Source organism: Octopus bimaculoides, chromosome 8, assembly GCF_046866305.1.
Source record: "Octopus bimaculoides isolate indiv1 chromosome 8, ASM4686630v1, whole genome shotgun sequence".
In the NCBI taxonomy this organism is placed as follows: Eukaryota; Metazoa; Mollusca; class Cephalopoda; order Octopoda; family Octopodidae; genus Octopus; species Octopus bimaculoides.
In genome coordinates, this window is record NC_142935.1 from 39,244,901 (window position 1) to 39,389,079 (window position 144,179).

Consider the following 144,179-nt stretch of genomic DNA (forward strand, 5'->3'; position numbering starts at 1 on the left):
CGAAGACTTAATACAGAAATAGTTTTAACTTTGCAAATAGTTTTTCGTTGAACTCATAAGCACATAGTTGGCGTGGTTTGTTGTTGTATTAATATGATCTAACTTTTAAAACGATTTTCTAAGATATGGTATATGAAATATCAGAAGATTTTAAAAACCATATGTGATCAGATAAAGCAGTTTTTGTATTTTTTTTTTTTAGTTGATGAGTTAGTGTTTAGGTTGGGCAAAAGCGATCTTTAAAGGAATTTGAACTCAGAGCTATGTATGAGAAATATGAAGAAGTATGTTGAAGAAAAGAGGCGGGTTGATTTTAAATGCTGTATAATATACGAATTCTTTTGTTAAATATTTTCCTTGTAAAGAGTATAGGTTTGTGCAAGTTCAATATGGAGTCTTGCTTTTATATTACACAGCACAACACAAAACAAAACTGAATAGGAAATCATATGTGGATAATATATCTACACTCTACAGCCGTGGTTCCCAAACTGTTATTTATATTTTGTCGCTTTTATCCCCATTTAAATTACTCCAGCGTAAAATTTGGTTTTATACAAAATACAAGTGTGTAATTCTAGAATAATTCAAAATTTGCTAAAGAGTGCAGTTATAGACTCAGTTTTTGTGAAATGGATGAAATTGTATAACCCACCCGATGGTTTTCTATATAGTTTCTATCTACTCACAAGGCTTGGATAAATCTGAAGTTATGGTAAATTCATTTGCACAAGATGCCATGCATTGGGATTCGACCCGGGACTTCATAGTTTCGAAGCCATACCTTATGTGTTTCCACATAGTTTTGGTCACATGATGTTGACGCCATTTTCTTAATAGCCATCTTATTCTTAGGTGGAACACGATGACATGAGACTGTGGGATCTTCCTTGCTGCGTTATTGATATTATTACTTCAGCGAAATGTTTGTGTGCTATACACTAGTTCCCAAAACATGATTTTTTTCCCCCCTATCCCAACCGGGGTAATTATCTTGAGTTTAGGACACACTACTTGCAGAATTCCTCTCAAAAAAAAAAAAGGAAAAGAAGAGACGATTAATGACGCAAGTAATGTTCATAACAGTACAATGCTTCGAATAAACGAAGAACGCTAGTCACAGAAACAAAACATCGAACTAACGATGTATAAATCTAATTGATAATATTCAAATATATGTTTGGAGTGAAGTTTTCCCGTAAATTAGCGAATCAGAAAATAAAAGCTAATAAAATAAGTATACACCGATAAAATAAGTATTACACCCAGGGTTTGATATGGTCAAAATTTTGGAGTTGTGGCCCTGGCGTAGTCGCAATTCAATGACGAAGACTAATGAAAGAATTGTTTCTAATATGAGAAGTAATATTTGTTGCCATGTTGAAGTTGTAACAGACATTACTTCTCAGAATTGTTACTACTTTCATCTCTTAGATTTTCTAACTAGCTACTTAGCTTAGTGTTTCTCATATTTTTTTTTATCAAGATATTTCTTTTAAATTTTTTTTTTCTTTAAACGGTTTTTGAAATTTCTTAAACAATTTCTAAAAAATTGTCACCCTTTCTTGTCTTCTTCTTCTTTTAACTTCTCTTAATTGTCTTACTGTACCGCCAAACAAGTGTAATTATTCATAATAGTCAGCATATATAAACAATGATTATCAAATTTAATATGGAACAGCAATTAAATCGGTTTCATTAACCCCAGACTCTCATGTTTATTTTTATAAGCATAAAACAGTAATTAAGTCAGTTTAATTAAGCATAATAGCCAACATCTGTAAATAATGTTTATAATTGCATCTTGTGCGTCAGCTTATTTACAATGTCTACGTCACTGAATATTAATAAAGATCGGCATCGTTTGCTAATTTAGATGAACGTCTCCGAGAACTCTTCCTATTGTGTGTGTGTGTGTGTATATATATATATATATATATTCATGTGAAATCGTTAATCCCGACATTTTTTTCTCTCTCCGTCTCCACCCCCCACTCTTACACCATTTTTACCCTCTCATTCCTTTCTATGGAAGAGCATTGGCTCGAAATATCAAAAACTTTTCCATTCTTCCCAAGCGTCAAACTAGTACACCTACTTCTTGTTCCCTCACCTGTCTTTGGTTTTTGTAAATTTGAACTATATGTCTACATCTATATCCATCTATCTATCTATCTATCTGTCTATCTATGTGTGTGATACCGCTTGACAACTGGTATTGGTTTGTTTATGTTCCATAATTTGGCAGTTCGACTAAAGAGACTGATAAAATAAATATCAGGCTTTAAAAGACAAGTACTGGAGTGAACTCGTCTGATTAAAACCCTGTAAGGCGGTGTCTCAGTATGGTTTCAGTCCAGTGACTGAAAAAAGAAAGACTCATTTAATTTTATTTACATTCAGTGGAATTTTTTGTCGTATATTTATTTACTTAATTGGTGTTTTTAGGGGAGGGGAAGCTTTGTTTAAAAATATGTCGTATGACGATTATAGGATGAATGACCTTAACATTTCATAAAATGCAAAGTACACAACGAATAACCGAAACGAGATCGTCTTTTCCAGAGGTTAGAAGGAAAGAGAAGGAGAAAAAATAACCATAATAAAATGGCCGGAAATTACTTTCATATACAATATGAAAACGAATACACTGATATTACAAATGGCGAAAGAGAAAGAAAAGAAACTTATAAAATATCATAAGTAAATTTGAGAGTATATGTATGTCTGTGTACGTATATAGACAGAGGTTCTTAAAAGAGAATTTCACATTGACAGTAGGAAAGAAGTGAAAGGGATTCATATTGAAAGTGTGTGTGAGAGAGAGAGAGAGAAAATCACGTTTTAGAAAGCACGAAAGAGTGAGACTATATATATATATATATATATATATATATACACGCCCGCGTGCACATATATATATGCGAGAAGTGTGATGATTGCAATACGGAGAGTGAGTAGGTTATAAATACAGAGATTTGGTGAGACGAGGTGCATAGAGAGATATTGTTTGAAGATAGAGAAATTCTTAGCGGGAGAGGTGGGTGGAGTAATGAAAAGATTTAATCTAAAGAGAGAAGGAGAAACGAGAGGGCATTATATATATATATATATATATATACATATATACATATATATATATATATATATATATATATATATATATATATATATATATACATACCTATATATGCAAATATATATAAACATACACATACACATACACACATAAGTAGAAAAAGTATTTTATTTTATTTTTGCTTTTTCATTTCTTCAAATCACAACTAAACTGATGTCGCTGCAGTTATTTACTTATATCTATAAATTATAGTGAATAATAAATAAATATTATAGTTGCTCTAGTTAAATACACTTCCTAACTTCATAGAAGAAAGACACTTCAAAGTCACTAAAATATCACAAGGCTGTTTTTATATATCATATATCAATATCGTGCCATTTTGAAATTGGCATAGAGTTTCTTTCTGTTGACACTTCGACACCATGTTCTTTCGAGATTCTTCTTTCCCTGAAAGACTTCAGTCAGCCCTGATTAGACAGACCTATGGTCAGAGGCGCTCCCGTTGTGACCATCCCACTTTTTTTTATAGATAGTATACCTACAGTTATTTTAAAACTGGAAAGTGTTACAAAGTTGCTTTTTATCCCCAAGTCTCCATTTATCGAACAGATCTTTGAACGAAAGCATTCCAAACGTGACCATCTAGAAAATACTGGCCTTGCGCCAAAATTTCGGTATTCATAAGGTGGTGAGCTGGCAGTATCGTTTCCACATCGGAAACATTTCTTTTGACTTTACGTTCCGTGTTCAAATGTCGCCGGGGACGGCTTTCATCCTTTCAGGATCGATAAAATAAGTACCAGTTGAACACTAGTGTCGATGTGATCAACGTACCCTTTCCCTCGAAATTACTGGCCGTGTGCCAAAATTTAAAACCAATATTTTGATATTCAACTAAAGCAGGGGTCGGGGAACCTTTTTAACCAATTATCCCAAAATATATTTATTTACACCGACGTTACCCCAACCCTTGATTCGAAAAGAAGAGAATCATAGATTTTTTAAATTCAAGAGGTTTGTTGAATCTATTTATATGGAGAATACAATTTATAAATATAAAAAGTATAAGACAAACGCCATAAAATAAATTACTATCCTCATTATGAAACTTTTTCACTTCAAGTTTTGGAGAAATAATGTTGCATTTTTGTTGCAATTACATCAAAATTGGGGAATTTTGATGCCAGAGCAATTTTGATACAGTCTTCAGAGTTCAATCAATTTTGTTAAAGAGTTATTGAATAACTACTTAAATCTACTTAGATAAAGCAAAAACACGTGTATCAAACAATAAGGTCAAGGTGGGTAATAGACAACTAACAAATAATGTTGTCAGAAGAAAATTTCTGTCGTAACAAGGAACACAGTTTTTATATAATTTTACTTATGTCTAATGAGTCCTCATTATCTCCAAGAATTTCATTTTTACCCCGGTTCGCAGATCCCTGAACTAAGGCGACGAGCTGGCAGAATCGTTAGCACGCCTGCCGGAATGCTTAGCGGTATTTCGGCTGCCGTTACGTTCTGAGTTCAAATTCCGCCGAGGTTGACTTTGCTTTTCATCCTTTTGGGGTCGATAAATTAAGTACCAGTTACGCACTGGGGTCGATCTAATCGACTTAATCGCTTTGTCTGTTCTTGTTTGTCCCCTCTATGTTTAGCCTCCTGTGGGCAATAAAGAAATAAGAATCGTTAGCACGCCGGGCAAAGTGCTTAGCAGTAATTCTTTCGGCTTTACGTTCTGATTTAAATTCCACCGAGATCGACTTTGCGTTTCATCCTTTCTGGGTCAAAACCAGTTAAGCACTGGGATCAATGTGATCGACTTCCTTAAAATTTCAGGCCTTGAAAGAATATTACTATATCCAACATTATATACGATTCTACAAACAATTTTTTTTTTTTAATTCAAACAATCTGCGACCAAACGAAATCTTTTGTCAACTTTTATTTTTTATTACTGGGACGCCTGTGACGTCCTTTCGATATAATAAGTTGACTTTGATTAGAAGTATCTTCAGCTGAAAAGAATCCCCAACATACTTCCCAACCACATGGTTCCGGGTTCAACCCAACTGTGTGGCACCTTAGACTATAGGCTCGGGCCAACCAAAGCCTTGTGAGCGGATTTGGTTGAGGGAAACTGAAAAAAGCCCGTCATATATATGTGTGTGTGTGTGTGTGTGTGTGTGTGTGTGTGTGTGTGTGTGTGTGTGTGTGTGTGTGTGTGTGTGAGTGAGAGAGAGAGAGAGAGACCCAGCATCGCTTGACAACGGTGTTGATGCGTTTACGTCCCTGTAACTTAATTGTTCGGCGAAAGAAACCGATAGAATAAGTACCAGGCTTTAAGAAAAGAAAACAAAAGGTAGTAGGGTCGATTCGTTCGACTAAAATTCTTCAAGGCAGTGCCCCAGCATGGCTACAGTCTAATGACCGAAGCAAATAAAAAAGATTAAAGAGAGATACTGTTGACCATGTATGATCACATTATTAGGGAAATAAATGACACATTTTGACAAGCTTTGCGCTTCACTTGTTTATTGACGCGACAAATGCGAAACTGATCGGGGAACTGACTATCAGATAGTTGCAGGTTGATATAGGAATTAGCAAAGTACACCCTACGTCAGCACCAGTTAGTTTACTTGCATTTGATAGTGCCATATAGAACACTGTAACTTAACCATTACAGTGATTATTTCTGTAGTCATGATTGTTCAGCAACTTCATTGGACCCCGTAAGTTTTTCTTTGGTAAGTGATATGATGTAACAGACTACTAATGTTGAGAGACTTAGGAAGAAATTCTGGTACCTACAGTACTGCTTTGTTGTCACGACAACAATCGGCAGTTTATTTATTTATTTATTTGTTCTCGACCATATCCATTGCAGATTGTTAAAATTATTCTATGAATTTTCGTATACATGTTGAATTAACTCTTTCCTTACTAGTGGTATAATGAGCAAGTATGTCAATGGTATCAGTAACTATAGAGTACTAACAACATCAGGAATTCTGTCGTCACTAAATGGCAACATCTATTTAGCGTAGTACACAAAATCGAACGTGTAACATGATGTTATTCGCAGGGAGATAATTCAGGAGTCTCGTATCAGTACCGAGACAAAAAATGAAAAATAAAAAGAATTACTTGATTGTTTTCAAGCAGACACACACACAATATAAGAGGGCCGTGCTATCCATATATGCTGAAAAAATTGGGCGAAAATCGTTTCCCAAGAATGCGAGATGATTCGGTTACTAATATATACTTTTACGTACACACGACATCGTCAATGAAAGATTTGCATTTGAACTCACTGTTTGGTGAATAGACTTGCAACAGCCACAGCTGTCCTTCCTTTAGCATAAGATTCAGATGGCAAACTCTCCTGCGCATTGGGATACACTCCATAACACAATCCGTTAGCCAAGGGACTTGTGAGTATCCCCCACACCTGAATAATGGAATTTCCAGCCTCCATCCAAATAGATCTACAATACCAGAGACACAGAACCGCATAGAGGAGACGCCGACTTTTCCAAGCCGGTAACGTTTGGTCTCCTTCATTGGTCTCTACTCGTTATCCGTAAGGCTTATAACATTCCAATTCCCAATCACTAACAGCTGTTCCCTCCTGGACTCGCTTCGGGGTTTTGTGATCCGCAACCATTGTCCTTCCACCCAACACCTCCCAGAACAAGTTGCAGGCTTATTGTTGGTTGTAGTAGCATTGAGTGAGGACTGCAATATCTTTTACGAATGCGTCCTTCTACGTAAGGTCCGAACAATTTCCTTGTTAGCCTGTGCGACGGACGATGTAGTATGACTAATTTTTCTACGCCTTTTCATATTGAGCATTTTGATGATCTTAATCGCGCCTGGCACGAAACTGGTATTTGCATTGGACCTGCGCAGAGTCGAAATCTTTCCATGTGGGTGTTGGACTTCGGCAGGGGTACATAATGACACTTCCTTTTCATCGACGACATACTGCTACTTAGCTGCCGAGTGTCGCTAAGCAAGGTTAAGAATTAGTATTAGTGGAACATCACTAAGACAAGTGGAGAAGTTTTCTCTGAAGTAACGTTACTCGACAGGGTACGCAGCTCCGGTATCAACGAGTATCTATAGGTCGAGTCGCTACTTCTCCATTTGTTAGAATGTCGCAGGAAAGGATCGCGAGACACATTTTTCAAACCCAGCCAACAGGCCGGAGATCTAAGGGACCACGAATGAGATGGTTAGTTAATATCCATAGTCTCAGTTGATCACACCTGGAAATTCAGCAGGGAAATTGAATGACGGTTGTTTCTGATAGGAACCTATGGAGGAAGTGCTTCAAGACCCTTTCAGGAATAGGGGGCAGCAGCGAAAGTGGATGTATATACACACTTAAAATATCGGCAAGACTTCCGCCCGTCTCCCCACCCCAAACCACCCATTTTTCAACTTTTTTTTTCGACCCCCCCCCCCCCTCTTTTCGGCTACAGGGAATATGAATCTGCAAAGAAATTGGCAAAAATCGGCATTTTAAAACTAACACCCACCCCACCCCATTTCCTTCATTTTTTACTTTTTTCAGAAATTTGTTTTTTCAAAATATGCGAAAAAATACGGAGATTAGGATGCTGAAAACAATTTCCTAAAAGTTTTCTAAAATTTTTCTTTAAGAATTTTTTTTTTTTTTTTTTCTAAATATGCGGAAAAATACTGGCATGATTCGGACAAAACTTTCAAAACATTTCTGTAGTTAGGATTTTAGGGTTAAGGTTTAGGGTTAGGGTTTTAGGGTTAGGGTTAGTGTTGGGGAAAAAGTCAAAATTGAAGAATTGGTGGGGAATTTAACAATACCGATTTTTGGCAATTTTCCGGAACCTCCATATCCGAAAAAGGGGTTTTTTGGCAAAAAATTTTTTTTAAATAAACAAATTTTGGAGAAAATGGGGTGGGGGACGGGCGGAAGTCTTTCCAAAATATCTGTATATGTGTGTGTGTGTGTGTGTGTGTGTAGAATGTACAATGTCAAACTCAGAACGTAAAGAGGCGGCAGAAATGCCGCTAAGCATTTTGTCCGATATGATTCTGCCAGCTCGCCACCCCAATAATAATAATAATAGGTTGTAGTATTGGCACAAGGTCTGAAATTTGGGAAAGGGACTTTGGACGTTTGGAGACAATGCAAATGCGAAATACAGAAGAACAAGATAGCGGGGACGGGAGGGATTAACACACATTCACAAACATACACTTGTTCGTGTAACGGTAATGTTAGCTGTTAAATTTGGGTTTGTGATTTCAGTTTCCACCTACAGAGGTGTGTACATGTATGCACGCGCATGCGTATACATACATACATACATACATACATACATAATATAATATAATACATAATAAGAGTTGTGTGGTTAAGAAGTTCGCTTTCAACCATTTGATCCCAGATTCAATCCTGTAGCTCGGAATATGCTGTAGAGATATATATATTTTTTTAAACTGAAGCTCAGAGTTTGTCTCGCAACTCGAGTTTCACGCAGGCCGGCACACACACACACACACACACATTTATACATACATACATGTGTGTGTGCGTGTGTATGTAAAATACTGTTGTTACATCCGACTGTATCGAAGTTCTTTCCATTGGCCATCACTCTCCAGCCAAAGATTGCTTTCGTACATGGTAGTCGACCAAGGAATTGGGATGCCTTTACTAAGTATAGTTATTTAGTACGTAGAAATATTTTCAAATACTACCTGGTGTTGGAGAAAGAAGAGGGAAAAGGGAGATAGTTACTGAGATGCGTGCAATTGTTCTTATTAACGAAAGTCATTGTGACATCATAGAAAACGTATCAACGTAATGAAGACGGTCTTGGTGGATCGAATTCAGTGGGAAGAAATAAGTACCGAACATCCTCGGCAAACTTTTTCTTTTCCGATCTGGCCTTTTTAAATTAATCAAAGAACGTTTACAGAACGGGACATAATTGGTAATATATTTCGTGTGTTAAAGTGAAAATGAACAATAACATGTTTATAGGTACTGATTCCTTAAAAGATACTGCCAACAGATTAATTGTATATAATGCGGAAGCCACAATTGACCATGAACCAACAAAAATCGACGAATCTTCTCCAACAGTTCTTAAGTATCGCACACCAAACTTCAGGTAAGGTTTGTTGTTGATGTGGCTGTAGCTGTGGTATTGGTGGTAGCAGTATGGGTGGTTGTTTTGTTATATTCTGTTTATGCTGTTTTCAACCGCTTTTTCGCAAGAATCCGAGAAAACTCTAAACAATGTTAAACAATGAAATTGGGTAAAATGTGACGAGAATCAGCATAAACAATGAAAATCGTCTTTTTTGATGGGCGAGGAATTAGGTAATGAAATTCTGTTCTTTGAATTTAAAAGCGTCCAATTTAAAAGAAATGTGCAAATAAGTACTGCTGTTTCCCTTGGTGTTTTCTGCATCTCTCATCTGGTAGCTACCATTTGCTGGTTTCGTTTGGTTTCCGTTGTTATATTATCGGAAACCCGATTTTCCTTCAGTTTAGTCCGTCACCTTTTCTTTCAGTCTGTAGGCTATAACTAGTTTTGACTCGATACAGTTCTAATTTGATTTTAGCTCTTTAAAGAATTCAAGACAGAGAAGAGGAACAGGCTCTCTGGTGGTGATGTTTCACGTTCTTTGTCCCAAATATATCACTTTATGTTGAAAACCATTGCAGTTCATTTATTTACAATTGTAAATTTTGTATGGGAAAGGTATAGTTGATTAAACATGCCTTCATACAATACTGGTGCTAATATCATTGATTCCGATATTAAAGTAAAAATCATCGTTCCTGTTCGATTTGGACTGAGAATAAAAGTAACGTGTAAGTCATGTTTTTTGTAAATTTACTTCACTTTGAACATGTTGCCTTTTAACCCAGAGTTGCTTACTTTTAAGGTCTTAAGACCTAAAACGAAGAGAAAAATGTAGTATTGTGACAAACTATGCTTTTCTGAAGGATACTATCGACGTAAGAATTGAAATTGCATCAATCAGAAATTTAAACCGAATCGTTATTTCAGTTCACCGGAAGCTTGTTGATTGTTATTTTTTTTTTTAATTTTCTTTTGAAATTTTTAGAAACCGTGCTGTTTCAGGAAGTGTGACTGATCGTAAAACACAGTTCTTGGTCAAATACTGAATGAAAACAAATGAAGTTTTATACTGTAAACGATGTTATATACGAAAAACAAACAATGTATTTCATAAATTAAGCAGATAACTAGAGAAATAGTTTACATATGAATGTACATCAAAGTTACACTGTTCAATATTAGGTGTTATAACTCTTTGCCTCTGGCACAGCAACAATGTCGTCAAGCATTTCCACCAAATTTTGTGGGGTTATCTTTTATGTTCAAACCCGAGGTATCTTCTTTTTTCGTTTTGTTTATCTGAAATTGATGAAGTATTATAAGCTGCAATTTATTATAATTTTTTTCTATGATCCAATGTATTTTCAATAAAGGTCAGATCAGGAGCTGACACCGGCTAATATCTGTACCTCTAAATCACTTTTTAAACACATTTTGTCAAATGACGGGGTCACCCATGCTGTTGGAATATAGTGATGGAATATATACGTAGCTTCTTCGCAATATCCAGTTTTTAGAATTGTATGCGGTTATATTAGTATCCAAATACCAGTTCATCCATATTTGCAAAAATGGCTGCCTCGCCTGTAATGGACAAGCTTTGCTTGGCTCTTGCAAGTATATAACCGGGATAGTACCTTTAATGGACGATTAAATGTACATTGCTTGATGTGTTTGCCTCTGAACATAACTTTAAGCCATTCCTCCTTACTTCAATTTCTATGGTGCCTGCACAATTGCACATGATTCTGAATCTTTTTACGAGATAGCTTTGTTTTTGTACTAGGTATCTTACAACAAGCTTGAAGCTTTTCTGCGACTGACGTCTTATTATCAAAGGGCTGCGCTAGTTTACATATTCTGCACTGTCCGACGTAATTTGGCCTTTGCAAACTATGACAATGATGCATGCCAAAATGCTGAGCATGTTAAATCAGTGTTTGTTCGATCTCAGCAGCCAACAGTAAATGTGCCTCTTTTTCTGTTGAACTCGTCGACGTGTGAATCTCGTTTTGCACGGATATAGAAGTAACGTAAGAATGTGTGTGTATGTATAAGTATATATATATATATATGTACATGAGTGTGAATGAATAAATATGTATGTAAAATGCGTATGTGTGTATAAATAAATATATGTGTAAAATGTGCGTGATTGTATGTATGTATGTATGATAGATAGATAGATACATCAAGGTTGGCAGTCCTCTCTGCTCACGATTTTCTGAACAGTCATGAACAGCCTAGCTAAGAGTGGGACTCAGAGTAGACTTAGATATAATAAATATCCATCTATCCACTCTACCCAACGTATTGAGTTGTATACCAGATAATGCTTGCAGTATATAAAGTATATTATTGATATTCAAGGTATTCGGGCTAAATTTTAGATTTTGCATAAAAGGAAAAGAAAACATAATGTCCCATCCAATAATAAAAATATTTTATAAAATCAAAAAATATCAACCAAGTTATGGTTGGGAGATAACTTTATTCAAAGTAACTGCCCTCAGCTTCTACCGCGGCCTCAAGAGGGCTCCAGAACCTAGTGCATGCATCCTTTACAGTGTCCCAGGGAAGATCTTCGAATACCTCCTTGATCTTGGCCATCACCTCGGCCTTGGTGTTGCCGGCAGAGTGGTTGGTGTCTTTCTCAACTGCGCTCCACACATAATCTATGGGATTACAATCAGGAAAATTAGGAAGCCAGAAATTGGAGCTGATGAAGTCGTGGAAATTCTCCGACAACAACTTCTGACTCTTTCCAGAGATATGGCAAGCAGCCGAATCCTACTGCCACACATATGACCTTCCAGTAGCAACTTTTTCTAGCTAGGGTTTGAACACAGTCTCCAGCAGCTTCACATAGCTGTCTGAATTGAGCCTCTAAGGTTCTGTTTAAAGATGTGGGCCGACATGACCTCAAGCTGACCCTTGTTTACTGTTTTCCTTTACAATTTGAGTTGTTTTGGCTTCATCTACAATTTCATGAGAAGGATAACATGACGTCGAAGGAGTCATCGATGAAATTGTTATGTTCGTTGTTGTTAAGAATTTATTAACACTTTAGTATACTTTGATTAATTATATATTTAGCGCCGGTTATAATAGAAACTACGTTTTCTGGATCTCTGTAGATGATGTTACATCATTTAAGATTCCTTGCATCTCCCTAATTTCCGTCGAACGTCCGAAACATGACCTTTCCGCTATTCCCACTGGAGTAAATTGAACCACACTATGTTGATTAATTATGTGTTATTTCAACCGAGAAAGTTTGTTCCGTGTTTTCTGTTTTACGCTGTTCAATGAACACATAATCGCTTTTCTTTTTTAAAAATCGATTTCTTGTGATAACAGTCAACCTTATTTAACTTAACTTTTAATATTGTTGCTCTACCGCCCTGTATCGATAACGAAAATAGATTACCTTTTAAATTACGGACGAAAAGTAAAATATTAGACTAGGTTTAGAAGTTATGTTTTGTGACAGTGCTACGTTGTTTAAAATATTGATGTAGATAAATGCTTTTAATCTTTTAAAGCCAAAACGATGCGACTTATAAGAAATAATGCAAGTTGATAGTGTCCACTTAATCTTGTATTTCAATATTTCGGGATTAGGATCCCTACTTCAGGAAATTTCCGAAGATTTCCTGAAGAAGGGCACTGAACTCTGAAATATTGAACTACAAGATAAAGTACAAACGATCGACGTGTATTATTTATTATGACTCGCATTGTTTAGGCTTTAGAAAAAATGAAAATCATTTATTCATATCAGACAATACTTAATGCAAACTACAGTACTATTGTAGATATAGTTTTTCTGAGATAAATTTTGAGAATCCCTGATTTTAAAAATACTTTTCTCCCTATTTAGTAGCTTGTCACGTATAACAGATGAAGACAAGCCAACGATGGGTGCCACTGTGTGATAGATCGACCTCCAATACATAGCAGTCAAATCGTTATCACTTCAAAACCTTCCTTTGAATGACGGAAGGAAACATTGGATAAGATTGTCCTAGACACAATATGTGTCGATATTAAAGATGGGATGATGTAACGCTTAATGATGCAACAACCAATAGACAACACATTACCACACTACATTATCACATGACACCAAACTACTAACTTGCATTACATATCAGCACTCTACACCACAAACCACAACTAGGGAATCTCTACACGGTCACCCCCCCCCCCCCAATTCTACCCTACTATCTTAGATAAGAAGGGCACATTGGAAAATGTAGTTCCTGGTATACGAAAAGATAGAATCGTCTTGGCTAGAATGCTTTGACCATTTATTTGTCTGGTGTATCCTGCTGGAAATAGAGGCCAAATACCTTTCACGTCATACTACCGTCTTACAAAATGGAAGGATACATTAGGCGTTATACTCACTGACATACAAATAGGCATAATGGCCACGGCTGGAATGCCTCTAATCATAGGTTTTCTTGCTCAGTGTTTATCTACGGCTAAACAATAACAATATGAAGTTGTTCCCATGGTGATGGTATTTCGGTCATCGTAAGTGTTCATTTAGGAACAATAAGGAGGGCTGGAATTAATACTAGGTTTTGTGGGAGGGAACTAATAGATTACATCGACTAATTGCTCGACTAATTCTTATTTTATCGACCTTGCTCGCCTAATTCTTATTTTGTCGACCCTGAAGGATAAAAGGTGAAGTCGACCTCTGCAAAATTTGAACTCAAAACGTAAAATCGGGAAAAAATGCTACTAAGCAACTTGCCATCTAAATTGTGTTCTTTGAGCAGATTCCTTCAGGTGTGATAGATATTGTTTCGGCGTTTCGTCACTCTCTTTTTTCCCTTATATGTGTTTTATCCGACACGTTGCTAGATTTAGATAGAAAAACAAAACGAAACGAAAGATTGGCTATTAATTACTAGAATTCCTCAAATTATGCGCCAAGCCCCTAAACCAATATTTCATTGAGATATAAGGTATAAAGGTGTGGATGTTATTTATATGGCATGAATCAAGATGTAGTTCTCTTTTTGTTTAGTTTCTTGAAAATTCCTTTAAATTAATTGTTCTATAATTTACTTCTTGCTTTTAACTACCTCATAAACGTGTTGAAGATCAACACTAACTGCAACGTATCATCTTTTTAAAGGAGGCGATGTGTAATCGTTGGGGACGGGAATACCAACATTTTTAAACGAGTTACGTCTTCGTTCATATCAAGATGAAAAAGTTTATCAATTTCGTTCTCAACTTGTTTTCTGATGTGAAGTGGGACCCACCTTAAATATTTTTAGATTGGGATAACATTCTTTTGTGGTGATGTGTTTTAGTTAAAAATTCTTTTACGTCTTTGAATTCCTCAATATCTTTGAATGATTTTTTTTTATCTCATTTCTGAATATTGACTTGTTTTTTCGGTATCTCTATTCCGTTTAATAAATAATCCTGAGTTTCTTCATCTTTCCCCAGTACATTACATGCTCTTGTCCTGGTTGTACGCTTTTAACTGTCCCCACAGTGCAGTTTAGGGTGTGGTTCTCTGTGAAGCAGATGTAGATTGTTTGAAGTCAACTCTCTCTTTTACTCTTTTACTTGTTTCAGTCATTTGACTGCGGCCATGCTGGAGCACCGCCTTTAGTCGAGCAAATCGACCCCAGGACTTATACTTTGTAAACCTTGTACTTATTCTATCGGTCTCTTTAGCCGAACCGCTAAGTTACAGGGACGTAAACATACCAGCATCGGTTGTCAAGCAATGTTGGGAGAACAAACACAAACACACATATATACATATACATATATACGACGGGCTTCTTTCAGTTTCCGTCTACCAAATCCACTCACAAGGCTTTGGTCGGCCCGAGGCTATAGTAGAAGACACTTGCCCATGGTGTCACGCAGTGGGACTGAACCCGGAACCATGTGACTGGTAAGCAAGCTACTTACCACACAGTCACTCCTGCGCCTACAGAGAAAAGTTACGGGGACCTAAACACACCACCATCGGTTGTCAAGTGATGTTTGAGGGACACAGACACAAACATATACACACACACACACATATATATATACATACATATATATACGACGGACTTCTTTCAGCTTCCGTCTACCAAATCCACTCACAAGGCTTTGGTCGGCCCGAGGCTATAGTAGAAGACACTTGCCCAAGGTGCTACGCAGTGAGAATGAACCCGGAACCATGTGGTTGGTAAGCAAGCTACTTACCACACAGCAACTCCTGCGCCTATAAATCAAAAATAAAATTTAATGGCCTTAAATGAGGAAAACTAGAGCTCATGACCCTTTTCAGGTCCTGCGAGACAAGTGCGTGGAAACGAGGAAGTCACCCTCAAGCTGTGTACCTGGACATAATCATTGCAATAGAGTGGAGTCTGCTAAGTCACCTAAGAGCGAGATGGTGGTGTCAAACCGTGAGATGAATTAAGTCTATGTCACTTGAACGAGAACAATCCTACCAATTGGCTTTCGCACACTTACCGCCTACCAAATTTCGCTCAAAAAGCTTTGTTCGACCCGAAGCTATATGTGCCCTAGCTGTTAACATATTCTTGTGAGTTCCTGAAGATGTGCAGTATATTTAATAGCTTATTCATTAAGCTTGGATTTTGCCTGACGGAAACATTTTCGTTCAGGCTAAGTGGGTTTTCTTTTGTTTCTTTTTTTTTTTTTTTTACGAAGTAGACTTCAAACAGTTTAACTGTATTTATGGAAGTGGTTCTTTCGCCACCCCCACTAATATAACAGTAATTACGTTTGTATTGACCTGCTGTGTGTGTTTCTAATGTCTCACGTTAATGTGTCCGTGTGATACTCGTTGAAGAGTCGTTGTTAGTTATATATGATTGTGAATGCACCTGGAATTTTGCACTTACGAAATTTCAGAGACTCTGCAATAATGTATTTAGAAGAAATTGATATTTCGCCGACAAAACTACAACTATGATCCCTGCCCCATCAAATACCTGAACATATTGAACCATGTTTGTCTAATCTCACTAGTAAGGTGGAGCCAGGGTCTACGACAGGGGTGCTCAACTGGCACATCAGTATGCGGCCCGAGGAGCCAAGGAGAAATCCGTGACTATCTACTTTGCTCCTCCTAAAAACAGGGCTCTGGACCCTTGAATTTTAAGAGACCCCCCAACCTCTACCTCGAGGCCAGAAAATGGTTTTGTTTCGCTTTTTCCAAATTTCTCGCGGAGTCCCTGGTAGTAGCTGTTAGTTCTGCCTGATCAGGAGTCATAAAAACAATGGTACACAAATTTGTATTGTAAATAATCAAGTTTTTCCATAATATGTTATTCCACACCGGTTTCATTCTAATACATGATAATGATCGTAATGTACATATGTAATGGCTGGTTGTTGACAAACACGTACATACATACCTTGCGATCATGAGCCGAATACCCTAACCACTAAGCCATGCGCTTTTTTAATTTTTCATGCTTAAATTAAAATGAGTTCAACAATACATTTTTAAAAAGCATATTGGTTGATTATAAACATACCAGTATTATAAAACATGAGTAGAGGTAGCGAGCTGTCAGAATCGTTAGCATCCTGGACAAAATGCTTAGTGGCATTTAGTCCGTCCTTACGTTCTGAGTTCAAATTCTGCCGAGGTCAGCTTTACCTTTCAGCGTTTTCGAGGTTCGATAAAACAAGTACCAGTTACGCACTGGGGTCGATGTAATCGATTTATCCCTTCCCCCTGAAATTACTGGCCCTGTGCCAAAATTTGAAACTATTATTAGAAAACATAGGTAGAGCGGCGAGCTGGCAGAATCGTTAGTCTACCGGGCAAAATTCTTAGCAGCATTTCTTTCGGTTACATCTTCAGCCGTGGTCGACTTTGCCTTTCGGCCTTTCGAGATCGATAAAATAAGTACTGGTTGAACATGGGGGGGGGGGGGGATCGATATAATCAGAAAATTTCCGGACTTGTGCCTATTGAAGAAAGAAACAATATCACAAAAAGGAAGTGGGAGTTTGCCAGTGAAATTGGGGCGGCGAAAGAAATCACAGCTTTAAATGTTTCCGTTAATTTTCTGTTGTTACAGGGAACAAAAATCTTACGTTGTGCAAATATTTTTTTTCTTTTTCTTTATTCTGAGACGGAAATATGCGCGTACTGAATGCATATAGTATGATTATTAATTACTATGTTTTAGTAAACTAACCTTTTTGTGCGCACATTAATTTCATTATGTTCTCTTATCTGAAACGGTGCGCGCGCGCACGCCCACAGCTAAATATCAACAGTGTAACGCAGTGGCTCGACCTGCCAGAAATACATTGAATTCTGTAGTCCTAGATAATATGTCTGATTTATTATATTCAAATAGTCCAAATGACTACGTTAGAACGCCTTTGATCATGCCTGTTGCGTCTGGATTGAGCTGGGATTAAACAACATGGACCGTTAATAAAGTATCGTCTACCTATAACAAAGTAGTAAATCTCGTTGCCAGAGGAATTTCTCCAAGGGCAAGCAGGCAAGGAGAGAAATTACACTCCTCAGCCTTGTGAACGGAAAATGAGGCTGCTTTCTGTATGCTCTCAAAAGGTTAGTCGAAGAAATCCCTGGTCGACGTGCAAAAGTGAGTACTTTTCACCGACGTTGTGAAACGTGCAGTAATGTTTGCCAAGACTTCATGGCAGGGCGAAGCAAAACATAAAACAAAGTACGTTACACGTCCGCTCATAGGCACTGTAGTGTAGTACATTGGTCCATCGCAATACTAGGGGGATAGTCAGGACCACGGAGAGCAACATTGTCCCTTAGATCGTTGCTACTTTTGTAACACAATATGAGTGGATTGTGGTGTTGAGGTGACATGAAATTGTGTGTGTGTGTGTGTTCTCGTCTTAGAAGCACTGGAGTTAGTATTTTATAGAAATTATAGTGAACTTCGAAGACTATGTAGCTGTAAAAACAGCCTAGATAATTGGGTAATTACCTCTAGAAGACGGGAAAATGTTACCGACAGGCGCCTAAAATGAATCGAATCCTCAGCTTATTTCTGAAAGGTGCAGGTTTCGATTCTCTGTAGATGACTGCGGGCAACTTTTCTCCGTCTTGTAGGGGTAATTACCCAATTTTCTAGGCTGTTTCATAGCAATCCAGTGTTCGAAATTCGCTTTATTTTTGGTAATACACACACACGCGCGCGAGCACCTGTCAAAGAATTTGTGGTCTTGTGCCTAAGCACAAATCAGTGTTTTGGTTAAACTCAGCAAATTCATAGTTCTTTCATTTATGTGTGTATAAAGACAGACAGACAGACAGATAGATATACATTGCTTTAGGACGTTGACTCCTTGATGAATGGAGGCATAACGTCGTCATCACTAGTGATCACTCCAGACACTATGATGTTGACTGGATGCTTGATTTTCATCACTCTTGGTACATGTTTTGGAGACAAGGCAAGCCAACGTTTGTTCTGTGTGTTTGTTCACGATCTGTTCGTTTTGGAGCTTCTGGCGTGAATGCCAAGCAGAACAGCTGGCAGAGTGAATTGAGTCATGGTGCTGTTTTTGTCACAGACGGTGCCTAACTGGCCCTACTGTACTGTGTAGTCGACAAAATCAAAAACAAACAATGCGCACGCACGAAATTTTAAAAAAAGAAAATAGTGACAATTTACCCAATTGTGTGTGTGTGTGTGTGTGTGTGTGTGTGTGTGTGTGGAAGGTTGAAAAGGAACGCATGAGTTGATATGTATATGGAAAATAAGACAAGGTAGAAAATGCTAAAATAATTTTATCATGAAGAACATTTTAGTACTGGTTTCAGTCTTTGCAACTTTTTCAAAAAAGCATGAAAAACAATTGAATTGTGGAAAAATTAAATGAAATGCTTTTTTAAAATATTTCCATAGATTTCAAATACAAGGGACATTTTTTCTCTCTCTCTGTCTCTCTTTTACTCTTGTGAAAGCTTAGTAGTAGGTAGTAGGAGTCCTAAAAGAAGATTTAATATGCTACTACCTACTACCAAGCCTTCACAAGAGTAAGAGAGAGAGAGAGAGAGAGAGAGAGAGAGAGAGAGAGAGAGAGAGAGAGAGAGACGCAGACAGACAAACAGGAAAAAGGAAAATGTCCCTTGTATTTGAAAACTATGGAAATATTTTTAAAAAACATTTCATTTAATTTTTCCGCAATATAATTGTTTTTCATGCTTTACTCCAAGTTGAAAATGTCGCAAAGACTGAAACCGGTACTAAAATCTTCATGATAAAATTATTTTAGCATTTTCTACCTTGTCTTATTTTCCTTTGATATATACATACATATATATGCCCAGCTCTTCGAAACGCCGGTGTTAAAACGGGGGTAGCTGATGAAGTAGAATGTTCTCTATGTGGCTTGTGTGTTTTCTCGTCTACGTTTTGTTTGCAATGTCCTGTACCCAGATATGCACCTATACATACAGGTGGATGTCGGTATGCACATACCTGTACGTATATATGCATATACTCATTTACTATTTGTTTATATATATATATATATATATATATATAGGCATGCACACACACACACACACACACACAGAACATATTTAATATGAACTTTTACAAGTTTAGTATTTGCTCTGATGATTAACTATGAGGTTATGAATAAACACTGACTCATAAGTAGTTTCCATTGAAAACAAAGTGGAAGAAAGAAAGAGTGCAATGATATAATAATTAAATTTCGGTTGAAGTGCACATAATTTATTCAACCTCCTCTGTACATATATTATATCCGGTTGTAATTATGTTGGTTGTGGTTTAGCTGTGTTTGAGCTTGTTACATTATCTCACGACGTAGCTTTCGGATGTAAATCAATGACCCGTTAAAGTAGTAGTTCTCAACTATTTTTTACCTATGAACCCCTTTGATTTCTATTTTACTCTGGTGCACTCCCATAGTCATTCGATGTTTAAAAACGAATTTTATAGATACTTCTTTCAAAATTCCTATTTTGTTTTTCACACGTTCACAATTTTTGCAATTTGTACTTTCTGAGAGAACATGTTCAGTGGCTTCATAAGAAACCTAGTTGTTTTTCTTGCAATATATATATATATATATATATATATATATATATATATATATATATATATATATATATATATATTTGTCGGCTCGTTAAGATACAGGGACGTAAACAAACGAATACCAATTGTCAAGCGGTGGTTAGATACACACACACACACACACACACACGACTGACTTCCTCACAGTTTCTATCTACTAATATATATATAGCTCCGGATCGACTAATGTCTTGTGAGAGAATTTGGTAGATAGAAACTTATACAAGGGATATATATCTGTAATATAATATGTCACAATTATTCGGTTGCCGTAATAAAACTCCGAGTTTGTCTTAATAACTGACGAGATGCCGGAGCAGATTTCCGCCCCGACATCCGAAAGTCGGAGTTTTATTATGGCAACGGAATAATTGTCACATATTATATTACAGATCAATTCCTCTATTTACAGAATATCGAGGTCTCATTCATTCTTTTGTTGTCATAGAAATTTTCTCCGTTACTGCTGCCATTATCGTCGTTATTGTACAGAAGTATCCTTCCACTGATTTTTGAATAAAGATTACAATGCTGCATACAAAGACACATTGTACGCTGCAGTCTTATAAAACGCAAATACGGTACGGAATTTCAGATGAGCATCCATCAACGTAACATTTAAAATTGTGTTATTGTTCTTAGAAATTTCGTTATATTTTTCTATGAGTTATAGCATCGGAGATTACGAATTGGAGATAGTTTTATTAAAAATTCCATTTTTTTTTTTGGTTTTTTTTTAACACCAGATCAAACACTCCCACAACGTCCACCTCCACACACCCCCGCCGCCTTTTTGCCACCGTGGTAACGTTTTCAGGTTGACATGTCTTCGGGAGTTTATCTGTGCATACATAGATAAATGCATACGCGCTCACACAAAGACATGCATCCCGCGCATACACATACATGCATGTTAAAGCACACTTACATTCATGTGTGTACGTCTGTGTGTGTGTGTTTGCCAAAAGAAAAAAAGACAAAAACAAAAAAAGAACTCAAATATTTATAAACTTATTGCAAACGTGATTTGAGAGAAATGGGCCTGCATTTCTGATAGATGAAATGATTACGTAGAGATTTCTTTCGTTCACAATTTTCTAAACACGAGCCAGTTTCACTGCCAAGACACTAACTTTAAGATAGCCTGCAAGTTCGTGCTAGTGTGTGTGTGAGAGAGAGAGAGAGAGAGAGAGAGAAAGAGAGAGAGAGAGAGAGAGAGAGAGAGAGAAAGAGAGAGAGAGAGAGAGAAGGCCAAAGCAACTGCGACAGATGAATGCCAAAATAGGAAAGAAGCATTGTCACGACTGCCATCTAATCAAAGCCTACATATTTGCTCCAAGTGCCCCAGAGTTTGTCATCGAGGGATTGGTTTACATAGCCACTTAAGGGTTTGCCGCTCTTCCTCATTGTCTTCCGACACAAAGAATTACTTTCATCATCATAATCATCTTAATCATCATCATGTAATATAAACACACATATATAGATAGATAGATAATTAGGCTTCAGTCAGGCAAAATTTACATCTCAGGTTTATTCAATGGGCTCTTTGTTCAATTTACAAGCCAAAAAACAACATACACTTTTTTGAACTCTAGTAAAAATTCAATTCTCATTTCTCAGAGATAAGGAAGGATAACACTCCTCCCCCTCCCCCATTACACCAAAGGAAAGCTATCGGGAAATGGAGAATGATGTAAGTCTTCACATCCTCACTATTTTTTTTTCTTATTTCTGTAATAAAAGAGGCGATCTCTAAGAAACAAGACTCCACCACAGGACACACACACATTACAAACATCATATATATATATATATATATATATATATATATATATATATATATATATATATATATGATGTGTCATATATATATATATATATGATGTGGAGCGGGGCAGTGTGAGTGAGTGTGTGTGAGAGAAAGTATCGTCGAATTTTGTAATTGAAGTCGGTTTTCATTTTCTTTTTTTAAGCAAATCTTAGATTGACGTCAGAGCTGTTACAGTATAACATTGTGTAAGATATTTGCGATATAAATATATTTCTCTGTGTGTGTGTGTGTAGTACACACACACACATAGTGATGTAGCAAAATCATGCAAAGCAATTGTTTATTCACTGATAAAGTTCTATTCTCTTTGCACATATCTGGATTTTCAAGCCATTTTATTTATGAATAAAAGCTGGCTGAGTTGTTATTTAGCGCCAGATCAGCACTATCTAACGGAACCTATGATGAAAGGTTTTTCAGCCGTGACTAACCCATCTTTTTTTCAGGCTGGTGGATTGGCACTATCATTAGAGCATCAAGCAAAATGTCTTGCAGTATTTGTTCCGGCTTTTTACGTTCTAAGTTCAAATCACACCGAGGTCAGCTGTCTACAATCCCCTCCCCCACACTATTTCTGGATATATGCCTATCTTTTGCTCTTTGTTTGATTCAGTCATTAGACAACGGCCATTCTGAGGCACCACCTTGAAGGGTTATTTTTACGTCGAACAAATCGACCCCAGTGAAATTTTTGTTTTAAGTCTGGTAATTTATTCTATCGAGGTATGTAAATGAACCAATACCGGTTGTTAAGCGGTGTCAGGGATACACACACACACACGCACGCACGCACATATATACGCGATGGGCTTCCACACATTTTTCGTCTATCACATTCACTCACATAGTATTGGTCAGCCCGGAGCTTTACTAGAAGACACTTGCCCAAAGTGCCACGCAATCAGATTTCACTGGAAACCGAGTAGTTGCAAAGCAAGCATTTTGACCTCAAGGCCATGTCTGCGCTTATATGTTGGAAATCATTATTTAAAATTGGCCTGTAGATGGCAAAATCAGTAAGCCACCAAACACAATATCTTACGCTATTTAATATATCTCTTTACGCGTTCTGAGTTCAATTCCCACCTGAGTTAACTTCGCCTTTTATCCTTCGGAGGATCAATAAAATAAGTAGCTGTTCGGTACAGTAATCAATATAATCCATTGCATCTGGTCTCGAAATTTATGACCTTGTATCAAAGTTATAAATCATTTATATATTTAACATTTTAGTTTAGCTGAGCTAATTTTTAATCAATGTCTTGTGGTATTTGATTGATTTCTGTCTCCGATAGCAAATTATGATATATAGACATTAATAGAGGGAATATAAATATGGCTTCTTATTTATTCAGTCGATTGACTGGGTGGACTGCTGCGTGTATGTGCAGTTCTTTAAGAAATCATGAAGTCACAGGTTCGATTCCACAACACGGAAACTTGGGTACGTAACTTCTACTATAATGAAGTAAGTGCAGATACATCTAATGTGGCAAGCATGATAACTAATTAATTTATACTATAAGCATATCTCTTTTATTCTTTTACTCGTTTCAGTCATTTGACTGCCGTCATGCTGGAGCACCGCCTTTAGTCGAGCAAATCGACCCCAGGACTTATTCTTTGTAAGCCTAGTACTTATTCTATCGGTCTCTTTTGCCGAACTGCTAAGTTACGGGGACATAAACACACTAGCATCGGTTGTCAATCAATGCTGGGAGGACAAACACATATATACGACAGGCTTCTTTCAGTTTCCATCTACCAAATCCACTCACAAGGCTTTGGTCGGCCCGAGGCTATAGTAAAAGACACTCGCCCAAGGTGCCACGCAGTGGGACTGAACCCGGAACCATGTGGTTGGTAAGCAAGCTACTTACTACACAGCCACTCCTGCGTCTATATATCGATGAGAATTTTAAAATGAGCCAACTCTTAACTCAACTTTAAAAAGGCATGGGAAACAACTTACAATTAAAAAAAAAAAATTATGATTTGACGCACCAAAGTTTCTGTTGATTAAAACTAGAAACAGACAATGCTGCCAGAGTGGAAACAGTCTTATTTGGCAGACGTAGTGATAACTTCGGACATGTTTCGTCTTATTAGACCTCATCGAAGCATAATCATTACAAGCGCAAGCATGGCTGTGTGGTTAAGAAGTTCACTTCTCAAACATATATATTTGATATAAAATGAAAACAATCACACCTTAGTGATGTACGTTGCTGGGTATAGTACCTCAGTTGCTACTTCTGAAATACTTAGCACATCATTTATGCTATACTTGTAGGTGCCCGTGGACGTGGAATAATGAGAAAGTTCTTTGTGTTCTTTTTATGAAATTTTAGCGTGTCACTGTTATCACTTTTTGGTTCTATTGCAATTTACTTTCACTTTTTATGACCGTAAACTGCATGTCAGCTGAAAATATGCGAACATAAAAGGATTGATGATTGTGTTTCATTTATTGAATAAAGATGTAACTGCTTTATAATCTTATTGTAATTTACAACATATTTAAAATATTTAGTAATGCAATAGAATAAAGTCAGAAATTATCTAGTTGCCCCCCACCCCCCCCACCCCCGGCCATCAAAAATAGAAAGACTTTCTTCGGGTTTGTATGTTTTAAACATCGGAGATTATGATTATGCAAAAAAAATAAGATGTATTGTGAAATAAAATTCTATTATTATTATTATTATCTTCTGTCGAGGTTGACTTTGTCTTTAATCCTTTCGGCATCGATAAATTAAGTACCAGTGAAACACTGGGGGTCGATGTAATCCACTGGTCCCCTCCTCTCCACAAACATCAGGTCTTGTGCCTTTAGTAGAAAGGATTATTATTATTATTATTATTATTATTATTATTATTATTATTATTACCTCCCCCAATCTTCTTGCTGTAATTTTTCCTTTTTTACTTTTTTCCCATAAGTTTCTTTTTTCAGAATTGTTTTAAACATAACAGATTATGATGTTTTTCAAACACATACACGCACGCACACACACACACACACACACACACACATATAGCTTGACTTTTTCATTTTTCCGAAATTTCTTCTTTTTTTTAAGTTTTTCGATTTTTTTTTCAAATATACACTTTTCTACAATTATATAGAATATGTTATTCTCACAAATTTAGTTTTTAGGAGAGTTTTGTTCCGATTTTATTTTTTTTTTTTTTTTTCATTTTTTTATAGAAGTATTGGGTGCTAGTAGTGGCAGAGGGGCAAAAAAATTGTTTGTAGCCTCTGATATTTAAAACACAAATCCGAAGAAACAATGGTTTTTAGCAAAATAGATAATTTCCGGGTCTAGTATTCTGAATTTACCAAAACATTTTTTCAATATAGCTTTTGGCTGTATGCACAAAGTGTGCCTACATATTTCTATTTGCTCTACACAGGACCGGTCTATTTCCAGAGCAAGCTGAATTTCAGCGTCGTTACAAGTATTTTGTTTGTCGTTTTAATGTTTTGAAGGAGTAATTATAAGAATAAATTGTTTAATACAATTTATTAAACATAGGGATAAAGCAACGAGCAGGCAGAATCGTTAGCGCATTGGACAAAATGCTTAGCAGCAATTTTCCGGCTTTTTGTGTTCTGAGTTCAAATACCACCGAAGTCAACTTTGCTTTCAACTTTATGGGGTCGATTAAGTAAAATACCGAGGCCGATGTAACCGACTTGCCTATTCCTTTAATATTGCTGGCCTTGTGAAAAAATGTGAAATTATCAAATATAGAAACAATGCGTTTATTCACTTATACATTCATTTCTCTTACTTCATAAATCTTAAACATATTACGTGACGCCTCAGCTGACTGCCCGAATTTCAGGTACCTTCAACCGACCCTGCCTCTGACGTGTATCGCGAGTAGGCCGAAAGAAGTCTGCTTTCACACACACTTACACGCACACATACTTCCTTTCTCCATCGCAAAATTAAAATTAAAGGAGATCGTGAGAGTATCCGTCACTCCCCATTTTTGAAGAAAGAGCTGTGATGTTGTGTGGGGTGTGTAGGATGTGTCGACTGCAAAGGGCAACCACTATTTTGGAGGGATTGCACCATCGCTGTTGTTGAAAGTGTGTTGTGTTTAAGGCAGGTGAGTAACCAATTTGGCTACTGCACAGGTCGGCCAATACCGTGCCGACCACGCGGGCCAGCCAAGTTTTTGGGAAGGGTAGCACAGTTGCTGTAGTAGAAGTCATGTTTAAGGAAAAGGGCAGCCAATTTGGCTTCCGCATAGATCGACCAAAACCGTCACTACGCCACTGGGGAAGAACCTGTCATATATTCATAAGGGTGCAACTTTAGCGCACGGTCTACTTTGCCATTTATACTTTAGCGTGCAATCTGCTTTAACTCTAACTTAAACCCTAATCCTAAAGCTTTGCCCTAGCCCTAAACGTAAGCCTGTTCCAGATCAGATCATTTCACAGCGTAGACTACAGGTACTGTAGTAGACTGCACGCTAAGTCAGCACCTTCATAGCTTTCTACCGAGTTCTGGGCCGACGCAGTGCCATCTTAAAGCTTGAGCACACTGGGCAGTTGCCCTAGGACTCCACGGGACTGGAAACCCAATTCTGATGTATTTATGTTGTGACTTGCTGTCAATAAGTAAATATTATAGGGTCCAGTGCATTTACTTTGCCTAGGGGCCTATGATGATATTTAGACAGCCCTGGACCGACGTATCGGTTGAATACCTATTTCTCACTTCTTATAGGCTCTGATCGTAAGTTAACAAAAAAATTAGAACTAGTACGTTACCAGTAGAATTTTCTATAGAATTTCCTCCATCATACTCTCTATATACTTAGTAGTTCCGCAAATGGAACAACTGAGATTACTCGTCATCGGTGCCAAAACGAGATACCATTTACTTTTTCTTTTCTTTTATCAGGTTCTTATTTTATTGATCTCCGAAGAAAGGAGCGAAAAAGACAAGTCGATGCCGAAAGGGTTTAAAACATTAAACAATGAAGTACGAAACCATATACCATGAGGCATTAGTTTACTGTCTCTCTTTATTCCACTGACCCACCACCGTGACATCACATATAACATGTATTTATAAACTCTTATATAATTAATGAAAGAGTGGGGAGAAAGAGTGAATGTCAAATACTAAATAACTTCTTTAGTTCTGTGATAATTGCTTTATTTTTAGATACTTTCGCGTTCTTCATTCATTTCTTATAAGACATCGCTAGAAATTAAACATTAGTTGAAATAATTCAGTAAATTGATATTATATAGTTCATAGATGAGAATCAGATATTCTTTTCTACTCTAGGCACAAAGCCCGAAATTTTGGGGGAGGTAGCCAGTCGATTAGATCGATTCCAGTACGCAACTGGTACTTAATTTATTGACCCCGAAAGGATGAAAGGCGAAGTCGACCTCGGCAGAATTTGAACTCAGAACGTAAAGACAGACGAAATACCGCTAAGCATTTCGCCCAGCGTGCTAATGTTTCTGCCAGCTCATCGCCTTAAGCATAACAAATATTCTTTTCTACTCAGATATTCTGCGTATAGAATACACTTAGTGGTGCTCAATAAATTAAACTTAAGCGGGTATAGAAGTAAATGTAGAGATAAGTTAGACAGATCAATATATAAAGTATAATTAAATACGTGAAATACAAAAAATGTAGATATGTATACGTACAAAAAGGTCCGACTTACACAGAATACAAATAATATATAGAATTAAAAGGGTTGAAGAAAAGTATTACAAACCCAACAGCTGTTTGCAGATTGATTCCATCGTTGGATGATACAAGCCTCAAACTGATATCATATTTTTTTTAAATCATTTGAGTCGACAAATATGTTGTTGACACTCCGTCGCTTACGACGTCGAGGGTTCCAGTCGATCCGATCAACGGAACAGCCTGCTCGTGAAATTAACGTGCAAGTGGCTGAGCACTCCACAGACACGTGTGCTCTTAACGTAGTTCTCGGGGATATTCAGCGTGACACAGTGTGACAAGGCTGACCCTTTGAAATACAGGTACAACATAAACAGGAACAGGAAGTAAGAGTGAGAGAAAGTTGTGGTGAAAGAGTACAGCAGGGTCCATCACCATCCCCTGTCGGAGCGTCGTGGAGCGTTAGGTGTTTTCGTTCAATAAACACTCACAACGCCCGGTCTGGGAATCGAAACCGCGAGTCCGCTGCCCTGACCACTGGGCCATTGCGCCTCCACCGACAAATATAGCACATAAATAAAAAAAAATCAAATAGCAAATTACAAAATTAATTATATAATTGTTTCTAATTAGGCTGAAGGCCAGCAGCAGTTTTGATGAGAATGGTCTAGTCGGTTACATTGGACTTAGTACTGCACTGCTATTTTATTTTATCGACTTCAGGAGGATAAAAAAAAAAAAAGCAGGTTTGACCTCAGCAGGATTTGAGCTCACAATGTAAAGATCCGTAACAAATGCTTCACCACATTCTTCTTTATCCTGATGCCCAAACATTCAGCCAAACCGCTTACTTTTGGAATTATGTAATGAAAACATCATAATTAATATTATATTGGTTTCAAATGTTGGCACAAAGCCTGTAAGTTTGGAGGAAGGGATTATATCGACTTCGACTCCAGTGTTTAACTAGTGCTTGTTTTATCGACCCTGAAAGGATGAAAGGCAAAGTCGATCTCGATGGAATCTGGACTCAGAACGTAAAAACGGACGAAATGCCACTATGCATTTTGTTCGGCGTGCTAACAATTCTGCCAGCTCGATGACTTAACATCATAATTAAAATCATATTAACTAAAGTGTTATCCGTCGTTTAATGGGTTTTTGTGGGAGTATATTTTTGCTACCGTGGGTAATATCCGGAAATATGGTATGCATACAATAATTATAGTTTCTTGGTGTTTATAAAAAAAATGATTAAATAAATACTTGTTTTCTTAACGAAACACTTTTAACTTGGGACACTGGTAGAATGTGTGGTACTACTAAAGCAGCACGGTTCCGAACACGCAGTCGCGCGTCCGCGCTAGCTAGTCTTGAATGGTCGATCCTATCCCTAACCCTAACCCGCGTGTGCAAATGAATACGTGTTTAGGGTTAGGGTTAGGATCGACCACTCACGACTAGCTAGCGCGGACGCGCGACTGCGCGTTCGGGACCGTGCTACTTTAGTAGTACTGAATGTGTCATACAAAACAACTTTTTCTCTTAGCCCTAATTTTCAATAATACATTTATATATATATATAATCATTAGCTTACGGACTTAAAACAATCTTCAAAAAGTTGAAAGAAAAGTGAAAAACTACTCTCTGTGTTCATCATATACCATGAAAGTTCGGACGCACGCGTACACACACTCTCTTTCTCTTTCTGTATATATATATGTACACCCACCCCTCTTCACTGTCCCTATAAGTATCTTTCACCGTGTGAATTTGTGTAGCGTCTGCCACCAAGCATAGTATAAGCACTCTTCCTGCAGCTCTTTTGTTGACTCTCTCTCTCTCTCTCTCTCTCTCTCTCTCTCTCTCTCTCTCTCTCTCTCTCTCTCTCTCTCTCTCTCTCTCTCTCTCTCTCTCTCTCTCTCTCTCTCTCTCTCTCTCTATATATATATATATATATATATATATATATATATATATATATATATATATATATATATATATATATATATATATATATATATATATATATATATATATATATATATATATATATATATATATATATAGTGAAGGCGCATGGCATGGCTTAGTGGTTAGAGCGTCGAGCTTACGATCGTGAGGTTGTGAGTTCCTTATTCATCTATCACCCCCTTCCTTTCTCATTCATAAACGCAAGAGTATTATTATAGTAGGTTATCTTGGTAACCATGGGAGCTATGAAAAAATACAAAGCCCAGCATCACCACCGGATCATTCTACACATCTGTGTAATTTTTCGTGCAATTTCACCCAGCTGTTTGACCGTGTATCCCAAGACAAGAAAGAATCGCCCATGCCAAATTTATATGTATAGATATATTGCCTCCTTGAACCAAATAGTATAAATATGTCATCGTTTGATTTGATACTTGTTGTCGGTCCTTGTTTCTGTTGTTGGAGTTTAGACACAAATTCAACCTTACATCATTTGATATCGTATTACCCACGATTTATAAAGTAAATTTCTGTAAAATGGTCACAACCCAAACTACAATCAACACCCTCTCTCTCTCTTTCTCCTAGGTAAACGACAATAGTCTCAAAATATTAGATTTTTCATTTTTCACAGGAAGTGATCTTACCAAATTTAACATGTAATAATGTATGTGGTCTATTACGAGCCAGCGAGGAGACCCCTGTATATTCACTAGAAACAACAACCAAATCTCCCACAAATTTCGCTCTACCATCTTAAAAGCGAAGAACACGTCGAATAATGTCATTTTCGACACGCTATTTGAACTCAAACGCATGGTAACAGCTGGACTGGATATCATTATAGGTTTACTCAATCAGAGCGTGACTGATACAGTCGTCAAATTACCAGCTGCACATTGACTAAAAGAAATCAACATTTTCTAATCGATCTCTGATATGAATGTACATGTTAACATCAGAATCTACTCAAGGTACAGGCAATGTGGGCAGTTACCCTGGTCGTTACGTACTGGAGGCACCTAGTCTTGCATTTGGATCTTCCAATTAAAAGGAGAGATTAAAATATTAATTTAAAATTTTGGCAAAAGGCCAGCAATTTCGGGGGAAGGGATACATCGATTACATTGACCCCAGTGTTCAAATAGTACCTATTTTATCGACCCCTAAAGGAAGAAAGGCAAAATCGACCTCGGCAGAATTTGGGCTCAAAACATGAAGAGAGACGAAATGCCTCTGAAGCATTTTGTCCGGCGTGTTTACGATTCTGCCACCTCGACGCCTTTGGGGAGATGAAAATATTGAATAAAATAAAACGCTGTGTCTAATAAATTGTAATCAACACGTTATTCCTACATTTATGTTTTACTCCTTGCGAAAGTTTTTTAAAAAAGCACATTTAGAAGGGCGCCGAAGTTCAACTTTCTCGAGGAACCAGCTACCTTAAATCCGGTCTTGGTTGTAATGTTTGTGAATGCTTGCGCTTACACATACAAAACCTAGTCGGACGGACGTGTGTGTTGTCTGATATGTATGTTTGTGTGCTGTATTCGGATTATTCTAAAAACCTGTATATTGAGATATAACATAGTGTAAAAATAGTGTTCGTCTGCCTCAGATCACTGTGAGGCAAAGAGAAGTGTTTGGGACATGATATCCTGCAACCATGGATAGCTTCGTGAGAGAAGACTCGGGGAAATTGTAAACTATATTAGAAGCATTCTTTAGAAAGCAATCACTGAACAGGGAAGAACTACATCATAAGCGTTAATTAGATACATTCTCGTCCTATTTCTCACTGCTGGTTTTTAATTGAATTAATATGGTTAGTAGGCTGTGTATTTGTGATTGAAGTTTATTAATTATATCTGTTTCATAATTTTTACAACAGATTCTAATTAATTAAATTTGTTTTCTCTTTTCAACATAGCTTTAGAACAGGCCGTGTAACAGTACATTCTGAGATGTTATCTAAAGTTATTAAGTGCTTGGAGGTTATGACAGTGAGTCTAGGTTTTTCAGTCGTGTGGCGACTTATACTACCTTTATGTGTTGATATCACTGCTAAAAATAGTCTCGTGGATTCTTATCTGTATTTGTGGCAACGTTATAATGACCCACGTAAAGAGCGTTAATCAAGTTAATATGGCGAAGTTTTCAAACAGGGATCCTACAAAAGCTAGGATGGCAGCAAAAAAATATTAAAAAGTGAAATATTTTATGAAAAAAACAATTTTTTTTTTTCTTTTGCAAAAAATTCAATCGTAATTTACACTGTATTGAAACCTACAATACTAAAAAAAAATTCAGAAATAAATTTTTAGAAATATTTTTTTCCTCTTCTAGTTATGAGGTATGAGCACCTAATCTGAAACACGTATTCATTTGCACACGCGGGTTAGGGTTAGGGTTAGGGATAGGGTTAGGGACAGGTTAGGGTTAGGGTTAGGGATAGGGATCGGGTCCGCGCTGCTTTAGTAGTACCTCAAAATTGCTTGTCTTTTGCCTAAATCAGAAAATATTATACTTACTAAGTCTGTAAAAACAACTTGATTTTCACGACTGGAATATTGTAATGGTTCTTTAATCCCAAACTAGCCCTAGTTGGGAAAAATTCATCAAAGGTACACCAGCTGTAATTATCTTTTTTTTTTTTTTTCTAGACGTATTATATTTGGTTAATATGCAGTTTACCATCGTAATGAAGTGAAAGTAAATTGTCTTAAAAAACTGGACGATGGACAATTTATTTAACTACTAATCCCACATTGTCACCCAACTTTCGTCATAGCGAGCATCCATCGCCCTTCTAGTCGGTGTATGGATTTGCCATACAAAATCGAGGGAATGGTATAGAAGTTGCCGAGACCCACATATGAAGCCTTACCCGGATCTAGTTCAAAACGGGGGCACTAGTATTTTCTTAACGAAACAGTTTGAAACTTGGGACACTGGTAGAATGTGTCATATAAAACATCTTTTTCTCTTAGTCTTCTTAAGAAAAATTATTATATTTCAATTTATTTCATGTTAAAGTTGTCGTATTTCTGTAATTTCAACCAATGACTGACGTCCATTCAGCCGAATACAGTAAGTGCTGACTACGTAAACAAACGATTCTCAAACGATTCTGGCGGTGATAAAATTATTATTTCCTTGTCAAAAAATGGCTGAAGCATATTGGCAGTAGCTAATAAACCTTTCTATTATAGGCACAAGGCCTGGTTTTTTAGGGAAGGAGCAAGTCGGTTAGGGAAAACGAACACGCGAGTGTTGCCTCACTGCAAAATGTCAGAAGTAATGGAGATTAAATACGCTTTACACCGCTTAAACTGCCAAAGGAGTAACTGTAAACAGCTGAATACTTGTCAGTGATTGGTTGAAATTATCGAAATAAGACAATTTTTTACATGAAATTAATTCGAATACAAAAAATTTTTTCTGTTCTATAACACAAAATAGATAAGTATACGAAGTTTGAAAGTCTTTCGGTACCAAAAACACTACATAAAACATAAATGAAAACCGGTGCCTCCGTTTTGAACTAGATCCGCCTACCCGTCCAATATCAAAAGTGTTCTTGGAAATATATCCATTGCAGTATAAAGGGCCAGTGTTTCGCACGTGCGACCAGGGACGGGGTCCTTTAAGTTCTTTTTATCAAGTTTTGGTATATGACTGGCGTCACTTCCGGGTTTTTTAACAATTTATTTTCTCGTTTTTTTTTTTTGCTTTCTTTGCGACGGTAAACTGTATGTTTAACTTATATTTCAGACTATATACAGTGTCCAATGTGTTCATTCTGTTTTTAAGTCGATAGGATGTAAATTGAAGGAGATTTGACTGTTATTTTTCGCAGAATACGCGATCGCATAAGGGTTCCCTTATTAGACCTTCAGCTAAACGTTTATACCAAAATAGACCTAGAATCACTTAGATTACAGTCCAACTGATGTTGTTTAAGCCCATAACATCTGATCGTGTAGACCGGTGATTAAAAGTTTCCAGCCAAATTTCATTTCTTTTTTAATTCAGATACGTTGTGTTTACATCATCTTATGTATCTTTCTGTTTATTTCTTTTTAAGACAGTAAGGTATAATTTGAGAATTTGACTACTATTTCTAGCAGATCGAATGACAGCGAAGAATCCTTCTCTTCGACTTGCTCTAGTGTTTGTCATAGAAAAATCAAATCCTTGATGTTCTTTGTTGTTTAATCCCAAGCCATTCATGACCAACTCGTCTTTTTTTTTTCAGGGCATTGTGTATGTGTGTGTGTATATATATATATATATATATATATATATATATATATATATATATATAAATGAAATATTCAAACACTGTGATTTGAAGTTAGATGTCACTACTGTTCATATCATCTGTGGATAAATTCAAAATTTGATGATATCACCAGTAGTGGCATGGGTGGAACGCAGTTATAATAGCTTTAAAGAGCTATGAATTATAAATTTGCACGAAGCGTAATGATGCTTAATGAGCATCTACTTGTTAGAAATAAGAGCTAAGTCTTAAATAATCCACCGTAGCGCACCAATATAACAGAGAAAAACAGTATGCGAGGAAAACAAAGAATTAAAACATTTAACACCACAAATAAAAATATTATGCAATTAGGGATATCCACAAACCAGGCTTCGGCTTTTGGTTATTTAACCTTGAGCCTCGTCAGTGTGGACCACCAGTTTAAATCCGTGACTGTTCATGTTAGTCTCTGACTGTGCAACTGGTTTTGTTTTGCGCCAAAATCAGAGCATATGGTGCGTAAAAATATATAAATGAAATATTCAAACTCTGAGATTTGAAGTTAGATGTCACTACTGTTCATATCATGTGGATAAATTCAAAATTTGATGATATCACCAGTAGTGGCATATATATATATATATATATATATATATATATATATATATATATATATATGATTATGTTCATAAATGTGTTCTTTATTTTAAGGCACAGTATATTTTGAGGAATGATTTGCCCGGGTATTTCTTACTTGTATGGCAACTGCGTAGACACTTCCCTGGTTGTCTCCGACGTTTATTCTGAACGGTCACTCTGATGAACAATTCATCTTTGTTTTTAATAATAATTTCTTTTATTAGCTACAGAGGCATAAATGAGGGGGACATTACAAGGACTGATAACATTGTAATGTTAACATTGAAACAGTTTATAAAACATTTTTACAGAAAAAAAAGAAAGAACAAACATTAAAAGTATAAAAGATCAAATTATCGTGAGAGAAAAAATAACCTTAACTACCTCATCAAGGAAACAAAGAAAAAGTTTTAAAAATGGGTGAGGTTAAGCGGATGAAGATGAGGTGAAGGAAAAACGGGTCGTACACTCTAGAACAAATAGCGTGTTTAGCCGCGCCCCGTGGATATGATTGCAAAGGCGTTACTGCGGACAATGGCCAGCAACACTCCCTGCAGCAGCTTCCCCACCCCCATCTGGCAGGGCTCGTTTCTCAGACGAGCCGCACTTATCCCGATTTTGCGGAGGAAATCGACAGTGCGGAGTCCGAGAAATATATGTGTGTGTGTGTATGTGTGCACCCAAGGTCACGACGGCGGCTGGTCAGGCTCCTGTATTTGTTTTTCTTCCTCTTCTCTGAGTTACAGGCGGCGATGCCTGGGTTTGCGACCGATGCAGCAAGGTTGGAGCCGGAGAACGTGTCGTAGATGTTAATAATTTCTTTTACACGTTTTAGGGATTTGACTGCGGCCATGCTGGAGCACCGCCTTAAAAGGGTTTTAATCGAAGAAATCGACTCCAGGATTTATTCTTTGTAAGTCTAGTACTTATTCTATCGGTCTTTTTGCCGAACCGCTAAGTTACGGGGACATAAACAAATCAACTTCGGTTGTCAAACGATGGGGGGGGGGGTCAAACACAGACAGAAAGACATACAAACAAATATATATACGACGGGCTTCTTTTAGTTTCCGTCTACCAAATCCACTCACAAGGCTTTGGTCGGCTAAGGTGCCACGCAGTGAGACTAAACACGGAACCGTGATTTATTCAAGCTTCTTACCATACAACCTCGTCGCATATTTTTTTATTTTATTTCGAACATTGCAGTTTATTTAATGAAAATTTAGATTATTTAGTAATTACATATATAACATATGTATACGATACGTATATAATAGAAAACCACGTTAAAATCCAAATCTCAAACTGTAGAAAACTGCAACATGGCGAAAAGAGAAGAAAAATAAAAGAAAAAATGTCGCATTTAAGTTATTTATTTAAGCAAGAAGAATGAGCACACATCGTCCATTGAGGGGTGCTACTAAACGTCACCAGACATGTCGTGTGACACAATACTCATATCTCTAGCGTTAATGTTTGTTTTTTAATAAATTCAATAAGTTTTTGATCTTCGCCCTGCACCCGTTATCGACTTCCTGAGTGTATGTGTGTGTGTGCGGGTGTTAGTGCGTACGTATCCATCTAAGTGTATGTTTACGTACACTATTTATGCTTTTCGTTTGCGGATTTCAAGCCGGTCACAAAGTAACAAGACTTGTTCAAGTCAAGTCAGCTCTTGAGGGTTTGTGGCTATCTGAATTGGTGTGCGCATGTGCATGTGTGTGTGCGTACTATTTATGTATGTGTTTATATGTAGTCCATATGCATATGCTATTGTGTGTATATTGTCCTAACCTAGGGACCTTAAATATGGAATCCGTGAAATGTTTTATAAATATTTTACTGTATCTATAATCGACTGTATTTAGGGAATGCGAATCATCTAGCTCATTTTTTTTTTAATCCTACCATTTCTAGATTTGTTATGTAGTCCAGTGCACCTATGATAATAGAAACGAATGATTAGAGCTGGAAGGTGGCTGGCATATCTACACATTTGTAGTCGGCCTTCATTTCATTTCCTTATAATTTTCAGAAAAGTGGGTATTTTACAATGAAATTTTCTACACAGGAGTGGCTGTGTGGTAAGAAGCTTGCTTCCCAACCACATAGTTCCGGATTCAGTCCCACTGCATGGCACCTTGGGCGAGTGTCTTCTATTATAGCCTCGGGCCGACCAAAGCCTTGAGTGGATTTGGTAGACGGAAATTGAAAGAAGCCCGTCGTATATATATATATATATATATATATATATATATATATATATATATATATATATATATATATATATATATATATATATGTGTGTGTATCCCCCACCATCGCTTGACAACCGATGTTGGTATTATAGGAAAGTGGGTTATACATCATTAGATGTATACCTGACTTTCCTGTATAGAATTAAGAATATAACGGAACGCTGAACTCCAGACTATCAACTTAAATAACATTTATTCAGGTGGTTAATATATACATCTTTAGCTCTAGTTTGTTGTTACAGCTTCTGTGTGTGTGAGCATGGTTGTTGGGACGTTGGTATGTAGATGTAAGCGAGCTGTCGAGCGTAAGTCCGAAAGATGGAGAGAGACAACTAAACACGTCCATGCTCAATCGCTGGCCAGCAAGAAAGAGACAGAATGAAGCGGGAAAACTTGGTTGTTGAATTCCACACATGCGTGAGACTACGCATGCGCACGGCGTTACTACAGTATGTTTACGTCCCCGTTACTTAGCGGGTCGGCAAAACGCCCGATAGAATAAGTACTAGGCTTACAAAGAATAAGTCTTGGGGTAGATTTGTTCGACTAAAGAGGGTGCTCCAGTATTGCCGCAGTCGAATGACTGAAAGTAAAAGAAAAAAAGAATAAAATCATCTCTCAGCTAGTGTAGTTACATATGTGATGTATGCACTAGCGTAGTTAGGGGCGGTCCGCCCCGTCGGCACTTTTGGGTCTGCTATAGGTAATGTGTTTTTTGTGAGGTCCAGGGACGGCAAACGGAAGGGCCGCCCCGAGTGGTACACACTCTAGCTACACTAGTGGATGCATGTCGCTATGTATGTATGCATGCACGCCTACCATTTTTTTTGTTTTTGTTTTTTTCTCAAATTAAATTCCGATATAATGTAATCTACGCCATTTGAAAAGTATTTCTAGAAAGTGTCATTTAAAAGTATCCATTTTTCTGAAAGTTATGAAGAAACAAAGTAGCGGGGTGCACACTTATGTTGGTATGCCGGCAGTGAGTTTCTCAATATTCCTCAAATTTCGACGAGACATCCACGTCTATTGGGAGCTGATCTCTTATAACAGTGCATGACTTTTACTCCCAGTCGCAGATAACAATATCTGGCCTGTGCTTACACCCGAGTGCTGTTTTTATTGAAATGTTGGCATGTTCCACCAGTAATGTTTATTTTTTAACGTGTGGATATTTTCTAGTGTTGGTGTGCTTTCGGCATGGTTATCAGGACAATTCTTCCTATCTATAACATCGTAGATACATTTAGCGACAATGTCACATGTTATGGGACGGGAGCATTTTGCGGACATTTTTTAAGAGAGCTGCAAATGATGTAGGTTATGTCTTCCACACTGGTATGTTCTATTTTCTCAAGTTGGAGGTCTAGAACCATCCTTATCTCGATGTATGTATGCATCTATGTGTATGTATATATTTATGTTTTTATGTATATAAAAGTATTATGTATGTACATGTAAGTTGCGCGCTTGTGTGTACATTAATAAGTTCATGTGTATCCATGCGCAAAGGAAAATATTGAAGAGAACAAGTGGATTGGTTTTGAAATGAAGTGACAAAAAAGCTTTCTTTTCCGGGATTCATTGAAGTCGTTAGAAAGTGCTAAATCAGCTTTATATATTGTCATTGCTCAATTCGAAGTGAGCCCTGAGAGACTGAGAGAGTAGACCTATGATCAGAGGCATTCCAGCCATAACCACTTCAACTATCATTATTATTATTGTTAAGGCGTCGAAATGCTTAGCGGTATTTCGCCCGTCGCAACGTTCTGAGTTGCATTTCCGCCGAGGTTGACTTTACTTTTTATCCTTTCGGGAACGATTAAACCAGTTACGTACTCGACCCCTCCCCACAAATTTCAGGCCTTATGCTTTTGTAGAAAGAGTTGTTGTTGTCGTCGTCGTCGTCGCTGCTGCTGCTGCTACTGCTGTTATTATTATTCAGAGATAATATCTAGGACTACGTTATCCATTATCTCCTTCAAAGTTTAAGAGGGAGGGGTTTAATTTAAGTAAGACTTGGTTGAAATTTCTAGTATTTTTGACGCCCACATAGCACCTCATTCCTCGTTGACTGTTTTTGCGAACACACACAACGTCCATGATGGCAGCTAAAATGCTTGAAACAGGCAGTCCTTTCTTTTTTTTTTTTTTTTGAAAGTTTTACCAAAACACTACAAAAATGAAAGAATACATCTATATAATTTATGTATTCTTTCATTTATGTAGTGTTTTGGTAAAACTGTCAAACAAAAAAAAATGACTGTCTGTTTCAAACATTTTAGCTGCCATCACGGATGTGTGTGTATATATGTATATGTGTGTCTCTCTCTCTCTCTCTCTCTATATATATATATATATATATGTGTGTTATTTCTTTACTATCCACAAGGGGCTACACACAGAGGGGACAAACGGATTAAGTCGTTTATATCGACCCCAGTGCGTCACTGGTACTTATTTAATCGACCCCGAAAGGATGAAAGGCAAAGTCGACCTCGGCGGAATTTGAACTCAGAACGTAGCGGCAGACGAAATACCGCTAAGCATTTCGCCCGGTGTGCTAACGTTTCTGCCAGCTCGTCGCCTTATTTATTTATATTTTTATATATATATATATATATATATATATATATATATATGTGTGTGTGTGTGTGTATGCGTATGTATATCTGTTTATATATATGTGTATATATATGTATACATATGTATATATATATATGTATATATATATGTGTATATATATATAATGTATATGTGTATATATATATATATAATGTATATATATATATATATATATATATATATATGTGTGTGTATATATATGTATACATATGTATATATATATATGTATACATATGTATATATATATATGTATATATATATGTGTATATATATATATATATGTATATATATATATATATATATATATATATATATATATATATCAACAACGTCCGTGATGATGGTAACTAAGATATTATATATAATACACACATACGCAAATTTCATTTAAGACAGAATGGGTGAATATAAATACACGAACAAAATGAAGGTCAAACGTTAGTTATATAGGTCGAAAAGGACGTTGTATGTAACGGGATACAATTGCATCGAAATAAATAAAAGAAAAATGGTGGGTACGTAACGCAGACGAAGTGAGCCTAAAACAAAATACCGAGCGTAGACAATATTATTGACTCCAGCCCATTAGCTTCAACCGCCATCGTCTTGTTAAAACCGCAATCGTTATTACCATTTACAAAAATACTATTACCGACATCGTAACCATCACCCACGACTGGGTCGTCGTCTTCATTATTAACATCATAATCATCATCACCATTATTATCGTAATCATTGTCATCAACACATCCAACATCGTAATCATCGTCATCATCATCATTATCCTTGTAATCGTCGGCGTCATTATCAGCATCCCGCCACCACCACCACCTACAATATGGCTTTTTTGTTTGTTCAGCTTTCATTGTAAGATCTCATCCATCACCACCAGCAGAGCAATACCCCCACTTACCATCCTCCACACACACACACACCACTATCCCCACCACCACTACCACCACCATCTTCAACATTCATCTCAATTAATTCAGCATGGAATAGAATCAGAAAGAACTGTAATTGTTTTTTTTTCATACAGTTACTCAAAAGCCTAGAGTTTTATGCCAAGGCACTTATGAATCTTACGAGTATGTTTGTGTGTGTGTGCATTTATAAATACTTATATATGTATGTATCTATATGTATATACTCATGCACGTGAGCATGCGCGCGCACACACACACACGCATTTACTGTAACCTGAAATCTTCTGAGTTTCACATCTCTGATTGCCAGCCTATGATTGGAACCATGAATCTCTTAGTAACCAATAGTGATGTTTCCGGCTACAATAAAGAGATTACACACAGCAGTTGAGTACTCTCATTGAATTCTCAATTTGAGTATTCTTATTTGTTTTTGTTCATGCAATTCATTGTGCCATAACACACGCACACACTTCTCTTCCACTCTCTAGCGTATATGACTTGGTAGTATGTACCTTGCTTTCATTAATTGCTTTAGGTGACAAGAGCTGGCAAGGCAAAAGACTGCACCAGGCTTCACTGTTTTGGCATGGGTTTTTTTCAGCTGGATGCCCTTCCTAATGCCTACCACCTTACAGAAGGGACTGAGTGCTTTTTACGTGGCATCAGCGTTGGCGAAGTCTGTTTGGCAGGTTTTTTACAGTTGAATGCCCTTCCTAATGCCAACCATGTGCTTGTGTGCAACAACGTCAGTTAATTCAGTAAGGGTCAGAATAGACCTGGACATTAAGGGCTGCACCAGCAGTTGGTTGGGACCTGTTTTCAGGTTATAGACTTGAGCAACATGAAACTATTTGCTTTGCTCAAGGACACAATGCCCTATTTGTTCCACAAGTTGAACTCACAGCCTTATTATAATGGGCTTGAGTCTCTAACTGCTTGGTCACATACCTTTGTGTGCTTGTGTCAGATGCAACAACAATATATTGCAGTGTCATAGTTTAATGTTTAATAAATATTATTCAATGTATTTGAACATATTGTGAATTATATGAAATCTGGAGTTGTGTAATATAATGTAAACAAATGTAGGACACAAGAAATCAAATAAAGGCATACACATTAAAAGTATAAACACACACACATATATAAAATATGCCTGGAGTGCAGGCATGGCTTTGTGGTTAAGAAGTTTGCTTCTGAACATGGTTTCAGGTTCAGTCCCACTGAGGGCACCTTGAGCTACCAAAGTCTTGGAAGTGGATTTAGTAGCCAGAAACTGAAAAAAGCCTATTGTGTGTGTGTAACCTCCACCCATGTTCACCACTCATTGCTTTTTCCTTCCCTTCTACCTCCCACTCTCGTTACTCTCTCAAACTTCCTACCCACTTATTCTGTCCAATCCTCTGTACCACTTAGATTCTCCCTGTATTTTGAGACTCCATTTTTAGCACCATCCTCTCTCTCTCTGTCACTCCCTATCTATTTTTCTCTCACTCTCTCTCTCTCTATATATATATATATTTCAACTGAGAAAGCCATATATCTCCTCTACAGCAAGATACCTGTTTTTGTCTCTTTGTTTATACTTTGGCCCTTTAGCATTTAAACCAGCCATATCTGACCCAAATATTCTACCTGTTTTATGTTTAAACTGGCCAGATCCAGCCTCTCACACCTAACCTACAATGTCATTTTTAAGATAAACAATCACATCATTGAAATCTAGAAGTTATGAGATAATGCATAATTAATTCAAACCAATGTGAACAGATAAGCATTACACTTGACAAAGTAATCTGAATGCTGAATGCTCTCATCGCCTGCTTCAATACTACTCCCTGCTCACTTGAGGGGGTCTTGTCTTGCAAGTTAGTTGGTGATTTCACTGGTATTAGTTCCAAGTAAAAAACACTCAGTATATTCATGTCAACTATGAGCCCATCTAACATACAGAGGCAGTATCCTTCATCTCTGGTTTGTTAATTTGCAAGTTGCATGGTGATCTCAGTAATACCAGTGACATGGAAAAAGCACCCAGTCCACTCTGTAAAGTTGATGGCATTTAGAAGGGTATCCAGCCATAGAAACCATGCCAAAGCAGATAATACAGCTGTCCAACTCATTCGAGCATGGAAAATGGATGATAAATGGTAGTGTAATGTGATGATATATATATATATATATATATATATAGTGTGTGTGTGGTGTGAGAGCATTGTGTTGTCTGACATCATGCAATGGTTGCAAATGAATATTGCTTTCAAATTTTGGCACAAGGCCAGCAATTTCAAGAGAGTGGGCAAGTCAATTACATCAACTCCAGTGTTCAATTGGTACTCATTTTATTGACCTCCAAAAGAATGAAGTGCAAAGTTGACCCTGGCTGCATTTGAACTCAAAATGTAAAAGTCAGAAGAAATGCCACTAAACATTTTTTCCTGGCATGGTAACGATTTTGCCAGCTCACCAACTTTCCAAATGAATATCACCATGATATAAACAGATGTCCTTTGTTTCAAATCGTCCATGGAAACATGCTTGGCTATGGATAAGTATTACTTTTACTTGGAAACAAGTGAAGGTTAGTGACTGGAAGGACATCCAGCCATAGAAAAAATCTGCATCAACAAATTCTATTTGATCCTGGCAAGCTTGGAAAAGCTAACTTTAAAATGATGATGATGATGATGATGATGATGATGATGAATGTTAAGTAGATGGGATTTTTTCTGGAACATTTTGTGCACCAATTCAGTATGTGTGAAAGTGGTTGTTTTATTTTTAGTAGTTGTTTTAATGGCTGGGGTGGGGTGGGTAGTATAAGAGCATTGTGGGTACCTCTGGGTTGATGATGATGATGATGATGATGATGATGCTTCTTGTTAGAGGTTCACTCTAATTTTCAGTGATGATGGCTTTTGCAAATAATTGTGCTTCTGTTTTATGTTCATTATTTTCATGGTGGTTATGGCAGTGTTGACTTCAGAGGGCCCCGATGGTAATGGCAGTAGTGGTGGTAGCGGTGCTCGTTTCGGTGGAAGTAGTGGTGAAGATAATTGGAAGTTTTTATGATGTAATATAATAAGGCAAAATTAAAGATGTAAGACTTGAAACTTCCTCCCTCACCACCACCACCACCATATCTACAGTCAGTTTCATTTGTGGTTTAAATGAAAGAGAAAACAGAATAAGAGATCACTGTAGAACAGGGAACTAGAACGAAAGAAATATATATGAAGTGTGTGTGTGTGTGTGTGTGTTAGAGTAGGGTGGGAGAAAGTCTTATTTGCGTGAATTGTCAAGAATTTCAGTTGTGGCATTCCTTTGGAATTATTTTGGTCAGGCGTATTAAGAAGGAAAGGGAAATGAAGTTTACTCGTGTGCACATGTACACCCATCTGAACATATTCACTTTGTGTGTGTATATAAATATATATTACGACTTTCCCGCCTCCTCATGTTCTCCTTATGTGGGTGGGTGGGTGAATGAATGGATGGATGGTGAAACTGAGTGGGTGGGGGTGGGGGAACAGTAGTACTTAATATAAGTTCAAAATGTACTATATTGTAAATGATAATGGTTTAAGAAAAGGAAATACATTCATATACACGCTCTTTTCTCCTGAATTTCTGTATCTTTTTCCTTTTATTAATTTTTTTCTCATTTTGTTTTGTGTTTTTTTTTTGGTTCCACTTTCTTTTTCCTTTTAGTGGAGAATTTGTAAGCAAATTTGTATTTGGAATTGTTTCTTCTCAGTACACATGTACACAAACACACACACACACACATTCTTACAACAAAAACCATATTGCCTTACACACAAACTATAATGCATACACACATACATACAAATACATAAAAAGTATGATGCACATACACACATGCACAAACTAAGTATGCACATATTTAAACACACTATGTACACAACATTTTATACAAATATTTTACACATAAGCACAGGAGTGGTTGTGTGGTAAGTAGCTTGCTTACCAGCCACATGGTTCCATGTTCAGTCCCACTTCATGGCACCTTGGGCAAGTGTCTTCTACTTATAGCCTCAGGCCGACCAAAGCCTTATGAGTGGATTTGGTAGACAGAAACTGAAAGAAGCCTGTCATATATACATATGTATATGTTTGTGTGTCTGTGTTTGTCCCCCCCCCCTCCGCCATCACTTGACAACCGATATAGGTGTGTTTATGTCCCCATAACTTAGCAGTTTGGCGAAAGAGACTGATAGAATAAGTACTTGGCTTACAAAGAATAAGTCCTGGGGTCAACCTGTTTGTCTAAAGACGGTGCTCTAGCATGGCCACAGTCAAATGACTGAAACAAACGGTAAGAGACACAAACACATTCTACATATTTCTTGATAGGGGAAGGTTTAAAGTTTATTTTAAGATAGTATGCACTCAACATGAGCACTGGTGCTTTTCCCTTTACAAATGCAACTTTTTTCTGTGAAATTTTTATGCCATTCATAAATTTGTTTGCGACGAGGTGGATTTTTATTGAATTGGTGACGAAATTCACATTGCACTTGCACAATTGATTCACATTTCTCAAACTGCAGCACACAAAAAGCGTCGCCTTTTCCTAAGGGATTACACAAATGAAAATTATACAACTTTAAATAAAACGAACAAAATGAAACATTAAAACAAAATTAAAATATTATTTTATTTAAGGCTTAATTCAATTGATCATGTTCAGCTATAAACTTTAAACCTATCCCCAATCAAGAAATACGTAGAATGTGTTTGTGTCTCTTACCATTTGTTTTAGAAACAAATTTGAAATCTGCTCTTTCTTTTTGAATAACCCTGGATTTGCATAAACCTGATCAGAAAGAAATGATTCAAACAATCTTTTCTTATAGTGTTGCATAGATAACTCTTCAGTATTCTGAAGGTAGTAAAAGAGTGCTCTGAAGAACATGATGTAACAGGAATCATGGGTAAAATTTGAACTACAGTTTTAATGATGCATTGAATATTAGAAAGCTTGTGTCTCTTCTCAAAAATTAATTGCAACAATTGTTCAAACAGTTTTTGACCAGGAATTTTCACCTAAATTCTACCCCACAAAAAAAAGGGGGCTTTCTCCACATTGGGAAGCAGAACTGAAGGTACTCCACCCCATCTTTCCTACCTCATATTCTTATAGTTGTACATTAATCCTTTCTAATATAGGCACAAGGCCTGATATTTGAAGGAGGGGGATAGTTGATTTCATTGACCCCAGTACTCAGCTGGTACTTAATTAATCAACCCTGAAAGGATGAAAGGTAAAGTCAACCTCAATGAAATTTAAAGTCAGAATGTAGCGATGGACGAAATACTGCTAAGTATTTTGCCCAGTATGCTAACAATTCTGCCAGCTTGCCTCGTAAGAGTTGTACATTAATGTAAAATATAAGAATCAATGAATTACGATCTGAATTAGAAATACTAAGTAGAGCAAACTTAAATGGTAAAGGCAGGAGACAGTAAATGTATTCGTTTACAGCCATCAAACAAAAAAAGTAAGGAATTCTCATGTTATCAAGATAAGAATAGGATGAGGAATGACTTCACTGAAGAATAATAGCTACACCAAGAGAAGATGCTAACACATTAAGCAGCAGAATGCATACTTGTAAATAATCATCATTAGACATAGGTGTGGCTATGTGATTGCTTCCCAGCCCTGTGGTTTTGGGTTCAATCCTACTGCTTAGCAACTTGGATTAGTGTCTTCTACTATAGCCCCAATCCAACTTATGTCTTCTAATTGGATTTAGTCGATGGAAACTGGCAGAAACTAGTCATATGTATGTGTGTGTGTGTGTGTGTGTGTGTATGAATAAGAAAAAAGAAGAAAATCGAAAAATTGATGTATAGACATCAGTTTATTCAAAGATATTCCAATCAATATAATATGAAATTTTTATCCTTACAGCTGTTTCCATACCCTATTAGTTCAATTAGAAAAATTAAATTAGATTAATTAAAAATTTTCAAATTAAAACTAGTTGATTTGGTATCTCATCAAGGAAGAATTTCCAGAAAGAAGTTACATTCCAATGTGTTGGTCGACCCTTGAGATTTGGTAATAAAATGCATACATCTGAGTCTGTCGAGGGTCGACCAACACATTGGAATGTAACTCCTTTCTGAAAATTCTCCCCTGATGAAATACCCAATCAACCAGTTTCAATTTGAAAATTTTTAATTAATTTAATTTAATCTCTGTAATTGAACTAATTGGGTATGGAAACAGCTGTAGGGATAAAAATTTCATATTATATTGATTGGAATATCTTTGAATAAACTGATTTCTATATGTCAATTTCTCCATTTCCTTCTTTTTTCTCATTCATAAATATTTAAATACCAATATACAGCAAAGCAAAATTAAAGTATTTAGTTTCCACTGGTATAAACTGGAGAACTAGGATGCAAACATCCCTTAAAGGATTATAGGCCCTTGGCATGATTATATATATATATATCTTCTATATTGTACTAAAACTCAAAGTTTGTCTGTTTTCCTAGTATTTGATTAAGATGATAAGGATTACAAATAAAATAGTCCTTTCCCCCTTTAAGAAAAAACAAACCAAGTTGAAAATGCTGACACTTCAAAGAGTCATTCTTTTGTCCTTTTTCTTTTCTTTTTTCTCCCCTTAATCATTTATACAACTTTCAGAGTGTTGTAGACTTGAAAGATAGAAATTCTCCTCATATTTTTATGAGATATTTTTGAAGCATGGGTACTTAAATTTTTTTTTTTTTTTTTTTTTTCTTAAAGAGGAAAATTACTATTTTATTTAAACATCACAAGAATCATCTAGAATAATAAACACAAAATTCTGTCTGTCCGTCTGGGAGTCTTATATGTCAGTCTACATTTACTGATCCCATGATTGAAAATCTTTTCATTTGGTTCTTCCAGCATTGGGATCAGGTCTGAACAAGTATTTGTTATATGCTAACAGTGGAAAATTCAAATTTTAAAAGAACTCTAAAAATTTATGAACTTACAAGTTTTTCATTTAAACTGAATTTAAAGTAATACCATATTGTTAGGGTAATACCATTTTAGTAGGGCCCAATGAATGCTTTATTATTATTGCTCTTTTTAATTTTTGGCCGCAAGCCCAATTAGCTCTCTGCAGGAGCTAACTTAAAAGTTTGCACGGACTGCAGCTTTTAAACTAGTCATATATATACTTCAATGTGACAGGACACCTACAAAGTCAAAAGAATACTTTGTTAGTGTTCCAAGTTCCACAGACAACTCAAAAGCCACAGGTTGGAAAATGTAATTACTAACATTATACTGATTCCATATGTTTCCTTGCTTCCCTTTTAAAAAATTTTTTTATAGATGATAGGATGTGATATGGGGAAGATATAGCTGCTAATTCTTACATGTTGAGCTTGAGGTATGTAGCTATAAAATTATTTATTTTATATTTTGTCATCTGATAACTTGTTTTCCAAATTCTTTTCTAGAGGATTTATCTACAGAAAGAATTTTAAGTTGTATGTAAATGAATGAACCTAAGAACATTTGATTACAACATCTGTAAATATTTAGGAATATACATAAATTTTTTCTAGAAAAATAGGTGGTGTACTTTTCAATTTTACAGTTGCCAAATTATTATTTTTATTATTATTATTATTATTATTATTATTATTATTATTATTATTATTATTATTATTATTATTATTATTATTATTACTACTACTACTTACTAAGTTATGAAGATGTAAACAAACCAACACCAGTTGTCATGTGATGGGAAGGTTCAAACACAAACACAAAGATCATCATCATCATCATCATTTAACATCCCCTTTTCCATGCTAGCATAGGCTGGACAGTTTGACATGAACCAACAAATCAGAAGGTTGTGTTGGTGGACTTCCATACAAGTTTCAGTTTACCAAATCCACTTGAGAGGCATTGGTCAACCAGGGGCTATAGTTAAAGACTCTTTGCCCAAGGTGCTGTGCAGTGTGACTGAACCTGAAACCATTTAGTTGCAAAGCAAGCTTCTTAACTCCACATCTACTCGGTTTATGACACTTTCAAACATCCATGGAAACTAGTTTGCAAATTTGTCAGATAGCTTTTACTCCTTGTAGATAGGCTCTTAAGATGGTGGATAATTGTAATTTTGCTACATGTCATATCTCTCATGTACATCATGGAATAATGGCTGATGTTTGCCTGGAATCTCCAACCAAAACTAAAGTGGATCTTCCTATTTTTTTTTTTTATTACCATGGATATTTTAAAGTGTTGTGTATTGAGTACATTCTATCATTTAATTGCATTTCATACCAGTGTGATACTGCCGTCCATTATATATATGTGTGTATGTGTATGCATAATTGTGTGTGTGTGTGTGCATGCATGTGAGTTTATATATGTGTGTATGTATGTGTGTGTGCATGTGTAAATGTACGTATATGTGTGTGTATGTATGTATGTATATATGTGTGTGTATGTATATGTGCATATGTGTATGTATATGTGTGTGTGTATATATATATATTTATATATATATTTATATATATTTGTGAGTGTGTATGTATTCATGTATTAGTATTATAAATCTTTGTATATATGTCTGTGTATGTATATGTGTGTATGTATATGTATGTGTATGTGTATATATGTGTGTGTGTGTGTATGTGTATATATATATATATATATATATATATATATATATATATATATTTGTGAGTGTGTATGTATTCATATATTAGTATTATAAATCTTTGTAGTGTACCTTGCGTACATTATTAAACCAACAACCTTGGAACGCCCAAGAATGGAATGTTTGCAACTACACATTCATAAACTTACAAAAAAAAATATTATAAACATGAACTTCAAACTAAAGAACTGCCAGAACTGTTATGAGCATAATTGTACGATATTTGAATATTAACAGGGGAGACATATATTAGGTTCTTAACTCTTTCTCCATTTGATATTTGTTTATGAACGTATCATGTCTTATAAATACTAGCGTGTGAGTGTGTGAACGTATATATATATATATATATATATACTCTCTTTACTCTTTTACATGTTTCAGTCATTTGACTGTGGCCATGCTAGAGCAAATCAACCCCAGGACTTATTCTTTGTAAGACTAGTACTTATTCTATCGGTCTCTTTTGCCAAACCACTACGTTACGGGGACATAAAGACACCAGCATCGGTTGTCAAGCGATGTTGGGCGGACAGACACAAACACAAAAACATACACACACACACACACACACATATATATATATATACATATACTTATATACAACAGACTTCTTTCAGTTTCCATCTACCAAATCCACTCACAAAGCTTTGGTCGGTCCAAGGCTATAGTAGAAGACACCTGCCCAAGGTACCCCACACAGTGGGACTGAACCCAGAACCATGTGATTGGTAAGCTAGCTACTTACCACATATAATATATATAATATATATATATATATATATATATATAATATATATCATCATCATCATCGTTTCAACAAAAAGAGTAAAAATATTGTTTTATACGATCACTTCACATGCATAAACCACACTACTGATAGTTTCAAGCACATGGAAATCTAAGTACATTCTTCAAGCATGCTGAAGAAGTACTTGTTTTTCCATGTACGTGAAACTATTAGTAGCGTGGTTTATGCATGTGAGATGATTGTATAAAACAATATATATATATATATATGTATATGTATGTATAGGCACTGTTGTGGCTGTATGGTAAGAAGCTTGTGATTCTGTCTTTAGTCTCACTGTGTGGCACCTTGGGCAAGTGTCTACTTAGGCCAACGAAAGCGTTGTGAGTGGATTTGGTTGATGGAAACTGAAAGGAGCCCATCATATATATATGTATTTGTGTATGTATATATTTATCTCTGTGTGTCTGTATTTGTCCCCTTACCATCGCTTGACAACAGATGTTGGTGTATTTATGTCCCTATAACTTAGCGGTTCAACATAAGAGACTGATAGAGTAAGTACTAGGCTTAGAGAATAGATCCTGGGGTCGATTTCTTTGACTAAAATCCTTTACCACATGTGATAAGAAGCTTGCTTCCCATCCACATGGTTCCAGGTTTAGCCCCATCATGTAGCACCTTGGGTCAGTGTCTTCTACTATAGCCTCATGTGTGTGTGTATGTGTGGAGATAAAGAGAGAGAGAAAACATCTGAACCTAACATATGTGCATTTTTCCCTTGACTCTTCTTTCGTCTCCATTCTTTTCCTTCTGTTTCTCATTTCTTCTGGCCACTCCTCTCTAGTATCTGAAAGACACCGTCTGAAGCACCATGACTTCTGCTCTATAACTTTTATTCTTTCCTTGAGCATCACCTTAACAGTATTAGTTGCAATAATGAATGTAAGGCTGTTAACTTGCTGAATTGGTAGCATGCCAGGCAAAATGCTTAGAAGCAGTTCACCTGTCTTTATATTCTGGGTGCAAATGCTGCTAGGCTTAACTTTTCCTTTCATCCTTTTGGAGTTAATAAAATAAATATCAGTTAGGCACTGGAGTCGATGTAATGAACTTAGCTCCATCCCTGAAACTGCTGGCCTTGTGTCAAAATTTGAAACCAATATGTGTGTATGTGTGTGTTTTACTCCTTTGATTTCAGATTAGATATGTACTCAGCTAGGGATGCAGAGAGCCAGAGTTTGATGTTACTAAAGCAGTGTGGATGTGCAGAAATCCTTCACTTAATGAGATCAACTTTGGTCCCAATGGAGTACCTAGTAGCATTTGTTTTGTTTTATATATGCTTTACATCATATTCAAACCCAGATTTCATTACAATACATGAACAGAAATACACATGCATTTCTAAATACTAGTTATTTGTCATGTAGCTTAAGGATTAGATTGCATTACACACACACAAGTGCATGCATGCGCGTGCGCACACACACACACACACATAGTTGTATAAGAACTTCACAAATCAGAAATAGTAGGCTTCCATATATTTGTCAATAGAGTGGGTATATTAACCAAAGTATACAATATTATAGATCAGTTTCAGCTGATTTCACACTGGATATTAAATAATAGGCTATTTATCTAAATGCATGAATAGACATGCTCTTTGGAGTTGATAGATATAGAAAAAAATATGGCAACTAGCACATGTATTTTGATAATCACCCTGTTATCTAATATCTAGTTACCTAATACCTAGTATGACACTAATTGGTAAGCTCAGCTGAAATGGATCTCTAATTCTGTACACTTTAATATATATATATTAATATTCTGAATTCAAATACTACTGTGTTAAACTTTGCCTTACATTCTTTCTATTGTGGATAAAATAAAGTACTCTTCAAGTTCTTAGGCTGTGCCTTAATTACAAATAGTATAAGTGTGTGTGTGTGATATTCAAACGTGTGAAAAAGTAGAATAGAAGTAACTCTCTGGAAGGAACAAAAGTATGGTAAAATTTAAACATTTATTAAATATAATTTCAATACAATGCATCATGTCCAGTAAGTTAACCATCATCAATTCACCCTCTTCTACCTGTTTCAGTCATTTGACTGCGGCCATGCTGGAGCACCGCCTTTAGTCAAGAAAATCGACCCCAGGACTTATTCTTTCTAAGCCTAGTACTTACTCTATCAGTCTCATCATCATCATCATCATCATCGTTTAACGTCCGCTTTCCATGCTAGCATGGGTTGGACGATTTGACTGAGGACTGGTGAAACCGGATGGCAACACCAGGCTCCAGTCTGATTTGGCAGAGTTTCTACAGCTGGATGCCCTTCCTAACGCCAACCACTCAGAGAGTGTAGTGGGTGCTTTTACGTGTCACCCGCACGAAAACGGCCACGCTCGAAATGGTGTCTTTTATGTGCCACCCGCACAAGCCAGTCCAGGGGCACTGGCAACGATCTCGCTCGAAAATCCTACAGGAGCCAGTCAGGCGGTACTGGCAACGGCCACGCTCAAAATGGTGCATCTCATGTGCCACCCGCACAAGAACCAGTCCAGGGGCACTGGCAACGATCTTTGCTAAGTTATGGAGACGTAAACACACCAGCATCGGTTGTCAAGCGATGGCGGGGGGGACAAACACAGACACACAAACACACACACATATATATATATATATATATATACATATATACAACGGGCTTCTTTCAGTTTCTGTCTACCAAATCCACTCACAAGGCTTTGGTTGGCCTGAGGCTATAGTAGGAGACACTTGCCCAAGGTGCCATGCAGTGGGACTGAACCCGGAACCATGTGGTTGGTAAGCAAGCTACTAACCACACAGCCATTCCTACGCCTATATTTATTTTTTTATTTTATTATTTTTTTTTCAATGAAATGGTTTTAACTATTAATGGTGAGTTAGTATGGATATATTTTATCGGTAAACTTTCCTCGCGGTCAACTTTTTTCACAGTGAATTGATGGTAATGATCTTACCTGTAATCATAATGAGTACCTTGACAGCAATGTCACAGTATGACCATAATGCAATGAAATTAATAAAAAGTGTAATGTAACAATTTATTTTTGTCATTTAGAGTGAATATCAACAACCGTTTTGTAACTGTGGGCCAAATATTGTACTAAGGGGTAAAATGTGTGCCAGATAATAACTGCAAAGACAAAAATATTGAATTGATGTCATAAACATTTGTAAACTTTGAGAGAATGTGAAATAATTCATTTTTGGAATTGTAAAACTTGAGGTAGACAAAATCTAGGTTAAAAAAAAGCCCTGTGGATAGAAAAAGTCAAAGGTTGCCTGTCAGACTTGAACTCTCATCTTCCATAAACATTACAGATGGTCTACTGTTGGACCAAAGCAATCCTTTGTATTTTTCTCTTCATTTTAAAATTTTTATTCTTATCCATCAGAATTATATGCTATTGACATCATAAGAATTTATAAACTACAAGGGAATATGAAATAATTCTTTTTTTGGAAAGGTGAATCTTGAAGCAGACAAAGCTACAATCAATAGAATCTAAATATTGGGTTTAAAAAATCCTTTCTCTGCTTTTAGTTTCACCTTTCCAAAACCAAAACAAAAAATTGATATTTTCCTTACAAAATGAAGATTTTTCAAGAAATTAGGTGCCAAAAAATATCTTTTTATATACTTATTTATTTGCTTAGTCCCACTGTGTTGCATTTTGGGCAAATGTCTTCTACTATAAGCCTCAGGCCAACCAAAGACTTGTGAGTGGATTTAGTTGAGAGAAACTGGAAGCCTGTCGTAGATATGTGTGTGTTTTTGTGTCTGTGTTTGTCCACTCCCACCCCACCCCCAACACTGCTTGACAAGCAGTGTTGGTGTGTTTGCACCCTTGTAACTTAGTGGCTTGGCAAAAAAGACTGATAGAATAAATACCAGGCTTACAAAGGGAATAAGTACAGAGGTTGATTAGTTCAACTAAGATTCAAGGCGGTGCTCCAGTATGGCCGTAAGTTAATGACTGAAACAAGTAAAAGATAAAAGATATATTTTTATATGCAACATCTCATGACTTTCAATGATCAACAGTATCTCTTTCTTTAAACTCAAGCTAAGAGCCAGCAAGGTGGACTCTAGATGGTCGCTCAACATATTTTAGAAAATAGCAGCCCTGTTCCTCTCAGATGCTGTCCTACCCTTAAATTAAGAAAAGAAGAACATATTAGACAATGAAGTCCTTGATACACATTGACATGGGGCTAAACAACTATGGCTTTTACAATTTGGGGAACATAGACAGCAATAATATCTTTTTGAGGAATGTGGGGCAGTTCTGATTATGGAATATTACATCTGTAATAGTTTGATACCCTAGAAGCTTATCTTTTTACTTGTTTTCGTCATTGGACTGTGGCCATTCTGGGGCACCACCTTGAAGAGTTTAGTTGAGTAAACCACTAGGTTTATGGGGACAAACATAAAAACAAAGACACACATAGATATACATGTGTGCACACACACACACACACTCACAAACAGACACACACACACATACACACTCATATGCACACACTCACACATGCACACACACTCACAGATACACATACATTCTCACACTGACACACACACACTCTCACACATACATATACACTCACACAGACACACATTCAGCCCTCCCTCCTACACACACACCCATGATGAGCTTCTTTCAGTTTCTGTCTACCAAATCCACTCACAAGGCTTTGCCTGACTCAGGCCTGTAGTGGAAGGCCTAAGATGCCATGCTGTGGGACTGAACCCAAAACCATGTGATAGGGAAATAATTAAGCCAACTAGTGAAAAAAAGAAGCATACAGAAAGAAAGAACAGATACAGACTGTATTATATGGAAGTGTGACTCTTGATTAAAACTTGTTGAACTGAGATGGCAGTGTATATCTGAATATCTGGAACCAAAGATGCCTCACCAAATATTCCTCTCTCATTTGAATAACTAATTAAAGTTATTACACCACTTTGCCTGCCTGCCTGGTTTTTTTGCCTCTCTATTTGTATCAGCCCCCACCAGTAACCCCATTGTGTGATCTCTGTATGGAGTTTTATATTAATCTGTCTCTTATTCTGTTTCCTTCTATCTTTGACATTTTCATATCTTGCTCCAGAAATAGTCATAAATTCCCCTCCCAAATAACTTTTAAATGAAGAATGTATACACACTCACACACACACTCACACACACACACACACACACACACACACATATACATATATATATATATATATATATATATATATATATATATATATATATATATATATATATATATATATATATATATACTTACAGTCATGCAAAAATAAGTTCAATATGCTTCAGAACTGTCAAAGGTATGCTTCAGTTTTCCTGAAATTACTGTATGCATATAGGCACAGGAGTGGCTATGAGGTAAGAAGCTTGCTTACCAACCACATGGTTCCTGGTTCAGTCCCACTGTGTGGCACCTTGGGCAAGTGTCTTCTTCTATAGCCTTGGGCCGACGAAAGTCTTGTGAGTGGATTTAGTAGACAGAAACTGAAAGAAGCCCATCATGTGTGTGTGTGTATGTTTGTGTACCTGTGTTTGTCCCCCCCAGCATCGTTTCACAACCGATGCTGGTGTGTTTACGTTCCTGTAACTTAGCAGTTCAGCAAAAAAAGGGCGATAGAATAAGTGCTAGGCTTACAAAGAATAAATCCTGGGCTCGATTTGCTCGACTAATGGCGGTGCTCCAGCATGGCCACAGACAAATGACTGAAACAAGTAAAAAAGTAAAGGAGTAAATATATACATTTTTTTGTATTTCATGTATTTAATATACTTTATACATTGATATGTCTGATTTGCTTATCTCTACATTTACTTTTATACCCACTCAAGTTTAAATTTCTTGAGCACTACTAAGTGTATTCTATATGGAGAATATCTTGATCTCATCTATGAACTATATATATATATATATATATATATATATATGCATGCATGTATGTGTGTATGTATGTGTATATGTATGTATATATGTATGAATGTATATAATATACCTGTTATGTATATATGTGTATATATTATTTATTTTGGCTGATTGCAAAGTGAACTTCTTAACAACATCTGTAGACTTTATATTACTTACATAATATTTAATATAATTAAGTGAAAGAAGGAAACTGAATGAATATTTCTGCTCTCAAGAACAACATCTTCTTCGTAACACATTATTATCGTTATTCAGGTAATGAGCCGACAGAATCGATAACACACCAGACAAAATGCTTAGTGACATTTTCTTTGCCTTTACATTCTGCGCTTAAATTCTACCGAGGTCAACTTTGCCTTTCATCCTTTCAGTATTGATAAATAAAGCACCAGTTGATCACAAGGGTCAATGTAATCAATGTGCCCCATACCCCAAACTTGTTGGCCATGTGCCAAAATTTGAAACCGTTATTATTATTATGTGCCAGTTGCACGTAAAAAGCACCCACTACACTCTCAGAGTGGTTGGCGTTAGGAAGGGCATCCAGCTGTAGAAACCTTGCCAGATCAGATTGGAGCTAGGTGCAGCCTTCTGGCTTGCCAGTCCTCAGTCAAACTGTCCAACTCTTGCCAGCATGGAAAGAGGACGTTAAACGATGATGATGATGATGCTTATGAGCTGGTAGAACCGTTAGCATGCTAGACAAAATGCTTAGTGGTATTTCGTCCGTCTTCACGTTCTGAGTTCAAATTCTACTGAGGTCAGCTTTGCCTTTCATCCTTTCAAGGTCAATAAAATAAGTACCAGTTGAGTACTGGGGGTCAACGTAATTGACTTACCCCTTCTCCTGAAATTGCTGGCCTTGAGTCAAAATTTGAAATTATCATCATCATCATTATTATTATTCTAATTCAGCCTTTGCCTTTCATCCTTTCATGGTCGATAAATTAAGTAGCAGTCAAGTACTAGGGTCGATGTGATCGACTATCTACCTCCACACAAATTTCAGGCCTTGTGCTTATAATAGAAAGGATTACTGTTATTATTATTATAATTATTATTATTATTATTATCATTATTATTATTATTATTATTATTATTATTATTATTATTATTATTATTATTATTATTATTATTATTATTCTTTGTGTGAGTTATTTGAAAGTAATGCCATTTGGGTTTTGCTATAAACATTTAATAGTACCTCATTGCATCATTTTAAAGTTTACTTAATATAGTGTTTCAAATAGTTTTGAGAGTAATGAGGAAGTGGTTATGATAATGATGGTTGCTTGGTTCTACATTAAATGATTTTTCAAAATAGTCAAAAGAGTATTTTTTGTTTGTTTGTTTTTTTTTTCTTTCTGTTACTTCAGGAAACTAACTCTTGACACAGAATCATTTTAATTGTTTCTTGTTTCTACTTTAGTGTGCATATATATGTGTGTATATATATATATATATATATATATATATATATATATACAATTTGAAAAACCTACACGACTAGGTGAAAAGCGCTTCATTTAATATGTGGCATTAATAAAAATCTGTAAATGTACAAACATCCAGGTTTCTGAGTACCTTAATTTTTTATATATATATATATATATATATATATATATATATATATCATCATCATCATCATCATCGTTAAATCGTCCAACCCATGCTAGCATGGGTTGGACGATTTGACTGAGGACTGGTGAAACCGGATGGCAACACCAGGCTCCAGTCTAATTTGGCAGAGTTTCTACAGCTGGATGCCCTTCCTAACGCCAACCACTCCGAGAGTGTAGTGGGTGCTTTTACGTGTCACCCGCACGAAAACGGCCATGCTCAAAATGGTGTCTTTTATGTGCCACCCGCACAAGCCAGTCCAGGGGCACTGGCAACGATCTCGCTCGAAAATCCTACGGGAGCCAGTCAGGTAGTACTGGCAACGGCCACGCTCAAAATGGTGCATCTCATGTGCCACCCGCACAAGAACCAGTCCAGGGGCACTGGCAACGATCTTACTTGGCTTGCCGGGTCTTCTCACGCACAGCACATTTCCAAAGGTCTCGGTCAGTAGTCATCGCCTCGGTGAGGCCCAATATACGAAGGTCTTGCCTCACCACCTCAGCCCAGGTCTTCCTGGGCCTACCTCTTCCATGGGTTCCTTCAACTGTTAGGGTGTGGCACTTTTTCACGCAGCTATCCTCATCCATTCTCACCACATGTCCATACCAGTGCAATCGTCTCTCTTGCACACCACAACTGATGCTTCTAATGTTCAGCTTTTCTCTCAAGATACTTACACTCTGACGGGTATTCACATTGACATTACACATCCAACGGAATATATATATATATATGCTCTGGAATCTCTTACTGTCATAGTATTTCTTCCAATAAATAATAGCTTTTAATGATAGTGGTAATACATTTACACAAAGTGTTCTCACCTTTTGGAGTGTGCCCTCATTACAATGTTATATTGCTCAACCATGGATTGGCCATTTAATTGAGCAGATATTGCATCCTTGCCCATTCCAATGGTATTTCCATGAAGTGTATCTATAGGATTACATTATTTCAACATGTACTACCCTGGTACATCTTCACCATCTTCTCCTCCCAACTCTCTCTCTCTCTCTCTCTTTCTATATATATATACATATATATATATATATACATATATATATATATATAACAAGATAGCCATGTTTCTCCTCTACTGCAAGACACCTGTTTCTGTCCCTATATGATACTCTAACCTCTCATCATCTGGCACAAAGCCACCTCCCTCAATACTACTATCCACTCAGTAGAGGGCTTGTTTTTTGTTTTTTTTCTGGCCAGGTATTTGGTGACCTTGATGGTGGTACTTCTATGTAAAAAAAAAAAAAAAAAAAACACCTGGTACACTCTGTAAAGGAAGGGTGTCCAACCATAAAAACCATGCCAAAGCAAATAGTAGAACTTGGCATAGTCTTCTTGCTTGCCAGTTCCTACCAAACTACTCAATCCATGCCAGCATGGAAAGTGGATGTTAACAGATGATGAAAACTGTGATTTGAGGGAAGTCTTGGCTGCTGTTTCATGCGTAGAGACTTGTCTATATTACAATATAACAAATAGTTGTTAATAACACATATAAACAAGGTGGTGAGCTAGCAGAATCATTTGCATACCAGGTAGAATGCTTGGCAGCATTTCATCCATATTTACACTCTGAGTTCAAATTCAGCTTTGGGTCAACTTTGTCTTCATCCTTTCAGGGTTGATAAAATAAGTACTAGCTGAGCACTGTGATCGTTTTAAATGACTAGCCCCTTCCCAAAATATGCCCTGTGCCAAAATATGAAACCAATAAAATATATAAACATATGCATACATCCTACCCTATTACACAAGTAATAACTATTTTGCAACAGACAGTTCATTATTATTATTTTTATCCTTCACATCTTATTCTACTATATTCCTCTATAAATTTTTGAAGTCAGACTTCCTGTATTTGATCAACATAATGAGCAATATGGAGGAAGTTGCCTCTATGCAGTCAGCTGACCCATGAGCATTTGGCAAGCCTTAATATGCTGATATCTTAAGACTCTAAATTATTCAAATTTGGTATAAGTTGTATGTCAGGATGTGGTCACTCATCTTGCCAAAAGTACTGAGACATGTGTGTTGTGAGAATTAGAAAACTAGCAGTAAGTACAATAAACCTATTTGCTGTGGCAGATACTTCTCATGGCATTATTATTTAGCCAGTGAATATCAGCAAGCATATGCTTCTACTTAAGGTATAAAGATTCAAAGGTCAGCATCAGGCTGTATAGTCAGAAGCTTGCTTCCCAACCATGTGGTATTGGTTTCAATCCCATTGCTTGGCACCAAATACCTTGCCAGAAAAAAAACCAAACCCTCTACTGAGTGGGTAGTAGTATTGAGGGAGGTGGCTTTGTGCCAGGTGATGAGAGGTTAGAGTATCATATAGGGACAGAAACAGGTGTCTTGCAGTAGAGGAGAAACATGGCTATCCTGTCGGAGACAGACAGACAGACATTTTAGCGAGAGGATAACTACAGCCATAAGAGAAGGGCTAGACATACAACTAGCCCACTCCGGCTCCTCTCTGAGAGAACACCTCACAAAGAAACAAATAAGGGACAACAATCAATGCACATTAACAAATTGTCCCATCCGTGGCACAGATTTATGCCAACAGGTAAATGCTGTGTATAGAATACAATGTAACAAATACAAGTTCTATGTGGTTAGCACAACAAGACCGTTACACGTCTGCATCAAAGAACATCTGAACACGAGAGCCTCCTTCAGAAAACATCTAGACAGATGCCAGAACACTGACAAAATCATAACAGTCTCAATTGAGGACAATGAAAGAAATTTGGGTAATTTAAGAATTAAGGAAGCTTTACTCATACACAGACTAGGACCCCAAATGAACAACAGGCTGAAGATTGATAATCAATATATTATTTAGCTACATCTGAATGCATGTATGTTCATTCTTAATAACATGCTCATGCATTGTTTATAACAAAAAAAAAAAGAGAAGCTGCACATATAACACATAACTTATAAGCAGCGCTACAGATATACCAACACACATGAGATTGAAACATAGCTGACCTCGCGCACTTCTCATGAGGAATTCCGGAAGGAGCTTTGTGAGACCACTACTGAGACACTTCTGGGGGGAAAAAAAGAAAAGCCATTAGTAAACAGTTGATAGCAGAGACTCCATCTAAGAAGATCTGAAGAAAGAATTGTATTCCGAAATATCATCGGACTATAAATAACTAAATTACAACAAGTATATAGTCCATTTTTTTGTATTATAGTGCATTGTTGTACTATTCAAAACTTTTTATTCTTTACATAACTATAGTTGATTGAACCAACTTCAGTAGATATCTGATAGGTTCTTAATTGGCCCTAAAAGTATGCAAGATAAGGTTAAACACAGTACGATGTGAACTTAGAACTTAGACTGACAAAAAAAAAAGACTGATATTTAAATTAGTGTTCTACTATTTCTGAAAAATCATCTCATTGCTTTTCTTAATTTTTCTCCTAAAGGTACAAAATGAGGAGAAACCATAATAAAACAGAATATGAATTTTAATTATAAAAGTGTGTGTGTGTGTGTATGGTCACTGCCACACAGCTTTGAAGGCAACAATTACCCTAATAGTTTGTTGGCAAGAGAAACTGAAAACAACACTGCCCACTGCTCTTCCATCCAAATGATTGCAGGTATAAATACAAACACACACTCATGTACACACATATATGTGTCTATATATAATGGTCTTCTTTTAGTTTCTCTCCCCCAAACTATTTCACAAAGCTTTGAACAACCTGGAGCAATAGCAGATGACACTTGCCTAAGGTGCCATGCAGCAGATCTGAACCCTAAACCACATGTTTGAGAGGCAAACTTCTCAACCACACACACACACACACACACACATGTACATGTATGTGTGTGTGACATTGGTTTCAAATTCAGGCACAATGCCAGCAATTTTGGAGAAGGGGGAGAGTCAATTTTATTGACCCCAGTATTCAACCACGAAATGAAAGGCAGAATTTGAACTCAGACCATAAAGACAGATGATATGCTACTAAGCATTTTGCCTGGAGTGCTAATGATTCCACCAGCTCATTGCCTTATGTATATATGTAATATTAGTTTCAAATTTTGGTATAAGGCCGGCAATTTTTGAGGGAGGTTGATGGTTGATTATATCAACTTCACTGTTCAACTGGTACTTATTTTATCAACTCCAAAAGCAAAGTTGGCCTCAGCAGAATTTGAACTCAAAACTTAAAGATGGATGAAATGTTGCTGAGAATTTTGCCTGACATACTAAGGATTCTGTCAGCTTGCCACCTTATGTATATATAAAATTAATATATTTATAAATAGGCAGTGCTCCAGCATGGCCCCAGTCAAATGACTGAAACAAGTGAAACAATAAAAGAATATCACAAAGCCGCTAACTCTGGACTGGCCAATTTGAATTACATTGCAGGCCACTTTAATCACAGAAGGTTTTTAAAGGGCCACTTGTATACTGACAAAATTGAAAGCATTTAGCTTTCTCATGCTATTATTACAATAATGAATGAATGATCGTTGATTCAACATGAAATATTATCGTTGCAAAAACAGTAGTATCTTTATTTTTTACTTTTCATTACAATCTTTAATTTTTGATAAAATTTGAAAAATGTTTGTTTAAATAAACCCATTTCAAGAAAGTATCAAGCGGGCTGCAAGATAAAAGTTTGTGGGCTGCATGCAGCCCGCAGGCCTCAGGTTGGCCATGATATGCAGTTCTGACAGCTATTTACTTGACATTTTTGACACCAGCAGTATCTCTCAATCATGATTGGCTCTATTGAAGAAAGATTACTTTATATAGGGAGACTCAAGACAGGTCTACCATCATCACCCCAGTAACTCTCATTTTCCAACATACAAGTTAACATAATAGTATATAGTGTAAACATGTAGTGCATATATTCAAACATCGGCACTACCTTTCCAATTCCTGCTGCATTTTATATGGAATTTTCGATCCTCTAAAGTCGTTTTTTATCTGAAAATTTTTGTCTGAAAATTTTTGTCTGAAAATTTCAACTTGTATGCTGGAAAACACAGTATATTCTCTTCTGTTTTAGAGAAACCAACAAGAAGAGCTTTGTACGGTCACTCAAGTTGCTAAAAATAGCAGCCAATCTTCCTACAACTTCTTACCATTTTAGAAAAGAAGTAATTCGTTGGAGAATGTGGTTCCAGATACACTGTGTGTTGGAAAATGGTGGGATGGTCATGACTGGAATATATTTGATTATAGGTCAGCTTGATCAAGACTGACCTGTGTTAAAATATGCACTTAAACAACCAAATTCACCCAAGGGCAAGACAGACTTCCTTTTCTCAGAGTTTCATCACTCTTGAAGGAGGAAGCCCTCCTTGGACTCCTTCCACTGTCATCTGTCTCTGGCCAGTTGTGGCCACAGGGATGTTGCTAAACCCCTGCAACCCCTGCGATCACAGGGGACCATGTTAAGATCATGAACAAGAATTAAACTATGTTAACTGAAAATTTCATGAAATAAAATGGTAGTACCTTGTACCTGCAAAAGTTCTTGTTAAAATATTACATTGTACCACAGACATGTACCAGACTTTGTGGATAGTTTATAATATCTATTGGACATGAACTTAGCTTTCAGCTTGATTATTATGAACTGATCAATGATTTCATGAAGCAAAAAGTGTGCTATGTTTGTCTTTGAAAGTTGTTTGGATTATAAAAGTGCTCTTTTATAGATATCTGGAAGTTTTACTTATTGAAATTTGTAATAGACCTAAATAAATTTAACTTGTACTTTTAGAAATGTTCTTTAAGATAACAATATTTCAATATTGAACTTCAGTTAGAATAAAGTAAAATATAGCTATGAATAAAAGGTGCTTAGATTATAAATTTTGATTGAAGGGATGGCACCTCAAAACAAAAAGTTGCAGAGGGCCTCTAAAAGTCATGTAACGGAGCTGTGTGACCATATAGGCCCCAGGTAGCAGGTGAGATCATCTCGCCATCTTGTCTTTGGTCAGCCTCTTGATCTTGTCCATTGTCTTAGTGTCCTTTCTATCATCCTGACTGTCCATCTGTTGTCCTTCAGACATGTGATGTGGCCAGCTCATCTATATTTGTTCTCCTTCATGTTCTTATGGTATTATTGACTCTCGTATGCTGTCCTTTAGTGAATTTCCATTTAGAGAAAGAAAAACAAACTTTGTACAGTTCTCCATATTTTGTTTCCTTTTCTCAGCAGACAAAGAAAGACTGGTTGGTACTGAGGTACTTAGAGAATGTGTTAGGTTTGTGAGGCAGACCATATTTCTTGTTGACTATCTTTCAAAGGAATCTAGACCAATGGTTTAGAATTTCACTGAAATATTTTTTTCTTCTGTTGTAACAAATAAAAGAAAATGTCTTTTAGAGGGAGAGAAAAAAATTCTGTGATCCCCACCATCTCCAAATCTCCCAATGTTTGTTTCATGTTTATTTTCTTTCTTCTCTGGGTGTTTAGTTTGGTTCCTTAGAATAACAGGAAAAAATGGGAATGCTTACATTTTCTGTCTCCCATAGCTGTTAGAAACAATTGCTATTGTCTCATGATAATGAAGCGAATAATGCTCCCTGTCCTTTTTTTATTATTATTTTAGAAAATTACATTTTGTATAGAATGTAATTAGAGAATTATTATTTGTATGTAGAATTATAATTTTACAAGTTTTTTTCTTTGTTTACTGTCTTCAATATATTTTTTCTATGCTAGATAAGTGGAATAGTATTTTGTTTTATTATATTTTTATTTTTATCTTTTTTTGTAAATTTTGTGTTATTTCTGTATCTGCTTGTCATATGGGCTTCAAATTTTGGCACAAAGCCAGCAATTTTGGGGGAGGGATAAGTCAATTACATCAACCCCAGTGTTCAACTGGTACTTATTTTATCAACCCCGAAAGGATGAAAGGTTAAGTCAACCTCAGCGGAATTTGAACTCAAAATGTAAAGATGAACAAAATGTTGCTAAGCATTTTGCCCAGCATGCTAACAATTCTGCCAATCTGCCACCTTCATATTTGCTAGTCATATGAGAAAGCAGTACTCATGATCCCTTGCAGGGCCACTGAAATTGATGTGAGAGATGTATCCTCAAACTGGAGACTTGGTCCTATGCTTTGCAGCAGAGCTGGTGCCACTAAGGTGGCAAACAATGAATGAAGTTCACTATAGTGGGATTTGAGCTCAGAATGCAAAGAGCCATAAAATATACTACAAAGCACTCAATCTGACATTATTCCAGTTCCACGAATCCATTGCCCTGGATTGGTTATGCCTTTTTATACAGACCCTGAAGAAAATGAAAGATAGAAGTGATTTTGGTGTGATTTGAACTCAGTGCATAGTAAGTCAGAGCGAATATTGCAAGGCATTCTGTCAAATGTTCCAGCAATGCTGCCACTCACCACCTGTTGGCGTAATTGTTTTATAAATGGCTAGCCTTCTTAATAGAAATATATCATATTACTACTACCAATAATAATAATAATCCTTTCTACTACAGGCACAAGGCCTGAAATTTGGGCAGTGGGGTTAAGTCGATTAAATTGACCCAAGTACTCCATCATCATCTTCATTTAACGTCCATGTTCCGTGCTAGCATAGGTGGGACGGAACTACGAGCCAGCCTGGCCGAAGCCTGCACCAGACTTCTGTGACTGTTTTGGCCGGACTTTTACAGCTGGATGCCCTTCCTAACACCAACCACTCAGCAGAGTGGACTTACTGCTTCTTATGTGGCACAAGCACTGGTGTGACTCCGAAAGGATGAAAGGTAAAGTCAACTCCAGTGGAATTTGAACTCAGAAGATAAGGATGGATGAAATGCCACTAAGCATTTTGCCAGGTGTGCTAATGATTCTGCCAGCTCACCACCTTACTACTACTACTAATGATAATAATACTTATCTTTTAGATTTAAATGTAAGGCCAGCAACATTGAGGTGAGGGAATTAATTAATACATTGATTCTAGTACTTAACTGGTACTTTATTTTATCAAACCCAGAGGGCTGAAAGGCAAAGTTGGAAAAGTTCACCATGGCAGGATTTGAAATCAGGATGTAAACAAAACAAAACAAAACAAATAGGGCACTGCTTTTTTCCACTGTGCTAATGACTATGCTAATCTGCCATAATAATAATAATAATAATGATTTTTGCCACAAGGGCAACTTGGGTGAGGTGGGGATGAGTCAATTACCTCGACACCAGTGTTCAATTTTACTGACTCTGAAAGGATGAAAGACAAAGTCGACCTTGGCGGAATTTGAACTCAGAGCATAGCAACAGGCGAAATAGCACTAAGCATTTCGTCCAGCATGCTAACGATTCTGCCAGCTCATCACCTTCTGATAATAATAATAACCTTTTCTATTATAGGCACAAGTCCTGAAATTTCGGTGGAGAGGGCTAGTAGATTACATCCATCCCAGTGCTCAGCTGATACTTATTTTATTGACTCCCAAAAGGATGAAAAGGCAAAGTTAACACAATGTAAAGTTGGAAGAAATGTAAAAAGCATTTTGTTTGGCACATTAGCGATCCTGCCAGCTCACTGCCTTAATATTAATAATAATAATAATAATAATAATAATAATAATAATAATAATAATAATAATGGTGGTGATGATTTTGAATTTTGGCTGGATGTTTCTTCTTCTTCTTCTTCTTCTTCTTCTTCTTCTTCTTCTTCTTCTTCTTCTTCTTCTTCTTCTTCTTCTTCTTCTTCTTCTTCTTCTTCTTCTCCTTCTTCATCTTCTTTTTCTTCTTCTTGTGACAAGTAAAAGACACCCAACACACTCTTTAAAGTAGTTGTTGCATGGAAATTCATAGAAACCAGGCGACAGCAGATGAGTGGAGCCTGGCAGCTCTCCAACTTACCAGCTCTGGTCAGACCATCTAACCCATGCCAGCTTGGAAAATGGACATTAAATGATGTAATGATTTGCAGAACCATTTCTTCATTTTAGCTTCTGTAAATTTTGTACATGAAAGTCAAGTCTTTCTTCAATTAAGATCATGACATGTAATGAATTTGTTACTTGGTCTTCTCTTTCTTCTCCACATCCTTAATCTCAAACTTGGCCATTTTGTCTTTTTGGTGGGGAAGGGGAAGAGTATATAAAGGACTACATTATTTCATATATCATCCCCTTTTAAGATGGTTGGATATAATTTCAGAGAAACTTGCCTGCTATTTCTTGTAAGTTGAACTACCATGTAGAGGTTCCTCCTTTGTTGAATCTGTTTCTGCTTTTTTTTTTGTTTAATTTTTTTCCTTTCTTTATTGTGTACAGTACCTGTAGTAGGATATAGATTCACCAAATTAATACTTTATCCAATGAGCCATTATTGGCTCATATATTAAGAATTAGGATGGACTCTCTTAAATCCTTGTTGTTGTTGATAATTAAGTGGTTAAAATGTTGAATTTGCAAATCATACCATCAAACAACTCCCTCCTTCATCTCAGTAGGGAATTCATCTCAGTAGGGAATTCTATATTAAAAGCTATCAATGCATACATACATTATATATATATATATATATTAGCCTAATACAGCTTCAGCTAAGTATAAATGCAGACACTTGATTCCATTTCACTGTAAAATGGGGTTTACTAAAAGAAATATTGAAAGAATTAACTGTAAGGATTTTCACTGTAAAGTGATACTAAGCATTAGAAGCACAAATCTGAGACAGAGAAGAGAAAAGAGGCCAACATCTGTGAGCCTGTGTCTCTTTTCTGGTTTTAACTGGTGCATGTATAAAAGGAATGGTATCCAGTATTCAGTTCTAAAATAAAGAACTTACTTAAACATTCTCTGAAAGATGTTTAAATTTTTCAAACTCCCAGACATATTGCAGCATTGATAAATCTTCATAAAATAAACACGAGAGGAAAAAAAAATTTAATACAGTCATTTGTACAGGTGTTTAATGGGACTGGAGAGTACTATTTTCACTTCACTTCCTTGCTTTGCATATAAACAATTTCACTGTAAGCAAATTGGGCTTTTTTGTTTTGTTTTATTTCTGTAATCTGTGAAGGAATGTCAGATCAAAATCTAAATTTGAATAAAAAGAAAAAAGTGTTTGAGGGAACATGTTAACACATGTTTTCTTTTAAGTTTGGGCTCTAACTTAACATTATTTTACAGAAGAAACTAAATTATTGTTTTTTGATGTTGAATTTATGAATTCATTTAGGTATAAACTTTCAGTGGTACATAATGACTACTGTGATTTTGGTGGATATCATGTATTTTATAAAATAATATTCAAGTGTAAAATGATACTGTTCAGCACATAATAACTAGTATATATATAATACCATTATGTTGCCATTATCTTCAGTAGCATATATATATATATGTACATACACACACACACACAAACACATGCACACACACATACATATGTACAGGGCAGTTTACTAATGCGTTTCTGTATTATTTTACTATAGTCTGTAATATATTATACCAAGTACATTCTATATCCCTACCCAGAGCAGTCCTCTAATATATTGCATTAATTCCTTACTGCTTTAGCTAAGAAAGAAGCTAACATAAGCTGGTGTGAATATAAACATAGATATCAATTACATTTCACTCTAAAGGGGTTTATCAAAAGGGATATTATGAATGAATTAACTGCTAAGATTTTCAGTGTAAAGCGATATGCTTATAAACATATCACCCATTTGAGATTGAAAAGGGGAACATGTTAGAGAAGTGTTTCTCTGTTCTGTCTCACTCATATTGATGATTTGAACCAAATACTGTGCAAGATTTTAGCTATGACATGTCTATAGTAAGACAGAAATCTCATTTAACTAACTTGTAGCTTAGTGAGATCAAAATTCTGTTGATCACGAAAGGTCTACCCCCAGATCCATCATTTAACTAATCCTTTAGCATTCAAACTGGCCATATCCAGCCCATGTGTTCTGTTTTATGTTCAAACTATCCAAATCCAACTTCTCACACTTTCGTGGAGGCATGTGGCTTAGTGGTTAGGATGTTGGACTCGTGATCCTAAAATCGTGATTTCGATTCCTGGACTGGGCGATGTATTGTGTTCTTGAGCAAAATGCTTCATTTCCCATTGCTCTCGTCCATTCAGCTAGCAAAAAGGAGTAATCCTGTGATGGACTGGCATCCTGTCCAGGTGGGAAATATATACACCATGAAACTGGAAAACCAGCCCTTATGAGTTTGTATGACTTGAGAAAGTAACTTTACTTTTACCTATCTCACACCTTCTCTACTATGTTATTCTAAAAATAAACAATCATGTCATCAAAATCTCGAAGTTATGGAGATAATGTTTGATTAATTTAAAACAGTGTAAATATATAAACATAACATTTTACAATAATTTGAATCCTAAAGGGTTAAACATACTTCCAGGTGACTGCCTTGCCAATTACACCAAGCCCCAGTGTAGGAATCCCTACATGATCACTTGACTTGCTAGAAATAGCAGTCCAATTTTCCTCATATCACACACTACTTTCTTTAAAGAAAGAAGAATGAATATGAAATTTTTAAAAATCAATGGTATGATCATAACTGTAAATGAGCATCACTGTCGTACTAGTGGTGTTGTTCATTTTCTGTCTTGCTTGGAAACAAGTGAGGGTTGGTGACAGGAAGGGCATCCAGTTGTAGAGAATCAACTTCAATAAATTTTGTCTGAGCCATGCAAAGTGGACATTAAATGGATGATGGTAATGATGATGATGATGATGACACTGATGATGGGGATGATTATGGTGATGATGATGTGACATTGGGGTGAAATATATGCCGGAATCAATGACAGAAAAAATGTAAGATTAGTTCTCCACAAAGTTTTTTTTATTGTCATAATAGAGTATTTTTAGTTCATTTAATGTATGCTTTTTCATGCTATCATGGGTGGATGAGGATTTATTTGAGGTGGGATTTTATGTTCAAGATGCTCTTCCTGTTGCCAACTCTTAGATGCTTTTCAAAGTAAGGGTTAATTTTTAATCCTAGGGGAGTTATGGTGATTTGCTGTACTTGAGAAGATGCCTCAAGCTCAGTAGAATCACTGTCATCCATACACACAGGCTTGTCCTTTGCAGGTACCAGTGTCCCATAAAATACATTTGTGCCAGTGAAACATGAAAAGCACCCAGAACACTCTGTAAAGTGGTTGGCATTAAGAAGGGCATCCAGCCGTAGAAACCATGCCACATGAAACAATTGGTTCTAGACAGCTCCCCAGCTGGACAGCTCCATATCAAACTATCCAACCGAAGCCAGCATGGAAAACGGACATTAAATGATGATGATAAGGAAGTCTTTGAAAGTGCAAAGCAACTGGTTGTAATATCAACAAGGAATGTCAACATCATGTCACCGTTTCATTCAGTCAATGACATGCAAAGCTATGAGATATGTACACACACACATACACACACACATACATTCATACACACATGCACATACACACATGCATGCACATACATACATATATACATACATACACACACACACATACATTCATACATACATACATTCTGATCAAAACAAACATATAATCACACCATCAGATACACACACACACACACACGCACACACACACACATGCACACACACACACACACACAGAGTCTGAGTCTATGTGGATGTATTTGTAACTATTAGTCTGATGAACAAAGTTTCTTATAGTTTGTTGTTATGGAAACTTTTCTCTGAATGCTCATACACAGACTCATGCACACACACACGCACACACACACCCACACATAGCGATCAAAACAGGCATACAATCACACACACATATACACACACACATTTCTGTGCATCTACTTCTGGTTAAGAATGAACTTTCCAGATTTAGTATCAACATTGTTACTCATAGTTCACTTTCAAGAGAAAGGCAGTTTTCGAAAACATGGCACTAGTCACACCCTATACACAAGAACATTCACAAATTCATCATCATCATCATAACCATCATCATCATCATCATCATCATCGTCATTATGATCAGTGGCTACATCACTGTCTTAATATTTGCTATTCTATATTTGCATGGCTCAGATGGAATATTTTGTGACAGATTTTCTACAGCTGGTTGCCTTTTCTGTCACCAACCCTTACATGTTTCGAAATAAAGTAATAGTAATGGCTGAACATAATTTCCTGGAAGATTGCAAATGAATGACACTGTTTGTATGATGGTGACGTTTGTTTACAACAATGCAATCTCAAAACAAGGGTACACTCACATACACACACACACACTCACTCACACATACAAACACACACACACACACACACACACACACACACACACACACATGCATGTACATGCATATATATATATATATATATATATATATATATATATAGGTCTGGTCAGAGAAATACCATCTTGCTTGGAAATGGGTGAGGGTTGGCAACAAGAAGAACATCCAACCATAGAAAACCTGATTCAGTGAATTCTATCTGACCCATGCGAAAAGTGAATATTAAAAAGATGATATATCTATCTATGTCTGTCTGTCTGTCATTATATAATTATAATTAAGGGCACTGGAGGGGCAGTACCAATATGCTAGAAGTAGATGTCAAATGTCTACAAACCACTCTAAATTTGTTCTCCTTTTTTAAGACAAGGTTAAATGTGAAGAGTTGTCTGAAACTTTATAAATTTTCTTGTCTATTTCGTCACATTCAGCCTTGTGTTATAAAAGGAGAACAAATTTAGAGAAGTCTGTAGACATTTGACATCTACTTCTAGCATATTGGTGTTGTCCCTCCAGCATCCTTAATTATAATTATATGTTTATAATTATATACTTAAATAATAATTTTACCAATATGGGGGTGTCTGTATGCTAGCCACTGGTATAATCATTTTAATGATTATACCCTTAATTTATACATACATATATATATATATATATATATATATATATATATATATATATATATTGGTATCTGATGATAACAAGATCTGTGTTATCAATGATGAGAGTGCATGAGACTCTGTAGCCCAGAGCTGGAAGCACACAAGCACCCACAGGTGTCACAACAATACTCTGTTTTTGAAGCAGATGCTGCCCTGTGATGGCTGTCTGCAGCAGAGGCTTCACATTCGCATGGACTAATGGCACTCTATTTGAGATTGCTTTCCAGAGCATCCTTGTATCTCAGTTTAGGCCTTCCTTGATTGCATGAACCCTGCATGATTTTGCCATACAACAGCTATCTGGTCATTCTGATGACATAACCAGTGCATACAACAGTTTTCTTTCAGTTTCAGCTAAACGAAACCCACTTAAAAGGCTTTGACCAGCCAAGAACTATAGCAGAAGATACTTGCTCAAAGTGCATGCAGTGGGACTGAACCTGAAACCTGCACCCTTATACAAAACTCAATGTCACTGCTAAATACACTTTATTTACAATTGGAAAGACATTCGAGCGAGTTCGTTGCCAGTACTGCTGGACTGGTTCCTGTGCAGGTGGCACGTAAAATACACCATTGTGAGCGTGGCCGTTGCCAGTACCGCCTGACTGGCCTTCGTGCCGGTGGCACGTAAAAGCACCCACTACACTCTCAGAGTGGTTGGCGTTAGGAAGAGCATCCTGGTGTAGCCATCTAGTTCACCAGTCCTCAGTCAAATCGTCCAACCCATGCTAGCATGGAAAGCAGACGTTAAATGATGATGATGATATCGAATATGGAAGCTAAATTATGATGGTACTGATAATTATGTGGAATATGAAAACATTGAAATTTGTAAAAATTATTGAATATAAAACTTTAACCCTTTAGCATTCAGATTACTCTCTCATATATAATGTTATTTTATTCACAGAATAGTTTAAATTAATGATGCATTATTATGTTGCAGCTTTGATATTTCAATTTTAGGATTGATTATTTTTAAGGTGACATTTTTGGCCAGGTGTGAAAGGCCTAATCAAGCTGGTTTGAACATAAAAACAAGCAGAATATTTGGGCCAGAGATGGCTGGGTTAAATGATACAGAGTGAAATAATTACATCACAAATTATCTAGAATCATGTGGACCTGAAGTGTCTTTTTCTACAGCAGTATGATGTTATTTGGGGGAATTTAGCTGCTCTTTCTAGCATGCCAAAAGTTAAATAAGGTGGTTTTAAAGATGGGGATCAAGTTGGAAACTTCATATTATTAGTGTTGTCTTTTACCTACAGGCCACACAGAATTACCTCTCCAGTTGTCTGAGCACAACTGGTGTTATAATTCTGTCAGTTATATTAATTGTTTTATTAGCTTTATAACCTCAACTAGTATGATTTCCTCCATTTCAATCTCCACTTCCCACTCAATTAGGCAAATATTTTCTCTGTTTTGTGGAATCAGACTTATTATTATGATTATCATTTCTTGACTATAAAAAAAAATCTGTCAATTTATTATTTATTCAAAATTTTTCCTTGCAGAGCTAGTGCTACAGTCCAAATGGCTCCAAGTATGCGTTCAGAGTCATGGAAAATTGGATGGATCCAGGCTTGTACCAAAATGATATTTCGGAATACCTACAGTAATGAAGGATTGTAAGTATGTCTACATTATCATCATTATAAGAAAGAATTTGTTTTAAAATTATATATCGCAATATTAATTGTTATAATATCTAAAATGAGTCTGATTTATACAAATCTGTGTCTTGATTTAATAAAGCTCTTGATAATACTTGGTATAAATATAATCCTTTCTAGTATAGGCCTGAAATTTTGGGAGAAGATGCTAGTCAATTACATCAACCCCAGTACTTGACTGATTCATATTTTTTCAGCCCCAATAGAATGAAAGGCAAAGTTGACCCTCGGTGGAATTTGAACTCAGAACATTAAGACAAACAAAATATTGCTAAGCATTTTACCTGACATGCTAGTGATTCTGACAGCTCAGTGCCTTACTGGGTATAAATATAATCTTATTATGGCTTGTTAGAGAAGGGTAGTCAGTTGTTAATACAGTTGATCCCCTTTTGCTCACAATAAAATTGTATAAAATGAAAAAAAAAGACAGTCATTTATGAATGCCCACTGTGTTTAATTAAGTTTAATTTAATTTATACATAGTATTATTATTATTATTATTATTATTATTATTATTATTATTATTAAAAAGGCGGTGAACTTGCAGAATTGTTAGCGTGCTGGGCAAAATACTTAGTGGCATTTTGTATGTCTTTTCGTTCTGAATTCAAATTCCACTATGGTTGACTTTGCTCTTCATCTTTTGCGAGTTGATGAATTAAATAAAAGTAAAATACTAGAGTTGATCTAAGTACCAGTGAAACACTGGGGTCGATGTATATTCTGAGTTCAAATTCTGCCAAGGTCAACTTTGCCTTTCATCCTTCTGGGTCAATAAAAAAAGTACCAATCAAGAACTGGGATCAATGATATCGACTTGGTCTCTTCCCCACAATTGCAGGCCTTGTGCCGAAATTTGAAACCATTATTATTATTATTATTATTATTATTATTATTATTATTGTGAAGTCATACAAGTTGGAACTCTGTAACTTGTAAGTGTTTAATCAAGCATTTTGGCTGGTTGCAGCCCGTTCATTCAAAATTTTATATAACAAGTATTTTGCTTGATTGTGGTGGTAACATTTTGTGTAATTGCACCCTGCTTTTTGAAGGTGTAATAATTGTTTTGCATTTTTGCATTTTTGTGAAGACAAAATTTTATTCAATTTTCCAAATTAAAAAAATGTCAGATAACAGGAAAATAATAATAATTGACCAAGAGCAGCAATCTGCTATCTCAGTTGAAACTCTGAAAACAAATGCAGCTGAAGGTGAATTAGTTTCTCGCCAAAGAGAAATATAATTTCTTCTTGTTACGACAACAGTAACAAGTGCAAAAGTACCAGCAGCAACAATAATGACGACAACTACAGCAGCAGCAACAGTGTGAACAATAACAGCAGCAGCACCACCACCACCACCACGAACAGCAGAAACAAAAACAATAGCATCTGTATCAACAACATTAACAACAAGATCAAAAACAAGAAAAGTAACATGAACAAGATTGAAAACAACAACAGTGATAACTTTGTGGAAAACAACAACAACAAAAACAGCAGCAGCAGCACCAACAACAACAACAATAGCAGCAATAATAACATAATGAACCTCAACAAAGTTACTTCTTTTTCTAAAGCCATTAGCAATTGGACTATTTTTTTCAGTGAATGACTTTAAATTAAGGCACCGAAATACAAGAGTGACATTATGAAACCAGGTGTTATGTGCCTTAGTAAGGAGGAGATAAAAATCTCTGAAAGAGAAACAATTGTTTATAAATGTGTTTCTTGCAAGGAGAGGAAGCTTAAATTTCCTTCTCCAGCAGAGACTGAAAAATGCCTCAAAGATGTGTGGTCTTCAGTGCTACACATACAGAAAGGTAAACAATATGAGATGGTAGCTACTATGTGCAGCAGTGAGAAAGAAGCCAGAAGAATGGCTACTATAACTTGCATGTCCCATGCTTTTGTAATGATTTCCTATTACATAGATAAAAGGTTGACTTGAATTCGAGTCAAGGACATGCTAGGTCACCATGATCCTGCGAGGGTTTTAGCCATTCTGGAGGAACATGGGGAGATTGTAGAGGTGAAGTCCACCTCACAACTCAGCAGGACTTGAATTCTTATGGAATTCCAGATACTAGTTTCTCCAGAGGAAATAAATTGCATTCCTAATTTTTTCTGTTTCAGGGAATGCGAACAGATGCCAGTTTCTATAGAGGGGAAAAAACAAGTGTTTTGTGTGTGGGAATACAAATCACCTCAAAGCCTTTTGCCCCACAGTAGAGAAAACATGAAGCTCTCCACCATTACTAATAACTCCTCAAGGTGGGGACAAATCTGTTACCTCGCGTCTGCCTCCTTCCCCCAACTCAGGCCTCATTTGGTCTTTGTTGGCGACAAGAGAAAAACTGATTATGAAACAGAGACCAGCCCAAATTGAAGGCCCTAAGATATGACAATAAAAGCAAAATCCATCACCACTCCAATTTAAAAACAAATCAACACAAACATCAGCATCTTCATCACAAGACAACCAATTTTTACAAGCACATTCACAACCACAAAATTCATGAAAACAAAAAGAACACCCGAGAAACAAAATGACCAAAAGTCACACTCTTGGGTAAATACTTTCTTCATCAACTTCACTGTTGTTCAAAGAGCAACATTGAATTGATTGAGGAAGTTATTAATAACAAAAACATTACAACAAGGGAGAAGGTTTTGCAGAACTCCTCCTCAAAACTCCACTGGACAGGATATTAATCCAAACTGATATGAATATGTGTCTTGATTTAAAACAGAAATTCCTCCAGGACATTGGAGGGTTTAGCTCCCCCTCCGACCAAAAACAAGACTGTGTCAACAGTCATCTCTGAAGACTAAAGTATGTGATTCCATTTTCTTTCCTCTAAATTAAATGGCTACACTTAGAGTTGGCTGTGTAAATGTTCGGGGCCTGACATATGTCCTCTCTCCAAAAATTTCAGATCTTGTGTCTATAGTAGAAAGGATTATTATTATTATTTTTAGGTGAGTGCCAGATGAATTTGGGTTGAGAGACTAGAGGACATTTACACATTCTCTTTATCACCTACCCCACTAATCTCATCTCCTCTGCCTCTTAATTCTTTTCTTCTTCCTCCTTCTCTTCCTCCTCCTCCCCTCCTCCTCCACACTTTCTCATCTTCCCAAACATGTGGCTGTAATTATGTAAATTTATATCATACTCTCGTATTTCCACAGGACTTTTCTAAAGATGGTGGCGATTAAGTTATTTTGTTTTCGTTTTCTGCACTATATCCATATTTCTAAACATATGAGCTCTATAATCAAAGTCAGATATGAAAATTATACTTTGGAAATTAGGGTCTTGAGAAAGTCTGTTCATGATTGCTCAATATGCTAGAAGCAGCAGCCAAATCTCTATCATATCACACCCTGTCACATACAGAATGGAAAAGCATGTTGAGCAAGGTAGTCTTCCATAAACTGTGACTGAGAAAAAGGTCAAATAAGCAAATAACAAAGCCTCCACATGCTAGAAGTAGCAGCCAAATCAACAGCATATCACACTATCTTTTTTTGAAAAAAGGAATGAAACATTGACAAATGTAGTCCTAGTTACACTAAATCTTCCACATGTCTTATCTTTATCCTTTATCTTTTACTTATTTCAATCATTAGACTGTGGCCATACAGGAACACCACCTCGAAGGGTTTGGTCAAACAGATTGGGCCCAGTACTTAATTTCAAGTATGGTATTTATTATATTGGCCTATTTTGCTGAACTATCAAGATACAGGGACATCGACAAAGCAACACTGATTGTCAAATAGCTGGGGAGGCACACACATACACTTACATACATACATACATACATGTACAAAGGGTGCTGAAAAGTTCTTGGCTTTGGGTAAAAGAAATTAAAGCTGGGTCAGTTAATTATGATTTTATCCAGCATATCCCCCTCTCAGAATCATCCACTTATTGCAGCAGTCCTTCTGTAAAAGAACTCAGAAGGTTGGGCCTCCAACCAGGCCTTTCACAATACCCTTAAAGCCAGGAACTTTACCACCTTCTCGTATATGTATATACAATGGACTTCAACACAGAAGACTGCTTATTAGGGAATTGTTGTGGTATTTGATTTAATCAAGGTTTTGCTTAAAATGAAATTTCTTTAATTTCTTTGTGATATTTCATGGAACATTGATGTAGAATACTGGTAAACCTTTCAAAGTTAGTTTTATGAGCTCTTAAGAAATTTATATTTTTAAAAGAGAAAGAAGATTAATAAAGGTATACAGTATTTTTGATGTAGGGGCTCTCTGAGACATAGAATGCATTTCATGGTTTCTCCAAGAGACAAAAGTTTGGGAACTGGTCAGTGGCATAGCTAATAGGGGAGCGATTGTTCCCCATGAGTACATTTTTCTAAATTGGCTCGTTTTCAAAAATTTTTTTTAACTCTTTAGTTACCTATATTAGTAGTTATAAGTTTCATTCATAATGACATTGTTACCAAAACATGAAATTAATGTATGTAGAGTACAATTACATATTTTATAAATAATGAAATATTTTGCATCATATAACAAAAATGAATTAAAAATTGTTTGGCACCATTTTTTTTTATGTACTTGCTCCCACTAACTTTAGAACCTGGATATACCTCTGGGAATGTTTCATCTCTCAGCTATTGCTATATGGCCTTGTTCCAAGGTCATACTAGGGCCTTCTTCAGTGGAATATATAAATTGTGCCAATGTTTCCCTCATACAAGAAGTGGAATCTATTTCAGTAGATCTCATGTTTGGGGTTCAGTCCTGCCTTGAGGCACCTTGGGCAAGTGTCTGCTTCTATAACCTTCAGCCAATCAAAAGCCTCGTGAGCGGATTTGGTAGACAGAACTGAATGACAAAGGCGGCGAGCGGGCAGAGACGTTAGCACGCCAGGCGAAATGCTTAGCGGTATTTCATCTGTCTTTACATTCTCAGTTCAAATTCCGCCGAGGTCGACATTGCTTTCATCCTTTCAGGGTCGATAAATTAAGTACCAGTTATGCACTGGGGTCAATGTAATCGACTTAGTCCCTTTGTCTGCCCTTGTTTGTCCCCTCTATGTTTAGCCTGTTCATCATCATCATCATCATCATCGTTTAACGTCCGCTTTCCATGCTAGCATGGGTTGGACGATTTGACTGAGGACTGGTGAAACCGGATGGCAACACCAGGCTCCAATCTAATTTGGCAGAGTTTCTACAGCTGGATGCCCTTCCTAATGCCAACCACTCAGAGAGTGTAGTGGGTGCTTTTACGTGTCACCCGCATGAAAACGGCCACGCTCGAAATGGTGTCTTTTATGTGCCACCCGCACAAGAGCCAGTCCAGGGGCACTGGCAACGATCTCGCTCGAAAACCCTACAAAGGCCAGTCAGACGGTATATATATATAAAATATATATATGTCTGTACATATTGTCGTCGTCGTTTAACGTCCGCTTTCCATGCTAGCATGGGTTGGACGATTTGTGGGTAATAAAGAAATAAGAAACTGAATGACACCTGTTGCGTGTGTGTGTGTGTACCTGCGAGTGCAGATATGTGTGTGTTTTGTGTCTGTGTTTGTCCCCCACCACTACTTGACAAATGGTACTGGTGTGTTTATGTCCCCCATAAGTCAGCAGTTTGGTAAAAAAAGACTGTTTAGAACAAGTACCAAGCTTTAAAAAAATATGTCTTGGGGTTGATTCACTCAACTAAAAGTTCTTCAAAGCAATGCACCAGCATGGCCACAGTCTAATGATTGAAACAGTAAAAGATAGGTGCAGGTGTGAGTTATAGGTCTGCTTTTAGGGGTTTGAGAGTGAAAAAAAAAAAAACAACCTGTAGGTAAATTCATATGATTAAAGTTATCAGTTAGCATTAGCTTACACTAATTTTTTTACCTGTTTAGCAGTTTAACATTTGCAAAGCTAACTTTTTTAGTTAGCAGATTAGCAGTTAGCGAAGTCAACTTTTTGGTTAGCTGTGCCCACCAATGTGTGTATATATGTGGTTGGCGTTAGGAAGGGCATCCAGCTGTAGAAACCCTGCCAAATCAGATTGGAGCCTGGTGTAGCCATCTGGTTTCACCAGTCCTCAGTCAAATCGTCCAACCCATGCTAGCATGGAAAGCGGACGTTAAACGATGATGATGATGATGATGATATATATATAACGATTGCAGCGTGGAAGGTATTTATAAGCCATTTAAAATAACACACAAAATCCGTTAGATTCACTTCAACATTTAAATTTAATTTGTCAAAATATTTTCGTCACTTTGAGACCGCGACCTGTTCACTGACAAATTAAATTTAAATGTTGACGTGAATCTAATGGATTTTGTGTGTTATTTTAAATGGCTTATAAACACCTTCCACGCTACAATTGTTTTCGTTCCAGCACACGATCTCAGATCAGGTCACTTGCTATGCAAGTACATCTCCGTAATATATATATATTTATTTATATATATATATATATATATATATATATATATATATATATATGTATATGTGTGTGTGTGTGTGTGTGTAACAGTAAAAATTTGTAACAGTAGAGGTTGAATTGGTACACAATTATATGGAACGTTAGAGTTGTAATCAGTTTGTAAGGATTGGTTCTTTGTTGATTGCCATTATGTAAAGATGAAAGGACAGTGATTGAAGTTGTAAAGAAAATATTTATTTTACCATTATATTATACAATACCATGCCTCGATGGGCAGGTGATGAAATCATAAAGCATGCGAAGTGAAGATAGATGTCGTAGATTTTCCTTGTATAGTTTGTGCACATGTTCCCTTAGTAGTAATTCATAGAGTGATGTCGTAAGAGGAAATAAAGTGAGCTAATGAGAGAGAGAGAGTGTGGGACGTTGTCTCACATAGTCGCTGATTGTAAACTTTCTTTTTCCCTCTGGCTGTTTGTCTTTAGTGGTTACCTGCATGTGGCCATGATTCTAGTGGTCTGTTCACTAACTAATGATAGCTCTCTCTAACTCGAGTTATCACTAATTGATTAACTTATTTCTTTAGTTGTCAATAAATAACATACTGAGAGGGGACAATACAAAACATTTAGGTTTGGGAGTTATGACTTAATGGAAATAGGAATATGAAATTGGAAAAATGAAATTGAATGGTATAATGAAATCGAGAATCATATAAAAATTTCTGTGATTATATTTTCAGGTTCGTGTTTGATCCGCTGGTGGGTTTTTTTTTCCCCCTTTTTCTGCTTATTACGTTTCCTTTCTGATTAGACCGGCTACACCAGCATGGTGCCATTCACTCTCAACTTCCTTACAACATTCGTCAGTCTTTTCACAAATGTACTTTGAGGCAGGCACCTCTTCTCCAGGCTAATCTTTTTAGATAGGTGGTAGGTAAAAAGACCAACCAATCCACGTCCGGATATGAAGTTGCTTGCCTCAATTCCTCTTCCACGTATCATCCATACTGTTTCTTTCAATATGGCTACTCGCAGAAAAATTACACCTTTTTCCTTGTTAAAGGAGGGAGGCAGCACAATCTTAATGATAGACTCAGTGGATAACCGTACTCTTTCCGCATTTGACACCAGTTGTTCGACACAGGTTATCAGTGTTTTTATAACTATCCAGAAGAATAGACATATTGTGGAGAACAATGGATTTAGTTGGTGGTCTGTGATATCTTAATTCTAGCTTTTGGTGAAGTAGAAGAGGTTAGAAGGGTCAAGTGGTGAAGACATTAGTTTGCTTAGCTTAGGCATCTGGCAAATGTAAACAGCTGTTACAGAAAAACTAATGTTTTACCTTGAGAAAAGTTCTGTTGAAGTGTTAATTTAAATTTGGCTATCTAGGATTGAATCTATTTCATGCCTGCATGACACACTACATATATATATATATATAATATATATATATATATATATATATATATATATATATATATATATATATATTACCAGTGCCCCTGGACTGGCTCTTGTGCGGGTGACACATGAGGCTTTTTCGAGCGAGATCATTGCCGGTGCCCCTGGACTGGCTCATGTGCAGGTGACACATGAAATTTTTTCGAGCAGGGTCGTTGGCAGTGCCCCTGGACTGGCTCATGTGCGGGCGACACATGAAATCTTTCGAGCGGGATCGTTGCCAGTGCCCCTGGACTGGCTCATGTGCGGGCGACACATGAATCTTTCGAGCGGGATCGTTGCCAGTGCCCCTGGACTGGCTCATGTGCGGGATCGTTGCCAGTGCCCCTGGACTGGCTCTTGTGCAGGTGACACATTAGGTTTTTCGAGCGAGATCGCTGCCGGTGCCCCGAGACTGGCTCATGTACGGGCGACACATGAAATCTTTCGAGCGGGATCGTTGCCAGTGCCCCCGGACTGGCTCATGTGCGGGCGACACATGATATCTTTCGAGCGAGTTCGTTGCCAGTGCCCCCGGACTGGCTCATGTGCGGGCGACACATGAAATCTTTCGAGCGGGATCGTTGCCAGTGCCCCTGGACTGGCTCATGTGCGGGCGACACATGAGGTTTTTTTTTTTTTTTTTTTTTCGAGCGAGATCGCTGCCGGTGCCCCTAGACTAGCTCATGTGCGGGTGACACATGAAATCTTTCGAGCGGGATAGTTGCCAGTGCCCCTGGACTGGCTCATGTGCGGGCGACACATGATACCTTTCGAGCGAGTTCGTTGCCAGTGCCCCTGGACTGGCTCATGTACGGGCGACACGTGATACCTTTCGAGCGAGTTCGTTGCCAGTGCCCCTGGACTGGCTCATGTGCGGGCGACACATGATATCTTTCGTGCGAGATCGTTGCCAGTGCCCCTGGACTGGCTCTTGTGCGGGTGACACGAGGTTTTTTCGAGCGAGATCGCTGCCGGTGCCCCTAGACTGGCTCATGTGCGGGTGACACATGAAATCTTTCGAGCAGGATCGTTGCCAGTGCCCCTGGACTGGCTCATGTGCGGGCGACACATGATATCTTTCGAGCGAGTTCGTTGCCAGTGCCCCTGGACTGGCTCTTGTGCGGGTGACACATGAAATGTTTCGAGCGGGATCGTTTGCCAGTGCCCCCCGGACTGGCTCATGTACGGGCGACACATGAAATCTTTCGAGCGGGATCATTGCCAGTGCCCCCGGACTGGCTCATGTGCGGGCGACACATGATATCTTTCGAGCGGGATCGTTTGCCAGTGCCCCCGGGCTGGCTCGTGTGCGGGCGACACATGGGGTCTTTCGAGCGGGATCGTTGCCAGTGCCCCTGGACTGGCTCTTGTGCGGGTGACACATGAGGCTTTTTCGAGCGGTATCGTTTTCCAGTGCCCCCCCCCCGGACTGGCTCATGTGTGGGCGACACATGAAATCTTTTGAGCGGGATCGTTGCCAGTGCCCCTGGACTGGCTCATGTGCGGGCGACACATGATATCTTTCGTGCGAGATCGTTGCCAGTGCCCATGGACTGGCTCTTGTGCGACTGACACATGAGGTTTTTCGAGCGAGATCGTTGCCGGTGCCCCTGGACTGGCTCTTGTGCGGGTGGCACATAAAAGACACCATTTCGAGCGTGGCCGTTTTCGTGCGGGTGACACGTAAAAGCACCCACTACACTCTCTGAGTGGTTGGCGTTAGGAAGGGCATCCAGCTGTAGAAACTCTGCCAAATTAGATTGGAGCCTGGTGTTGCCATCCGGTTTCACCAGTCCTGAGTCAAATCGTCCAACCCATGCTAGCATGGAAGGCGGACGTTAAACAATGATGATGATGATGATGATATATATATATATTTATATTTATATGACAGGCTTCTTACAGTTTCCGTCCACCAAATCCACTTACAACCTTTTGGTCACCCGAGACTATAATGAAAGATACTTGCCCAAGGTGCTATGCACTGGGACTGAACCTGGAACCATGTGGTTGCCACAAGTGATAGCTTCTCTCTACAAGATAGCATGAAACTAATTCATGACAGATTTACTAGTAACATTATTTTAGCAAATACCAAAATATGATTCTTTTTCCTTTCTTTTTACTTGGCTCATAAAATTAGTTGGTAACTGGACACACAAATTCCATATAACTCAATAAATTATCTGCAGACAGAGTATCGTTAGTAATTTGATATCAGGAGCTTCATAAAATAATTTAAATATCTCTGAGTTTTAAAATGTTTTAAAAACACAACTGGCTGTTTGAGTTAGATTGGTCATACACTTTCAGCAGAGTTTTGTATACACAGCTGAAACCATTTCAGCTAAATTACACAGTGAAACATGTTATAATTCTATTGAGTTATATTATAAGATGTTTTAATATCAGTTTACTTGCTTCCCATATGTAGACAGTTTTATATAAGTCTTCTTTTATATTTTATGTTTTTGATATTTTAGATATGTTTTAATAGTGATACTACAGACTGACATAGATGAACATACACACACAAACACCCTCACACACACACAAATACTCTGACACAGACATGTTAACATTAACATCACACACACACTTGTGTATATGCAGACATATACACATATACATACACTTGTGTACATAGACACATATATGCATGTGCACACACACACACACACATTAAAGCATATAACAAACTATTCATTAAAATTAAGCTCTTAAAACAACAAGATGTTAATTCTGTTAGAATCTTGCTTAATGAAACTATTAATAAAAATCCCAGACAAGCATGTCTCAAGTGATCACGTAGAACACAGCCCTCTTCTCCCCCACACCTTCAGTGATTATACGGAGGCTCCCTTGTTAGCTTGTAGCTCTCTAAGTACATACCACAGGTCAAGTAACCCACATAATGAGCCATTAAATATGATTTTACCTCATTAATGTCAGTCATAATTAAAGTTTTTTTGTTGTGTGTTTTATTTTTTTGCCTCCAAGCTGTTCTTAACCTTTAGTGTTTACATTACTCTGTCAAATGTAATGCTTATTTATTCACATTGTTTTCAATTAATCATGCGTTATCTTGTAGTTTTGAGATTTTGGCAATGTGATTGTTTATTTTTACATTGACATTATAGGGTATGTGTAGGAGTCTGGATCTGGTCAGTTTGAATATAAAACAGGCAAAATATTTGGGCTATATATAGCCAGTTTAAATGATAAAGAGCTAAAGAGTGGATTGGATTGTTATACAACAAAACTTCATATATTGTTGTTGCTCTGATTTAGCAGAATTATGATGAAAGCTCTTACAGCCATGACCAGTCTGTTTTTATTAGTGTATCTATGACTACATCATCCAATGTGTCATCCTTTTTTCTTTTTTCTTTTTTGGTGTGATTTGAGAGAGATTTGTCCGATATTTCTAGCAGTTTGAGTAGGTTTTAGTCTGATTGAGGTTGAGTTAGAGCTGTAATAACAACAAACATTAAAATCAGCAAGAGAGTATGTGGAGCTGAGCTGCAGGTTGCCACACACTAAAGATTGGCACTCAAAAAGGTGCCTATTTATAGGCCTTATTAGGAGAATTTTCTAGAAGCTCCTAGCATGATCTATCACATGATGTCTCTGTTCACTTGACCAAGCTGTTGCTGTGCTGTGATTTTAACTTGGGAATTTGTCAACTCAGGTTCGAGTCTTGTAATACCTGTATCATCCATTCAGATTACAAAGCCTTGTGGGTGGATTTGGTAGATGGAAGCTAAAAGAAGCCCATTGTATATCTATGTATGTGTGAGTAGTATGTATGTGTGTGTCTCCATGTCTTGACATTGTGTGACGGCTGTAAATTAATATTACTGTCACACAAGCAGTGTCATTCACTTCCAATATTCTACCAGAACACGTCTGGTCATGGAGGAATATTATCTTGTTTGGAAACAAGTAGGGGTTAGTGACAGGAAAGGCATCCAGCTATAGAAAACCTGACTCACTGAACTCTGACCCATTCAAGCATGGAAAAAAAGTGGTCATTAAATGATTATGATTCCCGTAAAGTCATCTCTTCTGCATACTTCAACCAAATGTTTTTGATTCTCTGTAATTTTCTTGTAAATTAATGATTTCAAATCTTGGCATTAAGCCATAAATTTTTAGTGGAGTGGGGCAATTCAATTACATTGATCCCACTGCTCAAATAGTACTTATTTTATTGGCTCTGAAAGGATAAAAGACAAAGCTGACTTCAACACTATTTAAACTCAGAATGTAAAGAGTCAGAAGATATGCCACTAAGCATTTTGTCCCATCTAGTAACAATTCTTAGCAGACCTTAGGGTTTCAAATTTTGGCACAAGGCCATCATTTTTTTTTTCTGTGGGGGTGGGAATAGGGGGTATAAGTTGATTATATTGACCCCAGTTCTTGGTTGGTACTTATTTTATTGATCTCATAAGGATGAATAGCACAGTCAATCTTAGAAGAATTTGAACTCAAATTGTAAAGAGCTGGAAGAAATACTACTAAGCATTTTGTCTGATGCACTGATGCTTGTGTCAGCTTACCACCTTTTCCTTGTAAACTGATACTGCATACTCATCATCCAACATTATGCTTGACTTCTCCTTCTAACTGCTCTTAATTCCTCCATATACATTATTACATTTATCATGCATGCCTTGTTTAGTTTTCTTTCAAATGATCAATCAGACTTACAGCACACAGTGAAGTTTATGAGTTTGGATAAGTTTGTATATTGTAAGGAGAAGAATGTGGCATCTTGGGAAAGACTTTTTGTCTGGGTGAGAAAAGTATTTTCTGCTGAAGGGTCAGTGCTGAAATACAAGCTCCTCTTTTTCTTTCTTCCTGCCTTCCTTCCTTCCTTTCTTTCTTTCTTATCCAAGATAAAAACTCTGCCCTTTTACTCACCTTAGCAGCATTATAGGCCCCTGAGCAAATCAACACATAGGGCTCTTAAGCCTGCGAGGCCCCCAGGTAACTACCCAGTCTGCCCATGGCTTAAGATAGCACTGCCCTTAACAATTTAACAATGTTCAGATGATAGAGCCTATGAGGGAGTTTCTGTAGAGCTGTTTTGTCAGTGTTACAGACTAAAATGTTCTTCAATAAGTACCCTATCATTCTGAAATTAGGGATCACCTGTTTGTAGCATCAAAATCTTAGGACACTATTACTGATCAAAATTAGGCCATCCATCAAACTGAAGATGACCTTTTGGTAACCCAATCAAGTATTTGTTGAACATTGATAGAACGTTTCATTTGATTAGCTATCTCCATATCATAAGGCTGGTTAAGTAGAGATGATAAAGATGTTACAGCAACAACAACAACAATAACATCATGTGAACTGTACTGGATCAAATATCTCGCTCTTCATGAAAAATATTGACAGTTCTAAAGTGAAGTTCTTTTTGATAAAGTTACCACTTCTAAATAAATTCTTCTAAAGTACAATATCTTGTTGATTTAACCATTTAGCATTCAGATTATTTTGTCTAATGTAATGCTTGAATTCATCATGCATTATCTTGTAGCTTTGAGATTTTGATGATATGATTGCTTATTTTTGGAATGACATTGTAGGACAGATGTAAGAGGCCAGATCTGGCCAGTTTGAATATAAAACAGGTAGAATATTTTATCCAGATATGACTAGTTTAAATGCTGAAGGGTTAATAAATGACAATACTAAACATTTTTTTTTCCTCATTCTGATACTGAAAATAATTTGTTATCATCAAAGATTGGTAAAGTCAATAGATCAGCCTGCCATTTTGTACAAAAATCATATCTCTTCAAAAGATACTGTTTTGTCTCTGTTATCCAAACAAGGAAGGCAGGGAGCATTTTGTTTGGTCTAAACATAATCACTTACAAAAACAAAGGAAGCCTACTAACAAACATTTTGAGCTGTTCAATCGATAAAACGTTCACAGACACTGGATATTGCTTAACAATTCGTAATATTTGACAAACAGAATCACATAATGTCTTTGTAATTATAAAATATGCATTTATATGTATTTGTACAAGGAGTTCACAGAGATCATTGAAAATGTTAAGTTCATGTAAATAAAATTAATTGAGGTGGTGGTTGATCATTATCTTGCAAAGAAAATATCCAGTTGCTGTTAGTTAGTTCAGGTGCTTGTTCCTTATATTTTACTAGCTGTAACATTTGACTAAGCGGTATCAACTTAACATTGACTTCCTCTTGTTCAACATGCCACTCCATGAACAGTTTCAAACTGTCAGCAGCTTTGCTAATGGGCACTGGAGGAGGAGTCAGTATGTCATTCCTCTTTATATCCTTAGCATCTGTACTTTCCCAGACTTCCATCGACTTTCTTTTTTAATGCATTTAAGGTGGCTGAGTATTTCCCAGTCACCAGTCAAGGCTGTCTTGATGTTGAACACTGTTGATTTTTCTAATACTGGGCTCTTATGAAATCTTTGTTTTTTCTCCACACTCCAGATACTGTAAAATCTTGCTTTTTCTGTTCAATTGGCAGTGGTGTTCACTTTCTTTTCATTGACATAGTAACAGCAACAAACTTAGTTACTTCTAACAGATATGTACTCAAAATAAAGTTCTGCATTTATGTGTTGAAATTATTTTAACGATTAAAAGTAACTGACTGAAATGAAACTAATAAACCAACCAGACAAATATTGGAGGCAACTATCAGGTTAGCAAGACCATGAATCTGCACATGTTGGCAGAACAACATACCCTGTGGCTACAGGAACCTACGTGTGAATGACAATCCTGGCTGCTGTGACTTCATTTGAAGGTGCTATTCAAAAGTTTTGTCCTGATGTTTTTTTTTTTCCTTCAGACCAATACATAGTACTTTTAATAACAGTAAACAAAAGATATGATCATTACACTACTACAGATATCTCGGATCTTTTTTAAAACGGGGGCCACATTTTTCATTAACGAAACACTTTGAAACTTGGAACACTGGTAGAATGTGTCATATAAAACATCTTTTTCTCTTAGTCTTCTTAAAAAAAAAAGAAATCCCTTAGTTATTCCATGTTAAAGTTGTCGTATTTCTGTAATTTCAACCAATCACTGACGTCCATTCAGCCAATATACATTAAGTGCCGACTACATAAACAAATGATTCTGAAACAATTCTATCGGTGATAGGGTTAGGGTTAGGGTTAGGGTAAAACAGCAAATTTAAAAAGAAAAAAGCAAATAAAATGAAGAAAAAAAAAGAAAATGAAAAAAGCAAATTTAAAATGAAAAAAGCAAATAAAACGAAGCTATGGCTTAATCAGCCAAAGGAGTAAATATAAACAACTGAATACTTGTCAGTGATTGGTTGAAATTATCAAAATAAGACAATTTTTTACATGAAATAAATTCGAATACAAAAATATTTTTCTGTTCTATAACACAAAATAGATAAGTATACGAAGTTTGAAAGTCTTTCGGTACCAAAAACACTATGTAAAACATTAATGAAAAATATGGCCCCCGTTTTAAAAAAGATCCGATATCTCTTTGATGTAATATTTTTGGCATGTTTTTTTTTGCTTTTTTTTATATTTGTTTCAGTCATTTGACTGTGGCTATGCTGGAGCACCACCTTTAGTTGAATAAATCAACCCCAGGATTTATTCTTTGTAAGCCTAGTACTTATTCTATCAGTCACGTTTGCCAAACCACTAGGTTACAGGGACGTAAACACACCAACATCGGTTTGTCAAGTGATGGTGGGTGGGGGACAAACACAGACACAGAGACACAAATATATATTTACACACACATATATACACGATGGGCTTCTTCCAGTTTCTATCTACCAAATCCACTCTCAGGGCTTTCGTCAGCCTGAGGCTATAGTAGAAGACACTTACCCAAGGTGCCATGCAGTGGGACTGAACCCGGAACCATGTGGTTGGTAAGCAAGCTACTTAGCACACAGCCACTCCTGCACCTATGTTCTTCAGTAATTTAAATTATTGGTTTCAAACTTTGTCACAAGGCCAGCAACTTCAAGGGAAGGGTTACTTAACTGGTATTTATTTTATCAACTGCAAAAAGTAAAGTCACCCTCAGTAGAGCCACAAGAAATGCCATTAAGCATTATGTCTGATGCACTATCAATTTTGCAAGCTTGCTGCCCAAGTAATTTGAATTATTATGAACAGAATATAAACTGCTAGTATTATTCTTGAGATGGAGCTACACAGTTTGATTAAGGAAATATTCACAGTCCTTTGAGATCTCATCTTGATAGTCATTCAGATTATTTTGTGGTTACCATTTGACATACAGTATTGCATTTATTTTTGGATGGTAATATACAATATTTTCTCATATATAAGTTACATCCATAATTTAGTGCTAAATCTTGGTGCAAAATGTTCTCCCTTTATAGTTTTAGTTTTAGTCCATGTATAAGTTGTATCCCAGTCTTTTTGTTTTTTTTCTCAGTAGTTAAAATCAAGAATAAAATATTCAGACTTATTATAGAAGTAGATGCTGTACATTGGCTAAAGATATGCTTGCACTTGCACATTCAATTGCACCACTTAATAAGTCTGATGCTTTTTTATCAGTCTCTTTTTGTAAAACTGTTAAGTTATTGGAACACAAACAAGCCCACACGTATACTCAGCCAGTGGTCAGAAATCAGATAAAAGATGACTCGTCTGAGAAAATAACATTCTTCCACTGCTCTAGGGACCAATTCTGTAGGTTTTTACTCCACTCTAATCACTTTGCAACATTTGTTTTTGAAAGCAGTAGTTTTCTGATTGCAGTCTTCCCATGAAATCTGGTTTTGTGCAGCACTCGACGAACAATTTTTGTGGGAACTGGGTTCTCAAGGTGGTCATTAGCCTCTGCAGAAATTTTGGGAGCTGTACTTTTGTGATCCTTTCTAACAATTTGCATAAGAGTCCAATGGCCTCTATCTGAAAGTTTTGATTTTCTACCGGAGTTTTATTTCAATGAGGAGGTTTTCCCTCTTTCTCAAAGGCTGTCATTACACATATATATACACATACACACACACACACACACATATATATATATATATATATATATATATATATACACACACACACACACACATATATATACACACATATATACAAACACACATACACACACGCACACACATATATAAAATGAAGGAAAAATGATTCCTTCAAAGGGTTATAAAACATCCAATTCACAGTTGAATACCACAAAAAATAGGGGTATAAATACAAATTACAAATAATAAATTAGAGAAATATGATTGACAATCTAACAATTTATTACATTATAATATAATATAATATACAACAGTATAATATAATATAAATGTAAGATAAGGTAAGGTAATATAATCATGTAATTTACGCAATTTTCTTGCAAAAATTAAAATAAACGTTAGCAGGTGCATAAATTACATGAGTAGATTGTTTCCAGAATTTTTTTTGAAATTTTTTTTGTTGAAAAAAGACATACAAAACATAAACATCCGTACTGGAAGTTGACTCATTTAATGTCAGAATAGATTTTCAGAGAAGAAAATAATGGCTTAAACATAATGAAGTTGACTTTTATTTATGCTAGACGGTATAATGCTTACTTTTTCTGTATAAATTTACTAAAACCACTTAATGGTTAACTACTTTTTGAAGTCTGACATTCATGCTGGTAAACACAGTCTGGGCCATATTTTACATTGCTTGCTTGGAGTTTCTACCTATTGCAATGGGGCACCATTGACATACATAATGATATGGATATTCCTGACTGAAAAAAAATGTAATGATATGGATAATCTTGATTGTATTCTTTCATTTTTTTTTTTTTTATTACTGTTTACTCCAATTTCAAACATTGGCTTCATTAACATTAAAATGCCTTCTGCCAGCTTTATTGTTACGTTCAAATGCATATTCAACATATTTAATTTCTCCTTCACAGTAAACGACTCATAAGTTCTGCCCATAGTGGTGATAACAGTAATGACAAATTTTTTAGTTTGGTTGACATTTTATAAGTGTGAAAGGGATTAAAATTTCGATACTCTGATCAAAGGGTCCAACAAACAGAAAAGAATTCTGTTTACATAATTAGTTTGATCGGTCACCTTCCTCTGTCAGTTGAGTAAAGTGTCATCCAAGCTGATGTTTATTGGTAATTAAACTTAATTTGCAACACCTGTGCGCATTTATCAGCTTTATTTTTGTTGATAATTCTTATCAACAACTTTTCCTGTGATCGTGAATTGAGAAGACATACAACAATATGCTAAAGACATAATCTTTTGAGGGTAAGAAATGTAAAATAAAGTTTATTATAAACAACACAAACACTTTATAATTTGATAACTTTCAATGTGTGATACCTGTCAAACAGAAATTATTTTTATTTCATGAAAATTTAAAAAAATCTAATCATAAGTAAGTTAAATCATGCTAAAATACAACTAAACTGAAAATCTTTTTCCCTGGCCATATCAGCAATTCTGAAAACTTTTGGGTGTGAATTTTACATGAGTAGAAGCTTTTTTTAACAAATTTTATCTTGAAAATCTACTGTGTAAATTACACAGATGCGCAAATTACATGGGTTTTTACGGTATTCTTTTATTCTTTTACTTGTTTCAGTCATTTGACTGCGGCCATGCTGGAGCACTGCCTTTAGTCGAGCAAATCGACCCCAAGACTTTTTCTTTTGCCGAACCATTAATTTACAGGGATGTAAACACACCAGCATCAGTTGTTAAGCGATGGGGGGGGGGGGCAGACACACAAACATATACATATATACGATGGGCTTCTTTCAGTTTCCATCTACCAAATCCACTCACAAGGCTTTGGTCGGCCTGAGGCTATAGTAGAAGACACTTGCCCAAGGTGCCACCCAGTGGGACTGAACCTAGAATCATGTGGTTGGTAAGCAAGCTCCAGGGCCTTGGTTCAAAAAGATAGGCAAAATTCCATGTAAAAGGACTGCCAGATTACACAATACTGTTTCAAAATACCCATGTTTGGTAGCATGAGAGTTAACAATTGAATTGTTAATGCTGGTGATGGTTGGTAACAGGAAGGGTATCCAGCCATAGAATATCGACTTAAACAAATTCTGTCCAACTCATAGAAGCATGGAAAAGTGAACATTTAAATGATGATAAAATATATTCATTTTTTTTTCATAAAGTCAAATATATTAAGGATACTTTTGCGCTATCTGTGTTTGGGCATGTAAATTTTGACTTTGTTTCAACGACCACTTCTTTCCTTTAAAGTACTGTTATCCTCTCACCATGCATACACTAAAGTACTTTTGTTCCTTTTATTTCAGTACAAGTTGGGAATTCCAAGAACTAACCAGCAATAAACAGCCAATGATTAGTGACTGCGACGGTTGTTATTATCCATGGTATGGTGCTCGAGATGAAACGGTTGTTTTTCATTGCCCTTCATTAAAAACACAGGAAACTACACTAGTAATGAATGACAATTTCCATCCACATGTAACGTGGCGAAATCCAGCCAATGAAAACCAAATAGAACCAAATCTCACCAATATCATTCGCAACCAAAGTTTCTATGTTTGGTTACTTGCATGGAACATGACTACAGGAAAATCTTACATCCTGATGAACATATACTGGACTATGAACTTAGAAATTGTTGTTGACCCACACAAGAAGCTTGGCGAACGCGCCATGTTAGTCAGCCCTCAATTCCCAGAACAGCCTATTATCCTCAAAGAGAAAATACCAATACCTCGTTGTGCTCTTTCCCCACCGAATGCAAACAGTGCCCAGAGACTGGTGTGGAACCCAAAACGGGGTCGGCCTGTTGTGATTATCCCCCCTGTATGGAACAGTAAAAAATCGGCAGAGAGTCAGATACAAAAACATGACAGTAAATTATGATGAACTGCTGATTATATAATTACATACATACATAACTTACATTCATACATGCATATATATATATATATATATATATATATATACAAATACACATATACATAAAAACATATGTATATATATAGAGAGAGAGACATATACATACATTCATATATTTATATATATATATATATGTATATATATATATATTTTACTATAAATATTTTAAGCATTCCAAAAGTTTAAACTCAAAAATATTTACTCATAATTTTTTAAACAATATTTTCACAGACACAGACACACACATTATATATATATATATATATATATATATATATATATGTGTGTGTGTATATATATATATATATATACATATATATATAAAATATTCGTATAAAATTTTTTTTTTTAATGAGTCATATCTGTATGTATGTGTATAGATAAAACATACAACAGGCTCTGTTTAAGTTGAATGTGAATGTATATATAATATTAACACACGGTAACAGAATTTAAAAGCTGCAATTCTGTGAGGAAATAACAAAGACATAATGAATAAAGCCACACAATTGTTATCATCTAAACTATCCAGGTCATTTGATATCTAAATGTACAAGAAATGATAAAAAGCATTCGGGTACATTTTTGCAGGAATAAAAAATATTTTTAAGATATATTTAATTGGTTTTGTTACCACCACCTATTAACTATTTGTCATTCAGATTACTCTGTCAAATATAATGCTTATTTAGTCAAAATGTTTTGAATTAATTCATACATTATTTTGTAACTTCAAGATTTCAGTGATGTGGTTCTATATTTAAGAGACGGGGAATTATGTACATTATTTACATTTGACGGATATTTGTCTTCATTTCGGCTGATATACCCTCCAGCCTTCATCAGGTGTCTTGGGGAAATTTCAAACCTGGGTTCTCATTCTTAAGGTATTATTATTATTATTATTATTATTCAGGTCACTGCCTGGAATCAAACTCAGAATCTTGGGGTTAGTAGCCCACGCTCTTAACCACTACGCCATATGCCTGTGGTTGTTTATTTTTAGAATGACATTGTAGGATCAGTGTGAGAAGCCAGATCTGGCCAATCTGAATATAAATTCAGGTAGGATATGGCTGATTTAAATGCTAAAGGAATAAGGAACTTTCAGCTTTTTTTTAAATATTACTTTGGGTTTTAATGGTCATATAAATTTAAATATTTATAAAAATGATGTAAGTGCTCATTTTGTAGGATTTGCTTTGACCATTCTTATATTGTCATTGAATATCATTATAATAGAATTTCATCATCATAAGCATCACTAGCACAATCTCCTCTCTTGCACACTGCAAATAATTCCTCTCAATACATCTATGCTCTGTTCTACATGCATACTGATATTGCACATCCAGTGGATCATACCAATTTCGTTCTTGTCCAACCTTTGCATGTCCTTCTACATTCAGGGCCCACATCTCACCACCATTCAGTATTGCAGTTCATACATATGCATCATACAATTTTCCCTTCACTTGGAGACAGAGAGACACCTTTGGTTGCCAACAGGGGTAAAAGTTCTCTGAACTTTCTCTATCCTATTCTTATTCTAGCAATTATAGTTTCTGTACAACCTCCTTCCTCTGTTGCTAATTAGGTTTCTTAAGTAGCAAAAATTATGTACAACTTTCAGAGATCCACCAGGACAGTTAAGAAAATCAGTTTCTCATGTATCTGTCGTAGTTATAACTCCCACACATCTTCCTCATACAAATACTACTTTCTCTGTTAACCTTCCTACTATTCCACTGCATCTCTTGTGTGTCCATAGCTTGCACTGGGTACATCGAATAGAATTTCTGCCTATACATTTCCTACATATCAAGCAGGGCTATTTAGTGGAAGAGTGAAGAATCCTGTCCAATTTCTTGCTTACTAGGACCTTGGACTTTGCTAAGTTTACTTTAAGAACCTTTGATTCTAGGTTCTGTTTCCACACCTGGAATTTATTTTCTAATTCTCTCGTGATGGCACCACCATTCGAGCGTGATCATTACCAGCATCGCCTTCCTGGCACTTGTGCCACAGCTTCGTGTTCCTGGCATATGAAAAGTCATTCGAGCGAGATCGTTGCCAGTGCCGCTGAATTGGCTCCTGTGCAGGTGGCACGTAAAATACACCATTTTGAGCTTGGCCATTGCCAGTACCACCTAGACTGGTCTTTGTGCTGGTGGCACGTAAAAGCACCCACTACACTCTCGAAGTGGTTGGCGTTAGGAAGGGCATCCAGCTGTAGAAGCTCTGCCAAATCAGATTGGAGCCTGGTGTGGCCATCTGGTTCACCAGTCCTCAGTCAAATCGTCCAACCCATGCTAGCATGGAAAGCAGACGTTAAATGATGATGATGATGATGATGTTTTAGATTCTGCTATCAGGGCAAGATCATCAACATATAGTAGTTCTCATGGGTTTCCAATCTTAAATTCCTCTGTTATGGTCTGGAGGACAATGGTGAGTAGCTGGGGGCTGAGGACCGACTTTTGTTGGAAATCTACTATCACACTAAATTCATCACTAAACTGATGGCCAACTCTTACCTTACTAACAACCCAACTGTACATAGCTTGTACTGCTTTCACTTATCATTTGTCTATCTCTAGCTTCCTCAGAGCCCATTGTATAACAGAGCAAGGTACTTTGTCAAAGGCTTTCTCTAGATCAACAGATGCCAAGTACAACAGCTTGTTTTTAGCTTAATAATTCTCTTTAGTTGCCTGACTATGAAAATAGCATCCACGGTGCTTCTTTCTGGTATAAAGCCGAACTGCATTTCATTTAGTATTGTTGTGTTCCTAATTAATATATAACTCTCTCTGCAACTTTCATCACTTGGTCCAGCAATTTGATGCCTCTATAATTATTTCTATCTAAGGTATCTCCCTTGCCCTTGTAGCAGCTGACTATGATGCTACTGTACCAGTCACTAGGGATTACACCTTCCTGAATAACCTGATTAACTATGTGGGCAACTAGACTGTATTCAACTCTACCAGATATCTTAAGCATCTTGGCAATAACTCCTGATGGACCAGGGGCCTTCCCTGTCTTCATATCTTAGGTCAAGAGGTCAGTTAGCTTGATATATACATACACACGCACACCATTATTAATGACGAGTTGGCAGAATTGTTAGCATGCTGGACAAAATGCTTAGCTGTATTTTGCCTGCTACTATGTTCTGAGTTCAAATTCCACTGAGGATGACTTTGCCTTTCATCCTTTTGGGGTTGATAAATTGAGTACCAGTGAAACATTGGGGTCGATATAATCAACTACCCCCCCCTCCCAAATTTCAGGCCTGTGCCTAAGTTAGAAATTATTATTATTAAGCAGTGAGCTGACAGAATCATTAGCATGCCAGGGAAAATGTTTTGGTCTTGTGCCAAAATTTGGAATCATCATCATCATCATTATTATAAAAACCAAAACAAAACCTTGTAAAATATAGTGACCCAAGGATTCCTAACCAAAATATTAATTTATTATGTTATTTATCAAGCTGATAAAAACAAGGCAGTTTAGTAACTGCATTTAATGCAGTCAGCATTTAAATAGACATGAGCATTTACCTGCCTGTTAAATGTCGAAATAAGTTAATATTTTAGCCAGGAAACCCTGGGTAGCTGTATTTCACAAGCCTCATAATCATATCTTTACTCTCTTAACTGACTGAGTGCTATGCTACTTATTGAAAATCATACCACACAGTATATATATGTATGTGTATATATACATACATATATATATGTTTGTGTGTGTGTGTGTGTGTATGTGTTTGCTTCCCAACTACATAGTTCCAGGTTCAGCCCCATTGCATGGCACCTTGGCCAAGCATCTTCTACTATAGCCACAGGTCAACCAAAGCCTTGTGAGTGAATTTGGTAGGTGGAAACTTAAAGAAGCCTGTTGTATATATATATCATCATCATCATCATCATCGTTTAACGTCCGCTTTCCATGCTAGCATGGGTTGGACGATTTGACTGAGGACTGGTGAAACCGGATGGCAACACCAGGCTCCAGTCTGATTTGGCAGAGTTTCTACAGCTGGATGCCCTTCCTAATGCCAACCACTCAGAGAGTGTAGTGGGTGCTTTTACGTGTCACCCGCACGAAAACGGCCACGCTCGAAATGGTGTCTTTTATGTGCCACCCGCACAAGCCAGTCCAGGGGCACTGGCAACGATCTCGCTCGAAAATCCTACAGGAGCCAGTCAGGCGGTACTGGCAACGGCCACGCTCAAAATGGTGCATCTCATGTGCCACCCGCACAAGAACCAGTCCAGGGGCACTGGCAACGATCTTACTTGGCTTGCCGGGTCTTCTCACGCACAGCCCATTTCCAAAGGTCTCGGTCCGTAGTCATCGCCTCGGTGAGGCCCAATGTACGAAGGTCTTGCCTCACCACCTCAGCCCAGGTCTTCCTGGGCCTACCTCTTCCACGGGTTCCCTCAACTGTTAGGGTGTGGCACTTTTTCACGCAGCTATCCTCCTCCATTCTCACCACATGTCCATACCAGCGCAATCGTCTCTCTTGCACGCCACAACTGATGCTTCTAATGTTCAGCTTTTCTCTCAAGATACTTACACTCTGACGGGTATTCACATTGACATTACACATCCAACGGAGCATACTGGCTTCATTCCTTGCGAGCTTACGTATGTCCTCAGCAGTTACAGCCCATGTTTCACTGCCATGTAGCATGGTTGTTCGTACGCATGCGTCATACAGTCTGCCTTTTACTCTGAGTGAGAGTCCCTTTGTCGCCAGCAGGGGTAAGAGCTCTCTAAACTTTGCCCAGGCTATTCTTATTCTAGCAGCTACACTTTCAGCGCACCCACCCCCACTACTAACTTGGTCGCCCAGATAGCGGAAGCTATCGACTACCTCTAGTTTTTCACCCTGGAATGAGATAGAAGTTGTTTCCTGTTTGTTTGCAGTCTTTATTGCACCTGAACATCTGCCACAAACAAAAACTAACTTGCTAGTTAACCTGCCTTTGATGTTGCTGCACCTCTTATGTGTCCATAGCTTGCACCGGGTACATCTTATAGAGTTACTACCTACTCCTTTTCTACATACTGAGCAGGGCCATCTACCTGAAGGGGTTTGTGTTTTATCTACCTTCCTACTTATTAGGATTTTGGTTTTAGCTAGGTTGACTCTAAGGCCCTTCAATTCTAGACCTTGCTTCCACACCTGAAACTTCTCCTCTAGTTCTGATAGTGACTCCGCAATTAGGGCAAGGTCATCAGCATAGAGGAGCTCCCAGGGGCAACCTGTCTTGAACTCCTCTGTGATTGCCTGGAGGACTATGGTAAATAATAGGGGGCTGAGGACGGAACCTTGGTGGACCCCTACCTCTACCCGGAATTCATTGCTGTACTCATTTCCAACCCTCACCTTACTGGCAGCATCTCTGTACATGGCTCGCACAGCTCTCACTAACCATTCTTCTATCCCAAGTTTCCTCATTGACCACCAGATAAGGGATCGGGGGACCCTGTCAAAGGCTTTCTCCATGTCAACGAAAGCCAGGTACAGAGGTTTATCCTTGGCTAGGTATTTCTCTTGCAACTGTCTCACTAGAAATAAGGCATCAGTAGTGCTTTTACCTGGCACGAACCCAAACTGCATCTCATCTAAATTGATTCGCTCCCTAATTAGTTGGGCTATGACCCTCTCTGTAACTTTCATAACCTGATCTAACAGCTTGATGCCTCTGTAATTATTTGTATCTAAAGCGTCCCCTTTACCTTTGTAGCAGTTGACTATGATGCTGCTACACCAGTCATAGGGTATGACTCCTTCGTGTATCACCTGGTTCGTAATACGGGTGACTAGGCTATAGCCAACACTGCCAGATATTTTGAGCATCTCTGCAGTGATTCCTGATGGGCCGGGGGCTTTCCCGGTCTTCATACTCTTAATTGCTTTATCTACCCTGGTACTATCAACTCGGATAGCTGGTCCCTCTATTGGGTCGACATAAGGCAGGCTCTCTTTCTCCCATTCATTCTCTTTATTAAGCAATCTATCGTAGTGGCATCTCCAGACCTCTTTCTTTGCATCCTCATTTAATGCAAGCGTACCATCATCCATGCGAACACATTTCTCTCCTACATCACTATTCTCTCTCCTACACTGTCTTGCAACCCGAAATACCTCGAGTCTTTGGTCCTCACGGCGCAGAACATTGGCAAATCTTTCCTTATCTGCTTCCCCTCTGGCTAAATAAACCTGTCGCCTAGCCTCCCTTCTGGCACATTGGTACAATTCCCTGCTACCACCGTTCTTCCAGTCCTTCCAAGCTTGTTTCTTTTGTCTAATAGCCCTGTCTACCTCCTTGTTCCACCACCACGTTACTCTGGGTTGGGAGGGGACCTTACACCACCCACAAATCTGGTCGGTGGCTTTCAACAGGTTGTCCCGCAGAAATCTCCAATTGTCTTCCACGTTGTATGATGCTATATCCCCTTCTATTTCGTTAAATGCTTCAAGTAACTTGTCTCTAAGTCTCTGTCCGTTTGCAGGGTCTTTAAGCTTCCACACCCTTCTTCTCCAAGCCTGTCTAATTCTGGGCACCCATTTTGCCTTGATCCCAAAGTCGCTAACTACTAATCTATGTTGTGGGGTACATTCTTCGCCAGGGTAGGTCTTGGCATTTATAAGCCGCCCTCTTTCCCTATTTCTGGCGAGGATGTAGTCGATTTGGCTAGAGTGTCTGCCGGAGCGGTAGGTGACTAGGTGACTGGCAGGTTTCCTGAAGTTGGTATTGCAGACCATAAGATTGGTTGCATCACAGAACTCCAGCAGTCTGGTTCCCTCCTCGTTGCGGGAACCGAAGCCATAGCCTCCATGTATGCCATGGAAGCCCCCAGCACGACGTCCGACATGACCGTTGAAGTCTCCAGCCACAAAGAGAAGGTCCCTGTCACTCGTCGACGAGGTAGTTTGCAAGAGGGTGTCATAGAATTGGTCATATATATATATATATATATATATATATATACATGTGTGTGTGTGTATGTATGTGTATCTTTGTTTGTTCCACTCCCTATTACTGCTTGAGAACCTGTGTTGGTGTGTTTACACCTCTGTAATTTAGCAGTTTGGCAAAAGAGACTGATAGAATAAGTACTGAGAGTTGATTTGTTTAACTAAAACCCTTCAAAGTGGTGCTCCAGCATGGCCACAGTCAAATGACTGAAACAAGTAAAAGAATAAAAGAAATATATACATACATAATAGGCGCAGTAGTGGCTGTGGGGTAAGTAGCTTGCTTACCAATCACATGGTTCCAGGTTCAGTCCCACTGCATTGCACCTTGGGTAAGTGTCTTCTTCTATAGCCTCGGGCTGACCAAAGCCTTGTGAGTGGATTTGGTAGATGGAAACTGAAAGAAGCTCATTGTATATATGTACATACATTCCCTACTTTTAGGTCACTTTAAACAGAACCCTTAATTCAATAACACTGTGTATAAACTCTGTATTTGGAATGACCAATTTCAAAGACAGTTGGATTTTAATCATAGGGTATTGGAATTTTAATAATGGATTTACAAATGCAATGACCAATCTTAAAGACTATTGGATTTTACTCACAAGGTTTTGGAATCTTATATGTATACCATTCTGTCTAAACAAAGGATTTACAAATACAATATCCTTGCATTCACTCTCTATTTCCTATCCTATCTAAATTAGTTATTGCTTAACCATCCTCTTACACCGTCTCCGATGAAGGGATATAATAAATATCCTGGAAACAGCTGTAAGACCTATTTATAAATGTTCTAAAATATACACAGCCTTGGTTTTTTTTATCTCATTACGAAAAGTAAACCCTTATATATGTGTGCGTGTGTTTGTCCCCCCACCATCGTATGCAGTTCGGCAAAAAGAGAACGATAGAATAAATACTAGACTTACAAAGAATGAGCCCTGGGGTCAGTTTGTTTGACTAAGGGTGGTTTTCCAGCATGGCCACAGTCAAATGACTGAAACAAATAAGAGTATACATACACACACACACACACATATATATATGTTGTCAGAAGTTCATATGTCCAAAAAAAAGCATACTCTAAAGCATTAGAGCAGTAATATATTTTTCCAGGTAGTTAAAAGTTATGGCTAGTCATAGAGTGACTTTGGTTTCGCACCCATTAAGTGTTTAGCAGTATTGGCAAGTCTGATGAGTCATCTATACTGTTGCTTTATAGGTGTGAGACTAATAGTCACCAGGCATAACTTTTAACTTCCTAATTATATACATTATTATGTACATTATTTACATTTGATGGATATTTGTCCTCATCTTGTTTGTTGTTAACACGTTTCTGCTGATATACCTTCCAGCCTTCATCAGGTGTCTTGGGGAAATTTCGAACCTGGGTCCTCATTCCTAAGGTATTTTTAGATATTATTATTATTATTCAGGTCACTGCCTGGAATCAAACTTAGGATCTTGGGGTTAGTAGCCCGCGCTCTTAACCACTACGCCATATGCTCGTGTATATTTGTAAATAATGTCCTAATTATATATATCCATTTACTTTTGTTTGGGCAAAGGTCTAGGAAGCATTCTGAAAAGCTCCTATGCTCCTCTGTCACCTACCACCTGTTAATTCCACCTTCCAAGGTAATCTGACGGTATGATTACATAGCATGGAACTCCTTTCAGCTTAAGATAAATATAATAACAATAACTTGTGGATGGAAATTCATAGTCTTTATTAATGCATATGTTTCTACACCACTCACATTCATTAAATAACAATTTTCCATGTTCCTAAGATATTAAGATCGCACTTAATATTTGTGAATTTGGAATTTTTTCAATTCCATTCCAATGTAGGTGTTTCCACAAGTATCACATTTTCGTTTGTGTTTTTGTGTTTTGTCTCTTCATCTCATACACAATTGTCTTATCATTTTATGACTTTATTTAACATATCTCTTTATCAGTGCAAACATAGTACTTGATTAACTTGGTTATTGTAAACTTATTTTATTTTTTATTCTCGATTCTTATATATGTATTTTACTTACAATTAATTGTAGGAAGTTTCTTCATTCTAAATCATTCTCACTCATGATCTCTTCTGTTCCCCACAAGCCACTTGCAAATAACAAAATAATATAATTGAAATAAGTGAAGTACCTTCTGAAAAGTCACCTGACAAGGCACATTTGCACCGAATGATGCATCACAACCAATCATGCAGAATCATTAATAATAAGAAAAATCCTTTCTACTGAAAGCACAAGGCCTGAAATTTTGTGGGAGGGGACTAGTTGATTGCATTGACCTCAGTTTAATGGGTACTTAATTTATCAACCTCGAAAGGATGAAAGGCAAAGTCGACCTCATCACAATGCCTGAAATTTTGTGGGAGGTGACTAGTCGATTACATCAATCTCAGTGCCTAACTGGTACTTATTTTATTGACCCCAGAAGGATGAAAAACAAAGTCAACCTTGATGAAACTTGAACTCAGATCATAAAGTCAGACAAAATGCCACTAAGCATTCTGCCAGCTTGCTGCCTTGATAATAATAATGATATACAATGTTGCAAGTATTTAGAATATTGAAGAAAATTAAAAGGATATTAATATAATAATCAAAATAAAATAAAAACGAGAAAATATAATATAAAAACAAGACAAGTTTATGCACCAATGAGAAATTAGAGATGATAATAAAAATGTTAATATAACTAAATATACATACACACACACTCATCTATATATATCGTTATTATTTTCTATAATAATGCCCCTTATATAAATATAAACGAATAATTATATTCTTGGGAATAGAAATTTCCCTTATGAATTTTTTTACACACTGGCTTCTTGATAAAATTCTTGTAAAAGAGTTTTATCCCTTTTTGAATTTACTTATCAAATATATACACGGAATATATTCAATGTTGAATTTTTATTCCTGTCCCCACATGGGTACCCAGAAGCAACCCGGAAGTATTCCCGCCTCCTTGATGAAGATATATACAGATAAACTTCATTCCCTTTACTCTGTCGGATACGTAGTGTGTTCGTTTTTGGTGAGGTGAGAATTCTGTTTATTTATATATATTTTTGGGACAATACTGTGCTGATGAACGAAATCTAGATTCATTCTAGTAATCGCGAAATCAGTCGATACACAGTTCAGTTTATTTAAAAGAAAGTTGGTCTTCTGTTGGTTGTTTTTCCTCGCATTAGGTACTAAATTGTGGTTATTTTGAGAAGTCCACTGTGTGGCGTTATTTTCTATAATAATGCCCCTTATATAAATATATATATATATGCGCACACATATTACAGTATGTAGGTTACAGAAACAAGTATACTATGGGTTAGAGAATAACAGAACCAACCAGATTAATTATACAAAGCTTGGTACCAGTAGATATTACGTATCAAGTTTGAAGTAAGCAAATGTCCTTCCATAATGCAAATATTTCAACTTAAGTTCAGGTGTCTTATTAAGCAGGTTACCAAGATATTTTAATATTTCGTATAATTCAGAACAACACATCCTAAAGTCTGTTGTTTAAATATGGGGACACTTTTCTATCTATACTCCAGGCGATTTCAAAACTGAGTTTTATTGTCACTTAATTTCCATACATTTTAAGCAAAGGATGTGATGCAAACTTTGCGATATCGGAAAGATAATTATATAAACTAGATTTAAAGTTACAAGAAGTTGGGCTTATATAGGTAAAGATATTAGCATAGTCATTATATTATACTTGCAAACTATTATTTGCTAAACAGGTCCTACTGAGTGAATAGGTATCCATTATCACGACAGTTGTACATTCTGGGGGTAACCCAGTGATTCTTATCACAATTATTATATAAATTGTGAAATATTAAGACTAATAGAATGATTCAAAGATTCAACCCTATTACTATAGTGTAATATAGGGTAGCATTGTTATTTACAACACTTAAGACATATATTTAATTGCATCAGAATTATTATAGTTATTAGTTAATACATGATATTTGTAAAGTTTGTGTTATCAACCATTATTCTCATAGCCCCATCACCACTGTTTCCATGTACATGAGAAGGATTAGTGTTATTATTGACAAGGAATCACAAATTGATGACAATATCAACAGGTACATGGCTGCTAGCAAGGGCATTCAAGCATGAATCATCCGAATTCCTACTACATTTTTTAGGTACGCAGTTAAGCACTCTGTTCTTATGGTTATTGGCTGTGCCAACAAAATTCTCCTGTTCTGTACAATCCCTCATATTGTTTATATTATTATTTATCTTATCTCTTATTTCTGCTCCAAAAAAATGTATAGCCACTTCCAACTTTAATTTACACATAGAGCAGCAATATCAATATCATATGAGCTAATTACTTTTATTTTTCTTAACGTTATTATTATTATTTGGAACAGAAAGCTGGCTGATGAACTAAGAATTCATGGTGGTGGTTTTGCTATTAAATTGACTCTACTTCACAAGTTGTCATCCATCCCTCAAGCTGTTAATGAGCATCTCTTGACATTCTGTATACCCATAGGTAATTCTTCATCTATGCACGTTATCAGCATCCGAACAAGAACATAAGATTTTCCACTCCAAATTGGAGACAATTGTCAGTAAAATTCCATATCATGACAATGTCATATTGATGGGCCATCTTAATGCCAGAATAGGTAACAAACACACACTGTGGTCAAAAGTAATAGGAAAACATGGAACACGAAAGATGCATGTAAGTGGTTTATGACTGGTGTCTTTTTGCCAAAAGCTTAGTTTAACAATTACAAACACAACGTTTCAGCAGCCAGATAAATATAAAAACACCTGGAAGGATCCCTGATCTGGTAGCAATAACAGTCAATCATATGCCAGCTAAGAACAAAGATTGCAATGATTTCAGATTAACCAGAACTCACAAAACTCCCAAGTGTTACTTGGATCACACAATGGTTTGCACTTTAATCCAGTATACCTCTGAGAATGTGTCTTCTTTAAAAGAATCCAGAAATGACAAAAGATTTTAAAATACATCCAAATTCAAAGCTTGAGAATACAGAGGAAAGCAATGACCTTGAAGTTTTGTGGTGAAATATTTGCGACAGCATTAAATCATCTGCTAAAGTTTTAGGATTCGTAAAATGCAAGCATTAAGAATGGTAGGATGAGAACAATTCTCAAATCAAGCCTCTCCTAGAAACTATGCACAAAAGATACAAGCCATGGATCTCAAACAAAACTTCACCAACACTCAGATGTCTATAAATCTCCTATAAGAAAACTACTCAGAAAGTAATGTGAGATGAAAAATTCTGCATGGGCAAAAAACCCCCAAGAATTCGAATGGGTTACTAACTCTCACAACTTGGGAGTTGTATGACAATTTGAAAGGTGTATTTGGTAATAAAAAACAAAAAAAAAAAAAAGGCTGGTACAGAACCTGTTCTTTCTAACAATGAGTCAAAACACTTAAGTAGCAAAGATGAAATTCTGAAAAGATGGGCAGAACACTTTAAATCCATATTGATCATCATCATCGGTTAACGTTCGCTTTCCATGATAGCATGGGTTGGACGATTTGACTGAGGACTGGTGGACCAGGTGGCTACACCAGGCTCCAATCTGACTTGGCAGAGTTTCTACAGCTAGATGCCCTTCCTAATGCCAACCACTCAGAGAGTATAGTGGGTGCTTTTACGTGCCACCGGCACGAAGGCCAGTCAGGCGGTACTGGCAACGGCCACGCTCACAATGGTGTATTTTACATGCCACCTGCACAGGAGTCAGTCCAGTGGAGAATGTAAAAATGAATATTTACACTTAAGAAAACCAATGTATGACCTCACCTGTGCTGGACCATAAATTGAAAGATGTGAGTATGGTATTGGTTCATCCATGTGTATAGGTATCTTGGTGTGGATATATCTGTGTGTGTGTATATATATATATATATGTAGATATGTTTATTTGTTTGTGTGCTTGATGATATATGTCGTGCTTTGTGCATATGGACCTTCAGTTATCATAACTGATCCTATTCTGATGTTTGTAACCTAGTGATCTGACATCAGCACACCCCTATTCTGTCTCTCTCAATGGCTTTATATCTTGCAATTCTTCTTCTGTCATCCTCTTAAATTGATGGTGAGAGATAAAGCTTAACAGAAATGATTTAGTGTTGTCTTCTAACTTAACAGGTTTACGATAATTACTTGTATGATAAATGACCATGAGTTGGTACAGAGTCACTCTTTCACTAGTTTCCAAAATGAGAGGGTCAACACACACTCTATATTTTGATATTTTTTCAAGATGTATTTGGTGTATTCATCAATAAAAAGTACATCTGAAACAGCTGTAGTGAACTTCCCATCTGTGTTCTTCATATAAGTTAAAATATAGATATATGGACGCGCACGTGTGTGTGTGTGGGGGTGTAAAATGAATAATAAAATGGTTTACAACTGGTAACTTACTAATAAAGCAGTCACTTTCATTTGTCATATACGTGTGTGTGTGTATATATATATATATATATGTATGTGTGTGTATGTATGTATGTATGAGGTGTGGGAGAGGCAGTTGGATATACCCAGTTGCTTATGGTTGAGGGTAATGAGTAGAATGTTCTTATCTATCGTAGGAACTGTTATATTTGTAGTTTTGTGGGGAGTAGAATTAGAATCTTATTGAGCTAGATAGTTCTTAAGCTTAATATTAGACAAGAATTTTTTTTTTCGCGAGAAACCACTAAGTGGAAAGTGCTTAAAATTTCTTTTTTAATTCATTCATTCCCAATGAACATACACTTTCACTAAGACTACAAATTTAAAATTCTCTACTGAATCCTAATGCACTTTTTTCAAAAATGGAGTTAGTAACTTCTGTTATTGTTTGCCATGGCTTATCGAATTTCCATATGGTCAGATTTTTTTTCTACCCTGAAGACAGAGGCTCGATTTATCCAATGTTTATTTGCTTCCATTACCGGTTGCATATTCTGTTGAACTACATCTGCCAACATCGTGAAGGAACTCCAAGCCTCCAGAAACAGCTGTCAGACTTGTAACACCATACCTTCTCTCCTTTAATATATAAATATATATTTATATACGAATATTCATTGCTTGAGAATTTTCAGTCTTTGCTTTCTCTCTATTTATTATGTATACTTGCATATTTTTTTAATATCAAACCCAAGCAGTTTTATTTATTTATTTGCATCAGTCTCCATATCTACTCACCTGGATTCCTCCTATAGCCACTGTTTACCCAGCAGACTTGGTTCCTCATAGACATTAGAGTGTAAGTTCAAATCATTTGAGCACTACAAAGTGTTTTCTATATTGAGAATCTCTGGATCCCATCTGTTGGCTCTATACCAGTGCTCCACAACGGTATACCCTGGCACACTGGTGTGCCACAGTAAAACCTGAACATAATTTTTTCCCTCCATACTTTTAGTTATATTTTTAGTTCAGGTGTGCCACTGAATTTTGAAAAGAATATAAGTGTACCGCAAATGAAAATAGGTTGTGGAGCTCTGCTCTATACAAACATATATACACGAGAAAGTTAAAACAATGTTTACAATCTTGGAAATTTGCTATGTCAACATAAGAAAGTTTGTATGTCAACATACAATCATTTATTTAAAAAAACATCTTTCGATTGTTCAGTCTGCTTTTAGCAAATTAAAACGAAAAAAATTATGTACAAAATAAATCAACAAAACAACAACAAAAGTACAAAAAAAATGGTAATGCAGAAACCAGTTCATAATGTTCTGTTATGTGTCCAATTCAATTCCTAGAAATAATAAATGGAGAGAAATCCATCTCTTTGTCCTGCATTGTTTTGTCATTTAACTGTTTCTTTACTCATCTTCATCCAACTGCCTATACAACACCAGAGCACAAACACTACCACCGTCATTATCATCATAAAGGTCTGTTTGAGAGAAGAAAGGAAAACCAAGCAAAAGGTATTTTAATATAACAAAGCTAATTAGACACAGGAATTTAAATGTGACTGATGGAGGATTTGGCTGTAGGTAGTACACGACAGGTATGTTAAATGGTATGAGAGAGAGACACACATACATACATATATATATATATATATATACATGTAAAAGAATGTGTTTGTCTGGAAGAATTTTCTTTTGTCAAAGAACCAGCAAAATGGTGATAAACTAAGTCTTTTAAATGGTTTCTTTGCTTCCAACCATTCAGGATCGATAATCAGTGAAAGAAGCAGATTGCCTATAAAGAAAAAATAAAATAAGCAATATTATAATGAATCATTGGAAATTTAGCAATGTCCACAAATCACATCATAACAATGATCCTGCCTACCCCCAGACACTTACATACTGAATCACCACAGTCCATATTTTCAATATAGATTATCTTTTACTTTATCTTGGATCAACATGGATTGGTGCTTACATTTGGCACCAGCACTGAGGCTCACAGTCCTCTTATCTGTAATAACTATAGCTAAAGGTAACTTTAAGCTAAATAAGCAGTGGGAAGGAAGGGCGGGTTTCTCAATATTTTGGTATTATTACTAATAAGTGTAGTATAAATAATGCATGTAAATACATGTTACACACATCAACTGTGGTTACACAATGAACCAGACTGGTGACCATGAGAATTTCAAGACCTCTCTCATAATTTATCTGCATTGAAGATGGTGTTGAACCCCTACTTGCTAGAAAAGTTGGTGTTAGTCAGTGGAGTCTTCTGCAAGTTCAAACATTTGCAGTCTTAATAAAGTAAAACAGTTTCCTTTCCCAAGTCACCCAACAAAGAACTAAAATTCACCACACTTCCTATCCTCTCATAGAAAGTTAGTGTAACAAATGATACTTATCAATGAAAGTTAATAAAAACTTGTTGATTCTGGAGTGTCCCACACTTTTGATTTTGTCTCCCACGTTTTTCCTTCATCATCATCATTTAGTGTCTACTTTCTATGATGGCATGGGTTAGACAGTTTAACTGAAATTGGCAAGCTGGTTCCAATCTGATTTGGCATGATTTCTATGGCTGGATGCCCGTCCTAATGCCAACCACTTCAATAGTATAACAGGTACCTTTTACGTGCCACTGGCATGGGTGCCAATTACATGACACCAACATCGACCACGACTACGATTTCACTTGGCTTGACAGGTTTTCTCAAACATAGCATATCACCAAAGGTTTTGGACACTTGTCATTGCCTGTGTGAGGCCCAATGTTCAAAGGGTGCTTTTTACGTACCAGTTATATGACACCAGCATTGACTATGACTATGATGTCTATACATTAATTACCCACTTGCAATCACCTCCAATAATACCAGCTTCAATGCAGATGTTATACCCCTTCATTCCCCTCTAATCTTCACACCGCACACAAGCCTTCTTCTGTACATGCAATCTAAATACCTCACGCCCCAAACTTGCACTAATTTCATGATTACAGACCTTCTAAGATTCTCCAATGATATCATGCAAATCATGTCCATCTTTGCCAGTTCAACAAGTAGTGAAGTGTTGCATGCCTCTGCATGGCCATAGTTGAAATGCAAGAGCCAGTCAAAGAGTAAATTTATATGCATATGTGAGAGAGAAAGAAAAGATTTTATGAGTCTTACAAATGAAGAATGGAAGGGATAATAGGTTATTGAAAATACTGCTTTCAAATTTTGGCACAAGGCCAGCAATTTCAGTGGATGTTAATGATTCTGCCAGTTTGCTACCTTAATTTGAGAACTAGAAATATCAACCCAAATGCTTTTAAATTAGATCCCAATGCTGGATGTTCAAGAACCAAATGAAGGGCAGATTTTCAATCTCGGGATCATCCTGATTCCAAAAAGGTGTATGTCTATGTAAAGCAAATGTAGACTGAGATACAGGGATCCCAGAAAGTCAGACAGAATTTTACTTTTTATTATTATAGATATTAAATCCAACCCATGCCAGCATGGAAAACAGACATTAAATGATGATGATGATAATAATGATGATTAAAAACTCAGCTTACAGCATCAGATTAGGCGTAGTGATTTTAACTGAAAACAAATATAACTTACCCAAATGTTGGTGCAGAACCAAAACCTTAAAAACAAAAAAATAGAAAAAAATTAGTGTTGAAAAATGAAAATGAAAATAAAGTAAAAGTGTGTGTGTGTGTGTGTAATACATTCGTAAATTATTCCAGAATAAACTCTTACTGTTAAACCATATTCTTTGAAGTACATTTTTTCATCTGTATTTTTTTTTTATGCAGCTAATCAAGCTAGTGTATAACCTCTAGAAAGCAACTACTTAAGATTAAATACAAAGACACACACATACGTATATGTGACGGGCTTCTTTCTGTTTCCATTGACCAAATCCACTCACAAGGCTTTGGTCAGTCTGAGGCTATAGTAGAAGACACTTGCCCAAGGTTTCACACAGTGGGACTGAACCCAGAACCATGTGGTCAGGAAGCAAACTTCTTACCATGCAGACATGCTTGTGTAGTAAGTTTCTATTGCAGTTGGTGCATGGATGATACTAAATAGTATTTTTTTATGGTGGTAGTCATATTTGGCAATGAATAAATAAATCTATAATTAAAGGCTTTTCAGGAATATAACCTTGTTTTCAAAAGTAGTATATTAACCCTTTAGTATTTAAACTGGCCATATCCAATGCAAATATTCTTCTCATTTTATGTTCAAACTGGCCAGATCCAGCCTCTCATATCTATCCTACAATGTGAGAGGCAGGATTGAAATCTCAGAGATACAAGATAATGCAGGACTAATTCAAAACAATGTGAAAAGATAAGTATTACGTTAGAGTAATCTGAATGGTAATGGGTTAAGAAACACACTGGGAGTGTGTATTTTTTTTTTAAAAAAGGGGTGATTTAATTCTTTAGCATTTAAACCAGCTATATCTGATCAAAATCTACCTGTTTTATGTTCAAACTGGTCAAATCTGGCCTCTCACACTTACCCTACAATATCATTCTAAAAATAAACTACCACATCATCAAAATATTAAAGCAATGAGCAATTCAAAACAATGTGAATAACACTAAAGGGTTAAAGAACATTTGGGTACTACTTCAAGCAGGTTGAGAGACAGCATATCACTGTCTTTCCTCTATTACTTCCACAACTACCAATCCTTTGCTTTATGAGTGTTTCTCCACCATCACACTTATTCTGTCTTTATTCACCCTCACGGACATACTTGCCTTGAACAAATGGAGACTACATAGAGTAGAGATGACTTTTCAGTCAGACAAGGAACATGGAAGGTCTAGAGCTAGTGTCATCAGTTAATAACCCAGGGAGGAAACTATAAGCCTTAATCTTTTAGCATTTAAACAGGCCATATCCAGCCCAAATTTTCTACTTGTTTTGTGTTCAAACCAGCTAGATCCTAGCCTCTCACACCTGTCTACAATGTTATTCTAAAAATAAACAATCACATCATTAAAATCTCTAAGATAATGCATGATTAATTCAAAACAATGTGAATAAAAAGGCATATATCTGACAGAGTAATGTGAATGCTAATGGGTTAAATAAAAACTTTTACCTCCGGTACTTCCGCCTCCAAATGCAGAACCTGAACCAAATCCACTGAAACCAGTATTCGGAGCATTAGCTGCTTCATTGAAACCTTGGACTGGAGAAGTCTGTGCTAAACTGCCAAACGTTGGACTGCTGCTCTGTGCAAAACTGAATATACAAATAAATAAATAAATGAATTATACATGATTATGGAACAAAAATTTGTTTAATAGTGGTCTGGGATAAGACAACAAGTTAATAGAAATGGTACTGCACTAGACTAAATGCTCTGTACAATATTTTCCATTGCTTTGTCAGAAGGAAGGGACAGTGCTCATAACTTTTACAGTGCTTTCAAGGTTGATAAAATGAATATGACTGATAGTATTCAGCATATCTTATTTAACATGGAACCCATGCTAGCATGGAAAGCGGACGTTAAACGATGATGATGATGATGATAATGTAGAAAGCCACAAAACTGCAATATTTATCTCGAGACAGTATCTATTATAGATGTAAAGTGTTAAAAAAAAGGACAGAACCTCTTTAGCAGGTATGGATTTTACACATAGGGTAGGAACAACTCAACACTAAGTAACAGAAGCAATGTAAAATCTGATGAGCATTTTATTAACATTAAGGGCTGGGATCAGCTGCTCATAAATCCATCCTCACAATACACCACCACTTGGAAGGGATTTATACACACACACACAAACATTCTGCAAAGTAGCTGATATTAGGAAGGGTGTCCAGCTGTAGAAACGATGCACCAAAGCAGACAGAGCTTGGTGCAATCTTCTTACTTACCAGCTCTCGTCAAACCATTAACTTATGCCAGAAAGGAAAGCAGACATTAAATGATGATGACAAACACACATACACACTAATACACACAATTACATACATAAAGGTCTGTACTTACTTAGCAAAACCTGGAGAGGCGTTAGAAGACTGCTGTCCAAAAACACCTGCTGAGCCACTGTTGAAGGAAGAAGAAAATAGCTGTGAAGCACCGCTTCCAAAAGTACTGCCAGTAAATGAAGCACTTCCTCCAAAAGCAGGCTTATTTCCAAAAGCTGGAGCTCCACCAAAAGATGTTGATGAACTGAAGCTTGGAGATCCACCAAAGGCACTGGCTGAAATGATAAACAGAAGTTACAAACAAATCTTAGTATGTCTCAAGTCTTGTATGTGTCAGTAAATTTATTTCGGAGATCTAGGATTAAGTTTGATGATAAAGACCGTGGTGATGGTGCTGCTACTGAAGATAACAAAAATTGTTTTGAATATAAGATGCAAGGCCAGAAATTTTACACAATTCAAATGACACTAGTCTTGACTTATACTTTATTTTACTGACCTAGGAAGTATGAAAGGCAGATCTGACGAGTGAAATTTGAACTTAAAACATAGACGCATAACATTTTATGCAACGTTCTATCAATTCTGCCAATTCACTATCCTAATGATGATGATAATGCTATACTGCTATTGATGATAATAATGGTAATGTCAGTGAAAAATTTAATGTTCTGATTGTGTACGAACAGCCATGCTACATGGCAGTGAAACATGGGCTGTGACTGCTGAGGACATGCGTAAGCTCGCAAGGAATGAAGCCAGTATGCTCCGCTGGATGTGTAATGTCAATGTGCATACCCGTCAGAGTGTAAGTATCTTGAGAGAAAAGCTGAACATAAGAAGCATCAGTTGTGGTGTGCAAGAGAGACGATTGTGCTGGTTTGGACATGTGGTGAGAATGAATGAGGATAGCTGCGTGAAAAAGTGCCACACCCTAACAGTTGAGGGAACCCGTGGAAGAGGTAGGCCCAGGAAGACTTGGGCTGAGGTGGTGAGGCAAGACCTTCGAACATTGGGCCTCACCGAGGCGATGACTACTGACCGAGACCTTTGGAAATGTGCTGTGCGTGAGAAGACCCGACAAGCCAAGTGAGATCGTTGCCAGTACCCCTGGACTGGCTCTTGTGCGGGTGGCACATAAGATGTACCATCTTGAGCGTGACCGTTGCCAGTACCGCCTGACTGGACTTTGTAGGGTTTTCAAGCGAGATCGTTGCCAGTGCCCCTGGACTGGCTCTTGTGCGGGTGGCACATAAAAGACACCATTTCGAGCGTGGCCGTTTTCGTGCAGGTGACACGTAAAAGCACCCACTACACTCTCTGAGTGGTTGGCGTTAGGAAGGGCATCCAGCTGTAGAAACTCTGCCAAATTAGATTGGAGCCTGGTGTTGTCATCCGGTTTCACCAGTCCTCAGTCAAATCGTCCAACTCATGCTAGCATGGAAAGCGGACGTTAAACGATGATGATGATGATGATGATGATGATGATTGGCAGGTGATTATCAAGGCCTAGTTCTCAAATCCCTCCTATTATAATTCTCCAAACTATACCAAAGGACTTTAAGAATGACACTTAGTACTCCAAGCAGTGTCTGCAGAAAATTTAGAGAAGAAATTCCAGACATGGAAATAAAACCTGGATAATGATAGTAATGGTGATAGTGTTAATGGTAATAACAAGAATTTCAAATTCTGGCGCAAGCCCAGCAATTTTAGAGGAGGAAGTAAGTCGATAACATTAACCCGTGTTCAACCAGTATATATTTTATTGACCCAGGAAAAACAAGCAGAATTAACTTCGGCTGAATTTGAACCAGAAATGCTATATCCGACTTGCTAACAATTCTGTCAGGTCATAGCAATACCATTGATTGTTTTTATTGCTGTTTAACACCAGGTTAGTACTCGTCAGGTAAGCCTGTGACAGAGGTGTTATAATCATGACCATTCTATATTTTTTTTAATAATTAGGACTACACTGTGCAATCTATTCCTCATTAGTAAAGCTGTTATTGTTACCAACTACAACCACCACCACTGAAGGTGGCCACAAGTTCTCTCCAAATTTGTTCTGCATTAAGGCAGCAGCTTGACCTTAACCCTTTAGTATTCAAATTATTGTCAAATGTAATGCTTATTTATTCATATTTTTAGAATTAATCATGCATTGTCTTATAGCCCTCTGATTTTTAGGAGATAACCGTTAGTTTTTAGAATGATACTATAGGGTAAGTGGGGAGGGGCAGACTTCGCCAGTATGAATTAAAACAGGTAGAATATTTTCGCTAGATGTGGCCAGTTTAAATGTTAAAGGGTTAATCTCACAATTCACTGATACCCTTGCAATGGACATGTGCCTTGCCTTGGGCCTTCAATTCCTTGTTTAGAGTCACAGAAGTACCATTATGACATATGGCATGCCTTGGACAATTTTGGACTGGCAGTGCCCATCCCTCTCCAGATCTGATCACAACTGATTTCCTCCAAAACAGAGAAAGACAGACAGACAATAAAAGAGTGAGAGAAAGAAGAGTCGACGCCAATTCAGGACTGATTATTTTATTGATCCTGAAAGCAAGAAAAGCAAAGTTGACTTTTTGGCGATTTGAACTCAGAGACTAGAGAGTCAGAACAACAACTGCAAAGTAATCTGTCTGACAGTCTAATAACTCAGCCAATTGGCCACCAAGTTTACACACATCACTGGATAAACTGTCGTAAAACAACCGGATTGCACATGTGTGTGTATGTACACACACACACACCTAGGTTACTCTTACAGGCATTACATTAACATTTTTCACACAAATACATGTACAGTCAGACAACTGTCATCTGAGCTATTTATCTATTTACATGAAAAGAAACCTTAAATCCAACCTCTAATCAAGCTACTATGCAACAAGGCACACACAAAGATAGACATGCATGCATGCATGCACGCACACAGATGCACGTCTACATTGCCACCACCCTCACTCCTCATCCAGCTATAAGATACCACTTCTAATTCATCAACCCTTTATCAATGTCCAAATAGAGCTACTTACCTTGCTGCTGGGGTTGATTTGCCTGCTGTTGTTGGCTGATACTAAAGCCAGAACTGGCCACACTGCTGCCAGTGTTTGATGAACCAAAGCTAAAGGTGCTGCTCAGTTTAGAACTAGCCAAAGAGACGCTCTTGAAGCCTGATGCACTTGCCTGGGAACCAAACAAGTTAGCTGTGTGCAAATACAAAGAGAAGAGCTTTAGTGACATCATTTCTCAATCACTCCAATAAATTTCACAAGACACACACACACAAATAATAACATTCAAATCTAAGCTATTGTATGCATAGATAACCCTTTCTCTTGAAAGTTTTAGACTTGGGACACAATTCTCTAGAATCAATGACCTGGATATCATAATCTTGAATGCCTATGAAGTGACTGATGTTCATAAATGGATGCTGTTTTTCATGTAATGACAGGGACAACAAGATTATAATCTTTGCTATAGCAACCGAATATATCCAGGTGGTCATTGCTTTTTAGTTGTTTTTACTTTATTGCAGATGTGCTAAAAGGAAGTAGATTGAGTACATTCTGTTATGATGCATAGCACACCATTATGTTGTAGAGCAATTGGATCCCAAGTAAAACTAGAATGGTCCATGATGGGCTGTAATATACTGTTTGTACACTATTATTGTGTCTTTCTGTTCACCAAACATAGTACCTGTGATTGTTCTAAGTAGGTCTGTAAACTGTTTTGTTTTCTTTACTGGGTCTTCTATCATCATCATTTAATGTCTGCCTTCCATGCTGGCATGGGTGGGGCGGTTTGACAGGAGCTGGTTAGGTAGAAGCCTGCACCAGACTTCTGTGACTGTTTTGGCAGGATTTTTACAGTTGGATGCCCTTCCTAACACCAACCACTCAGCGCTTTATACATGGCACAAGCATAGGTGAGGTCAGTTTTTGGCAAGGTTTTTATAGCTGGATGCCCTTCCAAATGCCAACCACTTTACAGTGTGGACTGGATACTTTTTAAGTGGCACCTGCACTGACAGGGTCACCAAGAACCTTGCGAAACAAAACAAAATAATTATAAAAAATTTTTCTTCTGTGTATGTACAACAGCCAAAACATTTTAAGGCCATTTCCTTTGCTAAGCTAAAGCAAAAGTTAGCCTTTCAAGGCCTGTGACAGTCTTCTCTTATTTTTGCCCTATCCTCTACAACTTCGTTGCTCTCATTACCTCTTCTACTATTCTTTAGCCATGTCTTGGTTTTCCTCTTTTACCTCCCTCTACATTTATTTCAGCCTTCCTCAGCATAGGACCCAATCATCTCATCTCATTTCTCCCATCATGTCACCCATCACTGACTATTTCCATTATTCTCTGTAATTCTTTAACTTCCCCTCTTTCAGTAATATTCTTCTCATCCACTGAACAATTCTCGTTCTTGTTCTTTCCAATCCTTTCATCCTCATTGCCCACATGTCTCACTTTCATAAATCGTAGCATTTCTCATACATATATGAGATGCCATAGGATCAAGAGGGTTGGTCATATACATATTACCTAACATATTATTCCAGCATGAAAATCACGGACAATAAAAAGATGAAGTCAAACCACTAGCTCTATAATAATTGAGGAGAAAATACGTGAAAATGTTTTTTTTATTCAAATGCTTATAGTGTATTTAATTGTGGTTAGATTATCAAGAAAATTGTCAGTATTATAGAAAAGACTTCATTTTTTTAAAATGTAAATAGTTCTTTTTGATAAAAAAATAATGTTGTCCATGTTATTAGAAGTCTACACAAGTAGAAAAAAACCCATGTACATTAAAAAAACAATAAAGAGATATTAGTAATGTCTAGTAACAGACATGGACACACAAACATGATAAAAAAAAAAAAAAAAAAAAGAAATGTTTTTCCCCACTAACTTTTTTGCAGCTTTTACATTATATAATTTATAAGACTAAGAGATACATGCAATGTTGGGTGAATTTGTGTTGTACAGAATATGAAGAGTTAACACAACACCCGTTCTTGAAGGCATCCTATTTTTATTTTACCTGCATTCTGAGTTGTTGCTCCTGAATTGAACACTTGACTAGTATTGCCAAAGATGTTCTGGTTAGCATTCTCTTCACTTGGCTTCCCACCGAGACCACTGAAGAAGGGTGTGGATGCTCCAGATGAAAACAGACCTGCTGACATGCCACCAAGTGAGGCTGATGCAGTGGACGACTGGTTGTTGGTGCTGCCAAATATGCTGCCAGTACTAACACTGTTGCTGCCAGTAGTTGCAGGTTGACCAAAGACTGACGAACTGGAAATTACAAATGCACAGAAGATATACATACATATTAATATATTCATACAGTACAAGTTAAATCATAAATTTCTTGACAAATAACCAATTAAGAACTCCATGTCTATTTCCTTTCATATATTATCATTTTATCCTTTATTAAATTTGGGCCTTAGTATTACATCGTCATCATCATCATCATCCTTTTAACGTCCGCCTTCCATGCTAGCATGAGTTGGACGATTTGACTGAGGACTGGCAAGCCAAAAGGCTGCACCAGGCTCCAATCTGATCTGGCAGAGTTTCTACAGCTGGATGCCCTTCCTAACGTCAACCACTCAGAGAGTGTAGTAGGTGCTTTTACGTGCCACTGGCACGGGAGTCAGTCCAGTGGCACTGGCAATGACCTTGCTCGAATGATTTTCTAACGTGCCACCAGCACAAGTGCTAGAAGGCAACGCTGGTAATGATTATGCTCAAATGGTGCTATTTACGGGCCACTAGCACGGAAGCCAGACAGCTGCTCTGACAATGAACAGGCTCAACAGTGCTGTTAGTGCTCCATTGGTACGGTGCCAGTCATTGAGTATGGTTCAATTACAATTTCACTTGAGCAGAGTTTAGTGTCCAATGAAGGAGAGGTTGGCATAGGTGCCAGTCGTCGGATTCGGTTCAATTTCAATTTCAGATTTCAAACACAGGGTATATTTAGAAAAGAAAAGAAAACAAATTTGTTTATAATCTATTTAATTATTTGATGATTTGACAGTGGGTGCAGGTTGTATAATTTGCATTATATAACCAATAATGGGATGAAGCACTAAAGAATGACCTTAGAAAGAATGCTGAACCGTTCAGGCGAGATGACAAAGAATGGAGATGCCTAGTGCCTTGCTGTGCTCAAAATCCGATCTCCACAGTAAAAGCATTAAACCAGTCCCCTCGTGGTAAAGATAGACTTGCAAGAGCGCTGTGTCAGTGCCATGTGAAAGTGCTTGCACAGGGCCACATAAAAGCACCCATGTGGTGTCATGTAAAAGTGCCTGTGTAGTACCATGTAAAAGCACCGAGCACACTCTGTAAAATGGTTGGTGTTAGGAAAGGCATACAGCTGTAGAAACCATGTCAAATCAGACTGGAGCCCAGTTTGCCAGCTCTGGTCAAATCACCCAACCCATGCCAACACAGACAATGGACATTAAATGATGATGACGATAATGAAACACATAAAATGTGGTGAAATTAACCCTTAAGCATTTAGATTACTCTGTCAAATGCAATGCTTGTTTATTCACATTGTTTTGAATTAATCATGCATTATCTTGTAGTTTTGAGAGGCTGGATCTGGCTGGTTTGAACATAAAACAGGTAGAATATTTGGACTGGATGTGGCCGGTTTAAATGCTAAAACCACCTTAAGTTTTATTTTATTTTCTACGTGGCTGTGTGGTAAGAAGCTTGCTTCCCAACCATATGGTTCCAGGTTCAGTCCCACTATGTGGCACCTTGGGCGTCTTCTACTACAGCCATGGGCTGACCTAAGCCTTGTGAGTGGATTTGGTAGACAGAAATTGAATAAGCTTGTCATACATGTGTATGTGTCTCTCCATCGTTGCTTGACAACTTGTGTTGGTGTGTTTACGTTCCTGTAACTTAGTGGTTCAGCAAAGAGACCGATAGAATAAGTACTAGGCTTAAAAAGTAAGTCATGGGGTTGAACTGTTTGACAGAAATCACTTCAAGGCAGTGCTCCAGCATGGCCACAGTCAAATGATTGAAAAAAATAGAAGAAGACATATATATATATATATATATATATATATATATATCTTGTATCTTTTATTTGTTTCGGTCACTGGACTGCAGCCGTGCTAGGGCATCACCTTCAAAACAGTATATACATAATAAATGGCTAAGATTTTAAACATAAATGATAGGCATAAACATGGCTGTGTGGTAATGCTCACTACATAAGCACGTGGTTTTTAGGTTTCTATCCCATAGTATGGAATCTTAGGAATATGTCTTCTATAGCAACATGCTGAGCAATCTTTGTGAGGGAAATTGGTAGAAATTGTATGGATGCCTGAAATGTGTGTGCAGAAGTGAAGATTCATTTACATTTGTCTTTGTATGACATTTTGGGGGTAAAGTGAGATCATGTTTACGACTAGTGTACATAACATATGCTGTAACTCAATGAAGACCAGTGGAATAAAAAGAATACCTTAGTTGTAAAGCAGATAAGGACTCATCATCATCATCATGGTACATAAAAACGTTCATGCAGTAGCCCTACATAAAACATCCATGCAGTGCCACATAAAAGCATCCAGCATACTCTGTAAAGTGGTTGATGTTTGGAACATCCAGTCGTAGAAACCATGCCAAATTAGCCTGGAGTCTGGTGCAGCCCACCGTCAGCTTGCCAGCTCTGGTCACACTGTCCAGCCCATGCCAGCATGCACAAAGGATGTTAAAAGATGATGCCTAATATAGTGAAATATCACATTTCACTTCCATAATTACGATGAGAGTTAACTCACAAGAATATAAACAGTATAAATTAACAGCTAAGATTTTGATGGAAATAATATAGTTCAGCCCATTCAGCGGGGTGGTTGGTGTTAAGACAGGCATCCAGCTGTAAAAACTGTGCCAAAATAGACACAGAAGCGTGGTGATGGCTTCTGCCTGGCCAGTTCCTGTCAAACTGTCCAATTCATGCCAGGATGGAAGGAGGACGTTAAATGAAGATGATGAATATAAGACACAGGCACTAATTTGAGAAAGGAGAGGCAGCAGATAGTCTGTCATCTAAATGATAGCTGCATAGTAGGGCTCTCTTTTAATTAAGTGGAAGAGCAGCACTCCTGACTACATAAAAGATCAGGTCAACTCTTATCAAAACACTTATGATCAAAGGTATACAAGCCGTGACCACCCTAGATTATCCAATGCATCCTTTTGTTTTTTGATACAATAGAACCTGATTTTGAGAGACAATTGACTACTATTTCTTGCAGGTCAAGTAACTACATAGCATAAGATAGTACTCTATCTGAGTGTGACACTAGATCTCACAGACAAGTGATGTAGGATTGTAAAGGACACAGATATACTACACAGGTTTCAAATTTTGGTATAAGGCCAGCAATTTCGGGGGGAAAGGGCTAAGTCAATTACATCAACCCCAGTACTCAGCTGGTACTTATTTTATCGACCCCGAAAGAATGAAAAGCAAAGTCAACCTTGATGCAAACACTGATATACCATATTTGCAAACCTGTTTAAGCGATAACAGCATTAAATATGGATATGATGATGATGATAACGACATTGTTAATCAAAATGGTAAATTTTAAAAATATCAACTTACCTGGAAGGAGCCTGTCCAAAAACAGATGCTGTTGAAGCTGCTGATTGTACAAATGCATTTGTTTTGAAGGTACTGTAAGAGATTTAAAATATAATATTAAATGGAAAAAAAAAGGAAAAAAAAATTAAAACCAAAGCAACTCTAAGTACTTCTGTGTAACAATGTTTTAAATGTTACTCCTGTACAACATGATCCTGTGTTTGTAAATTTTTCACAAAGTCCTAAACTGGAGACATAAATGCTTACTTTTTTATCCTGGAGATTGATAAACCAAGAGCTACCAATAGCTTTTATATATACATATACTCTTTTATTTGTTTCAGTCATTTGACTGCAGCCATGCTGGAGCACCGCCTTTTTAGTCTAGCAAATCGACCCCAGGACTTATTCTTTGGAAGCCTACTACTTACTCTATCGATTTCTTTTGCCGAACCACTAAGTTACAGGGACGTAAATACACCACCATCGGTTGTCAAGCGATGTTGGGGGGACAAACACAGACACAGACACAAACATACACACACACACACACACACATATATATATACATATATATGACAGGCTTCTTTCAGTTTCCGTCTACCAAATCCACTCACAAGGCTTTGGTCGGCCCGAGGCTATAGTACAAGACATTTGCCCAAGGTGCTACGCAGCGGGAATGAACCCAGAACCATGTGGTTGGTAAGCAAGCTACTTACCACACTGCCACTCCTGTGCCTATATATATATATATATATAGGGGAGGCAGGATAGTGCTTGTGACTTCTTTCAGGGACCCTGAGACTAGTTTAACAAAGGAAAGAAGCTGTCCTCCAGAGACCTGGCCCAAATGCTTGTGAAAAAGTGTGAAATGCTAAAGGAATGCAAGGACCAGATGATGGTACTAAACTAAACAGAGCAAGTTTAACACCAGAATATGGTCTGGGATGCTTTCAGCATGTTGCAAGCATTCAAGTTGGGTCTCAAGTCTAAGGATAAGTTGATATCTTGATGTGCTGTTTATTTCTGTATCATTGCTTTCTGTAGAGTCTCTTTGGTGCAGATTTCTGCTGGTGAACAATTTTTTTGTATACTCAAGTAGATACAAGAGCTGTTGAAACATAAGTATACACATATAACAGGTTTATCTTAGTATCTGCCTACCAAGTCCACTCATAAGACTTTCATCAGCCCAAGGATATAGTAGAAGACACTTGTTCAAGATGCTGTACAGTGGGACTGAACCTAAGACCACAGTTGGAAAGCAAGCTTCCTAACCACACAGCCATGCAAAAACAAACATTAATTGAAGAATCATTCAATACCTTATGCTTTTTTTGTTTTTCACAAAGAAAAAGAAGACAATAACTTTAAAGTTTTGTCCCAGTCTAAGACAAAAGCAACTAATCTAAAACTTCAAAGCCACCACTAGCACTTTTCCTTGTGAAAAATATAATTAACCCTTTAGCATTTAAACTGACCATATTCAGTCCAAACACAAACTGTTTGATGTTCAAACCAGCCAAATCTGACCACTCACATCTATACTATAGTGTCATTTTAAAAGTAAATAATGACACCACTGAAATCTCAAAACTACAAGAAAATGCAGGATTAGTTAAAAAAACAATGTGGATAAATAAGCATCACTAAAGGGTTAATATATTCATGTGTGCATGCTTATAATCTTTTGTTATATATTGACAAAACAATCAGTGTTCTTTGAACAATGTCAAATGTGTCAGAAACTTTTGTGTCAGTCACACCCATCAGGTATATTGTGAATCAGTGATTATCCCATTAGAAAGCTGTAAATAATGATGTTTACAAATTGCATTAATAAAATAGCATATTCCAGTTGGTGAGCGAGCCTATATGTTGTAGCCCAACATGCAAGAAACAATAGCTAAATCTCTCTAAAATCAAACCCTATTGTCACAGAAAGAACAAACAAAATGGTCGTAGTGGCTAATGTAATCCAAGTTATACTACATTTGAGAGAAAAAATTGGTCAGGTCATTTTGATTGTACATTTGCTCAATCAGAGTTGACCTTGGGTTAAACAACATCAACAGACATACATACATACATACACAGGTTGAATTGAATTACAAGCCAGTTTACCCTATGTGGTTTGGGCAAAATAGGAAGAAAAACAACAAAACATAAAAAATGACAACGATGATGATAAAGTCCAAGAATATGCAGGTATACGTACTTGTCTGTTGAACCAAAAACTGACTGATTAAATGCAGTCATTGGAGTTGTGCTCGTCTGCCCAAAAAGACCTGTAGCCTTGGTAGAAGCTGCAGGAGATGCTGAAGCCTGCCCAAACACAGACCCAGTTTTAGACTGAGAGAACAGTGTCTTGGCTGTACTGAAGGCAGCTCCAGTGTTGCTGGCATTTGAATCATCAATACTACTAGAGCCACCAATTGCTGTATTTGCAGGTAAGCTAGCAACTTGACCAAATAGTCCAGTGCTGCTGCTGCTGCTAGAGTCTTGACAAAACAGTCCTTTGGGTAAGGGGTTACTCGTGGATGATGTAGGAAATGTGCTTTGGGTGAACAGGTTAGAAGTTTGAGTAGTTGGTGATTTGAATGGTTCAGCAACAGTTGATGGCGTTGAAGTGTTTGTTGTCTGTACAGGTAAACCAAAAAGTGTATTGGCAACGTTGGCAAAAATACTGGCAGTGCTCCCAGAGGGCATGTTTCCTGAGACTGTTGAGACAGCAACACCTGAGGTGGGATTACTGGTACTGGCTGGAGTGTTAAAACACATTGTGAACATATTAGTTGTGGTAGCTGCAAAGGCAGTTGTGGTTGACACGGAAAACGTAGATGGTGCTGTAGCTGTCGTAGAAGCAGACGAGGCACCGAACAAAGTACTAGGAGGAGTAGGAGCAGCAGTAATTGTAGTAGAAGTAGCTGCTGTTGGAACAGTTATAGATGTGGAAGCAAGAGCTGAGAAAGTAGTAGTAGGAGCAGCAGTTGCAATAGAAGGAACTGTAAATGAAATAGTATTAGTAGTGGTGGTTGTCATAATAGGAGTGGTAGGAGATGAAGCAGCAAGTGTTGTCGGATCAGAGATAACTACATTAGCCACTGGTGAAGTTAGTGAGGACAAAGCTGGAGAGAGAGTTGCACTTTTTGCAGTCAATCCTGAAGGTGGCGGGAAAGTCAAAGACTCTTCAGTTTTCAGTGAAGTCAGCTTTGGAAGGTTATTCAAGGCGGAGAACACAGGCACTTCATTTGAAGTTAATGATGTTGTTGCAGGTACTGCTTGTGCAGCTGGTGCTGTAGCTACTGCAGTAGGTGCAGCAGAAACTACCTCAGTTGCCGAAGGCATTACTGCATTTTGTTTGTCAGTAGTAACCTCAGATGTGGTACTGCCAGCAGGAGGGAACGACTTGAAAATCGATGTGGTGGGCATTGTAAATAAACCTGCAGCAGGAGAAACAGCTGCAGTGGAGGTTGTTGTCTGAGGGGACTGTTGTTGCGGCAAGCTTGTACCTGTAGATTCAATTCCAGTAGAGGTTACACCAAAAGAGAAACCCTCTGTTGGAGCTTGCAAGGGGTTTTCGTTAAACATCTGTAAATTGTTCAAACACTGTGATGTAGGTATCGGCTTCAACTTAGTGGTTGCAGCTGCATTTGGAATGGACGTATTTGGTGCAACTATTTCATTAGTAGCAGTAGAAGTAGTGGTGGTGCCAACTGTAGAAGGAACAAATGAAAAAATATTCTGAGCATTTTTAGTATCTGTAGCAGCAACTGCAGTGCCAATTCCAGTATTCTCTTGAGAAAATGAAAATATTGAGTGTTTTGAAGTTGGAGCAAGTGGCTTTGAGGGATCATTAGCTGAACTGGTATTAAACTTTGAACCAGAGAATGAAAATGTTGCTGTGCTATTGCCAAATAAGCCCTTGCTAGTTGATTCCTCAGATGATTTGGGGGTGGCAAGAAGACTTCCAAGAGTTGAAGATTGTTCTGGGGGCTTGAATATTTGTGACTGTGGCTTGTTAGTATTGGCTAAAGGTGGAGATTTGGTCATTTGTGTTGTTGTAAACTGATTCACCTTGGTTGATGTAGTTGCCAAAAAGGGGGACGATGCACCAAGCTTGTCAGCAACACCAACTACATAGGGAGGATTTGCAGCAGTTGGTAATTTCTGAGCAGATTTTGAAGACTCTTCAGTTGTTGCTGCTGTAATAAAATTAGGGAAAAGAAATTAAAAACAAAAATTGAAGACATCTATGAAGATATAAGTTACAGAAATGAATGTCATCATCTTTATTTAATGCCTGTTGTCCATGTTAGCATGAGTTGGACAGATTGACCAGAGCTAGCAAGCTGGGAAGCTGCACCAGACACCAGTCTGATTTGGCATGGTTTCTATGGCTGAATGCCCTTCCTAATGCCAACCACTTCAGAGTGTGCTGAGTGCTTTTACATGGCACCACACAGGCACTTTCGCATGGTGCTGCACAGGTGATTTTATGTGGTGCCGCACAGAAACTTTTATATGACACTGCATGGCTGCTTTTATGTGGCAGCCACACATAAATAATAAAGGTTTCTTACTAAGGTACAAAATCAACTTCAGTTGCGAAGAAGTACAGTCACACTGATACCAGTATTATAAATGGTAACATGTACACAGATGTACATAAGACAAACAAATACACTCTCTCATAAAACAATATGTATGCAGTGTGAGGACCTGTAGAGTAATGATATCCTTTATTTGAAAAACAGTTTAAGGGTTGGTAACAGGAAGAGGATGCAGCTGTAATGTAAAATCCTACCTTGAATAAATCCTCTTTCAAGCCCATGCTAGTCTAGGAAAAACGAACATTAAACAAATAAGGAGAAAAAAAAGCATAGAAAAAGGAAGAAAAATACGATTAAAGGAACACCTTTACTTACCGTCAGCTTGCTTCTCTTCTGCTATGTCAAGAGCTGAATATTCTTCTACATCCTCTTCCTCTTCCTCTTCTTCGTCGTCGTCTTCCTCCTCTTCCTCTTCACATTCTTCTTCGTCTTCATCGTCATCCTCGTCGTCTTCCTCTTCTACTCCAAGACAGTCATCACCTGTCACAGATTCTGCTGAGGAGATGTCTTCTAGGTTGAGGCTACTGGCATAATCTTAAAGGAATGACACACATGAAATGCAGTAAACATAAGGAATTTTCAACAGAACCAACTAAAATGTACCAAAATAAAACACTACTGCTATCACTATATCATTTACAACGTGGTGTCAAAAAGTTCCCTGACTAGTTCTGTAGTGCACCAACAGATGACAGCACATGGTTGTGTGCAGGATGAGAGCTAGCAGTGACCTTCATGAGGCAGTGTCTCGAGTGACATCACTGTGTTTACTTCCAAACTTGTGAAATTTGTGTTTTTGTGGTCACATGTATACTGTACTATGTGCTTTTTGTCATGGACAGGAAGCTGAAACAAAGGGCCAATGTGAAATTTTACATTAAACTTGGGAAGTCTGCTACAAAGACTTTGAGCATGCTTTGGCAAGCTTATGGTGATGAGGCAATGAGTCGTATGCAATGTTTTGAGTGGAACAGGTACTTCATAAGTGGAAGAACAAGCCTGGAAGATAATGAATGACCTGGAAGACCAGCCATAAGTGCCATCCCTGGAAATGTGGAGAAAACTCACCAGCTACTGCATGAGGATCATTGGAGGATGATCAACAACATTGCTGATAATACAGTTCTATATTTAAGAGATGAGGAATTATTTACATTTGTCGGATATTTGTCCTCATCTTGTTTGTTGTTAACACAACGTTTCGGCTGATATACCCTCCAGCCTTCGTCAGGTGTCTTGGGGAAATTTCGAACCTGGGTTCTCATTCCTAACGATGTTACTATTATTATTACTATTATTAATCAGGTCGCTGCAGTGAATCGAACTCGGAACCTTGGGATTAGTAGCCCGCGCTCTTAACCACTATGCCATATGCCCGTGGCCAATTATGGGGTGAATTTTAAGGCTTATAAATCTATTATTTTTCTATCCTTCCTCAATACCGGTTCCCATATGCTATTCATATCTGCGCTCGGTCTGCTTAGGAGGTTGTTGTGTCCTAGCATATGTGCTGCTTCTTTTAGTTTTCGTATTTTCCAGTGTTGTTCCCTGTCTATTATTTTAACTTCATCCCACAGGGGGAGGTGGTTTCCATTTTTCCATACATGATCAGCTATACCCGATTTATCAATATCTCCTCGTGTCACAGCTTTGCGATGTTCTTCTACCCTTATTTTGAGGGGACGACATGTTTCGCCTTTGTATAATCTACCACAGCTGCATGGGATGGAGTACACGCAGTTTTTGGTCATATTCTCTTCTGTTGGTGGTTTTACCCGAAGGAGATATTTGCGAAGTGATAGCGGTAAAGATACCGAAAGCTCAGGGAGATGAACTAAGGTGGAAGGTGAGACAGGTACTGGAGAAAGCGAAACTTCCCAAACCAAACATCACTAAGGAAGAAAAGTTGGCTATCAAAAGGCTACAAGGAGACAATTCCATCATAGTTCTCCCAGCGGACAAGGGAAATGCTACAGTGGTGATGAACAAGTCTGACTACTCCGAAAAATTGGCAAGTCTTATAAGTGATGGTAGCTACAGTAGAGTAAAGAAAGACCCAACTCTGAAAACAGAGAGGAAGTTGTCACAGATCTTGATCAAGAACAAGGATCACTTCACACCAATGAAGTACAGACAGCTGACTCAACACTACAGTAAACTACCACACATGTACGGTCTCCCTAAGATTCACAAGGAAGGTATTCCACTAAGACCTATAGTGAGCTGTAGAGGTTCAGCATGTCATCCACTGAGCCGCTTCTTGGTGGATATAATCAGTCCATTAGCAGGAAAGTCAACATCATACGTGAAGAATTCCACCCACTTCACAGAATTGATCAAGGATACCCCCATTGAATCCGACCAGATGGTGAGCCTAGATGTGATAAGTCTATTCACCAAAGTCCCAACTGGTGAAGCACTATTGGTGATTCAAGAAAAACTAGTGACAGACACCCATCTAAAAGAACGCACTAGTATACCAATAACAAACTTGATGGAAATGTTGACTTTCTGTGTAGAAACTACCTACTTCAGTATGGACACTGATATATATCGACAAGAAGAGGGTTTAGCTATGGGTTCGCCATTATCACCGATAATAGCCGATATATACATGGAATACTTCGAGAATTTGGCTTTAGGATCAACACCACTAAAACCAACCCTATGGCTGCGATACATTGATGACACCTTTATTCTCTGGCCCCACCAGCAAGATGTCCAAGTGCTGTTAGATCATGTGAACTCAATAAATCCATCCATACAGTTCACCATGGAAAAGGAACTGAACAATCAGCTGGCATTCCTGGACGTATTAATAACACGCACCGAGTATGGATTCAGGACATCCGTATATCGCAAGCCAACCTTCACTGGACGATACCTTAACTTCAATTCCCACCATCCATACAGTGTAAAGAGAGGAATTGCTCAGTGCCTTAAACACCGAGCAAAGAATATATAAGTAGCGACCGTGATACCCACCACGAAGAAATGATCAAGCTCAGTAACAATCTATTAAGAAACAACTACCCCAAGAACATACTATCTACTCCAATTATGAAGAAAAGAGAGGATGAAACCACTAAACTGTCTACAGTCTGTCTACCCAATGTGAAAGGCCTCTCCGAAAAGATACAAAAGATATGCGGCCCATATGACATCAGGGCAGTATTCAAGAGCAATACAACACTTCGCAAATATCTCCTTCGGGTAAAACCACCAACAGAAGAGAATATGACCAAAAACTGCGTGTACTCCATCCCATGCAGCTGTGGTAGATTATACAAAGGCGAAACATGTCGTCCCCTCAAAATAAGGGTAGAAGAACATCGCAAAGCTGTGACACGAGGAGATATTGATAAATCGGGTATAGCTGATCATGTATGGAAAAATGGAAACCACCTCCCCCTGTGGGATGAAGTTAAAATAATAGACAGGGAACAACACTGGAAAATACGAAAACTAAAAGAAGCAGCACATATGCTAGGACACAACAACCTCCTAAGCAGACCGAGCGCAGATATGAATAGCATATGGGAACCGGTATTGAGGAAGGATAGAAAAATAATAGATTTATAAGCCTTAAAATTCACCCCATAATTGCCCATGGGCATATGGCATAGTGGTTAAGAGCGCGAGCTACTAACCCCAAGGTTCCGAGTTCAATTCACGGCAGCGACCTGATTAATAATAATAATAATAGTAACATCGTTAGGAATGAGAACCCAGGTTCGAAATTTCCCCAAGACACCTGACGAAGGCTGGAGGGTATATCAGGGTTAACAACAAACAAGATGAGGACAAATATCTGACAAATGTAAATAATGTAAATAATGTTAACATTGCTGATGTTGTTGGTCTGTTGTATAGGTCTGTGCAGGCAATCCTAATGTCTGCAAAGAATTGGATTCTTCATGACGACAATGCACCCTGTCACCAAGCTCTCCTCACTCATGAGTTTCTCACCAAGAAGAACATGGTATTGCTTCCACACTGACCCTATTCACCAGATTTAGCATCTGCAGACTTCTGTCTCTTCCCAAAATGAAAATGCAGCTCAACGGTTGCTGTTTTAGTAATGTTGTCAAGATCAAGAGCGAATCACAGAAGGTGCTTGACTTGCTTACAGAAAACAAGTTCTTGGCCAGATTCTAAAAGTGGTAGGAACACTGGCACTGGTGTATTGCTGCACAAGGGGACTATTTTGAAAGAGATGATATTAAAACTTTAGTAAATGAGTTACGTTTCATTAAACATGACTAGTCTGGGAACTTCTTGATACCACCTTGTATATATAAGGGTTTCAAGCTGAGCTTAAACTTGTGATTTTGTTATTTTCATCATCGTCATTTAATGTCCACCTCAAACGATGCTGATTACGATGATGAAAATAACAAAATCACAAGTTTAAGCTCAAAACCATGGGATTCAAAATCTCAAGAATCATTCTTTTATTTTCTTTACTTGTTTCAGTCATTCGACTGTGGCCATGCTGGGGCACCATCTTGTAGGGTTCAGTCAAAAAAAATTGATTCCAGTACTTTTTTTTTCTAAGCTTGTTATTTATTTTATTGGTCTCTTTTGCTGGGCTGCTAAGTTACAAAGACATAAACAAATCAACACCAGTTGTCAGACAGTGGTGGGGGAACAAGCACAACACAAAGGCATACACACACACATACATACATACATACATACACACACACACACAACAAAGCTTACTTCAGTTTCTATCTACTAAATCTACTCACATGTCTTTGGTTGACCCATGGCTATAGTAGAAGACACTTACCCAAGATTCCACATAGAGGGACTGAGGACAGAACCATGTGGTTGGGGAGCAAACTTCTTACCACACAGCCATGAGTGTGCCCATTAACAATAGGTATTGTAAAGTTGCTTCAGTATGTAAAAGAAAGGAAGAAATGTAAAACAAAAAAAAAGCTTACTGGAAATCTGTATAGATGGAAAGCGCTCACTCTTTGTATCAGGCTTCAGTGGAGTACTTGTGCTTATTGATCGGGTCTGTGCAAGATACAAAAAGACAAGAGTACATTATAAAGATGTTTGTGTGTCAGACACTTATTAAATATAGTGATACTTCGGAGTATGAGTTTAATTTGTTCCATGACCGAGCTCGGTTTACGATTTACTCATTTTACAAATCAATTTTCCCCATTGAAACTAACTAAATAATAATTAATCCGTTCCAGCCCCCCAAACCCACCCCAAAATAACTTTTTAGGAGTTTTAAAACAGAAAAGGTGTAGTTACAAGTAAAATGACAATAAAAAGAGAATGCAAAAGAAATATGTAAACGGTTTTATTAACTGAATTACCTTAAAAATGGAACAATTTGTGCACGAGAAAGACAATAGAAAGGGGTGGAAGAGGATTACTGTTTAGAAGGAGAACCTCCTTCCATTAAGACTTCATGAAGAACAATTTCTGGCATTTTCTCTCTCACTTTGCTTAATTTAGGCTTTTTGGACACAACACACTTTCTTCACTTTTTACACTTGCAGATCATTTCATTAGTGACATATCAAGAGATGTTTGCCTTTTCCTGCCTTTCAAAATGTTACAAAAATGCACCAGAGTAGTGTCATTAAATAAAGCAGCTGCACGAACAATACCTATTTTTTCAGGATGATATTTTTCTACAAATTCAGAAGCATACTGCCTGATCAGCTCCTGTCAAACCTTCCCTCCCATGCCAGCATAAACGATGATGATGATGAATGAAATGATGTAAAACCAGGGTAAGAAAAACAAAAGTTAATACTTGTACCTGTCCAATTAGGCTGCTCTCATCATCAGCAATTAACGTACTTGGCTTCAAACCAAAACCCTGCTTTTGTCCATTGACCACTGCAGAAGCTGGCTTGGACGCTGACTGAGTCGGAAGAGTGATACTAGTATCTGAAGTAAAAACATAAAAAAAAACATTAAAAAAAGGAAGAAAAAAAAGAGACTAGCAGAAATAAAATATTTTGTTTCAAAAATCCAAAGACAAAGAAAAGGGTAAATTTCATTAAGCACTTTAGCATTTACATTGACTATATCAGACCCAAATATTATACCCTTGTTTCATGTTCCAACTCGCCAGATTCAGCCTTTCACACCTACCCTACAAAGTTGTTCTGAAAATAAACAATCACATCTTTGAAATTTCAAAGCTACAATTTGAATATATAAGCATTACATTTGACAGTAATCTGAATGCTATAGGGTTAACATATCATCTCATACACTGACATGATAAACTGTGAAGTGTAGATTAGAATTGATTCCATCCTAATAAATCACTGGTACTGATTTTATCAGTCCCAGAGGGAGAAAAGGCAAAATTTAAATTAAATAAAATGAAGTACTGAGTTAGAAATTTGACTTAGTGGTTCAAAAATTCATGTGCTACATTGAAAAAGGTTTAAAATAAAAATTAAAAAAAGGCAACAGATGGGTGATGAATATCCTGTGTGCAGAGAAATTCTTTTGCAAATTATAGTGCGACTTACAATGCGTTCCTTACCCATGATTTTTAACTGAACTGAATTAAGTTTTGCAAGTGTTTGACTAAACTTGACTATGGGGAAATTTGTGAGTTTGATTTTTCAAAAATCTTTTTTTCTAAGTATCACCATTATAGGTATAATGGATAAATTAAGAAATCAACTCGACATTTGAAGATAATCAAATCAAACTTTCATCACTTTAAGCCATTCACCCAATGAATATTTCAGCAAAATTTGGTGAAAATCTGTTCAGCTGTTTTCCAGTAATTTTGCAAGCACACAGACAAGGACAAATGAATACTATACCCTGCTTTCGCTTACGTGCACAGGGTAACAAAAAAAATATCTGAGAACATGTTCTAAAAAGTATACAAATAAGCATTGGTGTGGCAGTGTGGTTAAGAAGTTGGTTTGCCAATGATATAATTTCAGGTTCAATCCCACTACATGACACCTTGGGCAAGTGTTTCCTATCATAGCTCCAAGCCAATCAAAGCCTTGTAAGTGGATTTGGTGGATGGAAATTGAAAAAGCCCATCATATGTATATAGATGTGTGTGTGTGTACATGGGTGTGCATGCATGTGCACACATCTCTGTCTTGACAGTTGTAAACATATCATCATCATAAAAGCAGTGCCCATTTCAAATCTTACATGGAAACATGTCTGGCCATGGGAGAAGGAAAAAAAAAACCCACTTGGAAAACAGGTAAAAGTTAGCAACAAAAAGAGCATTCATCCAGCCTTAGAAAATCTGCCTCACTGAACTCCCTTTGACCCATGCAAACATGGAAAAATGAACATTAACCATTTAGCTTTCAGATCACTCAGTTAAATATGTGTTTTTACTCAAATTGTTTTGAATTAATCATGCATTATCTTATAGGTTTATGATTTTGATGACATGATTGTTTATTTTTAGAATGACATTGTGGGATAGGTGTAAAGGCTAGATTTGGCCAATATGAATGTAAAACATGTAGAATATTTGGACCAGATGTGGCTGGTTCACATGCTAAAGCGTTAAAAGAGTGGTGATGATCCATGAAGTAAAAGGTGTGTATAAGAAGCTCTGAATTTTTTTTAAATGTCATGTGAATTAATGTATTGAAATTCATTGATTGCATAAAAAAACAAATGGTATGAAACATTGAGTGTAGGTTTGTTTGTTCAGTGCTGATCAAGGGAACAACACTGATGGCTGTGTCCACTTCACCTGGCTGTTACAGTGATCACGTCAGACAGCAAACTCAAAATAACATGATCTGACATACATACATTGCACCTCACACAACCAGATACTGCACTTACAATATAGATCTTGGTAAAAATCACATGATACTGCTTATGGTAACTTACCTGGGGAGACTGATTTAACAAGGGGTACCACTCTCTTGGATAAGTGCTCTCGTAGTTGAGACTGCTTTAAAGGAGAAATGACTGTCACTTGTGGAGTCTCTGCTTCTGGCTGTGCCTTGTTTTCAAGGAGAGTATCAGCCAAACTGGATAGCTTGTTTTCACTGGTTATAAATAGAAACAAGATGAAAATATACATACAAATACCCATGCGAAAAAAAAAGTGCCTACCTCTAACTGTGGAGGGAACCTGTGGAAGAGGTAGGACACAGGAAGACATGGGATGAGGTGGTGAAACATGATCTTTGAACGTTGGATGTTATGGAGGCAATGACAAGTAACCAAGACCTTTGGTGATATGCCATGCTGGTATCACATAACAAGCACCTGTACCGGTGACATGTAAAAAGCACCCATTACACTCTTGGAGTGGTTGGCATTAGGGAGGGTGTCCAGCTGTAGAAACCATGCCAAATCAGATTGAAACCTGGTGCAGCTCTCCGGCTTACCAGTTTCAATCAAACCGTCTAACCCATGCCAGTATGGAAAACAGACACTAAATAATAATGGTTTTAAATTTTGCCACAAGGGCAGCAAGTTTGGGGGAGTGGGTAAATCAATTACATCAATGACAGTGTACGACTGGTACTTATTTTATTAACCTCAAAAGGATGAAAGGCAAAGTTGACCTCAGCAGAATTTGAACTCAGAACATCTTTGCCCAGCGTGATAACGATTCTGCTAGCTCATCACCATGACACTAAATAATAATAATGATGATGACTGCATCAAATGAAACTGTGACTCATTACAGAAAGCTATATGTTTCAGTCTATATAAACTTTTCAAATGAATGAGGTACCAGTTGAATTGATAGAATTTATAGTAAACAATGGAATAGGATGTCTGAGCATACAAGATCTCTAAATATACAAGATAAAGAAATTTAATTCATCATCAAACATCTCTTTTCCATGCTGACATAGGCTGGACAGGCTGACAGGATACAGTGAGTCACAAGGCTGTTCTAAGCGCAAGTGTCAGCTTTGGAATGGTCTTTATTGTTGGATGCCCTTCCTAACACCAACCACTTTACAGAGTGTGCTGGGCAATTTTTATTGTGCCACCAGCATAAGTGAGGTTGCCATGTAACCTGCATGACAGAGAAGTCCCAAGGTGCCATGCAGTTGGACTTAACCCAAAAGGGTGAAGACTCTCTTTGGTCATGAATGATCATGGGATGCATCTAGAAAGTTTCCCTCCAAGGCACAAGTCCCGGCAAGGTTGTTTATGGAAGACCAGCAGTCAACCATGCATACCAGCCTCCCCTCTCAACACCACCGATGTTATTCAAGGGAAAAGCAAAAGCCGATACAACTTGACACCAGTGACGTCAATGAGTGAACTGGAGTAACATGAAATAAAGTGTTTTGCTTGAGAACACAACACAGAGCCCGGTCCAAGAATTGAACTCACTACCTCATGACTGTGAGCCCCACGCTCTAGCCACTGAGTCATGTGCCTTCACTTGAACCCAAGAATTGCGTATATAATTGTGCATGCGTGCTTGAGTTTGCCTCCAGCACCAAAATATACTGTTGCCAAAACAGCTTGGATATCCAGTCAATGCCCAAATGGTCACACCCAACCATCTCAGCCAATGCTTACTACTACTACTGAGAACTGATGTCGTTTTCACTCCTACATCATCAACATCATTTAATGTCTGCCTTCCATTCTCAATTGTTTTGCAAAACATTCAAACAGTAAAAGTCCGAAAAAAAACTAGAGGTCTGCATCAGTAAATAAAAGGTATAACATGCTTACATAACAATATATTATACTGATTTCAAATTTTGGCACAATTTCGTGTGAGTTGGGTAAGTCAGTCGATTACATTTACCCAAGTGTTAGACTGGTACTTATTTTTATCAACCCTGAAAGGTTGAAAGGTAAGGTCGACCTCCATGGAATTTGAACTCAGAACATGAAGACGGGTGAATTGCTACTAAGCATTTTGCCCAGCGTGTTAACAATTCTGCTAGCTGCAGACATTAGTGGGATATATCACACTATTATGAGAAATAATAGAGAGTCTGTTTCGGGTAGGTTTGCTTATCTTTTACTTGTTCAGTCAATGGACTATGGCCATGCTCCAACACTGCTTTGAGTGGTTTAGTTAAACAAATCAAATTCAGCACTTATGTTTAAGCCTGGTGCTTATTCTATTTGGTTTCTTTTTATTAAACTGCTAAGTTGCAGGGATGAAAACAAACAAACAATGGTTGTCAGATGGAGGTGGGGGACAAACACAAAGACACACACACAACAGGCTTCTTAAAGTTTCTATCTACCAAATCCACTCACAAGGCCTTGATCAGCCCAGGGCTATAGTAGAAGACACTTGTCCAAAGTACCACACTGTGGAATTGAACCTGGAACCATGTGGTTGGGAAGCAAACTTTTGACTACACTGCTACAAGCAAAAAAAAAAAAAAGAAAAAAAAGTGAAATAACTTACCCAAGTTTGTAAGGAGAAAGGTTCTTGTAGCTCCAAGCATCTTTCTGATCGTATAAATGTAGGTCTTTCAAATTGTTCTGTACATTTTCAATAACTTTCTTCTGTTCATTGATAATATTGTGGTTTTTGCGGATAACTTGGTAAATGGTATTGCTGCCAGAAGGGCTAAATTTACTGGCAGTGTTGATTTCTTGAAGGGGCATATTACCACTCAGAGATGGTTTTCTACAAACAGAGAAAAGTGTATCAACATGAAGGCAAATACACACATACAAATATATAAATGATGATGATGAGATATATTTATACGGAAACTGCAGCTGGGTCTGTTGATGGGGATATCGAAATAACTGCTGATGGGTCAAAAGATCTGCATCACGAGCTCATTTACCTACAGCTGACTGAGTAGGTAGCTTCCCATCCCAAAGTGCACACAGCTCACTTCTACAATCAGCAAGGGTAGTGTGTATCCAAGAAATATTTTGTTAACTTGCCAAAACAGACTAAGGAATCTGGTGTGACCACTGACCTTGCCAGTTCCTTTCAAGTCATCCATCCTATGCCAGCATAGAAATCGGATGTATGATGATGATGATGACGATGACAATAGTGCTAAGTTAAGTCTTTCTATGAACATGAAGTAAATAACAGGATAACTGTTCTGCAATATACTTTTCCAAAGGATCCCGAAATCAACAAGATCAAGAGGATTTCAACCCATTATAGCTAAACCAAGTGGTCAGAGGAAAAGACAAAGTGAGAGGCCAATTATTTCTGGTGAGAAATCACATACCAATTATCATAAAAGAAAAGATCTCATTAGTCAAAGTACTTGTCTCTGATATAAAAAAAAAAGGCTTTGATTATAGGTCTGTTCAATTATGGGTTAAACAACAATATTAAAAAAAAAAAAAACTACAAATAATTCTTTCTAATTTTAACACAAGGCCAGCAATTCTGAAAAGAGAGAAACTATAAGATTAACCCCAGTACTTGACAGTTACTTTATTTTAGTGACCCCCACCGAAAGTTGACATATGTGGCTTTTGAACTCGGAATGTAAAGAGTTGGGAGATATGCCACTAAGCTAATGATTCTGCCAGCTTGCTGCCTTAGAACTACAAATAATAAAATATATATAAAGTTACTGATAATTAGCATCAATCACCTCGAGCAGCAGAATGACTATTTTCTAGGGAAGGCAGTGAATTACTAGTGGTCTATCTGCAGCTGTGTTATTGAATGTTCAATGGTGGTAATGAATGGTGCAAATTTGTCAAACCTTAGACAATGAACGAGAAGACTCATTAATCTTCTAGCATTTAAACCAGTTGTATCCAGCCCAAATATTCTATTTTATCTTCAAACAAACCAAATTTATGCTCTCACACCTAACCTATGAGGTAATTCTAAAATTTATTAATCATGTCATCAAAATCTTGAAGCTATGAGATAAAATAAAGAAACCCTTTGGTCATGAATGACCAAGGGATTCCACCTAGAAAGCTCCCTTTCAAGGCACAAGTTAGGCAAGGTTGTTTATGGAAGACCAACAATTACCCCATTCATACCAGCTCAAATTTCATTAAGGTCAACTTTGTTTCATTATTTTATTGTCATTGCAAAGATGAAAGGCAAAGTACTAGCCAGATACTGAATATAAGACAAGATAATTCCTTTACCAGCACCAAATGTAATAGGTTTCTACATTCTTAAGAGTCTCTAACGGTCGATGCATAACTCTAGCTTCAGGGTGTAAAATGGGCAAAAAACAATTCTCTCTTTTAAAAAAAAATGGTGTTCTATAGTTGAGACACAGGCATAGACATGAGATTTTAAACAAGGTCTCTGATCTAAGGGTAGCTTCTTACCCATCCACACTATTAGTTGTAGAGGCCCTGCAAAATATTGTGGGCATTGCTCTTCCTACTCCTGACTATGCTATAAAAAAAAATTAACGAAAGTACAAAAATAAACTTAGAGATATTTTACTTGTTTTTTGTTGAGCGCTGTTTTTGGAAGAGTTCCCATTGTTCATCCAAGACAGTATTAATGTCAGTCAGTCGATTGGAGACAGCCATCAACTGTTGTCGTAGCATATTCATTTTGTCAACACTGGCAGGATCTAATGGCTGTAAACGCAGCATTTTGTGATAGTTGACGTCTCGATGGTACCGGTTCTTAACGCGACATTCTTCCAGGATACCAAACATCTCAAACACAGATAATTTCTCTGCATCAATTTCTTTGTGCACAATCTTTAAAGAGAAAAAGCAGGTAGTAGATAAGAAACTAAAACCAAAGCAACAATTGGAAATATTGATTCACCACACACATTTTCAATTATAATACTGATTTTAAATTCTAGTACAAGGCCAGCAATTTCAAGGGGGGGAGGGGGGTAAGTCGATTACATGGACCCCAGCACTCAACTTGTACTTATTTTACCAACCTCAAAAGGATGAAAGGCAAAGTTGACCTTAGTGGAATAACATGAAAAGGGACACAATGCCGCTAAGCATTTTGCCTAGTGTGCCAATAACTTGTCACATTCTTGACTTGATTGCTGCCTTATTTTCAGTTATAATATTGATGTCATTGTCATCATTTAAGACTCACTTTTCGAAGTTTGCATGGCTTGGATGAAGCTTACTGAGGTGGATTTTGTATGGCTGGATATCCTTCCTGTTACCACCCTCATCTGTTTCCAAGTGAGATAATATTTTGTCCTGAGCAGATATATCCCAGGAGATTGGAAGCAAAGGGCACCACTTGCATGACAATGACGCTTGCAACTATTACATGATGTCAGGGCAAGAATACAGTAGCACACACACACACACCATTATCATTCAAAGTCTGCTTTCCAAGCTGGAATGGGTTGGAATGGTTTGACTGAGAACCAGCTGGATGCAGAGTTGTGTCAGGCCCACAAACAAAACACACACACACACACACACACACACAAGAGGCTTCTTTCAGTTTTTGCCTACCAAAGCCACTCACAGGGCTTTCATCAGCTTGCAGTTATAGTAGAAGACTCTTGCCCAAGTGCCTTGTAGTAGGACTGAACTTACAGTTATGTGGTTAGGAAGCGAACTATTTAATGACACGGCCACACCCACATCTATTGCTGAAAATTGAATACTGTTCTGTAGTTTCTAAACAAACAAGAAGTCACTTCAGACCAAATTAAGAACATGACAAATTACTGGCCCATCACCAGCATTACATCTTGTCTTTTATGAAAAAGACATAACAATCCTGATCCAATCCATTTTCCAATAAATAGGTGCAATGGATAGGTACAATTTTCTGTCACAAGAAGTGGAAGGACAGTATAATTTACTAGTACGCTTTGTTTTCTCGTCAGGTTGTGGATGTGGGCCATAATACTGCATGGTCAAGTTTTGGCAAAATCAATTACAACAACGTCAGAATAAATGTAAGTAATGAGGTAGTTTAACACCTCAGCTTCCCACTTTAGTTCCACATGGAAAACCTAAATTTTGGCAAGATATTATGCAAAATATCAAGAGCTTCAGAGAGAGAAAAAAATGAATTCAATTTGATTGATCAACTGACCTGAGTAATGTTTTTGATCTCTTTACAGAATCCAGTCATCTGCTCAGTTTTGGCTTTCAGGAAGCGTTTCTCGTCTTCAGTTCCAACAGTTGAGAAGCAAGTCTTTGATCGAACTTTGAGTTCATTCATTTCTTGCTGGAAGTGGTTGATCTATAAATTGGCAAAATAATAAAAAAATAATTACAGGTTTTGTAGATTTTTATCTTACTTTTCTTTTGTATTTTTTTTACTAGTAAACTACTTTTGTCAATTCTGATGGCTATTTAACAGTGACCTCCCCATATTACATTTTACTGGGTTTTTTGAAAGAAAATTACAACAGGTTGGACAGGTTTCAAACTTCTTTGATTATAGATCTACTTCATCAGGATTGAACTGGGGTGAAACAACAGGTTTTTAAACTGTGTTAGATAGATTTTCCATTTATTTATAAGACTACATTTTCCTATATTTTCTGTGGATTTGAACTCTTATCTCAGCTAATTTTTTGAACTAAGGGGAAAAAAAGTAAGAAACCTTGAATTTGTTGAAACATCAATTGGAGTCTGGTGCAGCTCCCCAACTTGCCAGCTCTGGTCAGATCATCCAACCCATGCCAGCAGGGACGATGGACATTAAATGATAATAATGATGATCAACTAGGTCTAAATGATTATATTATAAATCCATCAGAGGAGGAACAGTATCAATGAATTTAGGTACCCTCTCAGATTGGTTGGATTGAATTCACTGATACATCTTTCCTAGCCTGCACATCTTCAAGGAAACAACAGACGTGGAGGAAACAGGTCTAGACCAAAAGCTTACAATAGAGTGAACCCAACAGGTACCTCAGAAGCTGGTGATGATGTTAAACCAGGTGGCATATCAGCCAATACTTGTGCAAAACCAATTAAATGTGTATATGCATGCATCTGTGTGAGTATGTCATTGTGTACGAACATGCATACTCCTCCTATCATCATAACTGTTGTAAGAGGAGCATGATAATTAGAAATCTCTGAGGTCAGAACAGTTCTTTATAATTGGAAAGGGATATAACGATAGCAAGCATAGGTACTACCAGATAAATGTGATGCTTAGGGTACCCTTAATATACAAAAAGATAAGACGATCACAGGCCAGAATACCTTTATCATAGGTCTGTTCAGTCAATGCTACAATTGTCAATGAGAGTCTCTTCAGTGACTTGACTAACTAGATGTAGTAGCCAAGTCTTCCTTAATTCATACTTTGTCTTAAAAAAGAGAATCTCATATTGGATAAGGCTGTCCTATATATAGGGTAGATGGTAAAGACCCCCTTTGGTCAAGAATAACCATGGAATTGCACCTAGAAAGTTCCCCTCTTGGGCACAAGTCTGGGCAAGGTTTTTCATGGAAGACTAGCAGTCAGCCATGCATACCAGCCTCCCCTCTCCACACCACCGATTTTATCCACAGGAAAGGAAAAGGCCAATACAGCTTGGCACCAGTGATGTTGCAACTCATTTCTACAGCTGAGTGAACTGAAGCAATGTGAAATAAAAGTGTCTGGCTGAAGAACACAACACAGCCCGGTCTGGGAATCAAACTCACAACCTTATGACTGAGCCTGATGTTCAAACTTACTGAGCCATGTGCTTTCACTTCAGTCTCTATATATATATATATATATATATACACACACCGAATGTAAAACAACAGAATTGCTAAACCTGGATCATCTTTAATCAAGCATTTTTAATCTTAGGACTGACCTTGGGTTAAACGGCATCAACTATTATCACTACCACTACTACCACCATTCCCATGCAACTGAAGAACACATGTATATTCACCTCTTCCAATATGTTTTTTGTAAATGTGCTGTCAAGAGCTTCACTAGTGCTTGTCTGTGGCTTGCGTTCTACCTCAGTATTTGAAACCATGCCACCAGATTCATTGCGTTTAACAGGTTTTTGAGCACCTAGTCAAAAATAGATCAAAATGAAAATGATGCAAAAAAATATAACAAACAACTTTTAACCAAGATTCACCTTTCACTAGTTTCTTAAACATGAAATACGAAACTAAGTTGATGAAAAAATAATGGTTACTAAACAAAAAAGTACTTCCTGCCCACCTGGGCTATTCTTTTTAAATTCAACTTTTGAACTGCTGATGCTAGTCTGTAGAGTTGTGAGAATTCAAAATTTCAAGAAAAAAATATATATAATAATCATCATCGTTTAATGTCCGCTTTCCATGCTGGCATGGGTTGAACGGTTTGACTGACAGCTGGCAAGCCAGAAGGCTGTACCAGGCTCTTTGTCTGCTCTTTCTTTTTCATGGGAGAGTTGCAGATTTTTTCAATCTCCAGCAGTAGTATTTTCAGGCGGGACTTTTCACTGCTTTTAATTTTTAATTTGTTTGTTTAGGCGATTTGAAACTTTTGTACGCCGTCTCATAAGAACTTTCCTCTCCCTTGAGATTTTGTTCTTGTGTACAGTGGCCTTTCTCTCCGGGACACATTTGTAGCATATGGCTTGCATTACAGACATGAATTGTTGAAGTCTCATGTCGCTATCCAGTGAGGAGAGACATTTAGGCTAGTTTTGTTTGAGGATCTCTTTCTCAATTTGTTTCCAGTTTGCCTTATGGAAGTTCAAATTGGGAAGATTCTGAGAGTTTCTTGTAGGTTGCATGTCCATGGTTTCCTTTGGTCTGTACATAGTCAGCTCTACCATGTTGCGATCCGAGAGTAGCGTCGGTGTCACTTTCACATTATGGATGAGATGCATATTATTTGTGAAGCAGAGATCCAGTATGTTACTCGCCCTGGTTGGTTGGAGTACTATTTGCTCCATGTACAAAGTGTTGATGAGGTTCAGGAGGGACTTCACCTATCCTTGTTCATATTGCGTCATTCCTGGGAGAGAAAGGCCCTCGGGCCATCTGACATTGGGCAGATTGAAGTCTCCCATTAGAAGTACACTTATATGTTGTTCTAATGAGACTAAAACTTCTATTTTTGTAAGACAGTCTTCAAACTTGCCTACATGATTTGGTGCATCGGGAGGGTGATATGTAGCACATATAACCACACTGAGTTGTCTTAAATGTACAATTAGTGTGTCACATACTGAATTTGAGTGTGACAAAAGGACCTGGGGTGTGAGGTCTTCACTGATATACATAGCAACTCCACCTTGACTCCTTTCTTTCCTGTCGGTCCGTAATATAACATACTGTGGTATGTGTATTTCTGAATTTGCTATATCTGGTTTCAGGTGTGTTTCCGTAAGTGCTATGCATAACGCTTGATTGCAAACAACAAGGTCTCTCAAGAAAGGGATTTTTGTCTTGTTACTAAGTGATAACAGTCCTCTGATGTTCAGTAAGAGCACCGATGTGATGTGTGTGTTGTTGCAAATGGTGCCCACCTTAGGTCTATTTGCTGTGGTGATCTTGTGTATTGGGGATAGTCCCATCTGTGAGATTGTAGCCAGGTTAGTTGCTGTACCATCTTTTGTGCCATGCACAAAAAAGATTGTTGTTCAGCAGCTGCCCTTTCAACATGTTGATAGGTCTGGTCCGTAGCACGCACTATATCTGCGTACCTCCATTTTGGGGCAGGTGGTGCGTAGTCCTTTCCTTTTGGCAGGTGGTTTCTGCCCTGTTTCATGTTTATGTGGCGGGGTCTCTGGTGTGCAAAACGGCAGCCTGCACCTTCCTCTCCATACCAGCAGACACCTTTCAAATAGAATTTGCATATTCGTGTGTGCTGTCTCCATCTATCCTTTTTGTTATATGGGTAGTCAGTTTTGCTTCTTTCTTTGGCTGTTTCATCTTTTGTTTTTGTTTTAGTTTTTCCTGCTTTTAATTGTTCTTTTTTGGCTCTTTCACCTCCATGGTTTTTCATTTTGACGGTGGTAGGCGCATTTGCACTTGGGTTTGCATTTGGGTTTAATTTCCGGGCAGGTTTCTCACTTGAATCTTCTGTTTTCTTGAGTGTCTACCAAGTAGGAGTGACATCTTTCATCTGTATCCGTGCCTCCATCCTTGTCATCTTTGCTGTGTCCATTATCAAAGATGGCATCAAGAGTACTGATATGGGATCGTATGAGAGCATAGGAGCATGTAAACTCCTGCTTCTTTCATTCTATCTGTGCTAATGTTCTGGTGTAACCATTACTCTTCAGCGCAGCAGTGATTATGTTGCTTGGGTTACCGCCTTCAACACAGCGCCAGGTTCTCAAAA

The 144,179-nt window shown here is 37.3% G+C and overlaps 2 protein-coding genes across 10 annotated transcripts in view; one reads left to right on the forward strand and one right to left on the reverse strand.

Annotated features, from left to right (window-relative positions):
- The first annotated feature begins 8,497 nt into the window (after positions 1-8,497).
- Positions 8,498-93,845, forward strand: LOC106883849 (protein FAM78B). Of its 2 annotated transcripts, XM_089356359.1 has the most exons (4): positions 9,125-9,255; positions 27,117-27,197; positions 73,207-73,320; positions 92,614-93,845. In XM_089356359.1, exons 2-4 carry the CDS (start codon positions 27,193-27,195, stop codon positions 93,191-93,193), a joined length of 699 nt encoding a protein of 232 aa, XP_089212485.1. In that variant the 5' UTR covers positions 9,125-9,255; positions 27,117-27,192; the 3' UTR covers positions 93,194-93,845. The 2 variants fall into 2 exon arrangements, with proteins under 2 accessions (XP_014790474.1, XP_089212485.1); XM_014934988.3 differs by lacking the exon at positions 27,117-27,197 and having other exon boundaries at positions 8,498-9,255.
- Positions 93,846-107,841: 13,996 nt separating this feature from the next.
- Positions 107,842-144,179, reverse strand: part of LOC106883850 (uncharacterized) — a 64,486-nt gene continuing 28,148 nt past the window's right edge. For 2 of the 8 annotated variants that reach the window (XR_016242851.1, XR_001411166.3), the window contains exons 13-29: positions 141,778-141,905; positions 139,959-140,108; positions 138,366-138,631; positions 136,374-136,598; positions 133,856-134,016; positions 131,772-131,902; positions 130,930-131,005; positions 126,293-126,511; positions 123,583-125,569; positions 121,386-121,457; positions 117,768-118,024; positions 115,744-115,914; positions 112,755-112,968; positions 111,852-111,994; positions 110,345-110,369; positions 109,734-109,812; positions 107,842-108,519 (exon numbers count right to left, since the gene is read on the reverse strand). Coding sequence is in view for 6 of the 8 variants with exons in the window: in XM_014934990.3 (XP_014790476.2) it covers positions 108,486-108,519; positions 110,345-110,369; positions 111,852-111,994; positions 112,755-112,968; positions 115,744-115,914; positions 117,768-118,024; positions 121,386-121,457; positions 123,583-125,569; positions 126,293-126,511; positions 130,930-131,005; positions 131,772-131,902; positions 133,856-134,016; positions 136,374-136,598; positions 138,366-138,631; positions 139,959-140,108; positions 141,778-141,905 (4,259 nt within the window). In the remaining 2 variants the exon portion in view is untranslated. The remainder of the gene's footprint in view (positions 108,520-109,733; positions 109,813-110,344; positions 110,370-111,851; positions 111,995-112,754; positions 112,969-115,743; positions 115,915-117,767; positions 118,025-121,385; positions 121,458-123,582; positions 125,570-126,292; positions 126,512-130,929; positions 131,006-131,771; positions 131,903-133,855; positions 134,017-136,373; positions 136,599-138,365; positions 138,632-139,958; positions 140,109-141,777; positions 141,906-144,179) is intronic. The other 6 variants (XM_089356360.1, XM_052970044.2, XM_089356361.1 and 3 more) reach the window with 3 other exon arrangements.

Bases quoted from the DNA above. Each gene is read 5' to 3' on its own strand.
- LOC106883849 (XM_014934988.3), top strand. From the start codon at position 9,104: ATGAACAATAACATGTTTATAGGTACTGATTCCTTAAAAGATACTGCC. The intron at 9,256-73,206 runs GTAAGGTTTGTT...TTTTCCTTGCAG, and splicing joins TATCGCACACCAAACTTCAG to AGCTAGTGCTACAGTCCAAA. The intron at 73,321-92,613 runs GTAAGTATGTCT...CTTTTATTTCAG, and splicing joins ACCTACAGTAATGAAGGATT to TACAAGTTGGGAATTCCAAG.